The 144,179-nt window shown below is 33.8% G+C and overlaps 1 protein-coding gene and 1 non-coding gene across 2 annotated transcripts; one reads left to right on the top strand and one right to left on the bottom strand.

The window, feature by feature from the left end:
• Positions 1–39,489: 39,489 nt before the first annotated feature.
• Positions 39,490–104,757, top strand: GABRG1 (gamma-aminobutyric acid type A receptor subunit gamma1). The gene is made up of 9 exons (XM_032632726.1): positions 39,490–39,660; positions 56,207–56,355; positions 70,326–70,393; positions 85,012–85,232; positions 86,071–86,153; positions 89,360–89,497; positions 89,623–89,775; positions 93,610–93,821; positions 101,926–104,757. The coding sequence occupies exons 1-9, from the start codon at positions 39,557–39,559 to the stop codon at positions 102,193–102,195; spliced, it is 1,398 nt and encodes a 465-aa protein (XP_032488617.1). The 5' UTR covers positions 39,490–39,556; the 3' UTR covers positions 102,196–104,757.
• Positions 104,758–128,469: 23,712 nt separating this feature from the next.
• On the bottom strand, positions 128,470–128,542 carry TRNAR-CCG. The gene has a single exon. It is a non-coding gene; the product is annotated as a tRNA-Arg (tRNA).
• Between the last annotated feature and the right edge of the window lie 15,637 nt (positions 128,543–144,179).

The raw sequence follows: 144,179 nt of genomic DNA, 5'->3' as shown, positions 1-144,179 counted from the left end.
TATTTTTTTTCTTGAATATGAAAGTATGAATTATTTTTTCTTGAATGTTTGGAAACTTATTCTTCTTGTAAAGACCACAGTGAATTGTGTTTTGCTATTTGACTTCTAGGCACAATGCTGGCTTTTAGGATTTAAAGAATCACAGCAAGTCAGAGGCCATGTCCCAGTGATAGCAATAATAACCAACAGAAAACCAGTTGTGTTGAGCCATAAGAAGAAAAAACTATAGACAAAAACAGAAACTTTTCTTTTCTATATCTTTTTAACCATAACTCCATTGGATACTTGATTTTTCAAGATTAAAATGAAGTTATATCTATAAAATTCTGAAAGGCTGAAGATAATATGGTACTTATTTCATTGAACAACAGAGGAAGGGTTATTTATTTGGGCATTACCTTCAAAAATTAGTATCAAAAGTGTGGGCTGGGGCTTCCCTGGTGGTGCAGTGGTTGAAAGTCCGCCTGCTGATGCAGGGGACACGGGTTCGTGCCCCGGTCTGGGAAGATCCCACATGCCCCGGAGCGGCTGGGCGCGTGAGCCATGGCCGCTGAGCCTGCGCGTCCGGAGCCTGTGCTCCACAACTGGAGAGGCCACAACAGTGAGAGGCCCGCAAACCGCAAAAAAAAAAGTGTGGGGTGAAAACCATAAAATCAAACGTTTCCCAAGCAAGTTTTCTTTCTTTTTAAGTGTTATGCAGTCAGATGAATACAAGTTCCACAAGAGCAGTTATATTGTATGTGTGCTATTGCACAAGAAATTCCCAGGGCCTGCACAGTACCTGGAAACTGGCATGTGCTTAAAAAAAAAATGCAATGTGGAATGAATGAATTAATAATGGCCATAAAATGGGACCTTTATTGAAGGAAGACAGTACTTATATGCTTTTAGTAATTACCTTATTTAATCCTCTCAATAAGTCAGGAAGGTAGGTATTAATATCTTCATTTTATAAATGAGAAAATGAAAGCATAGCTAGAAAATATCTCATCCAAAGTACGTATGTATTTATATACATATATTATATTCAAATTATATATAATATATATATATACATGAAACGTGTGTGCATACACATATATCTATCATCTATCTTATTTCTTACCCACTTGGCCACATGCCTATCATCATGTCTAGAAGAGAGTGGAAGCTCATTAGATGTTAATCTCCTTTTCCTCCTATTAAGGGTCTTATATTTAACATGCAGATTAAATAAAATCTTGGAATGAACTAATATTTAGCTTTGTATAATACTATAAACTCATAAGGTGAGTTAAAAAGCAAAATTTTCTCTGTTTTCTCTCTCTCTCTCCCTCTCCTTTTCTCTCATTTATATAATTGATTTGTCTAGTTTTCTTCCCAATGACTTAGAAAAAGACTTTTTTTTTTTCCGGTACGCGGGCCTCTCACTGTTGTGGCCTCTCCTGTTGCAGAGCACAGGCTCCGGACACACCGGCTCAGTGGGCATGGCTCACGGGCCCAGCCGCTCCGCGGCATGTGGGATCTTCCCAGACCAGGGCACGAACCCACGTGCGTCCCCTGCATCAGCAGACGGACTCTCAACCACTGCGCCACCAGGGAAGCCCCGAAAAAGACTTTTATGTCTCAAAAATTATAGCCATATCACTTGTTCAGAACTTTATTCATTTCCATGAAAAACCTGGCATTGCTCTGTATTTCACACAAATTACAATGTAATAATATATTTTCCACATTATTTGAATTTGTGTCTAGGGATGTCAAAAGGCCAAGAGCTTAAAAGACAGATACAGTGAATCAGAGAGCTAAGGAGATACAAAATTTAAAGTAATATATTCATTTTGATTGTGCTAACCTTTCCCCACAGACTTTGAATAAAATTACTTTTGGAAAGGAATGGGTGTTCAGAGATTTTAGGTTGTTAAGAAAATGAGGTCAGTACGTAAATGGTAGTTAAACAAATCCGTAAAAATGACTTGAAATTCAGGGTTACTTGGAGGAAGTATTTATCAAGTCATATAGAAGATGTTCTTCTAAAATGTATGCATCTTAACATTGTCCATTACTTAGTAAGACATATGGAAATATCTCAATATATCATTTTCAGAACTCATTCTTTATAAATAATTCAAATACTTCATTGTGATTCATGTTCATCTGAAAGAGATTGTAGGTCTTTTTTTTTTGGTTTTTTTGGCTAAATACTGGGCCAAAAGTGAAAACTAATTCATCTTTAGTTTTTCAATAGTGAAAATATTACAGATCTTTCAGAATAGAGACGAATCCATTAGATATAGAGTGTTTCTCAGCCTGATTGCAAACAATTTACTATTACATTGCTAGCTAGAAAACATAGAAATTTAAGTTTTTATGTAAATAAATGTGAATAAATAAATGTAAATCTCCTTCCAAGTTTGAGGTGGCTGTGTGCATTGATTTGGCTAACAGGATGTATTTTTTCTGACAGGAAACTTTAAAATCCAGTGTGTGGTTCCACATATTTTATTTCTCCTGCTACAGTAACCTTGAGAACGAGTCTAGGTGGAGTCTTTGTCAACCCAGTTCTCTGACTAAAATGAGCAGAGCTCCTCTGCTGATCTTTATTGCACTTGGAACACACCTGATAAATGTACCTGTTATCCAATTCTGTTTTTGTTTGTTTCTGCAATATAATTTAGCCTCTTACGACTGATACATTATTATTTGGAATAATATCGTTCACGTATACAAATGGTATGCATGCACATTTGAAACCATAGAGAAAGTCACACATTAAAATAATAAAATAGTTTTATCTAAAAAAAGCTACAGTTGCATTGTGCTACAGTACCTAGTAATAAATAATTACTTGTTGTGAATTATGACTATGTTAATTAAAATCTAGTTCACAGTCACTGAGAGAATTCAACCTGACAATAATTATACATCTAGTACAGTATAGGGGCATAGTAGGCACTCTATAGATAGTTTTCTTTTTTCTTTGGCTTTTAACTGGTAAGGCTATTAACTAGTTTATTTTAAGCAAGAATTCAGAATTTGACTAAAATCAGTATTAGTGATGCAAACTTGAAATTTTGAATTCCCAGATTATTGTATTAATAAAAATTCAGCCCTTGCTCTCAAAGGGTTATAGTTTTTAACCAAAGCATAAAGCCCCAAATAATCAGTGATCTACTTTCTCTACTATAAAATAATCATACTAAATGGGTTTGTATGTATTGGTCAGTCACAACTTAATATAAATCCTGAAACATATGTGTATATGTGTCATAAAATGTTTGTATGACAGTGTTGATATGTGATATAGGCCATGTTTCCCAATATTTACATGCTTATACATATGATGTTTAACATGTATTCACTGAGTGCCTAATAAAGTAGCACATATTGTGATCAGATAGAGTTGTTACTCTTCTGGAAATGCCTTTTTTTTTTTTCCCTCTACATTCCGATTTTCTGAATTTGTAAAAGAGGTTTCATTAAAAATGTTGTATATTTTAATGTTCAAAATAGGGTCTGACACATAGAAATGGCAGAAAGAAGCAAGTGAACCTGATTGGGTTTAACATTTGCATAGTATACATTTTCCTGTGGTGAAAGTGGCCATTTATATCCAGGAAATACCCAAAGTCTGACAAATTGTTACCACATTTCCTCCAGCCACCGTTTTAATTTTGCCCTTTATCATTTCACAGAAATGACCACAACAACTTTTAACTGGCTTATTGCATCTAGTCCTCCTTCCTTCTATTAATTCTGCATTAAATCACTAGAGTAAGCCTCCTGTCTCTACTCTGTACAAATAAAACAAAACATCATAATAATACCAGGAATCAGTACTCTTAAGAGTACCTTCAAATCTCTTTCATATTTCTCTATCCAAGTATTATGAGCCAAACATCCCTATTTCACTAGAGCAGTCAGTTGCTGACCAGTATTTCAGCAAGTGCTTGTCTCTCCAAATGCAGATTAAGTTCCATTTTAAGCAATTTGTTCCCACACTAAACCCTTGAATAACTTTTATCCCAGAAACCTCATTTGGTATTTATTATTCATTTCATAGTATTGTAAATTCCTTTGTATTATGTCCACATGTTATTTATGTAATTAAAATTTAAATTCGTGGAGAATACTTGTGTTTTGTTTTCTCCCAAAATATCTATGACATTTAATGGATATTTATCAATTTGATTCTAAAAATGTTTACACTTAATTTACTTTTTTTAAAAAGAGCATTGAAAATTGTCACCTTAGTAAGGATTTATATGAGAATTAACCTCAAAAATGAGAAACAAGATTACTAAAAAAAAAATTCTGAGATTAAAAAACAAAAACAAAGATTTTATATTTCCTAATATGCAGAAACTTTTAGTAGTCTTCAAGATCTCCTTTTGGAAAAACTAGTTAAATAAGAGAATTAATTGGTCTTTCCTCTCCAATGACCAGCCTTCAGTTTTTGACATTTATAAATCATCATTGGAGCAAGGTGACTTCCATTTTAGTATGACAATATCATCCCAGGATGGAAAAAAATTTTTTTAAAGATATCAAAAATATCTTTTAGAAGAGAAATGTGGTAAAAAAAAAGAAGAAGAAGAAGAATGTTTGCTTTTCTCAGAGCAAACAAAAGATAAAGTGGTGGTAGGGCTTCCCTGGTGGCGCAGTGGTTGAGAGTCCGCCTGCCGATGCAGAGGACACGGGTTCGTGCCCCGGTCCGGGAAGATCCCACATGCCGCGGAGCGGCTGGGTCCATGAGCCATGGCCCCTGAGCCTGCGCGTCCGGAGCCTGTGCTCCGCAACGGGAGAGGCCACAGCAGTGAAAAAGATAAAGTGGTGAAAGATTTCATTTGTCAGTGAGTAAATGGAACTTTCATGTTAATGAAACATTGAAAGATGTAGTTGTAAACTTAGACAAAAAAATAATTATTGAAAAAGACAAGGGGAATTCATAAAATTCAAGGAACATAAACAGAATTTCAAGTCAAAGTTTTGCCAGTGTGTGGGGAGTTAAAAATCACACAATGGGTTATAGAGAGCTGGGAACAGAAAACAGCAGAGTTAAGAATTATAAAGTCCAAAATGTTTTATGAGCAGAAAATCAGTTTCTTCACTTCTCTAAGAATCTGGGAGACCAGTGGAAAGAAGAAAGATAATTATCTTGCTTCAGTACTAGAGATTAAAAGATGACTCCTACAAATGGCCTCACAGCTCCTTTCTTTCTTCCAGATCACCTTTAAGAAATAATCATTTCAGACTTTTTGATGACTTTTTGTGGAGAAAATGGAACCCTTCTACACTGTTGGTGGGAATGTAAATTGGTACAACCACTGCGGAGAACAGTATGGAAGTTCCTTAAAAAGCTAAACATAGAGCTACCATATGATCCAGCAATCCCACTCCTGGACATGTATTTGGAGAAAACTATAATCCAGAAAGATACATGCACTCCAATGTTCATTGCAGCACTATTTATAATAGCCAAGACATGGAAGCAACCTAAATGTCCATTGACAGAGGAATGCATAAAGAAGATGTGGTACATATATACAATGGAATATTAGCCATAAAAAAGAATAAAATAATGCCATTTGCAGCAACTTGGATGGACCTAGAGATTATCATACTAAGTGAAGTGAGTCAGACAAAGACAAATATCATATATCACTCATATGTGGAATCTAATTTAAAAAATGATACAAATGAACTTATTTACAAAACTTATTTACGGATATGGGAAACAAACTTATGGTTACCAAAGGGGAAATGTTGTGGGGAGAGATAAATCAGGAGCTTGGGATGAACATACACACACACTACTACATATAAGATAGATAACCAGCAAGGACCTACTGTATAGCACAGGAAACTCTACTCAATATTTTGTGATAACCTATATGAGAAAAGAATCTGAAAAAGAATGAATATATGTATATGTATAACTGAATCACTTTGTTGCACACATGAAACTAATACAACACTGTAAATCAACTGTACTCCAAGAAAATTTTAAAAAGAAAGGAAGAAAAAATCATTTCAGATTAATATTTCTGAATGTTTGGTACCAGGAAGATCTGATTTTGAAACTTTTGGAGAGATAACACAAACAAATTTAGTTTCTTAAAAAAAACAAAAACAAAAAACTTAGAACTAAATCTAACACATAGTAAATGCATTCCGAGAGGGATTATAAGGCAATTCTATCATCTCCCTTTCTGCTGGATTTAACCAAGGAGAGGATTCACCTCTGGTGAATCTTGGTGATGATCAGCTAAAGGCCCAACTTAGTTTCAGGTGTACAACATAATGATTTGACATTTGTATACATTGCAAAGTTATCCCCACAACAAGTCTAGTTACCATCTGTCACCATACAAAATTACAACTTGTTCTTTTGATGAGAACTTTGAAGATTTACCTTCTTAGCAACTTTCATATTTGCAATGACTTATTTAAAAAAAATTCTTTAACTCTTTATACATTCTGCTACTAATGCATTCCATATATTCAATTATTTTCTTATAGTCTATCTTTTTTTGAAGTTTAACATTAAGTTTACAAGTATTCACACATTTATATTACAAAGATTTTCCATTCCACAATATGAAATATTCTAAATTTATTCTAGTTGTCTTTTATATCCGTAATTAAAGTGTCAGCATAACTTTATATGGATTTGACACATTTATAAGTTTTATTCCTAGATTTTCTATAACTTTGTTGCTTTTTTTTTGGTTTAATTTTCTCTATGTTGTATAAGAAGGTTATCAACATTTATGCATCATTATTTTGTCTGGCTACTTTAATATTTATGTATTAAGTACCCACTATATGCAACGCAATTTCTAGCCTCTGAGGACAAAATAGTCCTTGCTTTTTGGAGTTTACATATCCAGCTTATATGATGCATTTAATGACAGTTACAACTCTTCCTTTTTAAAAGATATAATGTGTGAGTGTTTATCAAAATACTTCCAGTTTCCTCTCAATTTAGTATGAAACTTAAATTACTCTAAAAAAAAAAGTCAATAAAAAAATGACTAGTACAGTATTGAGTAATAACATCATTCTTGTCCAGTCCTTGACCATAATAGAAAATGTATCTAATCTTTCACCATTAACTTTGAAGTTTTTCATAGATTTCTGATAGATATATATTAACTAAAAATTTGTTGTAAAATATAAATTTGTTATTATTTCTTTGTAATCACAAATGCATGTTAAACTTTCTAGAATGCTTTTTCATTATCAATCAAGATTATGGTGGGATTTTTCACCTTATTCAATAAGGGTAATTGATCCTACAATTTGTTCATGTAATTAATCATATTGTCATAGTATACTATCACTTTAATCAGTTCTAGACCTAATAATTATCAACTTTTTAAAAAGAATTAGATGAGATAATACGTGTGATGCTTTTATTTATTCTTTTTAATTTTTTTATTTTTAACATCTTTATTGGAGTATAATTGCTTTACAATGGCGTGCTAGTCTCTGCTTTATAACAAAGTGAATCAGTTATACATATACATATGTCCCCATATCTCTTCTCCCTTGCATCTCCCTCCCTCCCACCCTCCCTATCTCACCCCTCTAGGGGGTCACAAAGCACCGAGCTGATCTCCCTGTGCTATGCAGCTGCTGTCCACTAGCTATCTATTTTACGTTTGGTAGTGTATATATGTTCATGCCTCTCTCTCGCTTTGTCACAGCTCACCCTTCCCCCTCTCAGTATCTTCAAGTCCATTCTCTAGTAGGTCTGCATCTTTATTCCCGTCTTGGCCCTAGGTTCTTCTAAACATTTTTTCTTTCTTTTTTTTTTTTTTAGATTCCACATATATGTGTTAGAATACAGCATTTGTATTTCTCTTTATGACTTACTTCACTCTGTATGAAAGTCTCTAGGTCCATCCACCTCATTACAAATAACTCAGTTTCTTTCCTTTTTATGGCTGAGTAATATTCCATTGTATACATGTGCCACATCTTCTTTACCCAATCATCCGTTGATGGACACTTAGGTTGCTTCCATGTACTGGCTATTGTAAATAGAGCTTCAATGAACATTTTGGTACATGACTCTTTCTGAATTATGGTTTTCTCAGCGTATATGCCCAGTAGTGGGATTGCTGGGTTGTAAGGTCATTCTATTTTTAGTTCTTTAAGGAACCTCCATACTGTTCTCCATAGTGGCTGTATCAACTTACATTCCCACCAACAGTACAAGAGGGTTCACTTTTCTCCACACCCTCTCCAGCATTTATTGTTTCTAGATGTTGTTTTTTTTTTTGCGGTACACAGGCCTCTCACTCTTGTGGCCACTCCCGTTGCGGAGCACAGGCTCTGGATGTGCAGGCTCAGCAGCCATGGCTCACGGGCCTAGCTGCTCCACGGCATGTGGGAACTTCCCGGACCGGGGCATGAACCTATGTCCCTTGCATCGGCAGGCAGACTCTTAACCACTGTGCCACCAGGGAAGCCCTAGATATTTTCATGATGGCCATTCTAAATGGTGTGAGATGATATCTCTTGTAGTTTTGATTTGTATTTCTCTAATGATTAATGATGTTGAGCATTCTTTCATGTGTTTGTTGGCAATCTGTATATCTACTTTGGAGAAATGTCTGCTTAGGTCTTCTGTCCAGTTTTGGATGGGGTTGTTTGTTTTTTTTGATATTGAGCTGCATGAGCTGCTTGTATGCTTTTGAGATTAATCCTTTATCAGTTGCTTCATTTGCAAATATTTTCTCCCATTCTGAGGGTTGCCTTTTCGTCTTATTTATGTTTTACTTTGCTGTGCAAAAGTTTTCAGCTTCATTAGGTCCCATTTGTTTATTTTTGTTTTTATATCCATTTCTCTAGGAGGTGGGTCAAAAAGGATCTTGCTGTGATTTATGTCATACAGTGTTCTACCTATGTTTTCCTCTAAGAGTTTGATGGTGTCTCGCCTTAAACTCAGGTCTTTAATCCATTTTGAGTATATTTTTTGTTTATGGTGTTAGGGAGTGTTCTAATTTCATTCTTTACATGTAGCTGTCCAGTTTTCCCAGCACCATTTATTGAAGAGGCTCTCCTTTCTCCACTGTATATTCTTGCCTCCTTTAGCAAAGATAAGATGACCGTATGTGTGTGGGATTATCTCTGGGCTTTCTATCATCTTCTGTTGATCTATATTTCTGTTTTTGTGCCAATACTATACTGTCTTGATTACTGTAGCTTTGTAGTATCGTCATGAAGTCAGGAGCCTGATTCCTCCAGCTCCAGATTGCTTTGGCTATTCAGGGTCTATTGTGTTTCCATACAAATTGTGAAATTTTTTGTTCTACTTCTGTGAAAAAATGCCAGTGGTAGTTTGATAGGGGTTGTATTGAATCTGTAGGTTGCTTTGGGTAGTAGAGTCATTTTCACAATGTTGATTCTTCCAATCCAAGAAACATGGTATATCTCTCCATCTATTTGTATCATCTTTAATTTCTTTCATCAGTGTCTTATAATTTTCTGCATACAGGTCTTTTGTCTCCTTAGGTAAGTTTATTCCTACATATTTTATTCTTTTTGTTGCAATGGTAAATGGGAGTGTTTTCTTAATTTCACTTTCAGATTTTTCATCATTAGTGTAGAGGAATGCAAGAGATTTCTGTGCATTCATTTTGTATCCTGCTACTTTACCAAATTCATTGATTAGCTCTAGTAGTTTTCTGGTGGCATCTTTAGGTTTCTCTATGTATAGTATCATGTCCATCTCCAAACAGTGACAGCTTACTTCTTCTTTTCCAATTTGGATTCCTTTTATTTCATTTTCTTCTCTGATTGCTGTGACTAAAACTTCCAAAACTACATTGAGTAATAGTGGTAAGAGTGGGCAACCTTTTCCTGTTCCTGACCTTAGTGGAATTGCTTCAGTTTTTCACCATTGAGGATGATGTTGGCTGTGGCTTTGTCATATATGGCCTTTATTATGTTGAGGAAAGTTCCCTCTATGCCTACTTTCTGCAGGGTTTTCACCATAAATGAGTGTTGAATTTTGTCGAAAGCTTTCTATGCATCTATTGAGATGGCCATATGGTTTTTATCCTTTAATTTGTTAATATGGTGTTTCACATTGATTGATTTGCATATATTGAAGAATCCTTGCATTCCTGGGATAAACCCCACTTGATCATGGCGTATGATCCTTTTAATGTGCTGTTGGATTCTGTTTGCTAGTATTTGTTGAGGATTTTTGCCTCTATGTTCCTCAAGGATACCTGCCTGTAGTTTTCTTTTTTTGAAACATCTTTGTCTGGTTTTGGTATCAGGGTGATGGTGGCCTCGTAGAATGAGTTGAGAGTGTTCCTCCCTCTGCTATATTTTGGAAGAGTTTGAGAAGGACAGGTGTTAGCTCTTCTCTAAAATATTTGATAGAATTCGCCCTGTGAAGTCATCCTGGTCATGCGCTTTTGTTTGTTGGAAGATTTTTAATCACAGTTTCAATTTCAGTGCTTGTGATTGGTCTGTTCATATATTCTATTTCTTCCTGGTTCAGTCTCGGCAGGTTGCGCATTTCTAAGAATTTGTCCATTTCTTCCAGGTTGTCCATTTTATTGCCATATAGTTGCTTGCAGTAATCTGTTATGATTCTTTTTATTTCTGCAGTGTCAGTTGTTACTTCTCCTTTTTCATTTCTATTGATTTGGGTCTTCTCCCTTTTTTTCTTGATACGTCTGGCTAATGGTTTATCAATTTTGTTTATCTTCTCAAAGAAGCAGCTTTTAGTTTTATTGATCTTTGCTATTGTTTCCTTCATTTCTTTTTCATTTATTTCTGAACTGATCTTTATGATTTCTTTCCTTCTGCTAAGTTTGGGGCGTTTTGTTCTTCTTTCTCTAATTGCTTTAAGTGTAAGGTTAGGTTTTTATTTGAGATGTTTCTTGTTTCTTAGGTAGGAATTGTAGTGCTATAAACTTCCCTCTTAGAACTGCTTTGCTGCATCCCATAGGTTTTAGGTCGTTGGTGTGTTCAGTGTCATTTGTTTCTAGGTATTTTTTGTTTTCCTCTTTGATTTCTTCAGTGATCTCTTGGTTATTAAGTAGTGTTTTGTTTAGCCTCTATGTGTTTGTATTTCTTACAGATTTTTTCCTGTAATTGATATCTAGTCTCATAGTGTTGTGGTCAGAAAAGATACTTGATACACTTTCAATTTCCTTAAATTTACCAAGGCTTGATTTGTGACCCAAGATATGATCTATCCTGGAGAATGTTCCATGAGCACTTGAGAAGAATGTGTATTTTGTTGTTTTTGGATGGAATGTCCTATAAATATCAATTAAGTCCATCTTGTTTAATGCATCATTTAAAGCTTGTGTTACTTTGTTTATTTTCATTTTGGATGATCTGTCCATCGGTGAAAGTGGGGTGTTAATGTCCCCTACTATGATTGTGCTACTGTCGATTTCCTCTTTTATGGCTGTTAGTATTTGCCTTATGTATTCAGTTGCTCCTGTGTTGGGTGCATAAATATTTACAATTGTTATATCTTCTTCTTGAATTGATCCCTTGATCATTATGTAGTGTCATTCTTTGTCTCTTGTAATAGTCTTTGTTTTAAAGTCTATTTTGTCTGATATGAGAATTGCTACTCCAGCTTTCTTTTGATTTCCATTTGCATGGAATATCTTTTTCCATACCCTCACTTTCAGTCTGTATGTGTCCCTAGGTCTGTTGGGACTGTTGTAGACAACATGTATATGGGTCTTGTTTTTTTTATCCATTCAGCCAGTCTATGTCTTTTGGTTGGAGCATTTAATCCATTTACATTTAAGGTAATTATCGATATGTATGTTCCTATTACCATTTTCTTAATCGTTTTGGGTTTATTATTGTAGGTCTTTTCCTTCTCTTGTGTTTCCTGCCTAGAGAAGTTCCTTTAGCATTTTTGTAAAGCTGGTTTGGTGGTGCTGAATTCTCTTAGCTTTTGCTTGTCTGTAAAGCTTTTAATTTGTCTTTTAAATCTGAATGAGATCCTTGCTGGGTAGAGCAATCTTGGTTTTAGGTTTTTCTCCATCACTTTAAATATGTCCTGCCACTCTCTTCTGGCTTGCAGAGTTTCTGCTGAAAGATCTGCTTTTCACCTTATGGAGATTCCCTTATGTGTTATTTTTTCCTTGCTACTTTTAATATTTGTTCTTTGTATTTAATTTTTGATAGTTTGATTAATATGTGTGTTGGCATGTTTCTCCTTGGATTCATCCTGTATGGGACTCTCTGTGTTTCCTAGACTTGATTAACTGGTTCCTTTCCCATATTAGGGAAGTTTTCAACTATAATCTCCTCAAATATTTTGTCAGTCCCTTTCTTTTTCTCTTCTTCTTCTTGGACCCCTATAAATTGAATGTTGGTGCATTTAATGTTGTCCCAGAGGTCTCTGAGACTGTCCTCAATCTTTTCATCTTTTTTCTTATTCTGCTCTGCAGTAGTTATTTCCACTATTTATCTTCCAGGTCACTTATCCCTTCCTCTGCCCTCAGTTATTCTGCTATTGATCCCTTCTAGAGAAATTTTAATTTCATTTATTTTGTTGTTCATCATTGCTTGTTTGCTCTTTAGTTCTTCTAGATCCTTGTTAAACATTTCTTTTATTTTCTCTGTTCTATTTCCAAGATTTTGGATCATCTTTACTATCATTATTCTGAATTCTTTTTCAGGTAGACTGCCTATTTCCTCTTCATTTGTTAGGTCTGGTGGGTTTTTGCCTTGCTCCTTTGTCTGCTGTGTGTTTCTCTGTCTTCTCATTTTGCTTAACTTACTGTGTTTGGGGTCTCCTTTTTGCAGGCTGCAAGTTCGTAGTTTCCTTTGTTTTTGGTGTCTGTCCCCAGTGGATAAGGTTGGTTCAGTGGGTTGTGTAGGCTTCCTGGTGGAGGGGACTAGTGCCTGTGTTCTGGTGGATGAGGCTGGATCTTGTCTTTCTGGTTGGAAGGTCCACACCTGGTGGTGTGTTTTGGGGGGTCTGTGGCATTATGATTTTAGGTAGCCTCTGTGCTAATGGATGTGGCTGTGCTCCTGTCTTGCTAGTTGTTTGGCATAGGGTGTCCTGCACTGTAGCTTGCTGGTCGTTGAGTGGAGCTGGGTCTTGGTGTTGAGATGGAGATCTCTGGGAGATTTTCGCCGTTTGATATTATGTGGAGCTGGGAGGTCTCTTGTGGACCAGTGTCCTGAACTTGGCTCTCCCACCTCAGTGGCACAGCCCTGACGCCTGGCTGGAGCACTAAGAGCCTGTCCTCCACATGGCTCAGAATAAAAGGGGAAAAAAAAAAAAGAAAGAAAAAAAGAAGATAAAATAAAATTAAAAAGTTATTAAAATAAAAAATAATTAAGAAAAAGAAATTTTAAGTAATAAAAACAAAAAAAACCCCAGATAGACCCTAGGACAAATGGTAAAAGCAAAGCTATACAGACAAAATCACACACAGAAGCATACACATACACACTCACAAAAAGAGAAAAAGGGAAAAAAAAATATCATTGCTCCCAAAGTCCACCTCTCCTCATTTTGGGAGGATTCATTGTCTATTCAGGTATTCCACGGATGCAGGGTACATCAAGTTGATTGTGGAGATTTAATCCGCTGCTCCTGAGGCTGCTGGGAGAAATTTCCCTTTTTCTTTGTTCCCACAGCTCCTGGGGTTCAGCTTTGGATTTGGCCCAGCCTCTGCGTGTAGGTCGCCTGAGGGCGTCGGTTCCGGCTCAGACAGGTCGTGGTTAAAGGAGCAGCTGCTTCGGGGTCTCTGGCTCACTCAGGCCGGGGGGGAGGTAGGGGTTACGGAGTGCAAGGCGAGCCTGCGGCAGCAGAGGCCGGCATGACATTGCACCAGCCTGAGGTGCGCTATGCGTTCTCCCGGGGAAGTTGTCCCTGGATCACGGGACCCTGGCAGTGGCGGGCTGCACAGGCTCCCGGGAGGGGAGGTGCGGAGAGTGACCTGTGCTTGTACACAGGCTTCTTGGTGGCGGCAGCAGCAGCCTTAACATCTCATGCCCACCTCTGGGGTCCATACTGATAGCTGTGGCTCGCGCCCGTCTCTGGAGCACCTTTAAGCAGCACCCTTAATCCCCTCTCCTCGAGCACCAGGAAACAAAGAGGCAAGAAAAAGTCTCTTGACTCTTCGGCAGCTGCAGACTTTTTCCCGGACTCTCTCCCGGCTAGCTGTGGTGCACTAGCCCCCTTCAGGCTGTGTTCATGCAGCCAACCCAGTCCTCTCCCTGGGATCTGACCGAAGCCGGAGCCTCAGCTCCCAGCCCCCGCCCGTCCCTGCGGGTAAGCAGGCAAGCCTCTGGGGCTGATGAGTGCTGGTCGGCACCGATCCTCTGTGCGGGAATCTCTCTGCTTTGCCCTCTGCAACCCTGTTGCTGCGCTCTCCTCCACGGCTCCGAAGCTTCCCCCATCCACCACCCGCAGTCTCCGTCCACGAAGGGGCTTCCTAGTGTGTGGAAACCTGTCCTCCTTCACAGCTCCCTCCTTTTTTTTTTTTTTTTTTTTTTTGCCCTACCCAGGTACGTCGGGAGTTTCTTGCCTTTTGGGAGGTCTGAGGTCTTCTGCCAGCATTCAGTAGGTGTTCTGTAGGTGTTGTTCCACATGTAGATGTATTTCTGGTGTATTTGTGGGGAGGAAGATGATCTCCTTGTCTTACTCTTCCACCATCTTGAAGCTCCTCTCAGCTTTTTAAAAATACAAACTGTGATCCATAGCTTAATGTCTTTCAGTATGCGTAAAAAATAATTTAGATTTTAAATATCACTTTAACCATTTTATTTTGTAGCTAATGTTTATTGTATTCTATATCTATCTCTTTATTTAAATACATTTGTAAAAAAATTCTGCCTTACATTCTTATAAAATTCTTTCAAAACTCTCCAAATGACAAACTGACCAAGTACCAGTTATTATTTGGTGAGTAATTTTTGACTAAAAATATATTTGTTTCATTTTCCAGATTTTAATTATTAATGGGAATATAACTCTGAGTTGAAAATAAATTTCATTCAGAAATTTAAAGAAATTATTATGTTTCTAGTGTCCAATATTGAAAAGGAGAAATTTAATGCAAATTTTATTATTCCTTTAAAGTTACTATTTTCTTTCCCTCTTGAAGCTTTTAAATTTTATTTTTATCTTAAGATTTCTATAATTTTACTAGATTATTGATAGGTCAAAGTTAAGGAAAGAATGAACTGTTTCTCAGCATTTGATAGATGCAATCTAAGGACTAGTTTTAGACAAATTATCTTCTTAAAAATCCTAACAAGGACAACAAGCAAAAGCAACAACAAAAGCAACAAACATTTCTCCTATTCCATTTTCTTTGTTCTCATCTTAAGGAAAACACATTAGACAGAGTTCTAAAAATCTCCTTTAGACTGATCCTCTAGGTACTGGAAGATTTCTCTGATTTTCCCTTTCAGACAATGAATTTTACTATTAGCCAAATTCAAACTTACTTAGCTTTTATTTAAACAAGTGTGTTTTGCTGTTTAATATTTTCTCCTCTTTCACAACAGGCTTTTTTTTCAGGATTAATTTTTCCCAAAAACTGCTCTTAGCATTTCTAATACTCAGAATTTTCTTTCTTTTTTTAATTAATTTTTATTGGAGTATAGTTGCTTTACAATGTTGTGTTAATTTCTGCTGTATAGCAAAGTGAATCAGTTATACATATATCCCCTCTTTTTTAGATTTCCTTCTGATTTAGGTCACCACAGAGCACTGAGTAGAGTTCCCTGTGCTATACAGTAGGTTCTCGTTAATTATCTATTTACACATAGTAGTGTATATATGTCAATCCCAATCTCCCAGTTCATCCCATTCTCCCTTCCCCCCTTGGTATCCGTAAGTTTGTTCTCTACATCTGTGTCTCTATTTCTGCTTTGCAAATATGTTCATCTGTACCAATCTTCTAGGTTCCACAAATATTTGTTTTCCTCTTCCTGACTTCACTCTGTATGACAGTCTTGGAATTTTCTTTGACTCATTCTGTTTCTTTTGGGTTCAGTTATTTTGGTCGCTCACTTCGGTCCTTTTCCTTAGGTCTATTACTTATCCCCCCCAATTATAGAAAATTCATTGTATTACCGAATGAAAATGCAGATTTATTTATATAGGTACCTAGTTTAGCATCCCCCCACACGTACTATTATAAACCTATTTAGACAGTTGTGCTATTGTAATAAATTTAACTTCAGGGGAAGGTGCATTATTAATTAAATATTAACTCTGAGAATTGACTAAGGAGTCCCTCTTGATTACTTATTTCTTGACACTAATTTAGGAATATCATGGAATTACAATAACCTTTCAGTGACTTGCTCTTATATGTATTTTACATTGTGATGGGCTTTCTTCAATCTTCATCATTGTAATTCTAGTCTATCTCCTAGAAGTTTTTCAAAATGCATGGCCTATTTATGGTGCAGTTTTGGTTTCCAGGGCTATTGGTTTTCCTTTAACAAAAATAGCATTTATGCCAAATTATGATGGATAGGTTTGGAGGAGAGAAATAGGTTTTCTTGATCCTCTGTCATGATCCAATTTTAAAATGAACCAATCTCAATCTGTACAATAATTCACAATCTTAGCACAAAAAAGTAGTGTTTGTGGTTGTTGGATTTAGTAGATTGGCCCACTTGAACCCCTATTCCAATCTCCTTCTAGCATGCTGAAACTGTTTCCCAGATTTCTTAGGAGCTAGGATCTTGGGGTTAATGAATTAGTATAAGATTTGAATTTGGAAATGAGTTAAGTGGAGTGAAAAGTGTTCAAATTATTATTATTTTCTACTGCTGAGGGATTAGTGATATGACTCTGAATCCAACATTCTGGAGGGGGAATTCCTAGTTCCTGATTATAACTGCAAGCCAATGTGCTCTTGTAGCTAAAAATTGCAGAGGCAGCTTTCTGATCCTTCAGTTTCCTGATGTGACAGGTTCAGGGAGTCATTTCCAAGGGGCTTAGGCATGAGTCTGTTCCTAAATTCTTTTCTGTTTAACATCTTTAATATTAGAACAGAGACTGGCACAAGTTAAACACTCGAGAAACTTAGGGTATTATTATTAATGGAATTTTTGCTTTTTGCTTACTATATACATAGCCTGCGTAAAAGCAAGGGCTTGTGTTTGGCTTGATCTTCTACACAAACGTTCTCTTGCAGAATACATAAGCACAAAAGGAATATATGAATCCTAGTCAAAATAATTGTTTTTAATCTACAAGTGTAAATTATAAAACCTATGTTAGGTTTAAATTGTGGGTTTGAAGCATACAACAGATTTTATTCTATTTCCTTGGCAGTGAATGACTTCGGAAGAATTTTTATCTTGCATTTTCATAAAAGTTAGACAATATTTTAAACTATATTAATCAGGAAATACTATTAGTATAAAGGGCACTGATGGAGACAAGCGAAATATGTATGATCACATCAAGGCAAGATTACAAAGTAATTATCAAATTACTTTGATATTTACAAAGTAAAACACAACCTATATACCATTTTAAATTATGATAAACCTGTTATAGCAATTTTAAAATAAGTTTTCATTTATATTTCAAACATGTAATTAATAGAAAATATTTACTATAAAATTTTGTACTCATTAAATTCATGAGTATGGCAATAATTTAGATTAAGGAAATTATTTTTACAAAGCAGCTGAGGAGTAAAATATGGAATTCAAAATGAATCACACTTGAGGAAGAAGTGAATCACCTTTCTTGTTTTATATACTTCTTTAGCAATTACAGCTAGATTAGATATTAAAAAGAAGCTATATTAAAAGGAGTCATACAGAATTGTAAGAACAAGCACAAATGATCATTTTAATTGTTTATATAGGAAAACCTTGACTCAATCATAGCAAGGCAGGCATGGCAAGAGCAGGGTATGGTGATAGCATGTTATCTTAACTATACAACACTATTTTATTATTTTTATATATTATATTTTATTTTTATATTTTTATTTTATTTATTTATATTTTTCTATTTTATTTATTTATACTTCTATTATGTTATATATTTTATTTATATATTATGTATACTTATATATTTTATTATTTACACATGCACACATTTTATATATGTAGTGCTTTTTATACCTACTCATTGCTTGAAGATCACATGGTAGAATGCTGGTTTTCAAACTCTACTCTTTCCAACTCTTACTGAGGAGACTGATTAAGGATTGCTGTTGTTGGATGGTATGGGATAAGAGCAAACAGCAGTGGAAGGAGCAAGCAGGGCTCTATAACCTGTGCCCCTGATTTATCCAGTTCAGGTATTTTTTTAGTTTTTTTGTATATTGGGATTTGTGGTAAGTTTTTAATCTGAGAACAGGGCTATAAATAAAATCAAAACCAAACCAAATATTTAAAAACAAGTGATCTAGTTCAAGGTTTGCATTGTTAGATGAAGGAACTCAATCCTTTAAACATCCTTTGATTAATGCCAAAGTCACTATTTAAGACCACTTCCTAATCCACATGCCAGTCCCCTTTAGGCAATGACACATTGCTTCTCTTATCCTAGTCTTTATTCATTCTACTTAATTCAGTTTATTTCAATAAACATATTATGCCCCTCCTATATTCCATGCATATATTAGGCACTGGAGACATGAAGATGGATAATTCATGATTTCCTTCCCTCCAAAATCTCAGCTTACTTAGGAGACAAAGAATACATACAGATTTCAGAATACAGGAGTAAATGCTACTACGAGGTGTATCATACCCAAATAAAATTAAGGCTCATTAATACAGGATTGTTTGAGAAAGTGCTTTTACTCCTGATTTTGTTCATTCTGGGTACCAAAATCTTAATTCTAATATTCAGAAAATATTCACGTTTCATATAACAGTATGAAACAATATTAAAGTGTTTTCATTTAACTCAGAAATTTTTGAAGTTGACAAAAGGATTTATTGAGCATAAGTAAATCTACATTCATTTATGAAAACTATGTAGAATTTCCTAAACTATACTTATACACAATGAATTCCAAAGGAGAGTGGCTTTTATTATTAATTTCTAGTTTCTCTTCATTAAGTAACAGGTAATAATAATATTTAACCTTTTAATGAAAGAGAAGCTGTGATCCAGTTTGTGTTTTTTCCTGGCATTCACCATATTGTTCTTTTCCACATCTTCTGGTCAATTCTGGGATATTTATATTTCACTTCAGTGAAACATAAACTGAAGTTTTTTTTCTCCACGTTACTAAAGTTTTTACTCCACCTCCCCTTCCCACCCCAACTGCAACGACTCACCTCCATCTCCAGTCTGAGTAATGGTATCTCTGGAGTCTACATTGAATCCATGTGTTCCCAAAGTATCAATGGTCTTCTGCCTGGTAACTAGAGACAGGTTGTATTTTAAGTTTCTTTGGCTACAAGCCTTCCTCTGTTCAACTTAAAACAAAGCCTCCATTTGCACTGATGACTCATACAGTGAATCATCATCAACAATAGCTCAGGACCTAACTCTTTACTTATTTCCTTGTCAATATCACATGGTCATGCATGAGATGAAGCTCAGTTGTGAAGCTTAAAGTATCAGACTTTGCTGCAGACTTCACTGTAAACAATGTCTTACCAGGAAATGATATCATAAGTTGACAGAACTCTTCTCTGATTTGTGTTATACATAATGCTAGCTTTAAATATATTTGGGATACTAACAAACATCTATTTTATTACCAGAGAGTAACTTTAAACTTCAGAGATCATGGGTCCTATTGCTTATATGAATGATTTTTACTTTCTAGTATTTCTCTGTAATCACCTTTACTGCTTGTACTTCTATATCTGATAAATTATGTTTACTTCTATAACATCATGATTATTTAACCTTGTCTTTGAGTAAGCTTATGATCTCTTTAATGAGAGGCTATAACAAAGACACCTGAGCTGAGGCTTCTGAGACTGATTTCTACATTAATAGGTTCTGATACCCTGAGTTTAATTTATAATCATAAATTACTGTCAATAAACCCATGCATCTACTAAATTAAGATGAAAAGAAAAACTGAGAAGATATCTTTAAATTTAGGTGGAAAAAGTCATTTTAGTTATTTTAGATATTCAAGTCCCAAGTTTCTTTTATGATTAAAGAAATCAATGCTTTTTTGCCATTGGTATCCAATTTGCAATTCCCTTCTTTGATGTTTTGCTAGCATCATGTTAGCTAAATGAAGCAATTACGCTCTTAGCTTTAAGTAGCTACTTAAATTCTTTTGAAGTATAGTGGAAAGCAGCAGGGTTTTGGAGTTAGGAAGATCTGGGATGTAAATACCAGCTCTGCCATTTAGTAGCTGTGTAACTCTGGGCAAGTTATTTAACTTCTCTGAATTTTCATTACTCTATCTATAAAATAAGTATAATAATATAAAGTGAAAGATTTCTTCCAGGGATTAAATGAAATACTAAATATATGCAAAAACACAACACAGATCCTACTAAAAAGTAATTATTCATTTAATGGCAGCTATTACCAATTTTATATGCTGATGTATTTCTCAATTTTAACAGCTTACTTTGCATATGCAAATATTTTAGAATAATATACTTAGTTTGAACTGATTTTTATTTAGAATATTGTAGAAGCTTTCACCCAAGACCAACTGAAGTCATAAAGAAGAGCTTGGTTGCCATGAGGAGGAAGAGAATAAACGCAGAGAAAGTCCTATTCCCAAGTCTGATAACACCAGGTTAGTCTCTGACTGAGGCTGGACCAGGGCAATAGCGAACCACTATCTCCACATCCCACTTAGTTCAAGCAACAAGTAACAAGCAGCAATAGCCTGGCATTAGGAAGGGTGAGGTCATATAGAAAGAGCATATCTGTGGTTGCAGGTGTGCAGAAATGACTAAAGTTGAAAGAGGAGGAGGGCCACTAAAAAATGCCGATTTCTTTACTCCCTATTTTCTACACAAGGAAACAACAGCCCATTACTAGAAGAATTTGAAGAATATGTATCAGTATGAGTCAAGCCCTTTAGAGAAATAAAACCAATAGGATACATACATACAGACGTGTAGAAAAAGATTTATTATAAGGGGTTGTCTCATGTTATCAGGGAGGCTGAGAAGTCCCATGATTAGCCATCTCTAACTGGAAGCCCAGGAAAGCTGGTGTAGTTCCTGTCCAAACCCAGATGACTGAGAACCAGGAGGCCAGACATATAAGTTCCAGTCTGAGTCCAAAAACCCAGGAACCAGAAGCCCTGCTGTCCTAGGGCAGGAGAAGATGGATATCACCATTCAAGAAGAGCAAGTAGATTTGCCCTTCCTATGCCTCTTTCTTCTAATCAGGCCCTCAACAGATTGAATGATGCATTGGTGAGGGCAATCTTCATTACTAAATCTACCAATTCAAATGCTAATCTCTTCTGGAAATACCCTCACAGACAAACAAGCTATTTTTACCAGCTATCTTGGTATCCCTTTGTCTAGTCAATATGACACAGAAAATTAACCATCATAGTATCCTGAAGATAATAATAGCAATAACAAAACCCAAATAGAGTTCAACTACAAACTAAATTAGCTCATCCCCCTACACTAACAGCATAACAAAAGAGGCATGACCATTTACGAGCATAAACACTATTTACTTCAGTCTTTATTACTTTACATACAATTCCTGATACTCAAGAAAATTATGAGACATTGAAAAATGTAAGGCAAAAAATTAAAATTATTGTCAAGAGATAAAGCAATCAACAAAATCAGACTCAGAGATGGCCCTGGTCTTAGATTATGAGATAGGGACATTTACATAACTAAAATTAATATGTTAGAGGATCTACCGGAAAAAGTGGACAACATACATGTGTGAGGAAAGTTTAGTAAAATGATAGATAACATAAGAAGGTAAAATAAGAATACTAGCATTCTAAAAATGCTACCAGATATAAAGAATTCCGTTAATGGATTTATTAGTAGATGGACATAAAAGAGAGAAAGAAGAAAAAAGAGAGAATCCAAGAGCAGAGAAAAGACATGGAACAGTCAAGTATATGTGTAATTGGGGTCCCAGAAGGAGAAGAGAAAATTTGGGTGCGGAAGAAATATTTGAAGAGATAATGATCAAAATGCCCATAGAATCTTAATCAGTATATATACAAAGAGAAACAAACAGATAAAAAAACTACCCACTTAGATACATCATAGTCAAAATGTGTGGGGGGAAGAAGATTTTCAAAATTTTGTATGCAATCAGAGAAGAAAAGAAAACATTACACACCAAGAAAAAATAAAAATAATCTTATTGATCGGAAATTATGCAAGCCAGAATACAAGATTTTTACATCTTCAAAGGACTGGGCAAAAAATAAAAACAAAGTGGAATTGTACATCCAAAGAATATATCTTACAGAAAACTAAGATGAAATAAAGAACATTTTTAACTGACAGCATGCCATGTTAAGAAATTTTTCAGACCATGTTAAGTAATATGATACCAGATAGAAACTTCAATCTAGGCAAAGAAAAAAGAATGTGGGAAATAATACACACAAAAAAGATGCAAATAGAAATTACATATTTTCTTATTTTTAATACTTTAAAACATATTTGATTCTCTAAAGCAAAAATGTGAAAATATAATGTGGACCTTACAGCATATATAAAAGTAAAATTATGAAAAAACAATAGTAGAATGGATGGGAGTGCATAATTGGAATTATACTGTTATAATTTTCTTAAACTCTTTGTGAATTAGTATAATGTTATTTGAATGTAAAATGTGATAAGTTAAAGAAGAATGCTGTAAGCCCTATGGCTACTACTAAGGAAAAGAAATATGAGTAACATACATGCAAATTGTATTAAAGCCTTGAACATAAGACCTAAAATCATAAAACTCCTACAATAAAATATAAGCAGTAAGCATCTTGACATAGACAAGACTTTTATAATCTGACACCAAAAGCAAGAGCAACAAAAGCAAAAATAAACAAGTAGAACTACATCAAACTAAAAACTTCTGTATAGCAAAGGGGACCATCAACAAAATGAAAAGGCAACCCAATGAATGGGAGAAAATATTGGCAAATCATATATGTGATAAGAAGCTAATATCCCAAATATATAAAGAACACATACAACTCAATAACAAAACAATCAGATTAAAAAATGGGCAGAAGATCTGAATAGACATTTTTCCAAAGAAGACAAACAGATGTCCAACAGTTACATGAAAAGATGCTCTACATCATTAATCTTCAAGTAAATACAAATCAAAACCTCAATGAGATACCACCCCACACCTGTTAGAATGGCTGTTACAAAAAAACAACAAGCGCTGGTGAGGATGTGAGAAAAGGGAACTTGAGTACATTGTTGATGGAAATGTGAATTGGTGCAGTCACTCTGGAACACAGTATGGAAGTTCCTAAAAATGTTAAAAATGTAACTAGCATATGATCCGGCAAATCCACTTATACAAAGAAATAAAAATACTAACTCAAAAAGACATATACAACTACATGTTCATTGCAGCATTGTTTACAATAGCCAAGATATGAAAACGATTTAAGTGTTCATCGATGGATGAATGGATAAAGAAATTGTGATACGAATTGTAAGTATATTACTCAGGCATAAAAAAGAATAAAATCCTACCATTTGTGACAACATGGATGGACCTAGACAGTATTATGCTAAGTGAAATAAGCCAGAGAAAGACAAATACTGTGTGATCTCTCTTTTACGTGGAATCTAAAAAAAAAAGAAAGCAAAACCAAACTCATAGACACAGCGAACATACTGGTGGTTGCTAGAGGTGAGGAATGGCATTGTGGGAGAAATGGGTGAAAAAAAAATAACCTGTGCCTCCTGGTATAATGCCTGGAGGACACAAAATATTTTCATTTGTGTTCTTGCCAAAATCATGTAACCTAAATCTAGTCAGAAGGAAATGTCGGAAAACTCCAGACAGAGGAACATTCTACAAAATAACTTGTCTACTCTCTTAGAAAATATCAAGGGTAAAATAGACAAAGATAGATTCACTATAAACCATTATTGGAACAAATGTCAAAGTATGAATAATGTCTATAAATTATATAGTAGTATTGTAAAAATCTTAAATTCCTAATTTGGATCATTGTTCCTAGGAAATACACACAAAAGTATTTAGAGTTGAGAGACAGCATGTCTACAACTTACCCTCAAATGGTTCAATAATAACGATAATGGTTAGTAACAATATTATGAAGAAGAATATGTATATACGGAAAAAATAATCAAAGGTGTGGGGAAATTTTTACAGTTGGGACTATCACAGAAGGGTGTCCCTATATTTCTTCTTATCATTATTTTCTGTAAGTCTGAAATTATTTCAAACTAAATATTTACTAAATAAACTTCAAAAAGAGATATAAGTAGTAGTGAAAATAAATGAAATCATGAAAATAATTAATACAAAAAGACATGAAAAAGGATGAAAAAGAACAAAGAATAGATGGAGCAAACAGAGAATAAGGATTAATATAATAGATTGACTAATCATATCCCAGATCAAGTTAAACTGAAATGGTCTAAACACCCCAGATAAAATGAAGGGCTTATCAGATTGGATAAAAAACAAGGCTGAGCTACGTATGACCTATAAAGAAACTACTTTATTTATAAAGGTATATATAGATTAAAACTAAAAAAGAAGGAAAGAAGAAGTAAAAAAATAAGAACAGAAATCACTTAAATTAAAAACAGAAAGACACTAAAGAACAAAAATGAAGCAAAAAAGGTGGTTCTTTGAGCAGATCAATACAATTAATAATCCTCAGCCTGATTGATCACAAAATCGATTTTAAAAAAAACCAACACAAATTACCAAAATCAGGAATGAAAGAAGTGACATCTCTAGATGCTACAGACATCATAGCAAGTATTAGTAATTTTTTTTCTTTATATGGACCAATAATAAATACTTCAGAATTTCCATGCCACAATACAGCCTCTGTAGCATATTCTTGTTTGTTTGACTCTTTTTGTGACAGTTTAAAAATGTAAAAAACATTTTCACTTCGTGGGGTGTATAAAAACAGGGCCAGATTTGGCTCTCAGGCTATAGTTTGCCAAACCCCAGTTAAAAGGCCATTAAGGCAAAATTATGAACAATTTTAAGTCACTAAATTAGTAATTTACATAAAATGTACAATTTCCTCAAAATATAGAAACTTACAATGTTCACTCAGGAAGAAATAGATAACAGGGCTGATTACATGTCTATTAAAGGAATTGAGTTTCTAGTTAAAAACCTCCCAACAAAGAGAACTCCATGCCAAGATAACTTCAATGGCAAATACTAACAAACATTAAAGGAAGAATGTACCAGTTATACACAAATTCTTCCAGGAAATAGAAGAAAGTTGAGAATTTCCAACTCATTTTATGAGGGGGAAGAAAAATCCTACTAAATATCCCTCAAGAATATTGTATTAGTTTCTTCTAGTTGCTATAACAAATTACTACAAATCTGGTGGATTAAAACAAAAGAAATTTATTCTGTCACATTTCTGGAGGCCAAAAGCCTGAAATCATTATAAGTGGGTGTAAATCATGAGTTGGCAAAGCTGCACTTGCTCCAGAGGCTTTTAGGAACACTTCATTCCTTGCCTTTTCCAAAAAGAATTTGACATTTATGATAAAAACTGTCAGCAAAGGAGGAATAAAAGGGAACATTCTCAACCTGGTTAAAGGCATTTACCAAAAAAAAAGCAGCTAATATCATATATATATATTAATATGTGTACAGTAATATTGACAAATGCATTCCTGCTAAGATGGAGAGTAAGGCAATGATGTCCTCTCTAACCATTATTACTCATATCATAATAAAAGCCTTAACCAGTAAAATAAGGCAAAAAAAAAAACCCACTAAAAGTATAGAGATGAGAAAGAAATAACTAAAATTTATTTTATTCATACTTTGATATAATTGTCTACATAGAAAATTCCCAAAGAATTTACAAATTTTCTCTAGTACCAATGAATGTATTTAGTAGGGTTGCAGGATACAAGCCCTACTAAAATCATTTTTTATATATACCAGTGATAAAAAATCTTTTAATTTAAATTTTAAGTGACTATTTAAAACAGTATGAAAAATGACAACTATAGGAATAATTTTAACAAAGTATAGTCAATTTAAAAAATAAAAACTAAATAAATGGCGAAATAAAAATTAAACTTGAAGTAAACAACTGAAAATCAAAATTTTAAAAATTTCATTTATAATAGGATCAAAAAATGTGAAGCACTTAGGGAAAAATCTAACAAAGTCTGTATGAGATGAATATGATGAAAACTAACACACCAATGAGAGAAATCAAAGAAAATTTAACTAAATGAAAAGTTTATTTGGAAGACTCAATATTATTAAAATATCAATTATTCCCAAATTGATTTGTACATCCAAAGCAATTTCAGACACAATCCCAGCCATTTTTTTTGCTTTGTTATAGATTAATAAGTTTATTTGAAAGTATTTATGGACATGTAAAGAACCTAGTCAAAACAATTTTGAGAACAAAGAATAAAGTATGAGAACTCCCAATTTCTGATTTCAAAGCTTACAACAAATCTATACTAATCCAGATAGTGTGATATTGGCCTAAGGATCATTGGACCAGAATAGAGTCCAAAAATAGGCTTACATATATAACAGTAATTAATTTTCAACAAAAGTTGACAAGGTAATACAATGGAGAAAGAATAGTCTTCTCAACAAATGGTGATGCACCATTTGGATATCTACATGAACAAAAGGAGACTTTGATGCATACTTTGCACAATACATAAAAATCAACACTAATTGGATCATAGAATTAAACACAAAACATACAACTACAAAACTTTAGAAGAAGTAATAAGAGAAAATCTTTCCAAGCTTGGATTAGGAAAAATGCTTTTAGATCATCCCAAGCACAAACCATGAAAGAAACCAAATTGATAACCTGTACTTCATCAAAATTAAAAACCTTCTAACCAAGAGAATGAAGACATATGTCCACAAAAGACTGTATATAAAGGTTTATAGCAGCAACTGGAAGCAAGAAAAAGATACGTCAACTGCTGAATGGATAAATAAATCTTGGTACATCCATACAATTAAATATTGTTCCCAATAAAAGGAACATAATATTGATAACATCTAATAGAGCAGAATCTTAAATTTATTATGCTAAATGAAAGACACAAGAACACAAAATTGCATACTTTATGATTCTGTTTATATCATGTTCTGGAAAAGGCAAAGAACAGAGATAGATATCAAGACAGTGATTGCCAGGACTGAGTATGAGATGGATTGACTACAAAGAAGTATGTTGAAAATTTTCGGATAGTAGAAATATTCTGTATCTTCATAGTGACAAGTGTCAAAACCTATGGAATAGTATTCCTAAACAGGGTAAATTTTACCAATTGTAAATTATATCTCAATAATCATGAGATATAAGCAATGTTGTTTACACTCATTCCTGTTAGGTTTTATCTGCGTCAAGATTTCCCAAAGCTAAATTCTGTCATCCAGCATATAAGTAAGCTTTCTCTTCTAGCTTCCTATTTTTCAGTCTTGCAAAAAATGCCTTTTAATTTTCTTTCAAGGTGACATTGATCAACTAAATCTATTCTGTCCTTGTTTGGTTGACTAACCAACTTTAAATCCACACAGACTACAGCTACTAAACAGACTGAAACAACATGGACCCCCAAGGACTTCAAAGCTATGATCCTCCACCATGTCTGTTGGCAGCAAGTTCCTGCAATGTAGTCAACTGAGAGGGTTGATTAAGTTATCTCAAAGCAAAAATATCTGTCTTGAATTCCAAGATGAAAAAATTAAACCTCTGAGGCTATTCCACATGTATATTAATGTGGAAAAATGGTATTATTTGGCTTCTTTTTTTCTGATCACACGTCTTCCTTTTTATTCTAAGGGTATATAGATTCTTGATAATTGCACTTTGCTTAAAATTTAAATGATGTTAGTTGTGAGCCTGGAGGAAAGAGCGTGAATGCAAATCAGCAGCAATACGAGTAATTTAGGGCAATAGTTCTTAACCTTTGGGGGAGAGAAGAAAGAATCCCTTATAGATAGTCAAATATTTGCTGAATCAATGAGAATGAGATGAAGCTTCTTCTCAGAAAAAAACATGTATATTATTCATATAAAATGGAGTTCAAAGACTATGAATCCAATTCATCTTTTCATTAAGAGGTCATCAAACCCTAAGAGAAGGATCACCATTATGTTGTCTTATGAATACTTGTAAAGTTCTTGGAAGTATTTTAACATTCCTTGGAATGTGATACGTTTAGCAAAGCTGCAAAGCTGGTCACATATATTCAGTGAGCAAATATGTATTGACTGCATTTTGCCGTTGTATATGGTATCAGTGGTTTCAATGGAAGTCTATATATCATTTGTTTAAGCATCTCCTGAGAAGCTTGTTAAAAATACAAATTTCAGGATTTTACCTACTGAAACTCTGAATCAGGTTGTACAGGGTGGTAGAATTTCTATTTTTAAAGGCTCCACTAGACCTTTCTGTTCAATAGCCTGGTTTGGAAATATGGTTCAAAAATTACTAAGTCCTGGACTATTCAATGTTTATAGAGACATGAAATTATCTAACATGTTCTTTAAGTTAAACTTCTTCTCAATGAAAACAAATTACTGATGATAAATTTATTCCTAAAGACCATAGCAGTTAATTCCATGCCTTCATAACCATTTCAAACATTTGTTCTGGGCAGAATAATTTATGGATGTTTTTAGCAATAATGAAGGAACCATTACAAAGTGAACTACTGACTTTGAAGAAATAATACTGTAATTCTAAAATAAAATCCAGTTTTCAGAGACTAGCACACTGATGTTCATAATTCTTCTGATGGGAAAATATGACAGAAATTAATATTGTAAAGACTTTTAAGAATCAGCTCTACTAATCAAATACTTAGTATTGGGGAAATACAATATTATGCATATGTGTTGTGTAAATTTGTAGATGCTTTCTCCTCTCCATCTATTCCACTTGTAAAATATTTTAATATGAATTTGACGTTGTTGTTATATTCCTCACTTCTCTGCCTCATAATTTGTTTCAAAGATTAATTGTCCATACTCCTGTTCTACCCTGGATATCTGGACAAATATATTCCTCTCTTTTACCCATGAGGTATGACATAATTTACCTGATTAACTTTATAAGTCTTGTTTTGATCAGCAAAAATTAACTTGCAACAGATCCTTGCACCATCTCAATTTCTGCTGAGAAAACTCTTCCCATTTTAACCCTGACATCCCATCCTGTGTATCCAAATTTGTGACAAGTCTTCAATTCTTGACTATGTTTTCATGACTTAAATGCTGGTCTTATTTCTATAGCTAGTTATCTAAATAAATAAACAGACAGACTGACGGACAAGATAATTCACGAATTCACTCTTTTTCATCCAACAATTACAGTGTACCTACTATAGCTAGGTATTATTAGGGACACAAAGACAAAAGAGAGAGTCCCAGCTACAGAGAGTATGCCATATGGTGTTATGACAAACACCATAATATAAAAAACTTACTGCTATAAATGGAACACATATACAGTGTAGAAATACAGAAAAATAGATGTCAATATCTGATGATGATTGTGTATATGTAGAATCTGTCCACAAAGATTTAATGTAAAAATATATTTTACATTGTGAATCAACACATTAGGCAATATTTATTCCCCTAAATTTAGACACTAATATTCTTGGAGACTTTGTAATTTGGACTTTTCTCAGACCACCCTTTTGTTCAAAATGAGTCAGACTCTATAGAATTTCATGGGTGGTGGTTGGTGATAAATGGCTATAGGTCAGCAGGGGTAGCAGTTGTGGAAGAAAGCTGGCTGTGAAGGGATAGAGAGCAAGGAAAAACTAGAAACTGGGGTGTTTCTCACAACCTCCAATCTTGACAACTCAGGTAATTTTCAGAAGAAAATGGCATCCATGGAAGGGTCCAATTCAATCCACGTGCTATCAGGTGGCTAATTAGTGCTCTTGTGCAATGGTATCATATTTGGAGCTAAGTGTTAGTATCTGTTATTGACTGGCTGGAAATCTGCCAAGTCAGACCATACTTGGTGAATCTATATTACTGACTCTATGTATAACACTCATCACTTCGTGTAAAAGGACAGTCTATAAGGACATGGGTGGCTGGAGAAAGAGGGTAACTGATAGTCACACAGCACGTCATCTTGTTCACTTGAATACAAAGGTCTTGTTCTGGTGAGGCTATCTTTGGTGAGAATCATAGATGGAATGAAAAATGTGTCGACATTCTGTGTTTCTTCAGAGAGGTCTATTCAAATATCTCTTCCCCATTCGCTTGCCACCAATTTTCCAAGTGTGTCTCTTCCAAGTCTCTGACCTTTAGACACAAACTATAAATCAATGAAGATTCTACTTCTGACAATCTCTCATTAAAAAAAAAATTCAACAAAACAGTTATGCTACTCAAAGTTCTGCCTACTGGGAGTTTTCTTCACTTTATTCTGGAGGTCCTGGAGTAAGCTGAAGTTGTCTACTTTTGTCTACAGAATCATTTGTAAATAAGGCCTGATTTTTTTTTATCTTGTTAACTACTCATAGGAAATTCCTAATGAGACTCTAGGTGAAGATTGAGAGAGATGGGCAAAGGAGCTAGAGTAAGGGCCATAGGCATTTTAGCTATTTGCTTGTGGGTCTCAGTCTATGCCTCACTCAAGCCTGATCACTTATGTGTTGCTATCATTTGACTATGGACTTCTGCCCATGCCAACAATACCAGTTCATGAAGGGTAACTCAGGTTGTATGGTAACTTGGTGGCTCACATGAAGTGTTCAGTCTCTACTAGAGACCTGTAGCAAGCCAGAATCTATTTCTTAAAAGGAGAATAATAATCTGAAGAGGATGGCACAGCTTTGCTCTAAAATTTTAAAAGTCTTCTTGGGCTTCCCTGGTGGCGCAGTGCTTGAGAGTCCGCCTACCGATGCAGGGGACGCGGGTTCGTGCCCCGGTCTGGGATGATCCCAGATGCCACGGAGCGGCTGGGCCAGTGAGCCATGGCCATTGAGCCTGCGCGTCCGGAGCCTGTGCTCCGCAACGGGAGAGGCCACAACAGTGAGAGGCCCGTGTACCGCAAAAAAAAAAAAAAGTCTTCTTTGTGATTCATTAACAGGAGTCTGTTCATAAGTGCCATACAGCATCCCTATATGCTACAATCATTTCAAACATAATTGGATTAGTATTCTCTTTTGGCCCAAGTGGTAGAGGCTCTTATGCAGTAGTCTAAACCTACTGCACAGTTTTTTTCTTTTTCTGAGGCCTAATAAAAATAATAAAAGCCCTAATAAAAAACAGACTTTAAGGTTACTCAGTAAATAGGTTGGAGTAATAAACCTAAATAAAGGATATGTTGTTTCTACAATCCAAAGAGACATTATGATCCTTGTTTAATGATAGGAAGGACCCGATACACCAAATTTTCCTTCACCTTCACAGGAATATCTCCACACCCAGGTCACTGAACCCCTAGTAATTTCATCAATGTGTAAACAAGGCCCTGAATTTTTGTGGAATTCTTTCCCCACATTTTGGTATGCGTGTGTCTTACCAAGGTGTCTAGAGTAGTTTCTTCTTCCTGTCCACCAGATCCAATCAGAATGGTGTCAGCAACTTAATGGAAAAGCATGATGTCTTATAAAATAAAAAGACAGTCAAGGTCCATTTAGACTAGACTATGTCACTGGCTGGATGTTTGATTTAGCCCTGAGGTAAGTCAGCAACAGTGTATCCTGACCCTCTCCTCTGAAAGTAAACTTCTAATGAGTTTCACCACTGAAATGTTTGCTACACATCAGGTATCAAGAGACTCTGGAAACTCCAGTAATAAAAACAAATTTGGGATAACAGCTGCAATTGGAATCATTACCTAATTAAATTTTTGATAATCTACTCTTATTCTCTTATACCCATCTGCATTGTGTATAAGCCAAATAGACAAACTAAATGTATCTTTAGTAAGAGGTACCACTCCTTCATCTTTTACATTGTTGATGTGGTAGAGATGTAGCATTACATTTTGTTTATTATATTGGTAGGTAAAGAGAGTCCTGGGGCTTTTCTTGGTTTTTTTCCCACAGGTCAAAGAATTAATTTGGTATTCTACAAGTTGCTGAGTATGTCCCTCACAACTATGCATTGTATACCTGGGATAAAATCACATGATGGGTTCAGGTGCACATAGGCCTCCCTTGGAATTACCCCAAACCATAAATCATCTCATCTCTATAGATGTCTACTATGGCTACACTGGACCACAGTGGCATTTTGGATCTCCAGGAATTGCTGTAAGTTAAAACCAGGGCCTTATAATCTCAAAGAATCTGGTTATTCAGCTTCTACAGTCACTCTGATAAATGGTGGCAGGACTTCTGGGAGGAAGAATAGGACATAAATTTACAGAATAAATTTTTGTCTGTGTAGCTACAATCTTCCTTAAGCAAAACCCATCTCCCCTTCATTAAGAGGCTCTAGACTCAAGACTAGAAACTGGTTTGAGGGGCTTGAACTCTTTTGTGATAATTCAAATCACATCTTTCTTCACCAGACCTAATGCTTTGCTGACTATACACATCACTAAGGTTCTATAGGCTGATCATCTACTTCAGTTCCAAGGACACCATTATCATTTAACAAACACCAAAGATCTCTGCAGCTCAGACTATGCTGATTACTGTGTTGCCTCTGGTGTACATTTCTGTACCCATGCCCATCTTTACTCTGGTGATTAAGTGCCACCACCTGACCCCTGATATTCTAGGATTTTATCCTGCCCATTGAATACAGAGAATCCCTGAGATCCCATTATCTCCATTGGATTTGGGAATCCAGTTTGATGGCAGCATTTCCCACTATCATCTCTGGCCTAGAGACAATAGTCACCCAAGAGCTCTTCAAGGCTGCTGGAGCTCCCCTGATGAATACATTAAGGGAGTGTGCTTGGACAAATTTAGGGGCATAGATTGGAGTTGGTGAACAGGACAAATCCATGCTAACATCTATTTATTCTTAAAACTTCGGATACCTACTTTTCAGTATCATGGATGTTTTAACTTCATAACTTGCTACTTTGGGGTAAAGGATCAGTCAGTCATTAAAGCAAACTGCTAGAAATACTCTTGATTCAACATATTGAATCCAGAATCTTCACTTAGTGGAATGTACCCATTTCAAAGCATTTTGACCCACCCAGCATTATAATCCTTCTACCCTGATCCAATATACTTAAAATTTATTTTCATAAAGGCTCCCCAGATTTCTGTCAATAAGGACAATTCTTTTGGTGTTCATGGCACCTCCTTGTGGTCTAAAAGGAGACTTGAGGACTATAAATGCTTTTCTGGTACATGTTGTCACTGCATACTTTGCTGGACGAAGAGCTATTGTAAGACAAATTAGGGAGGAAATTTGCAAGTAGAAGGATGTTCTCTCTCTGTGGAGCTTAAATGGCCATGGGAAACTATATTATTCTTTAGCTGCTAGTCAAAACCATATAAATAGACATACTGCAGGCTATTAACTAGATAAGTAGGGAGTTAGTTACTCGATAGGACCCATTCAAAGATGCCCTTGGGGCTGGGGCATTTCAATGCCAGTCCTGCTAGTGAGACTTTTTAAAAATAAAATATATTAGGCCATATACAAGGTGAATGAGTAATTGATATAAAGCTCCATCAAGATCTTTAAGGTTTTCATTAAATGTCTGGCTTTTATATATCTCCAAGTGCTGTAGCTTTTCCTGTAAGTGTCTCATATTCTGAACAGGACTGTATTCCTTTGAATCACGGCTGCTAAAGGGTCATTCTTCAAAAACTCTTTCCCACCTTTGACATTTTTATGGGATGGCCCTTTAAAGTAAAATATGGAAGGTTTTCATGACAGTGATGTCCTGGTATGTAGTCACTAAAATAACAGTGTTGGTTAACCTGAGGTTGGAAAAGGTGTCCTGGGCAGAAATATAAATTATCTTCTTTAAAGCAGAGATCATGACTCATCTGTCATCGTAAAGACAACATCACGCAGCAGCTCAAACATGGGCTCTGAAAACTGACTCCCTAGATTCAAATCCCAGCTCTGCCATTTACTTGCTGTGTGACCTGGGAAAGTTACTAAATCTACTAGATCAATTTCCTCATCCATAAAATAGATGTGCTGGAAAAGAAATGCTAGAAAAGAAAGCATGAAACATACAAGAAAGAACAGCGATAACCAGTGGCAAAAGGTCAGATTCAGAAACTACTATAGAGAAACCCCAAAATGGGATGGACTTAGATGCTTTAGATCCATAGCTGCCTGCCACCAATGATCAGTACTCCCTCTGTTTGCTGTACTCTAGAGGCCAGGTACAGGATTAAGGAGATTGAACAAAGAAAGGGTGTGTGTCTTCAGTTTTCTGAAATCTCTTTGACCTGGCCCTCTCTTCTGTTTGATTTAAATAATAATCTTATTGCATAAATTAAAGTGCTTGGGTTTGTTAATTTTTACCATGGCAATATGTAAATAGGAAAAATAGTTAATTTCCATGGTGTGATAAGAAGGAATAAGTCAAGCAACAAGGTCTGGATTTTGTCTAATTAGAGATGGGCACTTGGAATCTATGCTGTTGAAAGAGATCCTTTAATGGCTGCAGAAGTATATAAAAGGAATAAAGCTATGCATGTGTTTGTTTATTTATTTAATTATACACTGAATACTTATTCATTCTACAGATATTTATCGAGTACCTATTACTAGCTAGCCATTGCTTTGGACAAAAGGGGTGAGTGGATGAAAACAAATGAAATCCTTGACTTCACAGAGCTAAATTATAGGGAGAGAAAGGTATTGACCAAATGTACACATAATATTAAATACAGATAAGCTATAATAACATTAAATATATACATAACAATACCAGGTTTGATAAGTACTATAAATTTTTTTTTTTTTTTAAATTATCATTTTATTTTATTTGATTTTTTGCGGTACGCGGGCTTCTCACTGTTGTGGCCTCTCCCGTTGCGGAGCACAGGCTCCGGACGTGCAGGCTCAGCGGCCGTGGCTCACGGGCCCAGCCACTCCGCGGCATGTGGGATCTTCCCCGAATGGGGCACGAACCCGCGTCCTCTGCATCGGCAGGCGGACTCTCAACCACTGCGCCACCAGGGAAGCCCTATAAATTTTTAATATATAAAATTTTAAAACACAGAACTGATAATTTGGGTAGAAATACAGATACTTTTAAAATATGTGTTATGTGCTATGATACAAATATGAAATGGTTGCTTTAAGTGGAGAGAGTATTACATGCACCTATAATGTAGAACCATTAAGAATAATGCCTGGTGACACATAGAACTCAATAAATATTAACTATTATTATAGGACAGACTGTACCACAGACTAGCATGCAGTGAACAAGCAATAAAGGCTCCTTGGGGGAAAAAAATGACACCTAAACTTAATCAGAAAGAATGAAGAAAGACGAGGCAGATGGAGAAGAGGGAAGGGCCTTTTAAACTGAAGGTATAGCATATGACAGGACAAAACAAACAAACACACAAAAGTATGATATTGAGTTTAGGAACCTACAATTGTGATTTTGACTGAAGCATAGAGTTTGTGGCCATCAGAAGAAAAGTGTACCAGGAGAACTAGAAAATGACTCCAAATGTCCTCTTGCTCTGGAGAGGTCAGGTTTCAGGACAACGTTGAGGGTGAGGTGAGAACATCAGTGTCTCCTAATCTTCTCCATTCTCCCTGTTAGACTGTACATTCTAGAAATTACTACTCTGTGCCAGATCCTGTAACCAAGCGCTGGAGTGAATGAATTAGATTTGAAACCTACTCTCAACAAGTAAACAACAGTGACAAATAACATTTTTTGAGTAATCTCTATTATCCATGTACTGTTTAAAGCAATCCCCATGTCTTCATGCATTTGATGCTTAAAACAACTCAGTAAACTAAAAATTCTTATAACCTTTCTATAGATGAAGAAAGCGAGGCAAAAAGTGGTAAGTCTTGGGGCTTCCCTGGTGGCGCAGTGGTTGAGAGTCCGCCTGCCGATGCAGGGGACGCAGGTTCGTGCCCCGGTCCAGGAAGACCCACATGCCGCGGAGCGGCTAGGCCCACGAGCCATGGCCGCTGAGCCTGCGCATCCGGAGCCTGTGCTCCGCAACGGGAGAGGCCACAACAGTGAAAGGTCTGTGTACTGCAAAAAAAAAAAAAAAAAAAAAAAAGGTAAGTCTTGTTCACCATTGTATTCTCAGTGCCTGGTACAGTGTCTGACATCATAATTTATTCATAAATATTTGAATGAATACATTAATAATGGACAAGTGAATCATATGGAAATCTAGTTTTGCTAGGCCAGGGTTGCACATTCATAATCAGGTCACTGCCTCACTGGTCATTTTGTGGGACAGTTATAGGACAATGGTTTTCAAATGTTTTGATGCATGAGAACCTCCAGAGGTTCTTGCTAAAGATTCTAATTCATTTGGTCTGGTGAGAAGCCCATGTCTTTGCATTTTTAGTAGATACTCCAAGCATTTTATTCTAAGGTGATACTTGGCTACATTTTGAAAAAAATGCTGTGAAATATGAGTTGATAATCATCACAACTAGGTATGAAATTAATGAATAATGGTTATGGCTTAGCATGTCAAAGGAAGGAGAAGGGGTATGGTGACTTCAATGACAAGTGGGATGGCTTTCTTTTGCATTTTAGAATGTGTAGCAGCAACTCTGGACTCTACTTACTAGATGCCAGTAGCTCGTTCATCCTCCAAGTTGTGACAACTGAAAATATCTCCAGACATTGAAAAATGTCTCATGAGGTCAAATTGCCTAGAATTGGAGACCACTGCCATAGTGGAAGACAGGGAGCTGTCTCCAGACACTTTCCTACAGCAACTTCCGGCCTTCTAATCTAGATTTGTATACGGTATAAGACACCTGATCTGTTTCTCCATAAGTGTTCCTCTGTGAGACACTATGGTTTGTTTGATGAGCACAGTGTACCTTCTTGGCTTTTTTTCAGGGCTCACACTATGTGTCATCCTCCCTCCCACCATACACAAACACACACACACACACACACACACACACACACACACACACACACACACACAACTGATTTAGCAAATCAAATGAGACAGACTGTCACCATCAAGACCTCATATACAAAATCATCATTCCTTCTTCAGGTTCCAGAGGGCTCAGATCCTTTTAACATAGTTTACAGGAAATTATAGTTAATTTTGACAGCAGAATAGGATCAGTTTCCCAGAAGACAAATATTATAAGAAGGAAAAATAAATCAAGGGAAGAGACAGAGAAATAAAAAGTCAGATAAAATTTCTTGAAAGAAAGAATTTAAATAAGTTTGAAAAATTTCAGCCCCAAATTGGCAAAAACATATATTTCAGAAAATACAGAAACTTTCCCAGTTTGGAAATTACTCCAGTCCTTTATTTTTACAAGAATAAACAGACAATGTGTAACTGCCTAAGGATATATCCTTCACCTTTTCTCTTCATTAATTTCTCTTAACAGTTCTCAGCATCTTTCAGTTATGTATGAGAACAATAAAAGTAAAATCTTGTTAAGAATTTTTGATGGGAAAACTATAAACTACTGTTGTATAAAAATATGCAATATCATATTGCCACTGATTATATGCAGAAAACTTACCTAATCTTAGCAAAGTGCAAAGAGTACCTAGACGAGTATTTGTTATTCACTACATACGTCTAGTGAATTCACTCCTAGTTCACTGGCTAATCAGAATGGTGATTTAGTGTGTGCACCCAATGAAACAGTTAAATAGCTATGCAAAGCATATTCTTAATTGGCCAGAAAAAAAAATAACTACCCAGATTCATATTGAAATCAACTTTAAATTTATTCACTTCAGAATCTATTATAATGAAACTTTATTGTTATACAAATTATTTGGTATGAGCTACCTTGACTAACATACTTTGTGGAAGAGAATAATGCTTCCTAATTAACAAGTAGTAGAAGAAAAACAAGGAAGTCAATACCTATTTTCAGAGAAGACTAGAAAGATGGAGAATCAAAGAGAGGGGAGAAAAGCCCAGCACTGCACCATCTGTTATTCTGGGCAAGAGAATACCTGTAACCTTGTTACCTCCATCCAGTTCCTTTAAATGATTTCAGACGGCAGGGTAGCAACAGCTACTCATGCACAAACACTGTTACTTCTACCTTGAACTATTTGCTGGGAGACAAATACTCTAAGGTAACTCGGTGGTTAATTGCAGTTCACCCCTGAATCCGGTCAATTCCGGGTGGTTGTGAGGTGATTAATGACAGCCAAAGACCCCAAACCCAGGGCTTCGGTGGGAAGCAGTGATTTAAGAGGGCATAGAGGCGGAAGATGGCTGGGCAGAGCAAACCTGTTTCTACCACCACCACTGTCTTAGTCTTTACAGTTTGTTCGAGCTGCCAGAGGCTTTCTAGTTGCCATGGCAACTGTTGGGCTCTGCTGCAAACTCAAAGCAGAGCCTCTGAAGTTAGGTACCAAACACTGGAGCTCAACAAACGCAAAGGGGAGAACAAGGATTACACATGTAATCGATCTCCAGCTCCTATGACTAAAATAGCCTTTTTTTAATCGGATTTTTGTTTATGTCTTTGTAAAAGGAGATTATTCTTGTCTGGTATTGTTCATTAGTATCATCTTCTGGTGCCCGGAGAGAGGAGACTGCAAATCCTCTCTTATAAGGCAGCAGAAGGGGGGTGGGTAGGAAACGTGATTACCAGGAATGCACCCAGCCCGCTCATTCATTCATTCAGTTATATATTTCAACATCTCCCGAGGACATATTTGTGCTTGGCATCGTGCCAGGTGCTGGGTCTGCAAAGAGAAATGAGCCGCTCCCTCCCCCCCAACAAAATTAACAACAATAATTAACAAAAATTAGCAGAATCTTCGCGAGCCTTGGGAAAACCAATTAGGCACGGCAAACTCCCCACGGATCCCTCTTGGTAGACAGATTCAGAATCCAAACACGGGAGAGGAAACAGATCCCCGAAATAGAGTCAGGCAGGAGGGAAGGCTAGAGGGAAGAGGGAAGCCGTCTTTCCCTAGCGAGGGAAATCTGTCAGGGCCACTCAACTGCTTCTCTGAGGCTGCCGGGGAGAAGAGGTTTGTTTTTCTTTCAGAAAGACGGAGCCCTTTTCCCTACTGGGCTCGATTTCTAGTAGGGGAAGCCCCGCCTTTTGGGGCTGTTGATTGGCCCAACTTCTTTTCAGATAATTTATGCCAGCATCCTCTCGGTCTGATTGGCTCCCTTGCTCAATTCCGCTGGGAGTCGCATCCTACCTGGTTGGGAGGTGTACTGCCTTCCCACACTCTCCCTTCTGTACTCACCAGGCTGCAGCTAAGGTGGGAGAAAAAGTCCTGGCTTGGAGAACTGAGCGGAAAAAGCGATCCCAATGGGTTCTTGGAAAACTCTTCTCTTCTCCCCTTTTCTTCTGTGGAGTCAAAGGAAAGGGTTGAGGTTGATGTTCCTGTTACTGACCCTGCATCTAGGAAACTGGTGAGTAAATTCAAGGACTCAAAACTATTCTTTGGTATCTACCCACTCCCCCCTCATTTCTCTTTTTTTTAAAAAAAATCATTCTAGGTTAAATAATTTGCATTTCCCTGGGCACATGTGCAACATTTTACCATCAGTTTATTTTTTGATTAGATCTACTCTTTTTCTGATAGAATGAAATTAGCCTATGTGTGAAGCATGGAGATTAGCTCAGTTGAAGCAGAGTAGAAACTAGTAAAGATTCAGTTACTGGAAGTGGGGAGGGGAGTAGAAATGTTTTCGCTACTACATTTAGTCAATGAATGCCACTGATGAACTTTCTGGATGATTCTGCATTTTAAAGACAAAGTTATTTTAGAAACTTGTTACAGAGCATGGCATGTATGATGCTTTTTTATACACTAATATTGCCTTTTCCCTTACCTTTTTGCTATTCTAAAAAAAAAATCAAAGTTTTACATCAAGAAAGATCATAAATATGGCTAAAAATCCATCAGGGTTAAAGCTATGTTACATTTAAGTTAGAAATAACCATGTATATTTTACTGAGCCAGCTTTGAATCATTTTTTTTAACTTGGCTGTGTACAAGTAAATAAATATTGTAAGGTGATGTGATTGTCCTGTGTGTGTGTGTGTGTGTGTGTGTGTGTGTGTGTGTGTGACAGAGAGGAAGAGAGAGAGGGAGTGCTTAGAACTCAAGAGTAAAATGCAATCACTATAGAGATGGAAAAATGCCTTTTTAAGTACTTGCATCACTGCTAAAATTTATTATTATGACGATTATTTTTAGCATATAGCTAGAGTGGATTTTTACCATTACTAACAGATAGAACAACTGTATTTTCTCTCCAAAAATAGAGAATAAAGTATGCTAAGTAATATTAGACTTGCCAGAATATGTTTGACACTCAATGCTTTTTAAATATTACAGTTTTAGTTTATTTACCCTTTTCCCTTAGAAACATAAATGTTCTTCATGAGCACAAACATACTACTTGATTAATTATTTCTTATATTTAAGTGCATTGTAATCGTTTATTTCTTTTAATATATTATAAAATTATGGAAGATATTTTGGTAGGCCATGTATTAGTGCTCTCATGCATCTTCATAATATCGCAAATGAATCTGTGTTCTCATAAGTAAAAACAGACTAACCCACTGATTTTCTGAAATAACAAGCTGTAAGCTGATTTATCACTGTAAGTGCAAGTTTCTCTTGCAACCTAATAGACAAGCTGCTTACTAAAGGGCATACTGTCTACTTAAAGAGATGTTTGGTTTTAAATAATACATTTTCTTCTTGAGGATATTTACATTATGAGAATCATGATGGGTTTCAGACTCTCTTCAAGCTGCTCAGAATTAACAAGTTGTGTGGTATAGTGGACAGAGATGGGCTCTGGAAGTCTGGAGACATGATTCTATGTGTCAAGGGTCCTTAACCACTCTGAACACAGTTCCTTCATCTAGGAAATGAAGGGCAGTAGTAGATCATTTATGATTTCTGCAAGTTTTCATATTCAATATTTCTAAGATTTGAACTGAAACATAAAATAACTCAATAGCTGCATCACTGGCTTTTTGTAGCAGTTTTCAAGAAGGAAATTCTAACTGGGAATGCTGTGTACTTTTGTTTTGGTCGTATGTATGAGTGAGAGAGAGAGAGATGCGTTATGCAGCTAAAATAAATAAATCATTTTATCATAGTACTATAGAGAATATGGATTATTCTGGCCAGTGAAAAAATACATATTAAAAAATAGAGCTGTATGTTGCTGTTGTAATTAACTCTTAGGGTCTCAGTTATGGGAGTGTATGTCTTCACTTTTCAAAGTAGCTACAGTTGTGATGAACTTTTTATCCTTTTAATATTTAGTTGAAGATAATTGATGTCAACATGTATAAACCATTTACATTCATAATTTCTTCTTCCTTTCTTCTTCTTTTGAGGGACCGTTCTAAAACTAATCACAGATGGTTCTATTTGTAAGAATTTTGATGTCTGATGCCAGTTCCTAAATTAAATTTTCAAAGTCACCTATTTTGGGACTTACCAAATTGGAGGCTATTATTTTTTGTATCTAATCAAAGACAGTAGCTTGTTTACTCATTTTTCATCAAGAGCATAAAGGAGAGGCACTTTATTGATTTTTACATTGCTGAACTATGAAAACCAATCCTGTTGTTGTAATTAAAAGCTGTAGTCATGGTTCCTATGTTTCATTCTTTGTGAGGCTCTATGGCATCTTGGCAAGTTGGTTAAAATCTCTCAAGCTTGAGTTGACTTATTTGTAGTGTTGAAAAAAATATAATTATAATCAGACTTTTGAAAAGAATTGAAAAAGTGCTTTGAGATTTTACATAGTCTAAAATGTAATTTATGGTAAGCTTTGACTAAGAAGTTATACTTTGAGAGAGCTAAAGAGAGATTGTTTTAGAGATTGTTTCTAAAAACAATCTCATGAGTCAATAATCATACAATTTAGCAGTCAGTTGCCCAAATGACAATATTCAAGTATAATTACATTATAAAATATATTATTTTAAAATAATTTCAGTAATATATTTTGTGGAGATGGTAATGCATGATTTTTCTTTAGGCATACAGAGCTTTGGCTTCATTTTCTAATAAAATATAGATGCAAATGAGTACAAAATGACTAATGATGCTCCATGATAATTAAATCTTCAAAGAAGAACTGAGGGACAAAATGATTTTGAAGTTAAAATGTAAATGCTATAATTGATAAATCCCCTGTGTATAGAGTCTTTTTGGTATACTCATCTTCCTTTTTATCCTATTATATACTATGAGTCACATTTTTGGCTTATCAACAAAAGGAAATGTTTGATTTTTTCATCTTAAAAATGAAAGAGACAAATCTAGTATTTTATATTTATATATTTACATAAAGGTGATTAAAATTTGTCTAAGAAAATAATAATGAAGGTGGGGTCCCAAAGAAAAGGAGACAGGCAGGGCGAAAAACTGAAAAAAAGGGCTCTTGAGATATTGTCAAAATATGATGAAATGACTGCCACAAGCCTCAGGAGAATAATTCACATATATGCATGCTACCAACTGAGAATCCTAGACTCGACCATTAGATGTAAATTCTAGTTTCAGCCTCAGCACTTCCCACTAGGCTGAAATCAGGCAAATCTTTGAGGCAGAGACTCCTCGTTTGTGAAAAGTAGAACTGGCATCTACCTTTCCAGCTTGTTTCAAGACCAAGAGAGAAAATTTTTGCAAAGTACATGACAGTTAAAGTTTTAACTGAAAAGTCATAACAACAGATATTCTTGGAATCTCAGTAATTCTAGAATTTTTTATTCTAGTTAAATTTAAGTGCAGTAAACTCCTTGAATTGTTTGTGCATTATTAAATATCTTTTGGATTATGGGAGAGATCATTCAACGAATATTTATTGAATACCTGCTATGTGCTCTACACAGTGCAACTTGCTGGGTTTACAGTGGTGAATAAACTAGACATGAGAACTAACCATATGGATAGTGCTTGTGTCTAGTGTTCTACATGAGTACTACCATTATACACACTGCTGAGGCTGAGGTTTATGGTATTAACCAAAGGAAAACATCTTGTAGTCAAAATAAGGAAATATACCTTCACAACTCCAAAGATAAACAGGAGTCTAAATTTTTAAGGTTAGAGGGTACTGAGAGAAAAGATCACAATCAGGGAAAGAGAATCAGAACATCATGAGATTACTCATCTATAATACCAGAAAACCATGGAGGAAATGTCTCCAAAATTCTAAAGATAAATGTTCAACCTGGAAGGTTATACTTAGCCGAACTACCAATCAAAAATGAAGGGAAAATAAAGCCCAGATACTGTTATTCTCCCCATTTCACAGATGGAAAAACCAGGGCACAGCAATTTTTACAAACTCACTAAAGATCATCTTGCTGATAATGCTGAATCCAAGACTCAGATCCCATGTGCTCTATGCCCAGAGCCTGCATTTTTAATCACCTTTCCTCCAAGATTACAAATGCCATATAAATCAAAGCAATTAATGTAACTGCGGATGAGGGGGTTGGAAAGTAAGGGAGGGAGGGATAAAAGGAAGAAAGGAAAGGAAATGAAAAAAAGGAAAGGAAAGGAAAGGAAAGGAAAGGTGAAAAGAAGAGAGGAGAGGAGAGGAGAGAAGAGGAGAGACAGTAAAATTGACACAAGCTCAGTAAGTTACAGTCCGCTGTGTATTTATCACATAATCTAGAATATTATGTGTAGTGCTGGATTAATTATTTTAGGAAAAACTTAAACGAACTGGAGTTCTTGATCTAGAAAAAACACCACTGGATAGAGAGTTAATAGCAAGAATTTTGAATTCAGGTAAATTTTATTGAGGAATCATAAATTCTTAAGGGTGCTAGAGAAAATCATTGTTGAATTTATTATGTATAGATGTTACAGACAAACCATAAACAAGTAGTGAAAACTATGTGAAGCCAGATTTTCATCAGTACAAAAACACTCTAACAAAATGATGGATGTCTTGTCACTAAACTTCAAGCAGAAGCTTGTTAGAGTTCTTGTACTCTGTGAGAGCCAGATGAAATTTATGTTTTTTTCTACTTTTAAATATCTCAGAATCTAATTCTATCTGTACTAAAATGGTTTAACCAACTGAAGCCCCATGTTTCAGGAAATAGTCTTAGCTATTAATTCATTCAATAAACAGTTATTAAGCATTAGCATTCATTCAACAAATATTTACTCAGTGCCTACCATGTATTAAGCAGGGAACTGGAGACACAGTGGAAAGCAAGACATAATCTTTGCGCTAGTAGTGTTTGCATAGTGTATATAGGACATATATGTGATAGTATACGTGCTGGACAAAGAAGGCAGAGCCCCTGACCCCAGTGAACTTAAACTCTAGTAGTTAATGTTGAGATGGTCTATCAATATAAACAAGTAAAGACAATAAAATGCTATAACAGCTACTTGCAATTCTAGATGAGCTATAGTGGTGACACTAAGGAGATTGGCATCAATTGTAACTCTGGGAAAAGATTGAATGCTCTTAGCTGTCATAGGCATAAGTTCAGGTCAGTGTTAGTGAAAAATATACATAGGAAGATAACACTAATATTCTGTGGCCAGAGGTATGGTCTCATGCTTTGGTGGGCCTTTTGAAAACTATATTCCTAAGATATCCTTTACTTTGGTCATCTAACATATGACATTAAGATAGCAACGTCCTATTAAAACCTATATAACTTAGTTTAGTAGTAAATTTTTGAACTGTAGGCATTCTCTCCTTACAAATACAATTCATTTAGAGATTTAACATTTCTCCCTATTTTTAGACAAATGTATTGAGTAACAAATATTTTGAGTAACACAGTGGTAGAGACTGTGATAAATATTAGGGATATAGAAAGGAAGTTAATATAGACCCTGCACTCCAACCTGTAGGTAGATGAGCATATCAGAAGATCTATGATTAGAATATAGTAGGTTAAATATGAAAATTTTAATATTGTTGTGATCAGGGTGTGATGTGGTTCTCCACATAGATGTAGGGCTGCTAGAATCAAGGGTTCTGGAAAACAAGTTAATCTTTGGGTAGATTGCTAGGACCATGACTTGTGGTTGCAGAATTTGTGATCCGTTTCAATATAGGCAGGTCATTTGCCTCTCAGTCGGCCTAGATGTGTACCACTATTAGAATAATTTTCCAACACATGCAGTAGAGTGTTTTCAGCAGGGATTACTTTTCTACTAAATAGCCACATTGAGTAGAACAATGTAGCCCTATCGGTTGGATTAAATTTAAGTTTTAATCAGACATCTGTGTTCTACAATTTGTTACTCTGTGCAGGTGTCTTATGAGTGTATATTTCTTTCTGTCATTTCCTTAGTACAATTCTTTCTGAAAAACCTGCAAATTATCATAACTGGAGTTGACTAGAAAGAGTGTTTTGTTGTTTCTGTTCTACTCATTTGTATTCTGTCCCTTTTGAAGTGAAAGTTCTGAGAGGATACTTAGTCAATGAAACTATTTTACCTCTCATTTTATGGTCCCAAGACTTAGGGAGAAGGTATATCTTTTTGCATTCAAAAGAACGACTCCTATTTCTTTCTTCCATTTAATTTTAAGATCTTTTCATATCGTTTATAATTTAATAAGCCTCAATATTATGCCTTAATTTGGCAAAAATTTTAGCAGTCTGATAGAATTTATCTGATGCATAAGTGCATCAAAGGCTTAGAGAATGTGAATGTCATGAAGTGTTATATGTTTCTAAGTCTAATTTATGTTCCGTTATGTTGTATGAATATAAAGTGGAACAATGGAAAATTTGGTGTTCAGTTTAATATACTTTCAATCCAGCGGTAATTTTTTAATGGACTGTGAAGAAAATTATGGTTTCTTTCCCTTCCTCCAAAAAATATTCACATGGAACCAGTCTCAAAAGAACATTTATAATCTCTGTGTATTCATCATCCCCCTAAAGACTATTCTTTGGAAGCACGATTCCCAATTTTCTAAACTCTGTTTTAACAAAATAGCGTTGGCCTGCCAAACAAAGCAAATAAAAAAATCCCAAAATTGGAAAAATATATTGTTTTATTATTAGTACTAGTTGTTATCTTAAGGATCAATCACTAAACTATGAGCAAAGATGCTACAAAAAATAATCTGCTATATTTTATATTTTTCTGTTTTTGTTTTCTTTCTAAAAATATGTCACTATACTAATTTTTAAAAATCGATTCTGATATCAATCTGTTGCTTTTCTCATTAACTAATATAACCCTACACTCCTGTATCTTATCTCACCAGATCAAACTATGTTCTACTAGATTTAGGAATTGGCCATACCCCTTTTGAAACTAACAGTGAAGCTCTCTGTGCCCCAAGTAATCTCTATTGCCTTTAATTTCCTAACATTAGTGTAATTTTAAAGATGCTATGTATTCTACCTTACCAAGGAAACTACATAAAAATCACAGTGGATGAAGATGTCACATTTTATTTTTTCTCTGAGACTAATATTCCACACCTCAAATTGTAGAATCATTAATATATAATCCAATTTCTGTTCTATTCTGTGGACATAAAATATTTAAAATTTTTTACCACAAATAGTTTAGACCTTATTTTTCTTTACTTGTTTTCTTAAACAAACAATTTAAGCAATCTCTAAGTGATATAAATATATGTTGTTGAAATATATGGGAAAAACAAAATTTTTTTCCCTAATGTCATAATAGTTTTGATCATATAATGTAAATAATAATGGAATAACACTTAGTCCATTCTACTCCTCAAAATTACTTAGCAATTTGGAGCCTATACTTCCAGATTTTTCCATAAGTTTAAACAAATATGTGTATACACATTTGTATGTACATTTTTTATACAAATGAAATCTAACAGTTGTTTTTGTCACACAGCTAATATCAAAGATATTTTTCTAGGTTTGTACACATACTTAGTTGTACCTCCTTTTTAATGATAATATGGTATTCTATATTAAGGAAGTATCATAATTTATTAAATTTTTCCATTACAGATTCTCTTTTTTGTTATCACTAATATTGTTACTGTGTATATATATATATATATATATATATATATATATATATATATATATATACACATGTACATGCTTTTAGTTTCAATATTTCATCAATGTTGCCAAATTACTCAATTTATTCTATTAGAGCAATTTATTCTATTAATGGTTATAAAAATGCCATTTATCTATATTATCAATGGTACTGAATGTAATGAATCTTTTAATATTTTGCCAATGTGATGGCTAAAATTTGTCATATTTTAAAGTTATTCTCCCTTGCTACCAGTAAATGTTAGCACAGTTTGTTATTTTTATTAGTCTTTTTTTCCCTCTGAAATTTCTGTATATCAGTTATGTTGTAAATATCTTTGTCTCAATCTATCCTTTGTCTCCAGTCTTTGTCTAAACTGTCTTATGTCCTCCATGAGTTATTTTTCCTTTTTTTTTGTCATTTTTTTTTCCTTTCCTCGTTTGGTTACATGTTCCATAGAAAGACCTCCTCATCTCAAAAGTTAAAAAAAAAGCATTTTCAATATTTTCTTTAATAGTTTTATATTTTATTATATTTTGATCTCTAATATATCTGCAATTTATTGTCTAAGTAGTAATCTAATTTATTTTTTCTAAATGGCTTGATAAACCTTTCAATCCAAGTTACTGAATAATTCATCTTTTCATTTCTAAACTGACAAGTCACGTTTATTGTATACTGAATTTCTAGACACTTGGGATCTGAATTTGAAGGTTTGATTTTGTTTTCACTTATTTCTTTATGTGTTATCACAATATGGTTTTGATTACAGTAACTTTATTTTGTTTTCTTTTTATTCTGGCAAATTTCATCTAACAATCTATTTTTCAATAATTTCTTGTAATTCTTATATTGATTCTCTACTTAATTACAGTATAATGATTTTAATCTGTTATATAGGAACTGTGGATTTTAATTAAAACTTTATTAAATTTATAAACTAATTTGAGAATTATGTATTAATAATATTGTTTTATAGCCAAAATATTTATTTCCCTTTATTTTGTTCTATTCTTATATTCTTCAATTGGTGTTTTAGTTTCTTCACATAAGACAGATCTTCCCTGTTATATTTTTTGTAATTGCTTTATAGATTGTATTATCATTGTGAAAGAAATCAGTTTTTTTTTAAGTTTATGATGGATGAATACTAGAATCAGAAAGCTACTGCTACTATGTTTTAAAATTTATATTAGGTTAACTACAATCAATTCTCTGATTAACACCAATAATTACAGTTTCCAGTTGTTTATTTTCTTTATTCACTGTAATTTTACTTGTAAACAGCAAGATGATTTCTAATATTTGGTCCATTTATTCATTTACTTAGTGAATTTTTTAAAAATTTTATGCCTACTATATGTCAGGGTAAGTGCCAATGGTATCACATTGAAAACCTTAACCCTGGCTTTCAAGGAGCTTACAGAGGGTCATAAATAAATAAAGTAAATAGCTAATTAAGATGCAGTGTGATCAATTTTATGGTAAAGTTAAGCACTGGACAAACTGGAACACACTTATTTAATATTCTAGGCATGCTTCCCTTCCCCCTCCTCAAATTTTCAAAGCATTCCTCTCTGTGCCTCAAGTGATGGGTCCCAAATTCTTTTGTGTTAAGAGGATAATCACAGAATTGAGTGGACTATCACTTCACCTCTCTAAAACTCTGAAAGTTCAAATCTGTAACTCTATTATCTATCATCTTTTACTTATTTCGCTTCCCTACCAACTTTTATGAGCAATAAAAATGATTCAGCATTACTACCCTAAAAAGAGCTTTGTACAAAAGAATTAGGCTTTTGTACAAAGTAGGCTTTGACATTAAAATATAATCTACTCAGAAACATTAGAAGAGGTATGTTTCTTCCCTGGAACTTGTCACTTGACTTATAGAAATGTATCTGATGTTCATAAACAAACACTAATTTGTCATGAGCAACAGATCACAGATGAGGCCTTGTTTGGAACTTCATCTGCACTTTTTTAAAAAAAATAACCCATTTTATTTATCCATTCCACTACTGATACATATTTGGATTTTTTTTCTGAATTGATGGTACATCCACTAATGCTTCTCTGAATATTGTGGAACAAGCATTCTGGTGAACATACTATGAATCTGTGTTGAGTATGTACCTGGGAGTGTAATTATTGGGTCATAGAGTGTGTGAACATCCATCTTTAGGAGATAACACCAAGGAGTTTTCTAAGTAGTTTTAACAGTTTGCCCTCACAGCCCTGTACAAGAGTTCCAGTTGTTCCACAACCTCATCAACACTTGGTGTTGTCAAGGTTTTTTATTTTAACCACTGTGGTTTATGTATAGTGGTATCTCATGTTTTTAATTTACATTTTCCTCATGAGTAATGATGTGGACTGTCTGTTCATGTACTCATTTCCATTTGGTTATCTTTGCTTGTGAAATGCCTAATCAAATCTCTGCCATTTTTTTTTTCCTGATGGATCATCCATCTTTTTCTAAATAATTTATGGGAGTTTGTTACAATCTTAGAGATGAGTCTTTTTTTTTAAGTTTTGCTATATGATTTAATATTATTTATTGCCTTGTCCTAAACAGCTTGAAATTCAATTTTGTAATCATAGCATCAGCAATATGTATTGTATTTTTTTACATCTTTATTGAAGTATAATTGCTTTACAATGTTGTGTTAGTTTCTACTGTAAAACAAAGTAAATCAGCTATACATATACACATATCCTCCCTCTTGCGTCTCCCTTCCATGCTCCCTATCCCATCCCTCTATGTGGTCACAAAGCACCGAGCTGATCTCCCTGTGCTGTATAGCTGCTTCCCACTAGCTATCTATTTTACATTTGGTAGTGTATACATGTCCATGCCACTCTCTCACTTTGTCTCAGCTTACCCTTCCCCCTCCCAGTGTTCTCAAATCATTCTCTACATTTGCATCTTTATTCCCATCTTGCCCCTAGGTTCTTCAGAACCATTTTTTTTTAGATTCCTATACATGTGTTAGCATACGGTATTTGTTTTTCTCTTTCTGACTTACTTCACTCTGTATGACAGACTCTAGGTCCATCCACCTCACTACAAATAACTCAATCTCATTTCTTTTTATGGCTGAGTAATATTCCATTATATATATATATATATATATATACCACATCTTCTTTATCCATTCATCTGTCGATGGACACTTAGGTTGCTTCCATGTCCTGGCTATTGTAAATAGTGCTGTAATGAATATTGTGGTACATGACTCTTTGAATTATGGTTTTCTCAGGGTATATGCCCAGTAGTGGTAGTGGTAGTGGTAGTCATATGGTAGTTATATTTGTAGTTTTTTAAGGAATCTCCATACTTTTATCCATAGTAGCTGTATCAATTTACATTCCCACCAACAGTGCAAGAGGGTTCCCTTCTCTCCACACCCTCTCCAGCATTTATTGCTTGTAGATGTTTTGATGATGGCCATTCTTATTGATCTGTGTGAGGTGATACCTCATTGTAGCTTTGATTTGCATTTCTCTAATGATTAGTGATGCTGAGCATCCTTTCATGTGTTTGTTGGCAATCTGTATATCTTCTTTGGAGAAATGTCTATTTAGGTCTTCTGCCCATTTTTGGATTGGGTTGTTTGTTTTCTTGATATTGAGCTGCATGGGCTGCTTGTATATTTTGGAGATTAGTCCTTTGTCAGTTGCTCCGTTTGCAAATATTTTCTCCCATTCTGAGGGTTGTCTTTTTGTCTTGTTTATGGTTTCCTTTGCTGTCATCTGCACTGTCTTACTAGATAATGGAAGAGTCTTCCCTAGGTGTCAGAACAAGGGCGTTTGCATTGCAGTAAACTTTATATGAACTATATCCAGGATGACTTTACAATTTATCATCCAAATTAGGCCATTTTGTGAGTGAAAGAGGTTACTATTAATATTGTAATTATTCTAGGACAACAGGTGTAAATAAAGATTGTCCTGGGAAAATCTTGATGAATATTTACCCTATGTATGAAAAATAGTTTATATTGATTGATTGACTTGTTATAGACATATATATATATTTTCTAGCTGTAAAGATGAATTCTCCTCATGATTATATGGCTTAGCATGCCTTGTCTTCACTTAACCTATCTCTCAGTTATCATTAGTTTAAAACTTTTGCTTGTCATATTCAGAAGAGTAATACAATCATTAAAGTACTCTTTTACATATAATAATTTACTAGGTAATCAGATGGATTTGTCAAGGTATTAAACTAAGTTAGTAAGACCAAAAATAACAACACTGATACAGGTGACTCAGAAATTTTCTTTAGTAACAAGTTACAAGTGTCAATTAAAGAATATGAGAAGTGAAAGCCTCAGAGAAACAGATGCCAAGTTGGGATTGGATATGTAAGAGATTTTTGAGAGAAATGCCTATGCAGGGTAAATGAGAGGAAGTGGAAGTAAGCAGAGAGAGCCTTCAGATAATAACGGAGGTCTGATCCCTGTGCAAGTATAAGGCAAAGAGGATGTTTGGGTTAAAAGAGTCTCAGACTAGAGAGCCCTACTAAACAGGCTTTGGCCAGGCCAGCAGGATTCATCCAACACAAGTTGCCCTTTAGAGGAGGCCTTAGTCTTGCAGGAACAGGTCTGTACTACCATTGCCACAATGTTCATTTATTGCCTGAAAGCAGCCCGGGGAAGCTTGGATCTGGTACAGATGCAGTGCTCGTCCAGAGGGCTGGCACCTGGGCTGTCAGTCAACCATGTTCCTACCCCAGGAGAATCGAGTGGCAACTTTTTAAGGCTGCCAATTTCATTTTCTTGGCAGAGTGTAAAGCTCTACTTGTCTCTATAAAAACCTCTACTTAATTACTTATTTTTTGTGATTAGAAATTTATTTCTGGGTACTATCTGGTGTATAGGAAGAAGCAGTTCATTCTTAGGTAGGCATTAATGTCAAATTAACTCCTTTTCATATAGTTATATTACAAAATTATGCAGAAAAATTGTAGTATACTATTAATATACAGAACAAAATTAATTTTTCTATAGCTCCACTAGCATTGAATACTTAGTGTATTCATTATACTGCTTTCCCGTTAAATCTTTAGCCATTTTATACCTAGGTTTTGATCAAGGCAAATTATTATATGTTACTTTGCATATAACATTAAATTATGAAAATAATTTAATATTTTTACAGACTTTTCATAATCACCAATTGAATGGATGCATCAATCACACCATATGGACATATAATACTTTACTTAAACCTGCTCTTTTGTTTAAAATTTGTGCTACTATAGATAACACTGTGATAAGCATCTTTGTTTATGATGGTTTTTTGTATCATCTGAAGTTTTCTCCTTCATTAGAAAATAAGATCATATAGATCAAGAATAAAAGTTTACTTATCTTTTTGTCTTCAGCAATTAGCATATTTTGTAATACATGGTATTTCCTCTATAAACAAATTAAAGCATTGGACTGAAGACTGAGCACACTCTTTAGAAAGTCTTTTTCATCAGAGAGAGTGTATGTGTGATTCCTTGAAATTATTATGCTAACTTCTCAGAACTCAAAGGCAGAGACTAAGCATTCTACCCATGCACAACCCAAATGCGCTTGCTAACTACTTACCATAAATGTTGTGTTCTTATAAATTAGAAAACTCAAAATCTAACTACCCTGGATTGTTTAACAAAGATAAAGTAAGATACCATGGAAACTTCAAAGAGAAAAGGAGTCTTCAAGCTAAATCAATCTTGTTTCAAATCCTGACTCTATTATTTAATAGTGTGGGTCCTGCGAATTCTATAAATCTATTTTTTTCTAATTTGTAAAACAGGACTCGTAATGTTTATTTCATGGGATTACTCTGGATTAAATGACATACCTTAATATGGAAGAAACCTAGCACTCAGTTCATGAAACATGGTAGGAACTTACTCAACAGCTGATAAGAACAATAAAAGCATCAATCATCAAAATAAACATTTAGTAAAATTATATACTAAGGGGTATATTTATTTCCAATAATGATAAAATTATACTCATTCAAATTATTTAAGAGAAGTGCTTGCAAATGTCTACAAATTCCCATAATATTATCTATGAAAATAATACTTGTTTCCTCCAAATGAATGTTCACTCAACATAGGTAAATGTTACAAAACTTCCAGTCTATGAATGATAGTGAAACATCAGATATGCTATATGAACTATCTTTAAAATTATAAGTGTTTTTTAGTCACCAAAATAATACCAGTGTGAAATTAAGGTAGTTAATGAATATTCTGAAGGTAATTCAGAAAGTGTGGAGGAAAAATGAAGAAAATTAACTATAATGAAATTTCTTTTCTGCTTTGACAAAAATGAGGAAAGTTAGTTTATGATGTCATTGAGGTCAATTTTTATATTACCTCTGAGATAGCTGGGAAAAGGGGCATATAAGTCAGTATAAGCATGTGCTTCCTGGATTACCAAGATGTTTCTACCCTAAAACACAGGAAAAACATATTTTTTCTGGGAACTTCCATTTGACTACAGTTATATTTCAAAGAAAAATCAAGTTCTTATATGTGCAGTGGTCTGCATCTATCCATCAGATATTTTATTTTATAAAACTGGGATTTAAACCTAGATGGATGCCCTAAATTTTGGTTGTTGACAATATCTCAGAAGTTCTAATTAGATAAAATTTTCCTGGAAGACACATGAGCAGGATTCTTAAGATTTCAGTACTTTTAATGCTTTAGTTTATAAATGAATGTATGTATCTATGTATGTATATATTTTACTGAGAGAAAATAAGAAATTATTTAAAGGAAATCATACAACTGTATTTCAGTAGTGTGTATTTTTGAAGTTAAATATAGCAAAACAATTAATCTAAATGAGCACTTCATTAAAAATCTGTTAAATAAGTGTACTCCAGGAGTTCACATAGGGATAAAATTTGTATACTGTGGTAATAAACTAAAATCTCAGTGGCTTACAATACTAAATGTTTATTTCTCGCTCAGGCTACATGTCCATTGTAGGTCAACTGTGGCTATGTTCATGTTGCCTTCACCCTGAAAGTGAAGTCATGGAGTAGTAGCCTCTGCCTGAGTATGGCTGGTCTTCTGGCAGAAGGACAGAGATATGGTGAACCATGCACTGACAATAAATCTGCTTGGTAGTGATGTATGTTACATGTATTCCATTAACCAAAGCAAATTGCAGGGCCAAACCTGAGTTTAATGGGACAGGGATGCATTGCAGAAAGGATTATTTCAGGTCACATGACCAAGTTAGAAGTCAGTGGAGTGAAAAGAATAATTCTCTGATATGAAGAAGAGGAAAAATATTGAGAAGAATAATGTACTCCATTATCCGTTAACTCTCCGTTAATAACTATCAATACAATTATTGTAAAGATAAAATGAGGTACAAATACTTACAGGTTAAGTTTTAATTTACAATGTTAATTTATACTCTTTAAACGGATAAAGAGAGTGGATGTTAACTAAACTTATTGTGGCAATCATTTTACTATATATACATAGATCAAATCATTATGTTGTACACCTTAAACATATACAATGTTATATGTCAATTAGATCTCAATAAAACTGAAAAATAATTTAAAAGGATAAAGGGGGTAAAGGCTGCATTAGCTAAGATGTTTAGGTTCACAGCAAAAGAGATTTGAATGAATAGTGTAGAAATATCAACTAAGGCTGTTAAGATAAACTTGAATATCTACTGTGGGAGGGAAGCTCATCTCTCAAATATATGTAAATAAATAATATAGATTTACCTGATTTTACCAGTATAAAAGTTTAGATATACTTTTTCAGTGGAGGACTAATATTTACTAAAGTTGGGTGTAAGTCTAGGCTGATCTCACTCAAATGAAGGTGGGGTTACTTACAGGTAATAAACAAAGTAGTTTGTTACTTTTGGTGAATTATAGATGAATATCTATGTTACTATATGTTTCTACCACAATTCATAAGTAAGCTGAAACTTTATGCTTGTTAAACACACAGGCGTAGCAGGAAACATTAGCTATAGGACCAGGGTTTGAGTCTCAGTTTTGAAAATAAATGAGTTTGTGCTTTGGTTGATTCCCTACTGACTTGTTTCCTCATTTACAAAATAAAGGCAGTGGGTTATTTGATCCCTAAAGTCTAACTTCTAGTCCTAAAATGTGATAATCATGCTTTCCATATATATACACATATATATATGGAAAGCATGATTATATATATGTGTATATATATAGACATGTATATATATACACATATGTGTATATATAATATGTATATCTATGTATACGTGATTATATATATATATATGTATATATATGGAGAGTGAGTCAACCACTCATGATTTGGTGAGACAATCTTTGACAGAGTTCTTGGAATAGATGTCTGGGGTCTCGGTTCTTCTGACTTAAAAGGAAGAAGCATAGGTGTGTTCAATACTTTTTCCTTTTTTCTTTGAATCCTTCTTCACTCATCTTTCCTTAAGTCTTCTTTTCTACACGTGCATTTTAAAATACATTTTACCAGACTAATGATTACAACTTTTCCTGCACTTATTTACCTTTTAATTTTTATTTTAGAGTGTGGTGGTATAGAGTCACTTACGTATGGTTGTGCAGATTGTGTACCACACAAATCTAGGGCCACTCCTCACATTATCAGTGCATAATCTCTATGGCCTTAAATGAGAGTTGTGGGAGTGGCAAAACTTTATTACATTGATATTATACGATATTTTCTTGCACTGGATTCTTCATTTTTGAGTATTATTAAAACAGGACAGTTCATATGATGTAGGCCTTAGTCTTACTGAATGTAAAATATTTCGAATGCTTTTTTTCCCCTCTTATTATTCTCTTACACAATTAGAATAATCTTAAACTATTTTTTAAAATACACTACTTGGTTGAACTTTCTATTATACAATTTTTGTTTTTGAATTCTTTAGTGTTGATAAAGCAGATGATGAAGACGATGAGGATTTAACAGTGAACAAAACTTGGGTCTTGGCACCAAAGATTCATGAAGGAGATATAACACAAATTCTCAACTCCTTGCTTCAAGGCTATGACAATAAACTTCGCCCAGATATCGGAGGTAAGTTCGAGTAATCATTCTTGGATTTTGGTGACTGTGAAAGCCACATTTGCTGATGTTATTTTATCATATTTCATATTCCTTGAGTGTCTGATGTGTGTTAGAGACTGCGGGTTTGGCAATTATTATTTGGAATGGTACTGCTTTGAAAGCTTCACAGTTTGACGTGGGAAGAAAGACATCTAAACATTTTCGATGTAATTATTTTACAATTGCTACAACAGAGCAATTTTTGATAAAACTGCCTGAAAAACTAACAGATATTTCATAAAAGGGAATATTTGAAAGGTATGTAGGAGTTCCAATTTTTTGCATTGCTGCACTATTTTAGTTAATGTAGAATTATAAGCCTTGAGAGTGTATTTAGTGTAGACAATCCAACATTGCTCTTCTTTGACAAAATTGTTATTCTAAGTTCTGAGCATTTATGTATACATTTTATAAAATAAATAATCTCTAAGTTTCCCACTGCAACACTTTAAAACAAACAAACAAAATATAAGTCAGCCAGATTTTTATTGGGATTGCATTAAATCTACAATCAATATAGAGAAATTGAAATGTTTCCCATACTGAATTTTTACTGTACCAAATTCATGATCATCATATATTCTTCCACATATGTTCAATTTTTTATTAACATCTTCTGTAAAGAAGTGCTGAATATATTTTACTAGATTTAATTTTCTATATTTGAAGTTTTAATGTAAGTATAAATAGATTTTTTAAAAATTTTACTTTCTAAGTTTTTATTAGCAGTGTATAGAAATACAATAGATATTTTGCTAATCTACTCTGTCCTCAGCAGCCTTGCTAAATTTATCAACTTTATGTATTGTTATATTAATGTAGATTTTCTATAAACACAGAGAGTAATGACTATTACCAATAATGACTACTTTGCCAATAGTGTTTATTTTGCAAATAATGAGCATTCTAATTAATTTTCAAAATTATACTTTTTTCATGACATATTGCACTAAGACTAGAGATCAGTGTTGAATAGTCCTGGTTTGTTCCTGATATCAGGGAAAACAGTCTATATTTCACTATTAATTATGATGTTTGATGAAGCTTCTTTATTTTTAAGATGCTCTTTGTAGTTCCTTTATCTTCTTATTTTGCTAGGGTTCTTTTTACCTCCCTACTGGTTCAAATGATTTCTGTGCACCTATTGAAACAATCATATTGATCATATTTTGCCCTTTATTCTACTAACTTTTTTTTCTGTAACTAACTTTGGCTGATTTTTAAAACTTAAACAAAATTTGCATGTCTGTTATAAATGTTACTTAGTTGTGACATGGTAATATTTTTAAAATATCACTAGATTCAGTTTGATAATATTTAGTTTTGGAATTTTATATATATGTTCATAAAGGGCATTAGCCAGTTATTTTATTTTCTGTAATGTCTTTCAGTTTTGGAGTCAATATTATGCTAGCATCTACAAATGAGCTATATTTCCCTCTCTTTTCATCTCTGAAAGAGTTACCTAAAATGGATACTATTTCTCCCTTCAATATTTGGAAGAATTACTTGGTGAAGTCATGTTGGCCTAGAGTTTGTATTTTGGGAAAAAATTTTAGCAGTTCAATTACTTTATTAGTTTTGGTTAGTATTCAAGGAGTTTAAATTTTAAAATTTACTTGAGTTAGATTGTTTCATAACATCTTTTACGATATTTTTAATGTTTTTAGGATCTGAGGGCTTTTCTCCTTCGCCATTCCTGATATTAGTAATCTATTCTTTCATTTATGAATAAATCTTGAAGGGCTTTAAAATTTTTATTAGTTTGTCATAAAATCGAATTTTAGCTTTGTCAAATTTCTTTGTTGAAAATTTTCTTAAATTTTATTATTTTACACTATTTTGTTTATTATTAATCTATTTTCCACGATTTAATTTTCTGTTTTCCTAGATTATTTTAATTATTTTTTCAAAATAAAATTTAGGCTTAATAAAATATTATCTATCCATGAAATTCCCAGAAATCTTTCAGCCATAATGTTAATATTTACATAATCATAGAACCATTATCTAAATCATTAAATTAATATTGATACAATACTATTAACTAATCTACAGACCTTATTCAAATTATGGCAGATACCTCACTGATGTCCTTTTTTTCTGTTCAGAATCCCAACCAAGATCACACATTGCATTTTGTTCTCATGCCTCCATACTCTCCTCCAACCTGGTATAGTTTCTCAGTTTTTCTGTTTGTTTCATGAACATGATAATTTTAAAGTATACTGGCCAATGGAACGCCCCTCAATTTGTCTGATATTTTCATTATTGGGCTGTGTTTATGAATTTTTGCCAAGAACACCGCAAAAGTGATATTTTGTGCTTTCAGTGTATTGTGTTAGGAGGCATGTGATGTTTATGTATCTTATTACTGGTGATGTAAACCACACTTACCATTAAGTGTGGTTTCTTCCACGTTTCTTCACTGTGAAGTTATTGTCTTTCTTTTTGATTAATAAATATGTTGTGAGGAGATACTGCACTAGGGAGAACTATGCAGATATTTTCAGCACACTTTTGTCCATTCCTCTGGTCTCTATCAATGATTCTTACCTGCAGGAGCATTACTGTGATGTTTGTCAAGTGGTAAGTCAGTATTATCATCATTCCTTCTACACAAATTAATTGTAATTCTGCAGTAATTAGGATCTGTGACTTGTCCAATTGTTTATCTATTCACTTATTTATTTACTCAGTGTAGACCTCTAGATATATGTCTTATCTTATAGTTTATTATCCTTTACCATCATTTATTTTATTGCTCAAAATGAAAATTTGACAGCTGGTATGTCCTATAATTTTATTTCTCTGTTCTTTTATGTTTCTATCATTTTCTGAGCATATCGTTACTTTCTAGCACATAAAATTTTCCAGGCTCCTCTTGATCCAGCAATGGAATTCATCATTTCTCCAAGAACCCTGGTTCCTCTTTTTGTAGAATGGTATTTAGAAACCAAGATGTGAGCACCAGGTGTATTTCTTAATATTGGGTGTCATTGCTTCTTGACCTTCTCATTGGGCAGAAGGAGAAAATATATGTTCTACACACACATTCATAGGCATCTATATTTCTATGTCTATCCCTGTGTATATGTATTATAAACCAGAAGTCAATACTGACAGCCCTGTTTCCAATCCAAAGACAATAGGGTTCATTCTAACCTTTCCCTTTTCCTTATCTGTAATTTCTTTTTCCATCAGGGAGAAACCTGGCTCTCACTTACCCATAGTATATTTTATTATTTGTTCAACTCCAGTAAATACATAAAGTAATTCTATAATTTTAACACGTCTATAAAAAATTAACGAGAATAAAATATTCATATACAATTTATTTTGCCTTTATCTTTGCAGTATGTAATCAAAATACTGTTCCCAAAAGTAACTTAGGTTAGTTCTTTTCTTCCTTATCCCCATTCAATGTGGTTATGTTAACCATTTTATGACAGTTTTGTTTTCATGTTACTGGTTATATTCCACTTTGAATGGAATTCATCTATGTTTACTTTTAGCATTTGTATGATTTTATTTCTTTTACTTAATTCCCTGATGCATTTGAATTTTATTTCTGTGTATGGTGTAAAGTATGAATCTAATTTTTATCTTTTTCAAATGGCTTTTCTGTTGACTCAGCATGATTTATTAAAGTCAATCTTTGCTTCCATTATTTGAGATGTCAACTTTATCATATATTACATTTTCTTATGTACTTTTGTGATTTCTGTCCTTTCTATTCCATTCTTTCATTTGTTTTTCTATTTATTTGTCACCACACTATATTAACAGTAGAGATTCAACAGAATTTTGAGACTAAAACATTTAGTATTAATATCTTATAAAGCTGGCCCCACCTCATATTTTCATTTTGTTTTGTTTTTCCTTTTCAGTTTTCCTGGCTATTGCGTGTCATTAAAAAAAAATAGGAGCTTTATTATCAACAAGTTTAGATACATTTTAAAAAGAGCTGTTGGTATTTTTATTGGGATTGCATTAAATTTGTAAATTAACTTTGGGAAAACTAACATCTTTATAACATTGAATCATTTAATATGGGAACATGGGCTGTCTTTCTAAATCTTCATGTTAATTTTGTATCTCTCTGGAATGTTTTAAGATTTACTCATAGATTTTTCATATTTCTTAAATTGAATCCTAAGTATTTATTTTTTTTCTCCTGTAAATATTCCCTCAACTCTAATGTCCTCTACCTGATTTCTGGTTTTGCATATCAATGTCATTGATTTATGAATGTTCATTTTATATCTTACTACCTTCCTGCTGCCTTACTGATTTTTTTTGTTAGTTTAAGCATCATTTGTTTTCAAAATATGCTGTCATACCATATACAAAAAAGTATTTATTTTGTTTACCAACTCATATGCAACTAATAGAATTATCTTGTCTAAACGCATTATGTTGTTTCATTGTCTAACATGTCTAATATAATAATGAATAGTAGTGGAGATAATGGGTAATTTTGCCTCATTTTAGTTCTTATGGAAATGACTCTAGCGTTTCTTCATATGAATATTCACATTAAGAACTTATCCCTTGATTTGCTTGATTTAGTTTTAAAATCAGGAATTGGTACTGAAATTTTTCAAAGACTTTTTCAACATTTCCGGAAATAATTTTGAGTTTTATCCTCTTTAAATCTATTAGTATGGTGTATAGTATTAATTGAAACAATTTGCATTCTGGACTAAAGCTTTCTTGGTCATGATATATTATAAACTTAATGAGGCATTGGATTCTGCTTGGTAATATATTATTTAGTATTTTGTATTGGTATTTATAAGTGATATTCATCTTTTATTTTTGAGTACTATCTTCATTTGTTTTAGCCATCCTTTTACATTTGTTTCATGAAAAGGTATTTTCCTTCATTCGTAAAGGTCTAGCACTTTATCTGGGTGTTAGCATCATCTGACTTTTGGAAGTTTGATAGAATTCCATTATAAATTCATCCAGGTCTTGGGCTTTTTGGAAATAGTTAATCACTTTGATCACTTTGTTTTCCTATGAAATTTGGTCTGTTTGTGCTTTCTACTCATTTTTGGTAATCTGTATTTGCCTAGGAAAACTATCTCTTTTATTTAGGTTTTCAAGTTTATTTGCAAAGAAGTCTTCAAAGTAATTTCTTAGGATTAAAAAAAACCCTTTTTCTGTTTCAATGTTTAGTTCCCATTTGTTATTTCCTATTTTATATTTTGTATTATTACCCCCTTTTTTCTGATCAAGAAGATTCAGAGAAGTGGATTTTTTCAGAATTTCCATTATTAATGAATGAGCTCTACTGTGTTTCTATTAACTACCTTGTAATTTCTACTTTGTCTTTATTATAACCTTCGTTATATTTTATTTTGTTTTGCTTTCTCTTTTGAGTTGGAATTTAATTATTTATTTTCCCTCTTCAATTTTTGGTGTGTTACTATCTGTATTTCCCTTTTTCTCCTGTAGATTTTGCCTCATAAAGGTAAATGCATTGTTATTTGGTGTATAAATATTTTGTGTTATATCTTCATAATGACTCTCATGGCTTTAAACATCAAAAAGTTGTTGTTTTTATTGAGATGGTTAAATTGATGCCAGTTACTTATCACAAGAAACAGAAATCTGTACTTCCATTTTACTCGTCATATTTCACTATTATTATTTGACACTCTCTTTTCTTTCAATTAATGTCAACTCCCTGAAGTTAGAAAGCATCCTATCCCTCATTGCTAAAACAATGTCTGAAACATAAATTATGTTCACTTAATATTTACTGAGTGAACTTTTTTGAATAGAACCTAGCGTGTATAATCTTTTTTTTTTTTTTTTGCGTGTATAATCTTTTAATTTCATGTGTAAGTATTTTGAAAGTTGTTCTACTTCATGAATTTAGCATTTTACCTAAATTATTTCAGATCGAGATTTGGACTTTCAAATGCTATATACATCTGTGACATCACATCGTTTAATAGATTAGACGAGACATGTCCTAAGTACCTTGATAATTATACCATGCATAGCAGCATTTGTATTTCTTCATATGAATATTCTTCATTTCTTGCATCTCAGATTTCATGCATCTCAGATTATACACAATGAATTAGTTAATTGTCCACATGATTTGTAGGCATTCCTTTCTGTCCAAAATTTGTGTTAACATCTTTTTTCTTCATAAGTTATGAAAACAAATTTAATCAATTTACTGAGGACTTATGAAATTAATAACAAATTAACATTAAAAGGCTTTGTAATTCTAGTAAAGCTTTAATTACTTTATGTTGAGTTTTCTTTTTTATTTCTTAACAACTTTTCAGGTAGAGTCTACAGCTTTTCAAACAATTTCAGTGATTTAAATAGTTTGATCTAATCTAAAAAATTACTATCCCAATAGATTTAAAGCTATCTCTCTCCCAGGATAGATGATAGACATGTGCCACTAGACAGGGACTTGGGGTGAAAAGGGGAGAATCTTCTTTTTTATTCCATCTGTTTAATTGTTCTAAGTTTCTAGTGATGGGAACATGCAGGAGATATGAGGAGTTAATTGGGTGCAGTTTGAAACTTTTGTCTTCTTAGTTTTTATTTCTTTTTGGGTTAACACCAAATGGCCCTTGGTACACTTGGAGAGGCAAACATATAAATAGTGAGGGTAGGAGGGTAGGAATAGAATAGAAATGCTTTATGTTGTTGTTCATAGGCATTTTATACTGTTCAATTCCTTGACCTGGGGAATCTAGAGGCTTCTCTATATCTTCCACCTGCCTTAGCTCCTTTCATCAACAATCTAGTCTGGAGATACGTGCTGCTGGTGGCCAAAAAACTGGTAAGATGCCTCTGGTCCAGTTATCTTCCTTTGATGTGAATTGTACCCACGAGAAAATAAAATATCCTAGACATTCTAAAGAGTGGGTGTGCAGATACTCCATTGCTTCTCTTTCTTTAAATCTCCTCTCCAACTTTCTTTTCCCCTGATCAGGTGTAAGAGTGGAAGCAGGTTGATAAGTCTGCTGTCTAAAGAGACATTAAACTACAGAATAAGAAAGCAGTTTTTCATTCTCCTAAGAAGAAATTCCAAATAATTAAATTTACATATACTTAATATATATTATGTATATTAATAACAGTCATACATTTGTGAGTATTGAATACTTGAAATTGGTTATTGACTATTGAGTACTTGAAATGTGGCTAGTATGGCTAAATTTCAATTAAATTTAATTAATTTCTATTTAAATGTAAGTAGTAATATATACTGTGCAGAGTAGCATTTTATCTGTTCATCTCAGAGTATACATAACAAATGACTTAAGTCTCTCCAAAAAGTGATGTTGGGAAAGCTGGACAGCTACATGTAAATCAATGAAATTTGAACACTCCCTCATACCATATACAAAAATAAACTCAAAATGGCTTAAAGACCTAAATATAAGACATGACAACATAAAACTCTTAGAAAAGACATAGGCAAAACATTCTCTGACATAAATTGTAGCAATATTTTCTTAGATCAGTGTCCCGAGGAAAAATAAATAAAAGCAAAAATAAACAAATGGCACCTAATTAAACTCAAAAGCTTTTGCACAGCAAAGGAAATCATCAACAAAATGAAAAGACAGCTTATGGGATGGGAGAAAATATTTGCAAATGATGCGACCAACAAGGAGTTAATATCCAAAATATACAAACAGCACATACAACTCAATATTGAAAAAATAAACAACCCAATCAAAAAATGGGCAGAAGACCTATATAGACATTTTTCCAAAGAAGACATACAGATGGCCAAGAGGCAGATGAAAAGATGTTCATATCACTAATTATTAGAGAAATGCAAATCAAAACCACAATGAGGTATCACCTCACACTTGTCAGAATGGTTATCATCAAAAAGTCTACAAATAATAAATGCTGGAGAAGGTGTGGAGAAAAGGGATCTATTGTACACTGTTGTTGGGAATGCAAATTGGTGCCTCCACTATGGAGAACAGTATGGAGGTTCCTTAAAAAAATAAAAATAGAACTACCATATGATCCAGCAATCACACTCCCTGGTACATACCCAGAAAAAACAAAAACCTAATTCAAAAAGATACATGTGCCCCAGTGTTCACAGCAGCACTATTTATAATAGCCAAGACATAGACACAACCCAAGTGCCCATCAACAGATCAGTTAAAGAAGATAAGATATATATATATATGATATATATACATATATGTATATATATATAAAGGAATATTACTCAGCCATAAAAAGGAACAAAATATTGCCATTTGCAGCAACATGGATGGACCTAGAGAATATTATACTTAGTGAAGTATGTAAGACAGAGAAAGACAAATACTATGTGATATCACTTATATGTGGAATCTAAAAAATAATACAAAGACTCTATATACAAAACAGAAAAAGACTCACAGGCATAGAAAACAAACTTATGGTTACTAAAGGGGAGAGAGAGGGGAGGAGGGACAAATTGGAATATGGGATTAACAGATACAAAGTACTGCACATAAAATGTATAAAATAGATAAGCAACAAGGATTTACCATATAGCACAGAAAATTGTAATCAATATCTTGTAATAATCTGTAATGGAATATAATCAGAAAAAAGTAACTGAATCACTATGCTGAACACCTGAAACTAACACAATAGTATAAATCAAATATACTTCAATAAAATTTTGAAAACAAACAAATATGAATAATTATTAAAGTGATCTTTTTAGGCATTCTTTTCTGTCCAAAATTTATGTTAGTATCTTTTCTAGCCATCTGTGTTAGTATCTACTAGCTAAGGTATTAGACAGCACAGTCTCAAGTATCTATTTATCCATATCTACCTTTTCTTCCATGTGTATCCAAGTGTCTATTTGTCCATATGTAACCTAGGGAAGGAGATGGCAAATGTTAGTTCACATTCCTTGTTAGTAAGGCCTGGGAAGAAGCATCTGGACCCAAATATGACATCTTTGTGTTGAGAACCCCTGCTGTCTGTTCTAGGGCAATAAGACATATTAGTCATAGTTCTTTCAAAATCTGTATAACTGCAATATCCAGATCAGTGGGACTATTTCTTTTTTAATACCATTTAGGGGCAGTAAGAAAAGACCATGAATCTTATTTTCCAGGATTAGAGTTTTTGACTGACTTAAATTAATTTTAATATCCAAGGTGACCAAAAAGCTACATATTATGCTAAAGATATCTTAGACTACTGGAATACAGCATGGTTAAAAATAAGTATGAAGAAAATATTTTTAAAATTCATTTTAGTTTATATCCTCTGACTGATAACCAATTACCCACCCAGAGTGAGCTCTCTTCAGTTTTGCCTTAACTACCTGGAAACTCGATGTTGAGCTCACTGTTTTTTTCTTTCTTTCTCTTTTCCTTCCTCTTTGTATTTTCTGGATTACTAAGTTGCCTGGAATGTCTATTTCTATATACTCACTTGCACTAGGAGTTTACTTATATTCTGGTGAGATACTTAAAGCAAAGTACTTAGAAGTCACAGCACAGAAAGAGGCCTTGCAAAAATAATTCAGTGTCATCTTTACCTGTCTTCCCTCTATCTATCAAAAATGTAATTTTCTGTGGCAGTACATGCTTTTCTAAGTCATTGCTGTACTATCACAAAAAACAGATCTTTGATCTCTGTGTGTACTGATGAATTAAACATAGTGTGCCCACTTTCTAAACATCATTTAATAAGCTTGGAATAGCAATTTTCTTTTAGCTTCATTTTCCTACTTTTGAATTGAAGTATGGTGTTTTCCTTTTTAAATATCACTAAAATCCTGCAATTGGACAACCTTCTACTGAGAAAATCATAAAGCCAAGAAAGTACTTACTCAATTACTAAGAATCCTGTATTTTAAGTGATTTCACCCAAAAGTATTGTTCATAGCATGAATCAATGAAAGCAGTAATAAGTCATTATTAAGGAACAAGTACAGATTTCTGTTGTTTTCCTTTTTATATTTTGAAGCATATAAGCACTAGCTGTAGTTTCAAAATTAATCTGAAATATTTTAATCCACTTTCAAGTTTATTCTACGTCGTGTTTTGGGGATGAAGTTTAAAGGATTGGATCAAATGATAGCACCTCAAAGTTATAAAATGATACACATAACAACTCAAAAAATGCTCATAGTTTGCAAATATATGTTCATTGTGTAATTTATTGAATATCTTCTGTGAATAGCAATGTTCTACGCTGGAATTACTGATGTAATATATATTTTGTCCCATCTCAGAAGAACTTGATGTATGCGCATCATGAAATAGTGTGGCTCAAGCCCTAATGCCAGAGTTAATATTTTTGTAACATACGTATATTTGCCTTATAGTTAGCTAAGGAAATGTTGCTATCAAGAAACCAGGACAGATCACTCATATCTACATCTTTCTCTACTGTAAAATGTGAAAAGTATGTCCTGTAAATAAAAATGTCCTCAAGAATATTACTCAGCCATAAAAAGAAACAAAATTGTTTGTAGTGAGTTTGAGTGTAATTTATTTTTTGAGTTATTTGTAGTGAGGTGGATGAAACTAGAGTCTGTCATACAGAGTGAAGTAAGTCAGAAAGAGAAAAACAAATACCATATGTTAACACATATATATGGAATCTAAAAAAAACAAAAACAAAAACAAATGGTTCTGGAGAACCTAGGGGCAGAACAGGAATAAAGACGCAGACGTAGAGAATGGACTTGAGGACACGGGGAGGGGGAAAGGTAAGCTGGGACGAAATGAGAGAGTGGCATGGACTTACATATACTACCAAATGTAAAATAGATAGCTAGTGGGAAGCAGCCACATAGCACAGGGAGATCAGCTCAGTGCTTTGTGGATAAGGAGGGTGGGAGGGAGATGCAAAAGGGAGGAGATATGGGGATGTATGCATATGTATAGCTGATTCACTTTGTTATAAAGCAGAAACTAAGACATCATTGTGAAGCAATTATACTCCAATAAAGATGTTAAAAAAAAATCATTTAGTTCTTGTCATAAGCGGTGTTCAGCCCCAAGTATCATGCAATAGAGAGCAGGCACTCAGTTTTTGTTGATTTATCAGATGAACTGAAAAAATCTAATCAGATAAGACTGGTACATTGCACTTAATTGCTTATAACTGTTAATAAATATACTAAATGAAACTAATAAACCTATTGTTATTAATTGACTTTCATAAAAGCCACTCTGTAAATCTAGTTATAATTAGCTTAATTATATGATATTTATTGGTTACAATTCATAGCTAGTCAAACATAAATGGCAAATGATTAAAGCAACTCATCTCAGAAGTCATCAGCTTAGGTTAAGCTATATAACCTTCTATAAGTCATAGAACCTACTTTTATTTAAGAAATCTAATTGTTGGCTACTAGATCGAATTACATTGTCATGTATCATGTAAATCTAGAAACCTATAGTTTTGCATACTAAAACTATTTCTAACAAATCCCATTTATTTTTCTAGCTAAGAAAATATGTATGTCATGTAATAAAATATTTGCTTGAGGAAAAACAAACTAAATAAATACTGTATGTCTTTCTAAGTGTAGGGCTTTTTATAATTTCAAAGATTAAAAATAAATATGGTTTTTAAATAATACAGGCACTGTTTTCCAAAATGCCTCAAGTTTTCCATGGAAGCTTACCAGCCTGGAAGCTCTGACAGACTAAAAGTTACTAAGATAGGGAGACTTGAGACAGGATAGGGACTCAGACAGGCAGATTCAGCTATGTACTAGAGGAGAGGGTTCATCCTGCGAGGTCTAATATAGTGCCTGTATTGTAAGAGTGGTAAGTACTGGGCCAGAAAGGGAAATCACATAAACTTATCCAGAAAGGATAACTGAGTATACAGTACTGGAAACATACTTACTTTAGCATAGAAACTTTCAGGGTACAAGGTGGTTTTTCTGCTTTATTTTATTTGCATTATCTCTATGTAAATCTCCATGAGATCTATGACAGATTTTCTTCTCACAATGTCTTTTTCCCTTCTTGTCTTCTTTATGAAACCTTTATACGCATTCCTCAACAAGTATTTGCTGAATCAGTAAATGAACCCTTTATGCTTTATAGGGCGGCGGGGGGGCGGGTAGGGAGTAAAAAGAAACTATGTGAAAATGTTTTTCATAGTGAACAAAAAAATCTCATGAGTATAATTATCATCATTATGGTAAATCTCATTATAGCAAGTCAAAAATACCTGACAAATGTTCAAAGTCCAAATCACAATCAAATATGCACTATTGCAGATAGTAGTTAATCATACCATTCGATTAACATTTAAAAGGCTGACCTGTGCTGCACATTTTGATAGAATATAAGAATACAGCATATACCATTTAAACACTAACTTGGAAAACACAAATGGTTATGTACAAAACACAACAGATGAAGTCCACAGGGATGGCTGTACAATATATTCTAAGAATTAGATGAAAATACACCTTTCACTGGAACCAGCTATAAACAACCCAAAGGAATTTTGTTAACAAGAGAGGAAGGAGGTGTGAACAAATTTAATGAAGCTCCTCACAAGAATCAGACCTGGATGTAGACGCTTCAGATCTATCACCTCCTTTAATCATCATAACTATGTTTCAAGCTCTAGTGTGTGCCAGAACTAGCTTATACTGGCTCACAATAACCACTCATTATATATCGTCCCGACTCTGTATTCAGTGACTTCACACTGGTGTCTTTAAATCATTCATTGTGGGAGTATTTACAACATTGAAATCAGCAAACGGTACAAATCAGGGCTTGTTTTCTCCCAGTCCAAGAGCAAGTTTGTTAACATTTGCTAGCACATTATGATATGCACTAAGTAGGATAACATAACAATGTTTAGGCTCTAAAATCCATCTAATCCTAAAATTCTATGACTATTGCAGAGCAAATTACGTAGCATTTTTAACTGAATAAACTTCCTTAGTTTTAATGGATGATTTAGACAGTTTTAGTCTGTACACTGGGAGGTTTTTAGTGAAAAATGGTAACTTTTAGTTACATAATTTATTTGTAAAATGAAAAGGTTGTTGTGTTTATATAATGGGCTATGCTTCCTCATTTAATAATGAGAATGTTTTATTCTTGAAAGTGTAAAATAGTAATAGTTATTAAGATTTATTTAAATGAGATTTATTTAAGACAACCTATGATTATATCTTTGACCATTCTTTTTCTTTTTTTTAACATCTTTATTGGAGTATAATTGCTTTACAATGGTGTGTTAGTTTCTGCTTTATAACAAAGTGAATCAGCTATACATATACATATATCCCCATATCTCCTCCCTCTTGTCTCCCTCCCATCCTCTCTATCCCACCCCTCTAGGTGGTCACAAAGCACTGAGCTGATCTCCCTGTGCCATGCGGCTGCTTCCCACTAGCTATCTATTTTACATTTGGTAGTATATATAAGTCCATGCCCTCTCTCACTTTGTCCCAGCTTACCCTTCCCCCTCCCCGTGTCCTCAACTCCATTCTCTATGTCTGTGTCTTTATTCCTGTCCTGCCCCTAGGTTCTCCAGAACCATTTGTTTTTGTTTATGTCTTTTTAGATTCCACATATATGTGTTAGCATATGGTATTTGTTTTCCTGTTTCTGACTTACTTCACTCTGCATGACAGACTCTAAGTCCATCCACGTCACTATGAATAACTCAATTTCATTTCTTTTTATGGCTGAGTAATATTCCATTGTATATATGTGCCACATCTTCTTTATCCATTCATCTGTTGATGGACACTTAGGTTGCTTCCATGTCCTGGCTACTGTAAATAGAGCTGCAATGAACATTGTGGTACATGACTCTTTCTGAATTATGGTTTTCTCAGGGTATATGCCCAGTAGTGGGATTGCTGGGTTGTATGGTAGTTCTGTTTCCAGTTGACCATTCTTTATATTGGTATTTTGCAGTGAGGCCCACAGTAATTGAAACTGATGTTTACGTAAACAGCATTGGACCAGTTGATCCCATAAATATGGTGAGTAATGAATATTAAAAATAGTTATCTGGCATAGAGTTCTGGAGTATATATATACCACAATAATAGAAAGAATATGTGAATAATTTCTGATAACTAATTCTGAATGAGTTCTGGGCAACAGGTGCAATTAGTGATTCGTTGGTTGTGCATAGGCTGACTCCAAGGTATAGAGATGATTTTGCAGATGGTAGAGTCATTTTTTGAGATAGGAAATATAGCCATATGTGCCCTCAGATGCTGAAGGCACATTCAGGAGGAACCGTCCAGTAATGATTTGGATTTTAATTTCCAGGAAGAAGTTATGACTGGAAATAATTGTAAATTGGGGAGGGAAGAGGGACAAGCAGCATAAAATATAGCTTAAAGCCTCAATAAATGATCCAAGAAGATGCAGATTAAGAGGAACACAGATTTGAGAATCAGATGGTATTTATAATGAGGTCAATGCATGTAAAATACAGGTGGAAGAAAGAGAAATGCAGAAAAGGGACATACTCAGAAAAGTCAGAGGGTAGGAGAAGAACCAGGGAGAAAATGATATTGTATAATCTGAGGAAGAAAAGAGAATGGAAAAGAAGGAACTAATAACCAGTTGTCAACATACATGAGAATCCAGTGATAAATGGAATAAATTGGGCCCACTGGTGTTGGTTATATGGTACTGGTTATCTCTGTTAGGTGAAATTCAGTGGAAAAGTGAAAGAAAGAAAAGAATAACAGCTGAATTGTACATCTCTCCTCCATCCTCAAAATTGGTCTCCTATCCAACTTCTTGTCACAGAGCTAGAAATATGGGTTCTGCAGTGATAGACATGCAACCGTGTGGATTTCAAGGTGATGGTGAGTAAGTGGGAATGCAGGTTAATTTTATGAACTACTACTTTGAGAAACTTGACTTAGAAGAGAATGAGGTAAGAGTTTGGTGGTAGAGAAGGAAGAGAGTAAAAGAGAAATATGAGCAAGAGAGAATATGAGAAAATGTCAAGGAAAGGTCATTTAGGATGGAAAATGGAAAAGTTTGTAACTATGCTTTATCTCTTATATACAGAATAAATAGTTTTCATTACCATTTGAAAGACATAATTAGTAACTCCAATATAACCCACAGACATTATTTAAAATAGGTTGAAAATGTGCTGTTCCAAACCCTAATGATCCCATTTCTGTGAGTCAAACTACTTGGTCCCATTCAATGAGCTCAATCATGTTTTATGTTCATCTCCTCTGGTTTGGTCACCTGTGTTACTCTCTCAGGCTGCCGTAACAAAGTGCCAGAGACTGCTGGCTGAAACAACAGACATTTACGTCTCCAGTTCTTAAGGCAGAAGTCCAAATCAAGGTGTCAGCAACTTTGCTTTCTTCTCAGGCCTTTCTCCTTGGCTTGCAGATGGCCACCTTCTCACTGTGTCATTACATGGACTTTCCTCAGTGCATGTGTTTCCCTGGTGCTCTTTGTGTATCCAAATTTCCCCTTCTATAAAGACAGCAGTCAGATTGGATTTGGGTCCACCCTAAAGACCTCATTTTAACTTAATCATCTATTTAAAGGCCCTATCTTCAAATACAGTCACATTCTGAGGTACTGGGGGTTAGGGCTTCAACATATGAATTTTGGGAGGACACCATTTAGCCCATAGCACCATGCAAAGATAATTCTCTAACCCTTTGATGATTTTTCTCCCTAACTTCATTTATTCATTACCACAACAAATTGTCTCTTTATTAGTGATCTTAACCACTTTATGCCTGAATAACCATCATTATATACTTGTCTGTGTCTGCTTATTCTTATAGTATTACAGCCATGCTCAGTTTTTCTCTTACTCAATGTGATGTTCACATGATTGTCATTAACTTTCACAGCTGCCTATATTGATTACCATACTGACAGCATTTTGGCCACACCATAATGGACATCTTTGTTGCCTTAGTGCAAATAAATACGAACTGGCTTGGGATAAGTTGAATTTGAGAGTCTGAAAATAGGAGCCAACTGTCAGGAGAAAGGGCTGGAGCAAATATTTACCAGGGATTAGCTAAACCTCCGAGGAATTGGAAAAGCAGTGTTAAAGTAAAGAGAGAAGGAAAAAGAAACAAATATCAGACCTCGAGGAACATATATTGGGTTGGCCAAAATGTTTGTTTGTTTTTTCCTGTAAGATGGCTCTGGTAGCTCTTAGTTGTCTTTAATTTGAAACAATTTTGTTAGATTGTATTGTGACAGCTCTCATATCAGCATGCATTAAAAAAAAATTTACCAAATTGATGAATTTTTGTGTAGCCATTTTAATACTGAAGGTGGAAGAAAAACAGCAACATTTTCGGCATATTACGCTTTATTATTTCAAGAAAGGTAAAAATACAACTGAAATGCAAAAAAAGATTTGTGCAGTGTATGGAAAAGGTGCTGTGACTGAACAAACCTGTCAAAAGTGGTTTGTGAAGTTTCGTGCTGGAGATTTCTCTCTGGACAATGCCCCACGGTAGGGTAGACCAGTTGAAGTTGATAGGGATCAAATCAAGACATTCACTGAGAACAATCAACATTATACCACATGAGAGACAGCCGACATACTCAAAATATCCAAGTCAAGCATTGAAAATTATTTGCACCAGCCTGGTTATGTTAATCACTTTGATGTTTGGGTTCCACATAAGTTAAGTGAAAAAAACCTTCTTGACCATATTTCTGCATGTGATTCTCTACAGAAACGTAATGAAAACATTCCGTTTTTAAAACAAATTGTTGCAGGCAATGAAAAGTGGATACTGTACAATAATGTGGAACAGAAGAGATGGTGGGGCAAGTGAAATGAACCACCACCAACCACACCAAAGGCTGGTCTTCATCCAAAGAAGGTGATGTTGTGTATATGGTGGGATTGGAAGGGAGTCCTCTGTTATGAGCTCTTTCTGGAAAACCAAACAATTAATTCCAACAAGTACTGCTCCCAATTAGATCAACTAAAAACAGCACTTGACGAAAAGCATCCAGAATTAGTCAACAGAAAATGCATAATCTTCCATCTGGATAACACAAGACCACATGTTTCTTTGATGACCAGGCAAAAACTGTTACAGCTTGTCTGGGAAGTTCTGATTCTTCTGCCATATTCACCAGAGACTGCACCTTCAGATTTGCATTTATTTCGGTCTTTACAAAATTCTGGAAAAAATTTCAATTCTCTGGAAGACTGTAAAAGGCACCTGGAACAGTTCTTTGCTCAAAAAGATTAAAAGTTTTGGGAAAATGGAATAATGAAGTTGCCTGGAAAATGGCAGAAGGTAGTGGAACAAAAGGGCGAATACATTGTTCAATAAAGTTCTTGGTGAAAATGAAAAATGTGCCTTTTATTTTGACTTAAAAAACCAAAGGCACTTTTTGGCCAACCCAATATATTTAAGGACCTGAAAGATGAAATTGAGGTAGTAAATTAAACAGCATAGTTGGCAAGAAAATGAAGATAAAGCAAGGGAAGAGAAAGTTTCAAAGAGTGTTTTAGTACTACTTCTACCCCAAACAAATTTGTATACAACCTCTTGGTTTTTGTAAAGATAAAACATTCTATATACCTGTGTGTATTGATTTAACGTTATGCAAATATAAGATTTCATAAAGTAATGCCTTACTAAAATGTTAATTTTCTCTTTAAAAAAATCATAAAATATTCAGTCACTAATTAACCAATACTTAGATAAGCCCATTTGGGCATGTGGAAGTCTAAATTTTTCTGCATTGTATATGTTTTATTTGGGGCTTTTGTTTTCAATTTGAATGAATTCATTAAAGAAAAATGTGGTCATTAAAGAAGAAGTAGAATTCAAGACTGAATTTGTATTCCAGAAATATTTTGACAAGAATGGCTATCAAGAGGCTTCTATGATGATCTTCCTATATAAAAGTTTCATGGTATTAAATATTTAGTTTTCCCAGTGGGGCAAATTAGACACTTGTAACCTTGGACAGTGATAGTTTTTTAATAAAGCTAATTAAGTGAAATTACTATTAAAATTGGTGATACTAAAGCACGTATAAGAAAAAAAAACAGTGGAATATTTGATAGTGTTTATTAAAAGAGAAGCATTGTCATACTAGGGATTAAGGAACAGTTTACATAGAAGACTATTTTAACTAAACAATGCAGGAAAATTAGAATTCAGTTATTATAAAATGAACAAAATTGCTTTGACTGTGAGTGTAATAAAGCAAGCAGACTTGAGTGTAATTAAGCAAGCAAGTGTTTTTTTCCCTCTTTACACATACAACTTAAGTTACTGATAAGGAACAAAATTAATACATAGGTTTAATGTTTTTATTTTTTCAAATGAGGCAAAATTTTGTTTGGTGAAAAATGGTTGTTTCATTTTAAGCTTGGCTACATAAAATAGTATCTGTAGATTACTGATAAGACCTAAAGCAATATCATTCTACAATAGGATATGTCTTTCTATTCTTTTCTTTTTAAATCCAGGGTTAGATTAATGGCTTCAATCCTGGTGCCACTGTCAAAAAATAGATATTTAATAATTGCATGTTGAAAGAATGAATAAATCAGTCAATAAATAGATCGTTCCTATAATTTCTATTTTGAGAATTTAAGTGCAAAGTGAATAACAGATGCACTAATGAAGATTGAAAAATTAACTTGGAAAGAGGCTGTTCAACTATGCATCTCTAATTAAAACTATCTAATTGTAAACAGAACAGAAATATACAATCAAAACTGAAGGCAAAAAATGTTAATAGAGGTTATTAGACTGGAATTAAAGTATTTACCCTCTTAATTTTTCAGGTTTTGAGGAGATTATGTATTTTCACTCTTTCAAGTAAATGTGTCAGGATAATTAAACAATTGCACTTATCCTCTGGTAGCAAATACAACGTTCAAGGGTTATAGCGATTCTCTGAATCAAGTCAAAATCAATGAAAGCTCCAGAGAATCCAAGATGATATTATAGGTATATAACACAAGGGGAGTAAGTAGAAAACAGTTATAATTGAAAATTCCAGGTATAATTTGGACATGGGTTTACTCATAGGAACTGGTACACCATTATATAGTCCAATATTTAAGAGATTATCAATATACGCATTTTGAAAGTGTCAGACCAGAGAGAAAAACAGCTATAAAAAACTTGCTCAAGAACAAGATCCCATTTCATGTCTGTAGAACTTAAGTTTATATCGTCCTAACTGCCAGGGTCAGAGGTCACATGGTCTTAGAATATGCTTCCGGAGCTGAATATATTCTTCCAGCGTGAAATTGCGATTGGTTTTGGTAATGGAGACAGGGATGAAGAATGAAAACACAAGTTATGAGGAAGGTAACTTAGAAAGGAGCCAGGGCACAAGCTGGGCTAGACTCCAAAGTAACTACCTGCTGGAGATGACAATGCTGGGGAGAGCAGTACACAAATAGAATTAAATTAATTTAGCAAAAGACAAGTTGTTTTCTTTCTGTCCAGTATAGAAATATTTAACAATAATGCCCCTTTTCAGACTCCTTTTACAAGAAAAGGAAAATCCAACTGCTCCCTATAAAAGAAAAAATATTCTTTAAAAGCGTAGACGGAACTACGAAGGTTATAAACACTAATCATTATTGTATGGAAATACAGTACGGGATATAAGAGATTTTCCCAGAAACCAAATTTTGTTCTGTCATTCAAATGGAATGGCCAAACATCAAATGTGTGTATAGGGGGTGAGGTATAGTTAAATAATCTATTTGAGAATGGTGAGAACTGAAGTTTAATATTTTTTATTTTCCCTTATTTTATCAGACTTGTTTTTGACAATAAACTCCCTAGACATATAACTTGGGTTTAAACATTCTAGATATATTGAGAAAGCTGGTGCTCAGAGAGAATTTTTTTCTCCATGAATTTCTTGCAAGGAGCACATTTCTTCAGCATGGTTCATACAATAGGTGCTAATGTTCCTAGGTTCATCTTTCCATCTCTCTTTGTCTCTGTCTCTGCTTTTCTCTCTCTCCTCTCTTCCCTCTCATTCCTCTCCTTCCTTTTCTCTCTTTTTTGTTCCTGCTGCTTCCAGATTTAAGGAAATAAAGCCTCAAGCATAGCTTCCATATATCAAATTAACCGTGTTTTTTCCTCTTACTATATTAACAGGAAACGGTCACTCCTTGCCAGCTATATTATTTTTAGGAATTATGAAACAGCAAACACATTAAGTTTATTTGTTTGGTTTGTACAATATTTTAAAGTTTGTTGCCATAGTCTTAATTTCTTTTCTTTTGCATATTATGTTAAGATTTATTGTTTTCATTAAATACTCTAAAATCGATTTCTTTTCACAGGCTTTATTTTAAAATAATATAGAATTTAGGTAGGTTTTGATTCAACACTAGCAGAGGTAAAATTTAAAATTATAAATAAATATTATTTTCAACTCTGTACTTCTTTGATCCAGAATGCTCACTTGCCCCATGAATAGGAGGCTAAAGCTCTTAGAATAAAGAAATTAAAATAACCTCTGAACTTCCAAAAATTATTAAAATAATTTTACTATTTCTCGAGTTGAAAAAAACACATTTAAATTTTTATTTTATGGTCTTATTTGTCTTTTATTTATGTAAGACTTGTATTGCAAAAGTTGGTACATTGGCTACTAAGTTAGAATATATATGGCCTCTTTCCTTTGGAGAAGTATAAAACCTAGTGGGGAAGATGTCTAAAAAGTAACAAATTAGATCGATACAGAAGAGGAAGGGCCCGGAAAGTTCTGTGTATGAACACATACATATTTTAAGTTGCAAATGGTGACCCTATGCTATTTTATTTCTAAAAATCTTTCATTAAAATAGGATTTTTTCCTTATTATAAAAGAAATACATGACCAATATTGGAAAATTAGAAATTCCATTTAGGCAAAAGAAAAAATTAATATTCTAGATTATGATTATCCAGTGGTCACCATTGTTAACTACCATTTTAATAACTTCATGTACATAGTTTTCCCAAATGTTATACTATTAATATTATACATATTTTTATAACATTGTGTCTTTCTACTTATTATATCATGACTGTTATTCCACTTAACTACTTTTTAAAAATATCATTAAATGTTGCATGATATTAGGGGATGTATTTGTACCATAATCTATGTAGTAATACATTATCTAACATCTTGGTCAGATTTTGGAGGTGTCTATATTGAATTATTTTTTAATGATCTGCCTCCTAGGTTAGTTACAATTTTGAGTCCTTCATGAATTAGTAGATAGAGAATGTTGTAGAATGGGACTGTACTGCTTGGTAGTTCTGGCCTCAGGCTAGGATTAAGGGGAAAGTTCTGCCAGAATAAGGACCTAATCATACATGTGATTAAAAGGTAGGTAGCCTTGCTTCCTGCCTAGCTGATTCAAGGCACTATTTCATTTGTCAAATGTTATAGATGATAATAAATATATCTTATGAGTATACATTTTTCACCTCTCTGTTTAAAATCAAATTATATGAGTTATATGGTACCTACCAAGGGTTTTCAATGATAAACTCAAAGTTATTAGGCAAAGGCTTTGATTGCTTCACTTCTTAATAGAAAATTTATTTACAAGAGGAGAATGACAAACGTTAATACGTTGCTAATAATACTCTTTAAAAAAAAAAGGAATATCTAAGAAAAAGCAGTTTAGCACATATGGTGATAATTAACATGGCCTAAGATAACTTCAGAGGGATAATATTTCACCATTTTTGAAGATTACATTTAAAATTCTGTTGAGGTACATTTATTAGTTGAATGTTAAAGTTTTCTTAAATACACACACACATAAACACATGTTCTCAAACAGTGTTTATATATAGAAATTTTATTTAAAGAGATGACAGGTTATACTGTACAGTTTGAGGAATTCTGTACAAATCTCATCTATGGATTTCTCTCTCTCTCTAACTCTCTTTATTTCTTTTACTTTTACCTTTATTTTGGTCAGGAAACCTAGTTATTGGATAGAAATGCCTTGAGGAAGTGATAGAATTTTAAGTCTAAATTTTCCAAACTTTTAGAAACCCAAACTGCATTTAAGAAAAATGCAATTTTTCAGTATTGCTTTATGAGATTCTGATTCAGTAATCTGGGATGGGGACCTAGAATCAGAATTTTGAAAATGCTCTTTGGGGACTTCTGATCAACCAGTTTTGGCAGCCACTGGCTTGAGCCATTTTCAACTATAAATTTAGCAGGAATTAGGTGGGATTAAATTAAAATAACAAAGATGCCTATAGATCAGAAGTATTTTTATGAGAATGGGTCACTGGACAACACCATGTCCATTGTAGCCTTTATTCTTGTTTATGTTTAGAACAAGATCACCAAACCTTAGAGATGGGAAAGATCAGAATGATAATTTCGCATAGTGCCCTGATTTTTCCAGTGAGAGAGAGTAAAGGACATAGTCAGCACCCTACTCTAAGAAGTCACATAACTGGGACTCTGACATGATTTTCTGACTCCACCCAACCAGTAATTCTTTAGATTATACCATAACATCTCACTACACACACTAACTACAACACACTTTGGATGTATTAGTATTAGTCATTGTTTATCTGAAAAGTATTTACAATTATGTATACAATTAAAGACAATGCCCTACCTCCTACTCAGTTGTGTTATTTTTATATTTGTTTCAGCCCAAAGGCTTTAAATAATGTACTAAAGTTTTAGGTTTTAGATTGGCAATGAATTTGAACTCACATCAGTTACCCTGCAGTTTAACTAAAATCTGAAATAGAGAAAATTTGTTAAATGTCTACACTTTTAACATCTTGCTATAATGGAAATCAAGACAAATCTCTATAATGGAAATTGTGCAAATCCTGCCACAGGCTTTGGCTTATCTGGGTAGAGCACTCAGCTTTGTGATATGCACAACTTGATCTAAACTACTGAAGTAAACGTCAGAAGCCAGCACTTCCAATAATAGTGTGAAAAATGCCATCCTAGTAGCATACTGATATGTCAGAAAATCCTCTGATTCTATTTTTGTGTTAGGATTTGAACTTGTAACAAAGAGTGGACCACAAAATTAACTTACATTTTAGAGATAAAGATCTCTCTTTAATGTTAGTAGTCAGCTGTGTGTGATAGTCAGTTCAGGTAAATACAACTTCTGTCATGAAGTCTTTCTTAATTTTCCATAGCTGAAAATGATCTCTATTGTTTCTATTTCTGTTTAACTCTATCCCCCCTAAGCATTATGAATTTCCAATTTTATTATTTATATATTCATAACAAGAAGTCTTCATGTAAACCAAGAACAATACAGAAGTAACTCGGACACTGAAAAATATTTGTTAAAAAGTTAAGTGATGAATGCACATGGTGTTATGTACCTTTGGAAATCTAAATTTAGAGACATAAAAATAGAACCCAAAGGGTTGATAACTGAACTCAGGATTTATGTCTGCTTTTGTAATATCTCTCAATGTACTGCTGATTGATTTCAATGATTTAAGTACCTGACATAATCTCCTTCCTTATTTCTTTTTCATTTGAAAAAATAGAATAACACCAAGTTATTTTACTTATCTTGTGATAGTTGCAAGAAGTTGGTGCTTTTACAATAATTGAGCAAAGTGGAGCAGAATCCTATGAACTTTTATCACTAAAGCTATTTGTGCTGGGGATTAACTACACTTGTACCTTTTCTCTACATGTTTATAGCCTTAGTATCTGGTTTACTGCTAAACATTGGCCCATCATATTTTGGCCGTGTGAATAGACACTTTAGGGAGAGATTAATGCCAAGGTGCTAAGATCAGATCAGGATCAACCCAACTTCATGATGTAATTATGCACCTAAATTAATTATTTAGGTCTGTATTTTGAGTGATGCTAATTCCATTACTAAAAACAAAAAGTATTGAATTAACCAGTGCTTTCAAATGTTAGACACAGCACATAACTGCAAATCTGACAGTGAAGTAGAAGAATGCACTACATGAACTTTCATCAGTTATGGTTTGACTGATTAAGTTAGAAATCAAGATGGCTCACTTCTTCACCTTTATTCACTAATGCTATTTTCTGGGCTAACTTGCAAGGAGGCAAAGTTTCATAATGTACTTTGGATCTCAAATGTTAAATGCACTGTTCCTCATCTCAAAATGTTTATCCTAGAAGCTATTCTTCAACAAGCTACTTGTTCTCAGTGAATGGAAGTTCCTTTTCATGTTTCTTTTGCTTATTTATTATGCAGGTAATTATAACCTCTAAATAGGAACATGAAGTACAAGAACACAGTTTGATTATTTTCTTGAAATTACACTAATACAAATGAGCAAACAAAATTGGATTTTTCACTTATGTATAAAATGGCACAGACTTTAAAAACTTTTCATCTCAATGAGGCATTTATTAAGGATTAGTAATTTAAAAGAGCTTGGAAGTATTAGCCTTTGCAAAAAGTTTAGGAAGGGTGGATAATCAAGACAGGCTCTGTATCTTTCTCTTCTTGAACACAGATTGAGGGACTTGTGAGCAGAAAAAACTTCACACTTTCCCAAAAATCTCTGCTTGGAAGAATTTGGCCTTTGGAAGTTATAACTCTTTTAACAGTGATTAGCACATTTATAAACAGGTGTGCTAAAGAAGATCCTGCCAGCTGCTAAGCAGGATTCACAGATGCTTGCTATATCCCAGCCCTATATAAGTTACTTCTCAAGTGCACTCTTTAATGCCCTGTTAGTCAGGAACACCGAAGCCAAGTATACCTACTAAGTAGATTGAGATTTCCTCTACCAACCAATGTTGGATCTTTGCCAAGCCATAAACCCGGTGGGTATGTTAGTTTCTTCCTTTATCTTAAGCAGTTTCTGCTGTTCAATCCCATACAAAAGCACAGTGTAATTCTGGTATAGAATGTTGTTTAAATGGTAACCAAGACTATGTGAAGAGGGGGTCATGATGCAATGTTTTTGTGTACAGGGCCCTCATGTCTTTACATCTATGCAAAACAATGAACGACACACTATAGATGTTAAATATATGAATGATCACTAATTACATTATTATATGGGACAAATTAACCATAATAATTTATCTATGCATATTAGTCACTTTATAAAACATACATTTCAGACTCAATTACATAATGTCTAGGCCTGTGTTGGATTTTAAATAATTATTAATATGTATGTGGCTTTCCCAAATTGCAATAGTGTTCATACGAAATAGATAAAATAATGGTGTTTAAAGGTATAAATTTATAAGGAGTATTCTAATGCATAGAAATCTAATGTACAGTATAATGAATATAGACAATAATATCATACTATAATTAGATACTGTGATAAATATCACTATAATGGTAACCATATAACAATATATAAATATACTAAAGTAACCTTAAACGTACACAAAGTTACAGGTCAAATTTATTCAATTAATAAAAACCACCAAGCTGGGAAAACTGGGCAGGTACGTGTAAAAGTATGAGATTAGATCACTCCCTAACACCATACACAAAAATAAGCACAAAATGGATTAAAGACCTAAATGTAAGGCCAGAAACTATCAAACTCTTAGAGGAAAACATAGGCAGAACACTCTATGACATAAATCACAGCAAGATCCTTTTTGACCCACCTCCTAGAGAAATGGTATTAAAAACAAAAATAAACAAATGGGACCTAATGAAACTTAAAAGCTTTTGCACAGCAAAGGAAACCATAAACAAGACCAAAAGACAACCCTCAGAGTGGGAGAAAATATTTGCAAACGAAGCAACTGACAAAGGATTAATCTCGAAAATTTATAAGCAGCTCATGAAGCTCAATAACAAAAACACAAACAACCCAATCCAAAAATGGACAGAAGACCTAAACAGACATTTCTCCAAAGAAGATATACAGACTGCCAACAAACACATGAAAGCATGCTCAACATCATTAATCATTAGACAAATGCAAATCAAAACAACAATGAGATATCATCTCATACCAGTCAGAATGGCCATCATCAAAAAATCTAGAAACAATAAATGATGGAGAGGGTGTGGAGAAACGGGAACACTCTTGCACTGCTGATGGGAATGTGAATTGGTACAGCCACTATGGAGAACAGTATGAAGGTTCCTTAAAAAACTACAAATAGAACTACCATATGACCCAGCAATCCCACTACTGGGCATATACCCGGAGAAAACCATAATTCAAAAAGAGTCATGTACCAAAATGTTCATTGCAGCTCTATTTACAATAGCCAGGAGATGGAAACAACCTAAGTGTCCATCATCGGATGAATGGATAAAGAAGATGTGGCACATATATACAATGGAATATTAGCCATAAAAAGAAACGAAATTGAGCTATTTGTAATGAGGTCGATAGACCTAGAGTCTGTCATACAGAGTGAAGTAAGTCAGAAAGAGAAAGACAAATACCATATGCTAACACATATATATGGAATTTAAGAAAAAAAATGTCATGAAGAACCTAGGGGTAAGACAGGAATAAAGACACAGACCTACTAGAGAAGGGACTTGAGGATATGGGGAGGGGGAAGGGTAAGCTATGACAAACTGAGAGAGTGGCATGGACATATATACACTACTAAACGTAAAATAGATAGCTAGTGGGAAGCAGCCACATAGCACAGGGAGATCAGCTCGGTGCTGTGTGACCACCTAGAGGGGTGGGATAGGGAGGGTGGGAGGGAGAGAGACGCAAGAGGGAAGAGATATGGGAACATATGTATATGTATAACTGATTCACTTTGTTATAAAGCAGAAACTAACACACCACTGTAAAGCAATTATACTCCAATAAAGATGTAAAAAAAAAAAAAAAAAGAGTTCGCCTGCAAATGCATGGGACACGGGTTTGCTCCCTGGTCCAGGAAGATCCCATGTGCCAAGGAGCAACTAAGCCAGTGGGCCACAACTACTGAGTCTGCGTGCCACAACTACTGAAGGCGGTGCGCCTTGAGCCCATGTGCCATTTATTTTTTGGAGAATAAAACCACTTCTGAGTGATTAAAATTTTTTAAATAAATAAATAAATTGAATTAAGCTCTTACAGGAAACATTAAAATTTTATTTGTTAAAAACTGTATGTGCAAAATTTTTAGTGGACTATGAAATTTAAATATTTCATCTTTGTGGCAATTCATAATTTGAAAATAGGGCTTTTCCACTGGAGGCTTAGGAAGGCCAATTAAAAATTGTTGGGTTATGGGATTATTAAAAAATTAAAAAATAAATAAATAAAAATAAAATAAACCCACTGAAATAGATAAAAGGAGATTTTCCACTCACTTTACTCTCTGTATTCTAGTCAAGTAAATTGTAATTTAAATATCCTGCCTGGAAATTAGGATTTGATCCAACTTCTCTATTGACAAGTTGATTACTAATCTGTTTACTTATTATTCTTTCTACCATTTTAAAATGTTTTTCATTCATTAGTCAAGCTCCCAATTATAATTCCATTTATTATAAATATTTCTCTCCAGGTAAATTGGACAAAAGCTAGTATTACACCAAGAGTGAGTAACCAATCTCTCCCATCTCAAGTGACTCATATAAAATTTCGTATCTTTCAATTTACTCTCTTCCTCCTCTTTTAATATCAAAGTTACACACAAATACATATAATCACTTTCTTTCCTCAGTAGCATCAAATATGCATTCTTATTCATTAATTTTATCAAATAAATTTTAATGCTTATAATATGGTAGATATTCTGTCAGGATATAAAGGTAGATTATACCTAATCACCTACTCCTAAGAATTCTCTCATAACCATGCAATTTCCTACTTACAGTCACTTGCTGATTATGGGCAGAGCCTTTGCTCTAATTATGGCACTCATCAGGCCTCACTGTGACCACCATTATATGTGGTTGTTAGATATGTGGATTTGGGATTCAACCTACAGTGTCTCAGTTTTCATATCATCTGCTCTTTGATGTGGGGAGAAATATTTTATGTCTCTATTAATAATTGTTCCTTAAAAATAAAGATTATAGTAGTAATTATTCACAGGGCTGTAGTAAGGATTTAATGACATGATACTTGCAAAACTCAACAGATACTTGGCATATTATAAGTGCTTAATAGGGTGTGTGTGTGTGTGTCTGTGTGTATGTGAGTATGATTGCTTTAAAATATTTGAAAACAGTGGATCTAAATAATTGAAATTAATTTTTTGGACAAAGGACAAGATAAGGGCTTTTAGATAATTTGGCGAGTGTTTGCATTTTGATTTTGTAGCTTGTGAGTTTTTGTGTGACTTAAGCATTCACAAATATCACAAAATTTAATATAATTGTTAACATGAAAATGATTGGCCTTTATGTTTAATAACTATATCCTACCTATTATAAATCTTGAATACAATTTACAAAAAACTATGTAAAGCCACACGGGACAGCAGTGATTACGAGAAATCTTGGATTTTAGTTTACGTGACTCATGTAAACAATGAAAAAAAAAGATTAAGATAATGGCATACTTTTTTTCTACAAAAAAGACTGAGTTTAAGTGCTATTTACTTACAGAAACTTTATAAAAATCCAACCTGAAGAAAATGTCTAAAATAGTGGCTTTACTATTATGTCATTACTCTTCTTTTTATCTTTTAGGAATACACAATAGATATAATTTTTGCCCAAACCTGGTTTGATAGTCGTCTAAAATTCAACAGTACCATGAAAGTGCTTATGCTTAACAGTAATATGGTTGGAAAAATTTGGATTCCTGACACTTTCTTCAGAAATTCAAGAAAATCTGATGCTCATTGGATAACAACTCCTAATCGTCTTCTTCGAATTTGGAATGATGGACGAGTTCTATATACTCTAAGGTATTACTGTTTAAGGAAACTTGTAGTTGCTCTAATTTATTTTCCATACTAATATTTGATCAACTCATAAATTTCCATTTTTCAAACTTGGCAAAGTGAGAAATATGAAGCTTCTTTTATACACTAAAATCTAAAATGGTGAACAATTGTGGAAACACTTGTTTAAGCTCGGAGTTACTAGTATGTGAAAAGGACTGAAAGCAAAGAGGAAAAACTCGATTTCCCCTCTTTGAAGCAGAAGAGATTGTGGTACAAACATTATGTTCTTTTTAATCTATAGGGCAAGTGATTGACAGAGATTTTTCTCTGGGAGTTCAGCCTGCTATAACATTTTAAAATACTCTGATTTTCAGTGGTGTAGTAAAACATCCCTAACACAGGATTAAATGAGGGTCGAGGTGTAAGATTCAAGTTTATTTAATTCATTGTCTTGAACATATCGACTCATTAAGAATCATCCTGTTAATGGAAAGATGTTTATGGTCAAAAGAAAACAATTCACCATACTTAACCAGGTACACTCTGTTAACCTGCATGTGTGTGCACGTATATGTGTTTGTTGAGATCCTGAAGTATGAATTTTTAAGTGTAAACACAGAGATCATACTTGGGCTAATTATGAGTTATCTTAGTTGGCTGGAGAGAAAAATGTCAGAATTTTCTTATTCATTTATGAATGTTATTATATTACTACTGTGAGACTTCAGAATTATTATTATTTTCTAGTGTATCACAGTCCATTATTGTAGGCCAAAATCACGTTTAAAAATTAGACAAAAGATTTTTAATGCCTGAAATTATTTCTCATTATTTAATATTTATTTTTCCATCTAAATAGATTGACAATTAATGCAGAATGTTACCTTCAGCTTCATAACTTTCCTATGGATGAACATTCATGTCCATTGGAATTTTCAAGTTGTAAGTGATAAAATACTTGATTTTTCATAGAATTTTGTAGCCTCTGATCCTGTTTATTTAAAAATGTAAAATAAAATGAGATAAACTACAATTTATACAATTTTCAGAAGTGTGGACTATGTTTAACTGTCTTAGATAGAATTACAAATGACATATTTGTTCCTGGCTTTAAGTTAAAAAGTGGCAATAAATCCATAGTAAATATATATATTTTATCATTCTTTACAAATCTTAGTTATATCCATGTTCTTTTCTTATTTTGATTAAATAAGGGACTACTGAAGATAGATTTGTATTCAGATGTTTTTACACTGCCATGAATAAAAAGTTGATTCGAATTTTATTCATTTGCCTAGAGGCCAGATTTAACTTTATTACATTGTACTTTAAAATATATTTAATTGGTCTGGTGAAGAACATTTACTATATGGGTAGCAAATATTTGAGAAAACTTTAATGAGTTGGAAAAACCAAGGTATAAATAAATTTATTTTATTCAGAAGAATGAATGAAACAGAGAAATGATTAGAGAGAAATAATTTAGATACAAACACTTAGTATTTTGTTGCAAAGAACTAGTTATAATCTTTCTATACCAATATCAGTTTTGTTTTATATTTACTAACATATTTATCCTCATATTTATCTTTATAAAAATGTTTTTCTACATAATATATAATTGAGCAAGTCTTGAAAACCCATAAAATGACTTTAAAAATATTGCTTATGTCTATGAATTGTATAATGCTTTTTCCTTTTTTAAAATTCAATTTTTTTCAGATATCACATTCTAGAATTTATTCACAGTAGATTACAAGTATTTATAAGTATTATCCTGCTTCTTCACTTTAAAAATTTCCATATATCTCTTGCTGTCATTTATTAAGGATTTTCTTGACTTTCTTAATAATTTTAATCTCACTAAAATGTCCTTTTTACTTCATAGTCTCATCTCTCACTGCTCTGGTTTTCTAACATTGACTTCTCAATGAATAAAACAGCCAAATAACAGCAAAGACTTGATTAAAAGGAACATTCAAGGACTAGTTGATACACAAATATTTAAAGATGTAGCAATTACTGTATTCTCCTCTAGATATCATACCTGAATTCTTGGTATTGTCATTGGGAATATCCTATCCCTGTTAGTGCAATTGGGTGTTACTGACATAAATATAATAATCATAGCTATCTTTTTTCAGGCACTCTATAGGGGTCCAGTAGAGGATCCAGCCTTCTCCATCTAATATTTCACAACAAATGTATTTGGAAGATTTCATTATGGCTCCCATTTTACAAGTCAACATCATGAGATTTAGAGTGGTTAAGTAACTAGCTCCCTGTTTCTATTTGTGCCCACATTCCTATATATTATGATTATACTCTATTACTTCTACAATTCCAATGAAAAAGAATGGGAAATATGGAAAAAAAAGATGCTAAACCTTTAGAACAAGAGAGAGAAGATGGAGAAAGGAAAGAAGAAACACATCCTTATACAGGCCAACAAAGATGAGAGCAATTTCATTGCATGGCTGATTAAGGGGTCCTGGTGGGAAATGATACTCTGTTTCGGAACTTTTTTAAGTTGATACTGAATTTCATTCCGGTAATATGGTAGATTAACCTTTGTGTCTAAAACAATTTAAAACATTTTATTTTTAAAATCATCTCAAAAACCTTTAAGTGATCACTAGGAAAGAATTTTCAGCCACAAAAATTCACATTAAAAGTTGAAACCAGAAAGGTAAGAAGGTTTGTAGCCTGAGGACATTTGCCAAAAAAAGATAAAATTGAGCTTCGATTTTGACGGCCTTGTGGATTGGAAATGTAGTAAAACATGATCGCTACATACATCTGGGTTACAAAAGGCTGGACACTTAGAGTAACATTAGAGTAACAAGAAGGAGCACCCCCTACCCCGTACACACACACATACACATACAAACACTAAGGTCTAAAAGGAAAGTTGTCTCTTCAATCAGCATACCAGGGTGAATTAACTCCTTGAGAGGATTTAACCACAAGCCCAGCCCCACATGGATTTTCCCAAATTTCCTTCACTTGGTCCAAAAAACCCTTGTGGATTTCCAGGAAGTGTAGCAGAAACAAAATCATATCCTTTTTAAAAGAATTCACTTCCATTCTAGACAGGTGCAGAGAAGGCAAAGGCATTTTCAACATAAATAACAAAGGTCTAGTATCCAGAATATACATAAGAATTCAGATAAAAGAAAGATAAAAAGGAAAACCCAATAAAATAATGGGCAATTGACAAGCAGTTATCCAAAGAAGAAACCGAAGAATCTAATAAACACATGAAAATTTTTCTAGGTTTTATTCATAATCAGGAAAAAAGTGAAATAAAGTACACTCTACAGTGAAAATAAAGAAGACTGTCCACATAAACTTTAATGAGAATATGGATCCACATATATTTTCATACTCTGGTTGGTGAGAGATGAGTATAGTATACTCTCTATGGAAAAAAGATTGACGCTGTTTCATAAAGTGGGAAGTATATGTAATCCACGACCCAGGTACTCCATACCTAGGTATATATACCAGAGAAACTTTTGCATATACAATTGTGAGACATGTACAATAACATAACTAACAGCAGTGTTAGTAATAGCCAACAGAAAAGATTACAAGTGTGGACACAGTAAAATGGATAAATAAATTTTAGCACATCTTTACAATACAACAAATTTACTACTACTACATAAAACAGCATGGATGACTATTACAAATATGATATTAAAAGGAGTAAGATATAAAATAATGCATCCAGTATGTTAACAATCAAGCAGAGTTCAAAAAGAAGCTAGACTAAGCTATATATTTCAGAATTGCCTATCAAAAAAATCTATAACCAAAAAAACAAGGGGAGGATTATCACAGAAATCAGGTTAGTGGTTACCTGTGGTCGGGAGGGGAAATACTATATTGGAGTGGACACATGGTTTTTCCCAAGGCTAGCAAGATTTTATTTCTTGATTTAAATGGAGTCAACATGGATTATCATTATTTTATGATTATTCCTTAACCTATACTCATAAATTTATGCATTATTTTTTCTGTATTTGACATATAATAAAAATGAGAAAGAATTTCAAAAGAATTTGTCTTTGGATGTTGGTATTGCAACAGTAACAGATTTGGATCTGCTAATGTATATATTTTTAATTTTAATTTTTACCTAGATGGATACCCTAAAAATGAAATTGAGTATAAGTGGAAAAAGCCTTCTGTAGAAGTGGCTGATCCTAAATACTGGAGATTATATCAATTTGCATTTGTAGGGTTACGGAACACAACTGAAATCTCTCACACAATCTCTGGTAAGAATGAAATACAAATCAGTGATTAATCCTAGCATCAGTGGCATTTGTATTTAAATCTATGGTTTGGAATCCTATATTTATATGTATTTTATAGCCAAAATAAAACATATTTTTTCTTCCAGGGGACTATATTATCATGACAATTTTTTTTGACCTGAGCAGACGAATGGGATATTTTACTATTCAGACCTACATTCCATGTATTCTGACAGTTGTTCTTTCCTGGGTGTCTTTTTGGATCAATAAAGATGCAGTACCTGCAAGAACATCACTGGGTATGACATGTAATATATTCTATAGTGTCATATGACTTTTAGCAACATTTTAATGTGATAAAAGTTTACAGTTTAATATGTTAGAAATATTCCTCTAACTGCAGTCTGACAAAAATGAACAGATACTCTAGTGCAATATGATGTTGAAATGAATATATGAAACAAGTAGGAAAAAGAATTGTAAAGAGCTTGAAATCTCAGAAATGTTTTTAACATAGGTCAAGGGAAGAATAAAACTAAGTAAGAATTAATGCATGAAAATCATACATAATCCCTGAATCTTAAATGTGATCAATATTTTCAATCACTTTTTATCAAGATTTTATTTTTTAGCCAAATCACTAATAGCCAGTATTTATTGACTGGTGTGCGTTTAGAAAGCTTTGAAATCCCCTTCTCTTACAATGGTGCTAACGAACAGTCAATGGTTCCAAAGGGCAGGTGCTGAAAGGAGCAAGAAGTTTCCAGGCTTCTGTGATCTATAAAATGTGTAATAAGTCTGTGAATATTTTTAGAGTTGCCTGTACAATAACACTGATTAAAAGGGTAATTTGTAATTCATACTTGATAAAATAGACTTTTCATCTTTTCTTTAGCAATGTGTTGCAATAGAGTCATAAGAAAATGGGTCTAATTATTATACATTGGTTTAAAAGAAAATGATAACCTAAATTTATGTATTGATATACAAAGATGAATTATTGATTGATTAATTCCCAACATCCGTATAAGATATGAATCTCACTACTGATAATTGTGTCCTAAAAACATAAAGAAAGTTGGGACAGTTTCTAGTTTCAACAATAAAGAGGTTTTCATGTGGTTTCTATGGTAGCTGGTGACTAACTCCATTTAGTAAATATAGTAAAATGCAAATTACATAAAAGCAGCAAAATAAAACCTGAAGTACCTAGTTCTATACTTGGAAATTCAACTCCTTGGGAATTTAAATAGAGGTGTAGATATAGCTAGGGGATAAAATGCACTCATATCCGAGTTTTGTTTCCTACAATTATTTCAAATTATTTTATGTTCTAAGGTAATCAAATTACTTTAGTCTTTTTTGTATGCTTCTCTGAGTATACCAAATATTATATTTTGTTCTTAAATATTATTCTTATATTTCTTCCCAAAGAAAATTTGGATGGATTATTTCTACCATTAGGGTTATATGAAGACAAAAGCCTATGCCATAGTGTCATGAAAGAGAATAGTCAATAGTGGAATTGTGTTTTTACATGAATTCATATTTTTAATATTACCATATCAACTATAAAGATAAGCCATAGCCAGATCTAACTTAAAGAGTATCTCTTACAACTGTGGACCCTATGTATTTGGAGGATCAAGGACTTTTTTTTGTGTACATACATACATCCATACATCCATCATTGAAGGACAATTTCCTGAGCCCATTTATTCAAGATTGTATTTTAACAAACATTTATCAAATGCTTTATGTGAAATAGGCAGCATTCTAGGTGCTGCAGTGTTAACAGTGAACAAATTGTGATGTGCTCTTGTTCATGTTAAAACATAAAACATTTATGTTTTAGTGCGGTGTTTGTTTTAAAAGGAAATCCACCATATTATTTTTAAGCTAAACTCTGTGATAATAATTACTAAATTAAAGAAATAAATGTGTAGAAGCTAAGTTCTGCTATAGTTTTCCTTAATTTATGCAATAGAAATGTAATAGTATTTTAGTAAAGTGAAATTTAATTCCATCATTGATAATGAAATCAAAGAACACATTGGCCTTAGGATTTTTTTTCTACTTGGGATGGGACATTTTTATGGAAGCCAGGAGTACCTTGGGAAAGCTACCTTTGTCTGACTATGGGAATGTTATGATTTAATAAGTTATTTAAAAAATAGTGCACAAATCAAGGAAGAGAGAAGACTGGTAGTCACTGAAATTATTTCGCACTTACCATATGAAAAGCCTTTAAATATAATTTTGGCTTAAAAAAAAGAAGCAAAAACTGTCAGGAATAATGGGAGAAATACACAAATCTGCAATAATAATTGAACATTTTAATACTCTTTCTCTTTCACTGATAGAATAACTACATGGAAAAATCAATTAAGGTGTAGAAAATTTGAATGCAATTATCAAACTTAACCTGATTGATATTTATAAAACACTGCACCTAACTACAGAATACACAATATGTTCAAATGCATACAGAACATTAACCAAGATCTCAATAACATTCAAAAGACTAAAACTTTCCAGAGTATATTTTCTAACCAAAATGAAAGTAAATTAAAAATGAATAAAAATAACACAGATTAATAATGGCCTCAGTTATTTGGAAAAAATTTAAATGACCTTTAGATAACACTTGGGTTAAAGAAAAATCAAAAAGGAAATTAGAAAATATTTCAAACTTAATTTTAATAAGAATTTAACATATAAATATTTGTAATATGCAGCTAATGCATGCTTAGAGGGGAAATTTTAAATGCTAGTATTAGAAAGGAAGAAGGATTTTACATGTACTTTAAAAAATAAGTAAATACCTTTTATATAAATATATTATACAAAATTTATTACATTACTGTGCCCATTTTTTAGATGAGAGGCACAGAGGAGTTAAGAAACTTCCCTGAGGTCACAGAGTTAAGAGTGGGAACATGAGAATTTGAACCTAATTTGCCTCCATGACTTCCAATTCATTATTCGTGTATCATCTTTAATTTTTTCAATCCTAAGCGATAAAAATGAAAAGATGGGCATGTGAAAGAAATTATTATTAAGGCATGTTTCAGTGTAGACATGAGGGAAAGAGGTGGATGTTGCCTTTACCATATCAAAGAGGCACTTTCTATTTTTTTCAACCCAGATGTTGCCACTTTATAAATAATTGACCAAATTAAGATTCATTTGGCATTATATTTAGTACTTTTTTGGAGAGAAAACAATCCCACTAATGGTGCCTTCTTTCATAAGGCAAAGAATGAGAATTAAGGCAGTTTAGATCAGAAGAGACATAACATGTGCAGCTGTGAGTTAGGGGCCCTAAAATTAGTAATGGTAAGAACCACAAGAAGGCCATGGATAAAGAGAAACAGATACTCCCAAAGATCCATACACAGGGCTGGGCCCCAGGCGGGTATTCTAATTTTATATGTTGACTTCTTCAAAACATGAAGATTTACTCTGTCTTTTTAAAGTATTCCCTTGATATCATTTTGCCTGTGTTCTTTACCGAGATGAAAAAAATAGGTCTAATTCAAGTAATAAAAAAAAAATTCTATAGTAGTTTGGATTACTTTTAACTGTGTGTGGCACGAAACTTCAAATCACTGTAGATTAAATTGGGTAGAGGTCTAAAATGGCTTCTGGTGCTCTGGCTATTGTATTCCAGAAAAATGCAATTAGGAAGAGGGAACGAAGAGCATTTCCTATCTTTCTAATGACATCTTTTGGTAGTTGTTTACACCCTTGACTTAATTCTTCTTGGCTAGATTTCAGCCTGTGGCCACACATAGCTAAAAGAAGCTGGCAAATAAATTTGTACTTTCAGGCAGGTGCAGACTAGCTAAAAATTGGATAGTCTATTACTATGGAGGAAGGGAAGAATAGGTACAGGGAGTAAACTACCTGCGGTCTGGAGAATTTAGATGATTAGAACTCACAGAGACACAAAGAACACATTGAACACAATGTAGCTATGGTTACCAGAATTTTTTTTGTTTCTGTAAATCACAAGTAATTATATGCTTTTGTTTCCATTGTTTATTTCTGCTCACAATATTGCCAAATCGGTTGGAAGAATAAAAATGGTCTTATTTTTCATCATTTATTTTTCTTCCCTCCCTCCACAGGTATCACTACAGTTCTGACTATGACAACTCTGAGTACAATTGCCAGGAAGTCCTTACCTAAGGTTTCTTATGTGACTGCGATGGATCTCTTTGTTTCTGTTTGTTTCATTTTTGTTTTTGCAGCTTTGATGGAGTATGGTACCTTGCATTATTTTACCAGCAACAAAAAAGTTAAGACTACTAGAGAAAGAAAGCTAAAAAATAAGGCCTCGGTATGTTAAAAAAAATTCTCTATTTTATAAGCAACAATTTACTGTTAGAGATACTCTTTTCTCATGTTATACTTTCTTAGACTGATATGGTTGCTATTGGTACCTTGACAAAAGATAAAAAAAATATTAAGATGAAACTGGGGTACCTAACATTGCCCACCAGCAAAAGTATTCTTATATTTTTCCCTAGAAAAGACTTTTGGATCACCTTTGTAAAGAGTGGTTATTATGCTGTGAACTTTTCTACACGTAGTAAATTCTTTGTACCTAAAAATTATTTAAACTCTCTCTTTGAATCTATTTTTGTGATAGGATTTGGACTTCTTACACTGGTACCCCACAAAATTAACTTAATTTTTAGAGATAAAGATCTCTCTTTAATGTTAGTATTCAGCTGTGTTTGAAAGACATAGCTTTCTATGTCATAGAGAAGATATCTGTTTGGCTTTTGCATATTTGTACTCACTTACTCCCCCTTCCTAAGTATATATCTACCTTAACTTACATCACATCAAGTTGATAAATTAGAATTAACTCTACTGATTCTAAAATACTTAAGTATTGGATGATTAACTATAGTTTCTTTTTATAATGGCAATTATAACAACTTTAAAGTAATATCTAACACTGAGTATTCCAGGAACTCCTTTATATGCATAATTTCATTTATGCTCATAGGCACCTTATACATACAAGTTCAGTAATTTGCACAAGGACAAACTTAGGAAGTCAAGGATCCAAGACTCAAACCCAGGTCTTTTATGATAACAGAGGTGAAGCTTGTAATCCTTCCTTTATGTTGCCTGTTTTCATAGGACTCAGAAAAGTAAACATCTCTTTCTCCAATATTAACAAAAAAGACATTTCACTGCTAATTCCAATAAATGTTTTTAAAGCAGATTTTTTCCAAAATACCAACATACTTGAGGACTATATAAAACAGTTATGCATGAGTGGCAAGCTTGTAAACCTACCATAGCATGTACATAATGAGGCATGGGATTTTTCATGTTATGTCCTAAATTTGTAAGTTCTAAGATTCAATGCTTTTTCTCCCTTCCCCCATTTTTCATTAGTTTCCTTATAAAACTTTACCATACTTTTAAATTATATTTTACCTTTTATGTTATACTCCAAGGACCAAAGTCTTGTGTATTTGGTTCCAGATTCCCACAATATCCCAAGGAAGGAGAGCACATTGTTGGTGGTACACATTTCAGAACTTACATGGTAGAATTAACATGTGACTCGCTCAACTTGACATGATTTTAGCTTATCCATAGGATTTATTATGGCCTCTGAGTGGACAAAGCATCAGGGGGCAATGATTTCAGCTTTAAAATCCATTTGCTAATTTTTTAGGTAAAGAAGAACACAAGTTTTCTACTATCTTCCTTTAATCCAAGCCAAACATCCTCTCTGAATTTTCCATTTCATCATTTACTCATCCACAGCTGTGCTTGATTAATACCTTGACAATTTTATTTTTGGAAATTGTGAATGAAAATGTTTAGAACAAAAATAATTAACATCATAAGCCAGACAATGTACAATCTCACATGGATTCTAGAATTTCATTCTAAGAATATGTAATATAGGTACTAATATTATCTAAGGCTATTCAACCAATAAGTGGCTACTGTAGGACTACAGATAATCAGTTTGACCCCAGATCATGTGCTCTCAACCACATTACCAGATGTCTCATTTACTCAGGAAGCTGAAACATTGGAGTACGAGATTTAACATTATGACATTCATTTAATCATTCATTCATCAAATATTAATTAAGGACACCCATGTTCTAGGCACTGTTCTAGAATAGTTATTTAGGAAAAAAATGCCTGTATGTTGAGTATTTAAAACTTAGCACCAAACCCAAGAAGCAAAATATTAAAGATGAAAAATTAAGGAATAAAAAATAAATGAGAGCTTTGAAGCATTAAATTGCAAAGATCAAAAGTTAAATTGATATGTAATTGACTACCTAGGTAAGAAAAATATTTTTAGAGCCGTCCAAAATAAAATTCTATAGTAGTTTCTTTCTGTTCAGCTATGTGCTTCGTGAGGTTTTTCAATACACAATGACACTTTAAGTGAAAAATTGGATCAGTAATCAAATCTGACTCCCTGCCTAGTTCAGTGTTTAGCCATATGGTCTTGCCAATCAGGTAAATCAGAGCACACTTTTATGAAGAATAGATAGCTCTGCTTGCTGTTGTCTCAAAATATTCTATTTAAGCGTTTTGTGGAATCTGTGTTTTTCTTCTGTTCCAGCCAGGAGGATCAAATGCAAGCCTAGACCCAGAAATCTTGCAGCATCTTGCCTTTACACATGTTTTAATTGTTTGTGAGTTTATCTTCGTTCTCTCTCTCTCTATCTCTCTCTCTCTATCTATCTCTATCTCTATCTCTATCTCTGTCCTTCCATCTGCCCACTTTATTTTATAGGCTCAAAATTCTGAGTTGTTTAAAATCCAGCATTTCCCTTTTCTTCACCAAATTATTTATGGCAATAGGCCAGGACCAAAGATCTTGCCTAGAGTCACTGAAAAGTCAACATGTCTGTTATTAAAAGAAACTGAAATCCCCTTCTTGACATCTCTTTGACTGCTTAGCTGAGAATCCCAGAAAACTCCAATTTATTTTACTCAGGAAGAGATGATATTTGAACACAATAGATTTTTAGCTTCAATGACCCCTCTAAGAAAAATATAAATTAATAAAGATGCTGTCTACCTTACTCTCCACATGATATATTGGACCTTTTCTCTCTTTCTTTTTCTTGCTCTCTCCACCTCCCTTCCTCCTTTCCTTCTTCTCCCCCTTCCTCCTTCCTTCCTTCCTTCTTTCCATTATCCCTTTCTTCCTTCTGGCCTTACTTATGTCCATATTTCTTTATTTCTTTCTCCTTTATTTTTTATTGTGAATGTCAGTGACATTTTGACTTGGTCCATATTACCATCCAATATATTTTATTGGGTTTTTATTTCTACTCATTAAGAATATGATTCACGTGTGTTTGTATCAATATCTATTTTCACGAGAATCTAATAAGTTAACTATGTTGAAGTATAGAATCAAGATCCTTATGAAACATGTAAAGATCTCAGAAAAGCAATAGTAGTAAACCAGCTAACTAAAGAGTAGTTCTTGTTGAAAATCAAATAGCCCATTGATGATAAAAAAAAAATCTCAGAAAACCATGTTATACCTACATCAGGAGCCTGATCTACCCATTTGAGGTAGAACTTATTTGTAATCTCTCAATTGGTTAAAATGTTAAATGAAGGAAGTTTATTTCACCAGCCATGAACAAGGCACTATGAAGAAAATAACGACACAATGTGTTCTCTGCTTTCGGGGATCTTTGAATCTAGTTGTGGAAAAATACATTAGAAGTGTAAATGTAAGATAATAAAGTACAGTCCAATATAAAAATCAAAAGTAGACAAAGACACTATAAGGAAGTAGCAGTTAGGTGACTGGTTTCAAATACCTTTTCGGCAGCAAAATATTTTCTATGATAGATATAAGTTAAGAATATTTAAAGATGTTCTTATTGAAATAGAGATAGGTACCACAAAGTCCGAACAAAGTGGCCTGTCCTATGCACAGAGGAAATCTTGAGACATCATGTAATATGGTCTGTGAAGCACTAACAAGCACATAGTGTTGAGAAGAGGCTATGTCATTGTGAGCCAACAGTGCAGTGGGTGGCCTTTTTCATTTCATTGTAAATAATTTATTCAAAATGTATGTAAACTAACTCTTCCAAAGGGAATTTGATAGAGAAAATTACAAAGAAAGCATGGCATCATTGAAGTAGTTCTTTAAAGAATAAGTTGCAGTTTTCAGGAAAACAAATTATCAAGAATATTTGAGAGAGAAGGAACCATGTAAGCCAAGTTGAGGCATACATATAAGAATACAAAGTAGATTTGTATATTTCTCAGGCTTTTCATCTAATACAGTAGCCACTAGCCATATGGCTAGGTTGATTTAAATTAATTAAAATCAAGCAAAATTTAAAATTTAGTATCTTAGTAGCATTAGTCACATTTCAAGTGCTTAATAGCTACATGTAACTAGTGGCTACCATATTGAACAATACTGATACAGAACACTTCAAGCACTGCAAAAACTTCTCTTGGACAGTGCTATAGAAAAGAGGAATCTTAGGAAAGAAAATATCCAAGTTCAGGATAGAAAAGTGGTTTATTGCTGAGAAGTGGAAAGTCTCCAGTACCATGTTAAAAATTTCGATTTTGCACTGTCAGCACTGATAAGCCATGCATGTTTTTAAGCAAGATGGCATATTTGCTTCTATGTTTTTGAAAGATAATTATAAGTAGCATGGAGTATATACTTGAATGGCAAAAGAAGCAAGGAGATAAAGACTATTGCAGTAGTTCAATAAGTCATATATTACTGAGAGTGGAACTAGGGTATTGGAGTGGAAATAATGGGTGGAAGGTTGTGTTTTTTGTTTCTTGTTTGTTTGTTTGTTTTTGCCCACAATACCCAACCATAAATAACATTTTCTTCACACACAAAAAATATCGTATTTTCAGCCAGTGCATATCTATATGAATAAACATTCTTCTACCTTTCAGAGCACAAAAATAATGAAAAGATGAATCATACACAGTTTCACAAATTATAAACCTTCTTTCCTGTAATGGTAATTGGCAAAGCTCCTAGGAAGGATTATTTGATATTGGTGAAATGTGAAATACAGTAAGAAGTTTACTTGTGCATGGTTGAAACAAATGAACAAATCAAACAGTATATAAATGTACAAGTGAGAATACAATTCTCTGCTTCACAGCCTTGGTCCCAACCCTCAGAATTTTTTTTTTTTAACTTTCTATTTGTTACTTTCCTCTGATAATTATTTCCATTAACTTCTAATTCTCGGAGTACCAAAATTGACAACTCAGAATCACCAAAATCCACCTCATGTCTATTTTTAAACATTGATGTAGATCTTGTAATTTTTGAAATTCTCACTGATAAATAACTGGGATTTTGTGAAAGTTGATTGGAGAAAATCTGTGCTTAGTTTGGCATTCTCATGTGCCACTTTTTGAATGAGAAGTTAATAGTGATATTAGTTAATATTTCATAGTATCAATAACATGACCTAATAATGTTTGCTAATCATATTGCTAATACTTAATATTATTAATTGTATTAGTATATGATCTAAATAGTTATTATATTATTGGTCTTGGTGCTTAAAATATATTTTGTATATTTAACTATACGATTAATCTATAAGTAAGAGTATTTAATATATAACCAGACACATATGTATCTTTAATAGTGAGAATGGGATGGATTTCTCAAAATGTTAAGTTCAGCTATTCTTAGTGACTTTTTTAAATAACAAAAAAATGGCATAGTCTCAAAACTACATCATTTGAAGTAAAAGGAAATTCTATTCAATTGTGTTGTTTCTTTTTATGTCATTTAAATGGATCTATTTTATTTTTTCAATGTTTGCTATTTGGGGGGCAGCAGGATTTTTATTTGAGAAATTGTAAGGTGGGTTTTGCTGTTGTACTTCAGATAAATAAGGCATATAATGTTTATATTGTTCCAATTAATTTTTCAGTGGTTTCCAAGGTCACAAATGTGTCGAGAGTATTTTATTTTACTGATACTGTGTCAGCTCTTTGGCTATTTTTCTCAATACATATAAAATTCATTCCTAGTCACATTCATCGTTCAATAAAGCGTAGTTTCTTTCAATTTATGAATTAGTGGCGTTTTGGGGGAGGCAGCGGGGAACTAGAAAATTGTCAATCTAAATTGTCACTGCAATAAGAAGCTCTCCATGATTTTGACCACCAGGGATTGGTCAATGTTTTAAATGAACCATTTGCAGTTTTCCTCCATTTTTGTGTACTTTAATCATACCTCTCATGCACAATTGATATCTTCTAACAAACACACCATCTTCCCATTTATGGCAGTTCTGAATGATATATGTAGTGTGTTTTATGCCATATAACCTTGAAATTGCGGACTAATAAACTTGCATTTTAACCACTTTTTCACTCTGGTTAACATTGGAACATAAGTTATTTAAGTATTAAGTAACAAGAAAATGAATACCAATTTGCTTCATTTTTATACATAAGTTTAGTGCTCCACTAAAATTTAGGAGTCTAGTCGAGTATCTCCAGGTGTCAATCTCAAAAAAGATCTGTCATTAACATTTAATAACATACTGCCTCCGTTTTTCATGATATATCTAGGCAAGTGAAGTCATGCATTTGTGTTTAGGGCATGGTTTCTTACCTTCAGGCTGCATATTTTGTTCCTAATATGGATGTTATGACTTGTGTGATGGTTTTATCTTTTTAAAATATCACTAAATGTGATATTTGCTTCTCTTTGCATCTACTGAATGTTTAATATGTAGTGGGTCAGATTCTATGTTTCTTTTCAGAAATGAAATGGGTTTGAATATAGGTCCAAATTTTTTTAAATTATCATTTTTTGTGTTTAATTTTTAAAATCTTTCTCATACAATGTTTAATTTTCATGGCTTTGAGATTTATTTATTTCAAAATTTAGGATGAAAAAATTTTATAAACATTTTCATTAGAATTTAAAATCAGGATAAAACAATTGTTATAATCTCAGCATCATATTCAGTGTTTACATAATGACACCACTGATTATAATAAATTGTAAGATTCACATTTTAAAATAATCCCTGAAATATGTGGAAGTCCTGAGAGATGAAGGGTTACTAAAACGGCAATCTTCACTCATATTTTACTTGCCATTTTATTCAAGCGTTCATTAATGTATTTCTTTCCAGGAACATTTTTGATGAGGTCCAAGTTTTTGTTGTTGTTTTTATTGTTATTATTGCTTGTTTTCGCACATATTTTATAGTCAATTATGATATATCCTCTCCAGGAATCAACAGTAGCAATGACAATTACAATACTATTATCAATTGGCAAGGGAATAGTTGCTATGTTTCAAATATTTCATTTGGTGTTTTATGTATACCATCTCATTTACTCATCAAACAGATCTATGTATTGTTTTTGTGGCTTTGGTATGGCAAAAGACACAGACACAAAAGAGCAGTGACGTTTCCTGTTCAAAGTTACAGGACTCTACTGGGCAGAGCTGGAATTTCAGCCTAAGTGATTGCTTTAATATTGCACAATATCCTGACTCCAAAGTGATTGCTTCAAAGTGATTGTTCCAAAGTGTTGGCTTTAATATTCCACAGTATCCTGGCCATGCTCAATTTTTTATATTTTTAAAAATTCTTGTTCTTATTTAAGTATTATTCAGAACATGGTATCATCAAGAGTTAGTTTGATATGTGTCCCAAAAAATCTTGGTAAAGATAATAACTATTACTACTAGGCAAGACGAAGCACAGATCATTTTACACGTCATGAAGTTTATTCAGCACGACCATCACAAAAATTAGGTGGTAATATAATTCCAGCTGGATAGCTGGAATGAGCAGAATTTTGGTAGAATTAGCAGAATTTTGAATACCAGTTGTTCTCCAACCTGAATTTTTACCTCCTGCACATTCTGTCTCCCAAGTATGATGCTTTGTGCCTATCCACAACTCCAGACCTCATATCTGTTTCATTCATTCATAGCTCCTCAAAGTTTTCTGCTTTATCAGAATGTCATCTTTACTATTTGTTCTCATTATTACTAAAATAAAGTACAGAATATAACCATAGCAAACAAACACATGTTTATAGCATTGTAAATGTTTTACTGTAAAATATAGAAAAATATAGTTTATTCTCATTTTAGAATTAGATTCATGGTTAACAATAATTCAGTAGAACAACTTTCTAAAGGTATAAAATATATTTAATTTTGAGTGTTTTTTTCCCTGCAAAATCTTTGGAATGTAAAATAATATTTTTATGTGCTACAAGGTAAATTATAATCTAAAAACATGTTAAATTGGGTATTCATTTGATTTTTGGAAAATAAGATTATTTTGACTGCATGTCAGTCTCTCAGAGTTTGCCTTGAGGGGACAAATTGATCTTTTTTATGATTTTTTTCCTCAAAACTCATTTATTATTTTACTCAGATGTCCTCTGGACTTCATCCAGGATCTACTCTCATTCCAATGAATAGCCTTTCTCTGCCGCAAGGAGAAGATGATTATGGGTACCAGTGCTTGGAGGGAAAAGATTGTGCCAGCTTCTTCTGTTGCTTTGAAGACTGCAGAAGAGGATCGTGGAGGGAAGGGAGGATACATATACGCATTGCCAAAATTGATTCCTATTCTCGAATATTTTTCCCAACAGCTTTTGCCTTGTTCAATCTGGTTTACTGGGTTGGCTATCTTTACTTATAAATTCTACTTACTAGGCAAAACTCATAAGAAGTCTGACTAAATCCAATATAATCGACTGTCCTTCAGTAACATGAAGTTTAACTTTAAAATGCAGAGAAACCAATGGTTAAAATGTGAATAGTTATTTTAACTATTTTACAGCTTTCTTGGGTAAATAAAGTAGCAGCTTTCAGATTAATATATGTAAATTTATGTAAAACAGATTAGTTGCAAAATTCAGTATATTAAAATAGTACTATATATTTGTACTTTAATTTTCTTTATTTTTACATATATCCTATTATGATTTTGAACTTATAAGTTCTGTGATTCATATTTCAAAGATGGAATAATTTTAATATATATTTTATTTAAACATAACCTATCGTTTGTAATGGTAGCTTAATCTAATGCCTAATATTTATGTAATATGTTTTTGCCTAGAAAATATTGTTAATTTGATTTTTTTTTTTTTGCTTTTTATTTTTATGCTCTGTTTGGAATAGAGTTAGTTGAAAACATATGAAACATATGAAAACAATGATTTCATTGGATTGATTTCCAAGAAACTTTACTCCCAAAAACAAATTAATTTATTTTTAATTTTTTTATTATTTAAAAAAGAAAAGGCCATTTTACCTTATCTTTGATCCAGTTCATTTCCTGATGAAACATTAAATAAAACTCCAGTTATATTTAGGTTTGGTGATTTACAAACTAAGATGGAAACCATCAAAGTAATTTAAATACAAGGCGAAAAAAAATGAAGAATATTACATTTAACCATTTTATTCTCTGCCACATAGCATTTATGAAGAATGAAGAGATTAACACTGAAGTGTTTAGATCTACCGACCCTGAAATTAAATACAGAAAGAACTGACTTTTTCTTAACCCTCTACAAAAATGTTACATTCCTTAAATTAACCAAAAGCATTGAGGAACCGGGCTTCTATTTGCTCATTGTGGCTAAAGAATTATTATCTAGCAAATTGATTTGAAATGCATATTGAGGATATGGTCTTAATTACGTGCTATTAACATTTTTCAGACCAGAAGTGTTCTAGAAACACAGTCTTAGGCTTGTGTTCTATATTGCCTTTCCCAGTTCCTAAATTTGGACTTGGTCAGCTTTACGACTTTGTTATCAATTTTAATGATATTCTCTTTTTTTAAAAGATGTGAGCAGGCACAAAAATCATGTTAAAGGTGGAGTTCTATTAGAGGCACCTCTAATGAACATGAGTGTGTGGAGCTCTCTCAATTCTGAGAGGAACAAAAATAGTCTTACTATAGTTTAAAGCCTGTTGCTTAATAGTTTCCAAAATGTCTGTTTTGTTAAGAGGCGAGATAAATTTAGGCTTTAATTAATCTATTCATGTAACTACTTGGGCATATCAACTATTTATAAGAACTCCCTATTCATTCACCATTACCTAATTATCTGTAAAATCACCAGAGTGATCTTGAAGATAGCCTTTAAAAATTGTTTCCATTGTCAAGAGCAACTATCAGGATGAATAATTTTGTGATCAAGGCCTATCTTATGGTATGTGGAGGAAGCTATCACCTGTGCTCCTGACACCATGTGGATAGTGAATACATGTGTATGCTCTGGCATGGTTATACTTATGATTTTAGAATATATAGTGTTTTGTTTTTTTTAATCTAAATATGTTTCATTGGGTATCCACCACCTACATATGAACTTTTTTACTTTTCTTATAAATCTTGGAAAAACGTAAGCATCAATTAAATGATATTGCCCAAATATCCACCGACACTGTTTTTTTTTCTGAATGGAGAGCCAAATTAAACTTTGGCCATGTATATATTCACTTACAAAGTGCTCATGCATTCATTGTTATAACATTGAGTATTGATGGATATTCTTAACGTAAGCATTCATTTAAAGATAAATGAAAAATGAAGTACCAACGAAGAATAAATCATTTCACTAAAATGTATCATGGCTATTTCCATGCTTTAAGCTATAGCCTTCTCATTACCATGGGGGCAATTTTAATTCTGGGATTCTTTCAAGTCTATCAGCATGACCCTATTTTAAAATTCTTAAAAATGCTTAATATTAGTAGGTTTGATTTTCTCACTGGTGTTCCATTAACTTGGCTTTAAATGTTGACAGTATTTACAAGTGGAAATAAAATGTGATATGATGATAAAAATATGACAGATGCTTTTCTATATACATTCATTGTATATATCATCAAAACTAGTGCTTTGTTTTCAAAGCCAGTGGCATTTTGAGCAGTTCTGTTTAAACAAGCAGATCAGAAAGGGAAGTGTGTAAAAATCTTATTATTTCTAAAAATGAGAATGAAAAGGTGAAAATGCAGTTAGATTATTTTTACAAGAAATCAAATAGAGCTTACTTTCAAAGGGTATGCAGTCTAATCCCTGTTTCTCTCTTCTTTCAAGTATTAGTTTTATCATCTTGAGAAATAATTTTTAAAAAATCCTCCTCTTTCTCCAGGTGAGTTATATCTTAATTTTATTGGATTCACTGGTACTTGTGTTTCCTGACTGATTTAAATGTTTTTAACACTAATATAGACCAAAAAAGTGGATATAGATGAGGGGAGAGATAATTAGAGCAGAGGGACTTAGAATAATTTGGAAAAGTGTTCATTCACATCGAGCCATCCTCTAAATATGTGACCAGGATCTAGAAGTATCAAGAAGGGAAACTGTGACTAGCATGATTTTATTCTCTTGGGTTTACAATTGCATGATAATATTTTATCTATTCTTGAATTGCATGGATAAACTCAATTGAAATCAATTCCTAAAAGGCCAAGTAGTTTCTGGAAAAAAAAAAAAAAGAACTTAGATTTCCTGAGAATTCAGTAGGGAAAGGGCAAAATTAAAGAATAAATCTAACTAAATATAAAGTGTTAATGTAAGCAGAAATTAGATAATTCATTGGCTACATTTTATTTTAAAGATATAGATTTCATTAAGGAGTTTTGAAAACATTAACTTTAGGTTAAAGTACAATAAATGTAGGTAAATATACAAATAATCACCAGGGTTTTTTTTCCCCTTTAGTGTGTTCCCATATTCTGACATCAAATTTAATCATAAAATATATTTCAGTTTAAGAACAAGATCAATATTGAGAGTTGCATTCTTTCCAATGATTCAGCATCAAAAAGAATGATTGACAGTATTCTCACATCAAGGGCCCATAATTGTAAGATGTGAAATTGTATTCCAAGTCAAGGTGTTGTGAAGAAATGCATCTCGTACTTTGATTACACAAGAGATTTAGACAGGATGATTTTTTTGAGTTTAAAATTTAAATTAATAACCAAAAATTGATTAGATATATAGTAAATGAATAAATATATGTACAAAATTATCAGTTTTATACCAGTGTCTATTTTCACCCTTGCAAAATTCAGCAAGATACCATTCACAATTATTTCATTGATCTTAGCGCTGGAGTTTAAGTGATCACTTAGACATTCAATAATTTAGCATATGTCCCACCAAAAACATTTTGAAAATAATTTCTGACCAAGCTATTTTTCTTTATATCATCAAATTTATTTAACTCCTCAATGTCACACCAAATGAAGTTTAGACATACTTGGTATTATGTTTCTGTTGGTCGTTGTTTTTTACTGCTAGCGAGCCCTTGACAGAGCACTGTAAAGTCACAGAAACCATTACCAAGCCTCTATCAAAACATTCCAAATGGAGTTTCCAGACCCTGTTGACCACATTGCTGTAGTCAATGTAAGGTCAGTTCTATCTTTTTTTGCTTGTGCATTTTGGAAATGACATAACCTAATTCAAATATTTATGCAGCACTTCTTATATATAAAGTACTGACTTAGATACAATAGGGAATATAAAAATGAACTCTGGAGGAGATTATAATATAATCAGAAGACTAGTTATACAATTTAAGGGATGGAGGATAACTCTGGGAAAGTTTCTTGGAGAATATAGGCTTAGAGATGGGAGCTTGAGAATTCAATATGTCAATAGGCGAGGTTAACAGAGAATACATTTTGCAGTTGAGTAAACAGCTTGAATAAAGAAACAGAAGCATGGGCACAAATAAAAGTTCCATTTCAATTGAAGGTTAAGATTCATATAGGGAAGCAAAGATGAGGCTAGAAAGATAAGTCTAGCCCTATGGTAGAGAGGCAAGAATATGAACTTCAGAGGGCTGAGTGATATCAATTCTTGAAGAGTTCACAAAGATACATGAGTACAGAAGCACCATTATTAATATCGCAAGAGTTTCATTTATTGGCGTGTGATGTTTGGAGTAAGGAAAGCCAGTTAGGAAGCTACTGTAATACATGAGGAGAGAAAGAATGAAGGTCAGTACGCAGGTGATTGAAGTTCAATGGAGAAGGGGGAAAGACAGATCCTGAATAAAAAAGGAAAAATGGCAAACATGAAGCTGTGATTAACAGGCAACTGAGTGACATGTGTGTAAGAAGAGAGGGGATCCTGTATTGCATAGTAGGTACTTGGGTGTAAATGAACACTAAAACACTGCAAGGAAATTCTGGATGTATTACAATCTTGTTAGCTGTTACTTTTAACATTTTAATCAAATGCTTATTTTTCTTACTGATCTATGTTTCCCACATTAGGGATGAAAAAAAGAATAATCTCCTGAAGTATAATCTGTCCAGATTATTATTATTTTGTGAGAATCTGTTCCTCATGAAAAGGGCTTTCTCTTCAAATAACTTTCTCTTCTTTCTTTCTAACTAAGAAAAAAAAAACAATGTATTTGGACAAAGAGAGGAAGGGAGAACTGTGAATAGAAATAGGCTGCTGTGTGACCAGACAAATCCAGGATTCTGATTCTCAAACAATTTCTGAAATATTTGTCTCAAAATAAATTAATTTATTTTTGGACAATGAAATATGTACCTGGAAGCTTTGAGTCTGGGAATAGTTAAGATGAGCCTGTAATGCAGTTAGGCTGGAAAGAGCTAATTAAAGGACTTTTAAGATATAATTGACCTAAATAGAAATAGTTTGGATCTCGATAAACCACTGTAATAAGAGTTATTTGTGTCCATAAAGTGTATGTAGTCACATCATATAATAAAGTTTTGTGGCTTGTGACTGTAGTGGCTTCTGCTTCATCATTTTGGGGAGCATTTTGTGTGTGGCAAAGTTATCTCAATTTATCAATGTATTATGTCCTTTAATGATTCTAAATACAAAATAAATTCAGTAACGTTATGAAATAGTTACATTCTCTTAAAATGTGTCTTTTTTATAGTTTTCATATAGATATGTCCCTTTTTTAGTTTTAGAGTATGTAATCATGATTTTAGCATTGAAGTTAATTTATGATCAATGTTATTTCACATTTTTCTAATTAAGAAAATAAATTTGAGTTCTCTTTGACACAGAGTTCTGAAAATGAATTAAACTGAATGAATTAAAAGGTTAAGCAAAGATAGTTAATATTTATGCATGATTTTCACTACCAAGACAATGAATCTGGATTATTCTAACTTGTGATTTCATCCTAATCGGAACTGCCAGATAGTATTCCCCAGGTGAATCAATAAGAAAAATATATGTTAGTGAGGATTAATACTCAGGCCATTCCAAATACCTTGTTTTATGAAAATGTATTATTTCATTTGAGGAAACAGTGAAGGAAAATTCTCTGCCACTAAAATACAGTACTTTAAAAAAAAGGAAAGTTTGTGATTCTTCCTTCAGGTTCAATGCTGTTTTTATTAAAAAAAAACAAAAAGCTGAATAAGATGAAGGAGGTTTTAGTGTTTCTTGAGCACTTACCATGTGTCTGGAACTTTAAGTGCATTCTATATTAATAACTTAGACTTCAAACGAATGAGCTCTATGTAACAGATGGAAAAACTGAGGCTCAGTATATTAGATACATGCTCCAAGCTTGTATACCTGTAGCCTGAAATTAAATACAGGTACCTCTAGTTATACATACACTTCTCTTTCAGTTACAAGTAACTATTCTGATGACAATGTGATTGTTCATATTCCAAAACTAGAACAAGTTTCCTTCACAGAAGAGGTGTTTAGACTTAAAAAGCAGCCTACTCAATTCTGTTTGAAGCACAGAAACCCTATATTATTCAGTAAGAGTGTATTCTTTGTTATCTCCTTGTTATTTCCTGTGTGGAATCAATGTCCGCTGATATATTTTAAACAGGTACTATAAGAGTTCTTAAAAATTACTCCTGATACCCAATCAAATATAATACAGACTACCAGGCATGCCTCAGAGATATTGTGGGTTCAGTTCTACACTACTGCAATAAAGTGAATATCGCAATAAAGCAAGCCACATAAATTTTTTGGTTTCCCAATACTGAAGTTATTATAGTGTTTATACTGTAGTCAATTAAGTGTACAATAGTTTTATTTCTAAAAAACTTACATACCTTAATTTTTAAATATAGCTGAAAAATGCTAACCATCATCTGAGCCTTCAGCAAGTCATAATCTTTTTACTGGTGGAGAGCCTTGCCTAGATATTGATGACTGCTGACTGATCTGGGGGGTGTTTGCTAAAGGTTGGGTGTCTGTGGCAATTTCTTAAGTAAGACAAAAAAACGGAGTTCTCCTCATTGATTGACTCTTCTTTTCAAGAATTATACCTCTGTAATAGGGAATGCTGTTTGATAGCATTTTACCCACAGTAGACCTCCTTTCAAAATTGGAGTTAATCCTCTCAAACCCTGTCTCTGCTCTATCAACAAAGGTTATGTAATATCCTCAATTCTTTGTTGTCATTTCACCAGTCAAGTTTGCTGTCTTATATGGACATGGTTTGTGACCACCCAAAAAATTATAACAGTAACATCAAAGATCACTGATCACAGATTACCATAACAAATATAAAAATAATGAAAAGTTTCAAAATATTGAGAGAATTAACAAAATGTGACACAGAAACAGGAAATGAGCAAATGCTGTTGGAAAAAAATGGCACCAACAGACTTGTTCGATCCAGGGCTGCCACAGACTTTTAATTTGTAAAAAATACAATATCTGCAAAGCACAATAAAGCAAAGCACAGTACAATGAGCTACGACTGTGTTTACTTTTTAGAAAATGGAGTGGCACACTAGAGCCACAGCAATAGTAACTGGCTCACAGCCATACCCCTTTATTTACATATTGTCTGCGGCTGCTTTTGCACTGTATCAGCACAGTTGAGTAGGTACAACAAAAATCAAGTGGTCCTTAAAGCCTAAATATTTATCCTCTGTCATTTTACAGAAAACGTTTGCCAACCCCTGTTTTGGAATAACTTTATTGTGCTATTTAAAAAGGCACCACATTTTTAAAAATGCATTTTCTTAATTTTTAAATAATAATACAGTTAATTGCTCTCCACTGTACTTTATAGTCTCAATTCCTCTCAAAGAAACATTAATCAAAGCTATGTTCTCCTTTTTTAAATTTGCTAAAAAAAACTGTTGTGAATCTGTTTCATTAATGAAAATTCAGGCTTCATAATTATTTCAATGTTTTTTGAAGTAGATAAAGTAGACTAATCTAGAGAGAAGGTTGCTGTTACCACTAAAATTGACACAAGATGCTTTAAGTAAAAGAAAAGTGATAAATGCAACTGCTAAAGTAATTTTAATATTTTCCCCCTTGAGACAGCATAAAGTATGTTTTCTCATTAAAATTGTTTGTGTCAGTATACTATCTTGCTTTTAACATTTTTCACAGTATTAAAATCCAAACAGCTTTTTCTGAATAATTTCATTGGAATAAATATTTAGTTCACTTTACACAGTACTCATGAGCTTTCTCTCTGCATTTCAGGGTGTGCACTTCAATAATTAAAATTTACAATTCCAATAGTCACAAAACTTAGTTTGCTAAAATTTTTATGCTCAATAAAATAGGAAAACATCTTTAAGATAATACTATATAATAGGTAACTTTAGTAATGATACATTCAACATTTACCATAAATCAAATTTCTGAATATTGATTCAAGTACACTACTAAAAATTGTTTATGTTCATACTAAGATTTAGATTTTTACTTTTTTCACTTTTTTAGCTTTAAACCTTTTAAATTATTGTGCTAAAATTTCAATTCTTCATTATGGCTTGTCATTTTAAAAGATTACTCTTATAATAAAATTTCAAAATTGTGAAAGCCTCACTTTGCATTGATATTAATAATTAATATTAGCGTATCCTTTTACCACACATTTTAAAATTAATGATCTCAGCTGATGAGTAGCAAAGCCTGTGCCATATGAGGGACCAATAGTAAACATTCCGTTTGGCAAACTAGAAACCGTGAGCTTGGGTGACCCAGACAACGTGACACACATCAAGTTCAGTCGTTTGTTTATAAATTCTGTTTATTAAGTAAACTCTGGATTTTAAGATATATTATAAAAGAACTAGAGCCATTTGTACTGCGTGCATAATCCCTCCTATCTTTCCTGACTTTGTCTTCTCAAGGATGAGTAAGAAAGGTGAGAACATGTACTCTTAACTCAGAGTGTTTTGATGTGTTTTTCAGTCATGGTCCCAGAAGGAGAATGATGGGATAGTTGAACTGTGTAACTTGAGGAGGGTTTAACAAAAGGACACTTTAAAAAAAGTATGGGAAAGAGTTAGGAATGCCTCCAAGCATCTTCCAGAATCCTGAAACTAATTCCAGAAGGAAGAGCTGGTGCCAAAGGATCAGAGGGGAGGGAGTAGTTGCAGGGAGCAAGAAAGAAATAACTGTGGGCAAAAGGACATTTGACAGATGCTGGCAACTTGTGGCAACCTTGTCGGAGGATCCTGTGGAATAAATACCTCAGTGACATCATTTCCCTTCTTCCCTCCAATCTTCTGCTAGTGCTCCTCAGTGGCAAAATTTAACTGGGAGCCGAGAGCAAAGGGGCACTTGATTTGATCCATACAGGTCAGTTTTCTGGGACACAGAGCAGAGGGCAGAAGACTGGAGATATTTGGAGGGGAAAAGGGAAAACACCCAGAACAATGTTTGAGGGCACTACTGAGAGATTTAGAACTGATTACAGTTAATGACCTTTATGGTCACATAATTACTTTCTCTCTGCCTGGAAAAACAGAGCTAGAGGCATCTCCTGGCAACTCGGAGCTCTGGGCCTCTCACCGCACAGTCACCAGCCATGGCTGGATCAGGATGCCTTGGCAAAGTTGACCTATGCATCAGAAAAGCTTCTCTGTCCCTCCAGCTCTATTTTCTCTGATACAGGCAGGTTTTATTTGGTGCACATTAGTGCAGTAAAGTTTTACGTATATGTTCGTTCCAAGAGCAAAGGGCTAATTTACAGATTTTTTTTTAATTTGACATTTGTTACCAAAATTCCAGTTAGTGTGTTTTTCTTTTCCTTTGTCTCTATTATACACCTCTTTTTATTGATAATTTGAATGGAAGAAGAGAAGCAGGACCAGGAAAGACAAGATCCAGGTCTTTCTAGCTCTTTCTTTTTTGCTAGGATTACAACAATGAATATGACATAGTTTCTGACTTCAATAATTATTATAAACTAAAGTGTAATAGTACATGCTGAGCTTTCACTATGTACCTAGAACTATTTACAAAAATTCAATTGTACATGAGGGTGAAACTTTAAAATGTATTGATAGTATTGACTGGTCTGCAATTGAACATCTGCGATACACAAACACACCATAGCTCAATTCTGATTTAACCACCTTTGACAAATAACTGTAATACAGGAAATTGCAGTTGACACACTAAACTAAGTATAGTGAGAATGAGCCATGTTTTTCTATGAGGAATTGTGAGAGGGAATGGCTTCTGAGAATAAAAAAAAAAAAGAGTCGGAGGTAAAATATAATATAAAAATAAGAAAAAGTAACTTTAGCCAGTACATAATATATACTTGGCATTATCCTAAGAACTTTATTCATAATAACTAGTTTAATTCTTACAACATCCCTAAGAAGTAGTTACTATTTTATTTGCAATTTACACAGAGAAGCTGAGGCACAGAGTGTCTGATATACTTGCTCAAGGACACAGAGAAAGTGAATAGCATACCTGGGATTAAACCCCAGCATGCCAGCCTGAGACCTGTTCTCTACATCACTCTACAAATTGCCTCTCTATGCATACAGGATCCACATACTGATGAACTAGAGAAACAAGATTATTTATATTAATATATAACTGAGAAGTCAAAGGCCAAATATTAATTGTCCTAGCATGAGACTGCAGGGATAAAGGGTGAAGGAAAAAAAGGGCAATCTCCAAATGGAATATATAGATTTCATATTTTAAATCCTTTGATTAATTAAAATTACTTCTACAATGATTCAGCAATCCTATATATATCCCAAAGAATTGAAAGGAGCATCTTGAAGGGATAGTTGCACACACATGTTCATTGCAGCATTATTGCAATAGCCAAAAGGTAGAAGCAACCCAACAGCTATCAACGAATGAATGGATAAAGAAAATATGGTATATACATACAATGGAATATTATTCAGCTTTTAAAAAGAAGAAAATTTTGCCACATGCTGCAACATGGATAAAACTTGGGACAATACACTAAGTGAAATAAGTGCATTCCTATGAAACCTTTTCTAAGCCTAAACCATGTAAAGCGAAGAAGCAATTACCTTAGGACACACCTTGCTAACAGATGCCCACAATAAATAGAAATAAAGTACATATGCTCACAAAGTTGAAAGCTATGGCAGATTGATGCTAAGATGTTGTGTAGTTCCTGGAGAAGGCGCTTGGTGGTGCCATTCTTGCTGCTCAGGCTGTGCACTGCCTCTACAAAAGCTTATTGCAAAACAAATGCTGAACACTGTTTTCACTTTTCACTTTTTTTTTTTTTTGTAAAAGCAAAAATCCTCTTAGGATTTATTTCAGTTAGCAAAATCAGGTACCAACATAGGTCTTTCCATAAAACTTAATTGGCATAAAGTGCCACTTTTGAAAAGTGGGGTGTACCTGTACTGCAGATTCCCCTTTATGAGTTATCTAAAGCAGTGAAATTCATAGAAACAGAAAGTAGAATGGCACTTGCGAAGGGCTTGGGGAAGGGAGAAATTGGGAGCTGTTCAATGGATATAGAGTTTCAGTTTTGGGGTTTTTTTTTTCAGATTTTTTTTTTTTTTTTTGATGTGGACTATTTTTTGAAAGTATTTATTGAATTTGTTACAATATTGCTTCTGTGTTATGTTTTTTGGTTTTTTGGCTGCGAGGCATGTGGGATCTTAGCTCCCTGACCAGGGAGCGAACCTGCACCCCTGCATTGGAAGGCAAAGTCTTAACCACTGGACCACCAGGGAAGTCCCGAGTTTCAGTTTTGCTAAATGAAAAACTTCTAGAGAGCTGCTGCACAGCAATGTATATATAGCTAACACAACTGAACTGTACAGGTTAAGATAATAAATTGTTTTTTAACCACAATTAAATATATGTCTATATATCTATCTATAGAAGATAGATAGATATACAGAAGTTAAATTACTTCCCCAATCTTCTTTGCAGACTAGATATAGATGAGTAGTATCAGCAATAGTCATTTATATTTAGGAAAATTAAAACCTTATTGTGTAGTAAGAAAGAGAAACAGCTTTGAAATTATGCAGAATTGGAATCAAACCCTAGCCCTCCCTTACTTCTGTGTGGCCATGGACAAATTACTTAAATTTATAAGCTTTGGTGTTTTTTTTTAATCTAAAAATTGGAGGTAACATATAATTCAAAGGATTTCATAAAGATAACATTTATGGAAATACTTGGTGTCTGGCAGATGCTCCAAAATTGTTAATATCTGCCCTTGATATTTACGTGAGGGGTAAGGCTTATGAAAGGGAGATTTCTTGAAATAATGACTTTTTGCTCCAGGACTGTAATAGGAAGCAACTTTATATAGCAGATGAAAATGTGATTCTGAATTCAGATGCACAGTTTGTAGCCTAGATCCACTAGTTACTGACCACATGGCACTGGGAAAACTGCTTAACCCCTTCAAGGGTTGAGCCACACTCATATCAACCATAAAACATGGATGATAATAAATGTACTGATTCTATAGAATGTGCAGCAGACACTATAAAGTGAGTGCCAAAAAAATATATTCCAGAGAAAGACAAATATCATAGGACATTACTTATATGTGGAATATAAAAAATGATACAAATGAACTCATTTACAAAACAGAAATAGACTCACAGATGTAGAAAACAAATTTATGGTTACCAAATTTATGGGGAAGGGGGGAGGGATAAATAGATAGATATACAGAAGTTATGATGCTGAGCATATCCTAGAAGAAGAATGCATTGGTATCAATCTGCATGTTAGTCATAGTTTGGGATTAACATATACACACTAGTATATATGAAATAGATAAACAACAAGGACCTACTGTATAGCCCAGGGAACTATATTCAATATCTTGCAATAATCTACATTGGAAAAGGATCTGAAAAATAATATATATATGTATATATATAATTGAATCTTTTTCCTGTACACCTGTAACTAACACAGCACTGTAAATCAACTATACTTCAATAAAAAAATATTCCAAAACCCTATCTTTCCCTTAGGCTTTCTCTACTATAGAGGAAAATAAAGAAAATAAATACGTGTTTTCCCATACTTTCCTATAATTTAAGGGTGACCATGTGATCCAGTTCTCATTAATTACATGTAAGAAAGTGCCTGGGTGTTCCTTCTAGCAAGATTTTCTTTTTCTTCTTAAGAAATAGACTAGTGCTGCAATCAGCCCTTAGGCCTGTCAGCGTTTGGCCTTCCCCTTTTTCCTCTTGGCATTCAGACAAAAAACCTGGAAGTGCAAAAGTTGATGTATAGAAAAAATAGAGATCATTATACCACTGATGAGATGCCACATAAGCCTTAGACTGCTTATCCCAGAATTTCTTGTCATTATGGATTAAAAAAACCAAAAACCCTCTATTCTTTTAGACACCATACAAGCTTATCACAAGCATTAAAGGAAGAAAAGGGAGGAAAACACTTAGCATGGTGACTTGCCTGCCGCAAATTATTATTGACAGGCATGTATGCCTAGATGAATGTGAATCTCACAACCCCTCTATTCCATATTCTATGATGCTGAGCATATGCTACAAGAAGAATGCATTGGTATCAATCTACATGTAAGTTATATTTGAATGTTTTTATCACTTTCCTAACCTTTGCCAATAAATACATAATTATGAAAAGCCAATTGTATTACAGGTTTCCTCAATTTTTACAGTTACTTTCCATTATATTCTGATTGATTGGTTGAACAGTGAGGAAAATAGACGTTCAAGAATGCATGAGAATATATTGTAAAATCTTCCAAAAAGTGTGTAAAAAAATCATTTCTGGGATAGATTTTACTGTTGCATTAAAAAAAAAAATTTGGATCTGCATCTGGTTTGGACTATTTTGATGAGCTTAAAATATCTTGAGGGGAGTAGAGTGTGTATACCATATGCTCAAGCCTTAGTTCATTGATTAGTTTATTGAGCTGAGCTGACTTCCTAGTGTAAAGCTGATTCATTTTTTGATTCATCATAGAGAAAGCTGATAAATTGAAATGCTCTTTCTACTATTATGGAAAATGTATGTTTCTTAATGGGCTTTATAATGGTGTAGTTTTCAACCATGACTTGCTTTCCTTAAACTATCAAGATGAAAGTTAAAGTAGCATTTAATCTAAAACGATACATTCAATGAAGTAAAGATGTGACTGGCTCTTTGAAAGCATATGAATCAAATCATATTTCCAGAGTTCCATTATTTACTGAACCAATTCCACAGTAGATTGTGTTTTCAAGAAAAGGTTGCAACAACACTTCCCAGCATACATGATTTGTTTGTTTGTTTGTTTTGCGGTTCGTGGGCCTCTCACTATTGTGGCCTCTCCCATTGCGGAGCACAGGCTCCGGACGCGCAGGCTCAGCGGCCATGGCTCACGGGCCTAGCCGCTCCGCTGCATGAGGGATCTTCCCGGACCGGGGCACTAACCCGCGTCCCCTGAATCGGCAGGCGGACTCTCAACAACTGCGCCACCAGGGAAGCCCTGTTTGTTTGTTTTATGATGTGATTTTTGACTTTCCTCCAATTAAAAGATAGGACTTAATTCAATTACTTATTATCTAGAAATTTCTATGGTATCTGGCCTTGCCAACATCTACAACTTTATCTAGTGCCATTTCAAAGACCCTGGGTGTTCACAACAAAGAACCTTGGCATAATTTTTTATTTTTGCTTAGATTATTCTTCTCCCTACAGTTTGCTTTCTTGGCCCATTCTTGTATTGTAGATCTAAGCTTAAGTGTAATCTAAAAGAGGAATCCTCTGACTACTCTGTAAATGTGAGACCCCCTTCGTTATTCTCTATTCTCTATATATGATTGATCTGAGGCCCATTATTCATTTTGTAACACTTATTATAAGCAGTAACTTTCATAAGTATATACACACATATTTATTAATTGATTAATAGATCGTCCTCTAAGTTGTAGCTTCAGTTAGTGAGGGGCCAAAATAGCTACCAGATAAGACAAAATTAATAACTATTATTTGAAAGAATCATTGAAATAATGATTCAAAAGAGAAGAGTCATAACTATACCTTGATTACAATACAACAAATGTATAAAGTTTTTCAGGTAAATGGACAGTATTTAATGTTACCATCAATTAGAAAAAAAAGGAAATGGATTGAATAAAAATTCAATTAAACAATACAACAAATGCAGGAAAACCAGAAAATGAATAATAGTAAAGAAAAATTAAAGATTGATAAACATGACATGAATTGATAAACACAGACAAGCAATTAAAAAATAAAAGAGAAAAATCACTTATAAAACAAGAGAGAATAAAAAAGATAACTAATGTAACCAAAGTTGTAAATGTAAGGAAGATGAAACATCAACTAGAGAAATAATTGAGACATTTTAGAATACTTTGTGTAATTACACAATAGTAACAAGGCAACATGAAATAGGCACGATTGACATAAAAGTATTAGGTATGCCAACAACAATGTGAATCAAAGGGAAAAGGCACTGGAGTCAGAGACATATAACAAGGGATTATTTTACATTTCAAGAAATAGACTAGAAATAAGTTTTTAAAACCTCCCAATTTGACTTTTCCAGAAAATATATTTTAAAATGTGAAAATAAAACTATAGGCCTATTGCATAAAATATGTTACATATATTTTATATAAAATTCAGCATTAATTGTTCCATACCTGACAGAGAATATTACTTGCTACATATGGCCAAGAACTTCTGAAATGATAACTAACTCAAGAAGGTTGTGAGATGTAGCTTCCCCGAGGGTTTTCCTGAAGCTAAATTTCCATTTCCACAGGCTATTTGATATATCTCATACATATGACAATTTAAAACAATATTTTTAGCTCAATAACTTATAGCAATAAATGTGTACATGCACAAATATACTTTTAATATTTCAAGGAAAATAACAGTTGGAAAAAAATGATTTATACATTATTTATTTCAGGCAATTTTACCATTATTGAAGTTATTTCAAATCAAGTTAAGTAATAAAGGAATATACTCGTACTAAGGGGTTTGCAAAAATAGTATTTCTGAATTCATAAAGATTAATTCCAAGTTGAATATTCTATGCTTATTCAATCTTCAATTTTTCTCTACCACAAGGAAATTTTATAGAGTACGTTTTATTCACAGTCATCTTGAAAAGCTTATTTAATGATTTTATGGATGCCTTAATTCTACTATCTGAAAAACTCCTGGCTATGAAGGTAGGAAATGGATCCATGTCAGGGAAGGAAATTCATTGTCAACATGTGCTTAAATAGTGACAATGCTTGATGCATTATTTCATTTAATTCCTGCAGTCTACCTATGAGGTAGTTATTTTATTTTAAATTAGGTACTGAAGGTTTTGGTACTAGAGTTATCTGTGCAGGTCATGCTGTTAGTAAATAGCAGAGTGAGACTTGAACTTGGATCAACCTGACTAAATACAGTGTGTGTATGTGTGTGTGTGTGTGTGTGTGTGTGTGTGTGTGGTGTGTTTCCATCTTTCATGGTTTGATATGGAGAAGGATAAAAGAAATGTGGTTAACTCTATTAAAAGCAAAATAAATTAACCACAAGTCATAGAAACATTAAGTATGGTAGCTCTCCAGCAAAGAAAACCATAAAAAAGACAACCCTCAAAATGGGAGAAAATATTTGCAAATGAAGCAACTGACAAAGGATTAATCTCCAAAATTTACAAGCAACTCATGCAGCTCTACATTAAAAAAAACCAACCCAATCCAAAAATGGGCAGAAGACCTAAAAAGACATTTCTACAAAGAAGACATATAGACTGCCAACAAACACATGAAAGAATGCTCAACATCACTAATCATTAGAGAAATGCAAATCAAAACTACAATGAGGTATCACGTCACACAGGTCAGAATAGCCATCCTCAAAAATCTACAAACAATAAATGCTGGAGAGGGTGTGGAAAAAAAGGAATCCTCTTGTACTGTTGGTGGGAATGTAAATTGATACAGCCACTATGGAGAACAGTATGGAGGTTCCTTAAAAAACTAAAAATAGAACTACCATATGACCCAGCAATCCCACTACTGGGCATATACCCTGCGAAAACCATAATTCAAAAAGAGTCATGTACCACAATGTTCATTGCAGCACTATTTCCAATAGCCAGGACATGGAAGCAACCTAAGTGTCCATCATTGGATGTGGCACATATATACAATGGAATATTACTCAGGTATAAAAAGAATCAAAACTGAGTTATTTGTAGAGATGTGGATGGACCTGGAGTCTGTCCTACAGAGTGAAGTAAGTCAGAAAGAGAAAAACAGATACCGTATGCTAACACATATATATAGAACCTAAAAAAAAAAAAAAAAGGTTCTGATGAACTTAGGGGCAGGACAGGAATAAAGACACAGATGTAGAGAATGGACTTGAGGACACGGGGAGGGGGAAGGGTAAGCTGGGATGAAGTGAGAGAGTAGCATTGACATATATACACTACCAATTGTAAAATAGATAGCTAGTGGGGAAGCAGCTGCATAGCACAGGGAGATCAGCTTGATGCTTTGTGACCACCTAGAGGGGTTATGGGTATACATTTAAACATATAGCTGATTCACTTTTTTTTACAGCAGAAACTAACACATCATAAAGCAATTACACTCCAATAAAGATGTTTAAAAAAAAAAAGAATGGTGGCTCTCAATGTGAAATATTATTATAAACATCATGAATTATTTTTCTAAATGATATTGTTTTAGAACAATATTTTATTTCCAAATTGCTGAAATACCACCATAAACATACTAGCATTTTGAAAATATATTAACAAAGTAATAAAGTAAAGCCAAATTGCCCTAGGATAGATGAGAGCAGTTATTAATGAAATAGGACTTTCAAAAATCATAAAAATAACAACAGACTTAAACATTTTCTAGTAAATTGTGAAAAATGGAAATAATCAACCTATTTGTGATAATCACAATCACAAAGAACTTGAGGAATCTTACTATTGTTTTAATTCCTATTCAAATAGATTGGAGTATAAATATGATTTCTTTGGTAACAGATTTTAATAGTCACAAGCCACCCAAGACAAACAAACAAACAAAAACCTTGGACTCAGCTTTTCTCTTATTGCCATCATCACCTTTTCTACAGAATATTTCTAACTTTCTTCTAAATATAAAAAAATCTTCACTAAGTTTTCACTACCGAGTTTTGATGGATATTTACCCAAGGATATATTAACAACTTTCAGGTTTTAAAATGTTTTCTGTTCTGTTTGTTTCATGAAACTCTGACTATACTAATGGTAATCATTTGACATATGTTACACTTGGTCCTTTTACAGAAACAAACAAAAGAAAAGTGGTTTAGAGTCAAACAGCCCACTATCCATCTACTATATCGAATCGCATTAAATAAATCACCTGGGTTTTCCATTTATCAGTTCTAGAACAACTGAATATGGTCCAAGTATTCTGAATCTCATCTTGAATATCTAAGTCAAAAGTCCTTCCAGTATATGAAAAACCATCTGTTACTCATTTGTATTTCAAGGACTTCTTCTAGACACAGCATAATATTATACATTAGTCTTAAGAATTACTGTAGAAACATTTGAAGTCATAAGACACAATTTTTGGAATTAAGCATCATCAAGAAATTTCAAATATGGTTGATGTTACGGAGAATAATAGATGACCTCATCTCACCAGAGTCAATAGTTTTCATTTCTATTACTGGTTTCCAAACTACAGGAATATTTTATCCATTCTTTCAATGTGACCTTTTTGAAGTAAATACTAGAGCTCATTCTCTAAAGGAATTCCTTCCTTGGTGCATGTGCAGTGGCGGGTGACATATGTAAATGTGCAATGGGATACCTGGGTTCTCCAAGAAGCAAGTCAACACAGGATTAGATATGCAAGAGTTTCACTGGGGGTAATTCCAGATGAATTACCATTACCAGCTTTACCTTGCATGATTTTCTGAAATAAAATTTGGACATAATGTAGGTAAATCATATATTTCTACACTTAGATGATCTGTTTTTCAGGAAGTGATAATAATACTTACTTGACTAAATACATCTTCCCCAGTCTGTCTTCTACACTGATGCTTCCAGTTAAGCAATAGAGGAGAGATACTGTCTCTGGAAGACCTTTGTTAAACACTCAAACACCTTTTCATAATGATGGGAGGTTCCAGGGAGTCTTCACTGCCTTCCTTCTGCTAGAATGGATGAGTTTTTCTGAACTGTAATATCCACTTATTTTTGTATGTTTTACCATTTATAAGGCATTAGGGGACCTTACTTCATTTGATCTTCACAATGTCTAGAAGTAGCTAAAGAGTACCACTAGTCCCATTGCACAGTTAAGAAAACAAGAACTAGTTATTTTCTGAAAGTTAAAGAAGTACTCAATTAAGGCCAAAGATATGAGCCTTTTCAAGGCTAATTCCAGAGTTCTTTCTAACACAAGGCCATTCCTTTCTGACTGGTGTTCCTTCACTTTGACCAGCCCAGACAATCTAGCCCTGTGAGATGTGAGGAAGGAAAGAGGGTTCTTGCTGAGAGAAGGGATTGATCCTACAAGAACAAATGCCCTTTGAATAAAGGAATATCTGAGGTCATTTGGCCTGGTGGGCAGTAAGGAAACAAAGGGGCAAAGAACTGAAGGTATTGAGAGGTGGAAAGGGAAGGCTCCAGACTTCCTAGATGTGGTCTACCTGTTGCCACATGGAAGATCCAATATATTTCACCAAGATATTCCACAAACTTAACATCATAGTAAAGTACTGCAGGATTGAGTAGTATACAGCACAATATATGTCATTTTTAACTCTACCAACTAATTTGATTACTGTAATAATGTTCTGACTAAATTAATTTTAGAGATTGAGGAAATTGGGACTCAGTGAGGTTTAGTGATTTTGATAGAAGTCATCAGCTAGCAAGCCAGAGCTGAAAATAGAACCAGCTTTTGACACCTATTTCTATTTAATTTCCTCTACATAAACCTCAGTGAACTGTATTTGTTGTATCTAAGACATTCTGGTCCTTTGAATCCTATTGACAACATTAAAAATAAAAATAAGAATAACATTTGAATATCAAAATTCTTATGAAACATAAGGTACTAGGTAAAAGCTAAGCAATCTTCTTAATAAATATATTTCACTTTTCATGATTGTTCATAGTTAACTTTTTTCCTGTAAATCTAGGCTCAAAATGGCATTGTCTTTGAATTTCAGTATTTTATCTTCTCAAGAAAAACTTAGAATGCCATTTATTAAATAATGACAGATTTTAATGTAGGTTAAACTTTATCAACTTTTATACCAAACAAGCAATAAAAATAAGGTTTTAAAAATTGACTAATATAGTTATGCTAAAGTAATTTGTAGTTACAACACCAAGATTGCAGCTTACCATTAATTCATTGGGGGTATAATTATTTAACAATGTTGATAGAAGAATTAGCAGGAGAAAGAGCCTAGTGAATGAAATATGATTTGTTTATTCATTTTTCAAGACATTAGTGGGAATACGAAAGCATTAATATAAGGCCACAGCAGTATTTGTCTATCAAAAACAAAGTGCCTATAGAATTTTTGGAATGACTACCTGAATATCAGGAAATGTTAAAATCATAATACATGTCAAGTATAGAAAAATACCTCAGTATAAATTTAAGCTACACAATGTTGGTAAAACATATGGAATTTGTTTTGATAAAAATATATACAAAGGGGCTTCCCTGGTGGTGCAGTCGTTGAGAGTCCGCCTGCCGATGCAGGGGACACGTGTTTGTGCCCCGGTCCGGGAAGATCCCACATGCCGCGGAGCGGCTGGGCCCGTGAGCCATGGCCGCTGAGCCTGCGCGTCCGGAGCCTGTGCTCCACAACGGGAGAGGCCACGGCAGTGAGAGGCCCACGTACCGCAAAAAAAAAAAAAAAAAAAAAAAAATATATATATATATATATATATATATATATATATATATACACACACACACACAAGGATAATTTACATTGTCAGGAGCTGAACTGAGAGAGAGAGCTGAGCCATCAAGTGTCCGAGTAGTGCATTAAACAGCAAACCCAAAATGAAAGTGTTAAACCTTTAACTAGTTACTGCTATGATATAAGCTAGAGTCTGAAATAGGATAGAGCTCCAAGTCCCCCTTTCACTTCTCCAGAATGGCACGTTAGTCTGGTGTCAGGTGGATTAACACAGAAGCGAGGGGTGGGTCACTCAGGGTTTGAGGAAGCCCTTAACAAAAGGCGCTGGCAGTTTCACGGACCTTGGGTTGGGAGGAGAGCAAAGGTAAAGGACTAGGAGTGAACAAGTACTGGGTCAGACTGGGTAAAATTGCCTTCAAGTTTTCTGCCTGTTACTTCCTAAGGAGGTCACAGCAGAGGTACCTCTACCCAAGGCCCCAGATGAAGACCTGGGAAAGAAGATGCCTGGGCTATCTTCTCTTTCTTCAGGTCCCTGTTCTAATATCACCTTATTGAGGAGGCCGTCCCTTAACCTACTGAAATAGCAACATCTTTTTTCCCTTTCACTGCAATTGATAATCCCTTACTCTACTTAAGTTTTCTCCATGGGTTTTGGTGACAATATTAATCAAATAATTAATCCCACATTCTTTTTCTAAATTTTCTATTAAAATGTTACTATAGTTAAGTATTTTTTACACAGGATTTCTAATGAATAAAATGGTTGTGTTAAAAACCAGAACAAGTGTTCAACAATTTCCTTTGAGTTTATGTTCTTCTAGTATACATTTTAACTAAGATGAGGCCATTTCTAATTTTCTTAGTGGTCAATATATGGAACTAAAGTTTACCTTTAAGTAAAATATAATTATTATAGGGAAAAAACTAAGTTATGAGATATTTTGTTCAGTTGAAACAAACTCCTCAAACGTTTCACTCATTCAGCCATTCATTCAACCATTTATATGCAGAATATTTTCATTATGTTCATTTTATATATAAGGTTCTAAGTTAGCCATCCCATATGCAAAGTTAAATAAAGCATAGCCCTTGTCCTTACCTTTACCAGAACTTGATGTCTAAATCTAATCATAATTTTGATCTAATCAATAAAGCAGGCCCAGATAAACTATCTTCATTAGCAGCAGTATTAAAATGACCTTATATGTTATGTTTTTTTGCAGGAGATGATTGTCTTTAAGTGATTTTCTAATGATTCTGACTTTTCAGCAATTCAGATGATGTTTCCTAATTCCACATCAGTGAAGTTGGATATTATCCTTTATGTTTTTCCCTTGCAGGAAACTGCTTTGAGGCTATTTAGAAGAAGACTAATTTGTTCTTGCAATATCTTGCCAAGCTAATTGACATAATTTTCTTCTACTTATATCTTTTGCAAGATGGATACATTCATATTTCAAGAACCTAAACTTACACAATATTTGCTGTAATTATTAAATCATAAAGAACAGGACTACTTGCCCTATTTTTCTTAAGGAGGACTAAATTCATATCCAGTTGACTTTGCAAATATATAGACTAATAAGAGAAAACGTGTGCATTTTCTTCACTGATTAGATTTTCTATTCTTCTTCCATGGAGAATTTCTTTAAAGCAGTGATAGGTCCTAACAACTAGATCACTGTATTAGGTATTTTAATGTACAAGAACATAAAGTTATGTTAGGTAGGTTAGATATTTTATATAACATATGTTCTCATTATAGAGAATATATTTTCAAGTGCTTTGACAGCTGATTTCCCTATTTTAGAGAAGACAGGAAATTTGGCAAATCAAGGAATGATCAAGCAATTTTAATTACCATCCATACTGAAATAAGTTTGCTTGATTTATTTTTTTAACTTGTCAGTTTATATCTGTATCATTGAAAGATATCTCAAATTAGATTTTAAGTAGTGATGAAACAGATATTCATTATGACAAGATAACTTGACTACACTATGGTTTGAATCACATCAAAATTGAATATATATATATATATATATATATATATAAATTTCAAAAAATTGCCAAATGACTTTCTATTTCTATAACTAACTTTTGGGTTTTAGTCTTAAGTCAAAATTATCTCCTAGACTCATAATGCCTACTTGTACTTTCCCAGAAACTAAGAAAGAAGATATATAAAAAAGAATGAAACAAGTCCTGTTAATTGTAGAAACTTACAATTTTGTTAGTTATTTTGACAGATTCACCTAAAATATCACTAATTACTTTAGAATGTGAAAATTATATGAGTTTTTTAGTCAGTATTATAAAACTGTGTTTAACTTAGAAAAAGTAATTGATAAATCTAGAAAGCTGCTAAGAATTTTTCTTATAAGATTATTATTTTTTATAAGTTTCCTTATTTCCTTAATTTTCGCTAACATATCAAATATAACCAACTGTTTTTAAAATTTTAAAGTAGATGTAAAGTACTGCACATCAGGTGGTGAGCAACAAATTGTCTAATCAAAACAACTATATGAAAGACAAAAAAAGGAGCGTGTAGGTAAAATAGTCTATTTTATACTTTGATGTTAGCTTCGGTTAGACGAAATGATACAAAAAGGAAAATTGGAAAAGAACATATGGTACATCAGAACTCATCAAGAAAAAAGTTAATGACTCTGAAGATTAGAGACAGAAGTCTAAGCTACCCAATTTAGATAACTGGTCAAAATGCTGCTAAGAATTCTAAATCACATTATTAAATTCGGGATAGTTTTGTGAAAAAAGAAAACCATCAGCACTGCATGCAGACTTTTAATAGAGCTTTTCTATAAACCTTATTCTTTTATATTTATGTAGTCTACACATTATAATTATTGCTCATAATTTCACTTACGAAGAGTTAAGCCACAGGTAATGTAGAAAAGACACTATAAAAAAAGATCGTTCTTGCCTGAATTTATTCTTACTATATAAGTTGAAGAATGGTGATTTTTCTAACTCTATCATTCTTTGACAATGATCAGTTTGCATTCTACTGTAAGAGTCTTCCCTTCTCCCTGAATTTATTTGTTCGCTTGGTTTTTACTGACTACGTAAATCATGAATTTTTTTATGTTTGTTGTGATTTTTTTCATTGATCAGATCTCTTTTCACTTATTTTCACAGCATCTTTGGGTAGCAACATAATCATTTAGAAAACTGTAATGAAGTGAGTCACTTACTCTTTTAAAATATTTAGTATACTGTATATAAGTAACAAATATAATTCTTCTCAATTATTTTAAATTTTATAAGAAAATATTCCCAGTGTTAACTTGATAGTAAAAACTGCTATATATCTGTATTGCCCTGCTTCACATCTCTGGTCTCCACAATAATTTTTTTCTAAATACCCATTGTGTTTTAATCCATAACTGTCATTAGTTATTTTGAAGATTTACTTTCCTAAATTTGGCCAACAGTGGGAAATTTTTCAAAACTGGTTCTTGTGTCATTTGTACAGGACCCCTCATTTTTGAGTGTCTGTATACTTTCTGACACAGTAAGATATTCCAGAATCATCTTCTACTTTCCCTGGAATTGGCCATTTCTCTAAGTACTCCTATTTTACTTTTAATAGGGAACAGTATTTAGAAAACAAGATACAGTGGTAAGGTGTGCTCACTGTGGCTGTAGTTCCATTGCTTCTATCCTTGCAGAGTACAGAAGCAGGAATTATGTATTGTAGGGCTGAGCAAATTTGTAAACACAGTGATATTTCTGGGAGCCAGGGTTCTCACTATGGGAGAAAAGACAAATAAATATAGAATGGGGAAAGAAAAAATGTTATTGTATTTAGTTGGCATTAGATATATCAGCATAAAATGATAAATTTTTGTCATTTAAATTTATTTTTATGTAAAGAAACCTTTAACTTTTGAACTCATCCCAGTTTTCTCAATTAATAGACTTTACACTTCTGTTCCCATTAACATGAATGAAAATTTTACAATTGTTTTTAACAGAACATTATTCTCACAAGATGCTTTAGGGTTGAATAAAGATTTTGTAGTCATTAAGTTTGGAAAATACTGTATTCTCTATTTCCTTTCTGGTGATAGATGATACACAGTAGCATTTTAAAGCTCCTAAGAAGTCTAGCATTAAAAGAGTCTATCTAACCACTTTCCTTAAACTATTTAATCACAGAATCCTTTTCCCATTTAGAAAAAGGAAAATCTAATCAAACTGGCATTACACAGAATACATTTTAAGAAATGTTCTTCTATATCGCTTCTACAGAAGTATGTTCTTGAGTTTGTCAATGTGGCCCCCTTACAAGGGAGCAAAACTAGAGGGAGCACATTATTTTCACATGTGCAAACTGTACACAAGGATTATTTGCTGCCTTAAAAAAGGAGAAATCCCAGGATAAATTTTTCTGGCACGATCCAAAGGAAATTTCAGCCAGAGTCTGCTGATGGGACTCTTCACTGCCTCCAGTTTACAGCTTTAGGTGATGATTCAATAAGGGAACCCTCCTGCCCTGTTGGTGGGAATGTAAAGTGATACAGCCACTATGGAGAACCGTATGGAGGTTCCTTAGAAAACTAAAAATAGAACTACCATACGACCCAGCAATCCCACTACTGGGCATATACACTGAGAAAACCATAATTCAAAAAGACACATGCACCCCAATGTTCATTGCAGCACTATTTACAATAGCCAGGTCATGGAAGCAACCTAAGTGTCCATCAACATATGAATGGATAAAGAAGATGTGGCACATATATACCATGGAATATTACTCAGCCATAAAAAGGAACGAAATTGTGTCACTTGCAGAGACATGGATGGATCTAGAGTCTGTCATACAAAGTGAAGTAAGTCAGAAAGAGAAAAACAGATATCGTATATTAATGTATATATGTGGAATGTAGAAAAATGGTATAGATGCACCTATTTGCAGGGCAGGAATAGAGACGCAGATGTAAAGAACAAATATGTGGATGGGGGGAGGGGAGTAGGATGTACTGGGAGATTGGGATTGACATATATACACTACCATGTGTGAAAAAGATAGCTAGTTGGAACCTGCTGTATAGTGCAGGGACCTCAGCTCAGTGCTCTATGGTGACCTAGATGGATGGGATGGGGGTAGGGGTGGGAGGGAGGCCCAAGAGGGAGGGGATATATATATACACGTATAGCTGATACACTTCATTGTACAGCACAAATGAATACAACATTGTAAAGCAACTATACCTCAATTTAAAAAATAATATGTGTTTACAGTACTAGTCAGTAGTTTAATAATCCAAAAGCCTTATCCAAAGCCTCTTTTTAATACCAAATCCAGGAGACAAATAAATTGCTGCTTCCTCAGTCTTAAAAACAATTGTCTTTCCTTATTTAACAGCAATCATTTCAGTGTAGGAAGACTTGGAATTACAATACGACAAATATTACTATATGTCTAAGAGCCGTGTTCACTACACATCTACACATCTGTTGTTGAGAAATTGGTTTCATCCTTGGATAGATAAAGGGTAGTTGGAAATGTAGAAATTGAAGTAGGCATATGTAGCATAATTATTGCTAAAGACTATGCTCATTATTGTCTTTTTAAAAAATATTTATTTATTTATTTGGCTGCTCCAGGTCTTACTTGTGACACGTGGGACCTTCGTTGCCGTGGGTGGAATCTTCGTTGTGTCATGCAGAATCTTTTAGTTGTGGCATGCTGGATCTTCAGTTGCAGCATGCAGGATATGGTTCCCTGACCAGGGATCGAACCTGGGCCCTCTGCATTCGGAGTGCACAGTCTTAGCCACTGGACCACCAGGGAAGTCCCTCATTATTGTCTTACACAAATTAAAACTCACAGAATTTTTTTGCGTATCCTAGATAGACATACAATTTCTTTTGTTAGATGGATAAACCAGTTCAAGCCAGTATTTCTTAAAACTCCATAATACCTTTAATAAATGAGAGAATACACAATTTAAGTGATCCTGCTTCTTTTACTATTTTGTTTCTCTCCTGGTTTTATATAAAGAAATTAGAAACATATTAAAAGTTGTCTAAGTCATTTCTTCAAATTTCTCTCAGTTCTCAATATGCACAAGAGCTCTAAAATTAAGATATCTTTTTTTTTTTAGCGGTACGCGGGCCTCTCACTGTTGTGGCCTCTCCTGCTGCGGAGCACAGGCTCTGGACGCGCAGGCTCAGAGGCCATGGCTCACGGGCCCAGCCGCTCCACGGCATGTGGGATCTTCCCGGACCGGGGCACGAACACGTGTCCCCTGAATCAGCAGGCGGACTCTCAACACTGCGCCACCAGGGAAGCCCAATTAAGATACCTTGCAGAAATTCATTGATATATGTACTTTTTCAGGATTTTTATACTGCTTTATTTAATATAGGTGGCACTGTATCTCCAGTTCAAAGAAAAAAAAGTGTTTGCTCTGCAACTATTCACTCAGCCCTTTCTATTTGCTAGATATAATCTTAGAGGTTTAGAACACAAAAAGTGAAGAATACATGGGCCCTGCTTATAGTATAGATGCCTGTAGTATAAAAGAAGGCAGGCATGAAATGAGATATATGAGTGGAGATTGTCAGAGAAACCATAAAAATATAATAAATGAAGCATTATGGAGCACAGCAAATGAAGACATTGATAATACCTATAATGTTCGTAAAAACTGATGCTTTTCTGAATTAATTTTCAACAATTTCACCTTAACCACCAGCTAAAATCCTGTGAAGACATGGTACATTGTATTCTAAAATTCAGGAAAAACACTAATACGTGAATTATAAAATTTCATGAACAGAAATACCACTGTATTTCCTTACATTAAATTCACAATAGTAGTAAAGGTAAAGCCTCTGTGGTAATAGAAGGACCAATGCCGTGGAAGGAGCTGTATTCAATGAGAGACTTGGCATGTAGCATCCTTTTCCTATTTATTCAGTCCTGGTTCAGGACAGGGTTGAGAAGGCAGAGAATGCCATAGACTTAAAACTCAGTTGCTTTAGAAGTAAGGTAAAGATGTTGAGTTATATGATTCTTAAAGGGCCCTTGAAGCTTAGGACTTTATATATCTAATCCTAACTCCTTTAAGTATGAACAGGGCAGAATGCAGAAGAGGCTAGAATGAGCAGGAGCTGAGCCCAGCAGGTCGCAGGACTGAATAAATTCTGACAACCAAGTGGAAACAAAGGTGTACTGGCCCCTGTAGGCAAAGGACAGAAGTTATGGGGGGCGGACAGAGCTGGGGAGAGGTGTGTAAGAATGAAAAGGCCAGGTGAGGACTCCTATCCAGTCCTTTTTCCATTATCACTAAAAACTGGCAAGAACCTGGATATTACCTCAGATACTAAAAAAATCCTATCCTTACTCTGATTTTTCATGCAATAGCACAGGAGAGCCAAACACCTACACTTATACCCCCACTCCTTGTTGAACTGCGAGCACACAGAGCAAGGAGCTGAACAGTCAACCTGGAGAAAGCATCCTCTCTAGACCAGATTACAGGTTTCTCTTTTTGCTTTAATGAAATGTTCCTGGGCTCAGGGGAAAACATTCCACAAATCTGAATGAAATCTCTTTGGTCTGAAATTTGTGCATAAACCTGGAAGGAGGTAGTTTTCATGTGGTTTGGGGTTTTCTGATGAAAATGTCAGTGTTCTGGTTTGTTTGTTTCCCCTAGGAGTCTTCACAGATGAGCCTGTGTGAAAGTTCCCAGCAGATATTTCATTTTATTCGCTTTCCTGCTTTCTCTTGTGGCTGATTTTTATCTTTCTCTTTCAAACTCACACAGCCTAGTCCCTCAGAGCTATGTGTTAGGTCAAAATGTTTTTGCATTGCTCTGTGAATGTCCATGTGCGGATGAGATGCTCCTTTCATTGTAGTACATGAGCTAAAAACTCTGGGGCACATTTTTCCATCAGAAAGCTAACTTGAGTCCATCTAGCCCAACATCTTTATTTGCTAGCAGATCAACCTGAGGCTCAGAGAGGTTAAGTAAAATTGACTTCCTTACTCTTATGACCCTAGTGACTCAAGGCTGCTGCTATCTCTTCCTTTGTTTGCTACACACCTACCTAAGTGTGTATCACTGTCTTTAGATTTGCCTTTTGCAATCCATTCTCCACATTAACAAATGAGAACTCATTCAAAAATGCACTCTTCATGCCATAAAATCTCTAAGGCTTCCCACTGCCTTAAGTAGCCCCTTAATTTCCATTTCAAGTCTGTGACTGATATGGCCACTTCTGATTTCCAGCTTGAACTCTTCTCACCTCTCCTTCTCAAGTGGTGTCCTCTACGTTACTGACCTCAGCATGTTCTTGCGTGCCCCTGGGTTTTGTATTGATAAATGCTGATTTCTTGCTCTATAGAAACTTCCACCTTATCCTTAAATCTAACTCCTACAGGTTATAGAGTTGAACTCAAATATCACTAATAACTCCTGCACACGGCTTTAGTTCCTTGCACACCTCCCTCCCTCCCAAATACCACTTAGCAACTATAATATGTGTTGAAAATATTTTTGACTGTATGTTTATTCACTAGACTATGAGCTCCATCGAAGCAGGGTTTTTATTTGTTCTTGCTGATTGCTGTAAGTTATACAATTAGCACAGTGCCCAGCATATGAAGGACTCAAGATATCTGCTTATAAAACAAAGTCGAAATTGGAAACAAATTCTCCTGCTTTTTAGTCTACTATTCTTTCCTCTACTCTATATATTTTAATCTCACTTAAATCACCTATAAATCTACAGTGACAGTCTGTGTTTATTCATTTCCCCAGCCTTATTTACTACCCTTCAGCATGCTGTGGTTCCAGTTTATAGAATTAACTGCTGCTCCTCTAAAGTGCCACCTCATTTGTATCTTTCTTCCTGTACTTCCTCCTCAGTCTGGTGAAATCCTGTTCATAGATCACCACCTCTAGGAAGCCTTCCAAGATTCCCCAGGTTGACACTCTTGTGTCTCCACTGTACTTGGCACACATTTTCAAAAGGACTTTTCCTACACATATTTGGCACATACTTCCAGGATGACATTTTTTATATTTGTTTAAATGTTTGTCACCCTAATAACTTCAAGATTCATGGATTTAGGGATTATGATTTACCCACCTTTCAATGTCAGTATTTATCACATAATCTGATGCATGTTAAGCTCAATAAATGCCTCTTGAATAAATAACAAAACTGGTATGATATTTTTCCCCATTCTATTTCCCTTTAATTCCTGCAAATAAGAGACAAGTGGCACCTCACATATGATAAAGCAAGACACATTCATTTTATGTCAGAATATCCCTGGGTTCCAGTTTTACCACTGATGAGCTGAGTTACCTGAGGCCACTCCTTTTACCATTCTGAACTTCAACTTCCTGATCAATAAAATGAGTTGAAAATAAATAATTGAATAAATAAAGTTTAAAATTAAGATATCTACATGAAATCCATTGTGACTATTATGAAAATGAATGCAGTGTTTTTTAATCAGTGACATGATATTCTGATGCTAGCTTTTTTTTTTTTTTCCTGCGGTACACGGGCCTCTCACCGTTGCGGCCTCTCCCGTTGCGGAGCACAGGCTCCGGACGTGCAGGCTCAGTGGCCATGGCTCACGGGCCCAGCCGCTCCGCGGCATGTGGGATCCTCCCGGACCGGGGCACGAACCCGCGTCCCCTGCATCAGCAGGCGGACTCTCAACCACTGTGCCACCAGGGAAGCCCTGTAGTTATATTTTATTACTAGAAATATACAGATTAAAAATGAGATCTGAATCTTTCCTACAGCATTGAATTAATTTTATATCAAAAATTCTTTTTGGTAATTTAAATAATTATGAATGATTAATTAAAAGTAATTTAAATGTTTATGAAATATTATTTTTCTTCCTAAAGTTTCCTTTTTTATTTTGTAAATTGAACATGCTCAGTATATAAAATACAGAACATTTACAAAGATATAAATAGTTAACAAATCATTTTTTATTTTTATCTATAAATAGCTTTTAATTATATTTTGCTGCATTTCTCTCAGCCTTGTATCTATGTGTACTTTTATTTCCTTGTTTCACTTAACTGTGATGCTTATCACATAGTCTACATTGTATTCTTTTTTAAATTACTCATCATATAAGCAGAATTCATGTTATTTTTCACTAAGTACATTTTAATAATTGAAATTAAACTAATATACTAACAATTACTTTTGGACTTTTACATTCTTTCAAAAATTTACAGTTACAAATTATGTTGTACTATCTATCATTTTGCCTAAAGTTTTTTAACCTAAAGCAAAATTACAAAATATTATTTTTAGGTCAAATAAGGAGACTTTACCTTTCATTATAAATATAGTTAGATTGATTTCCAAAATGATTATACAAATTTTCACTCCCACTAGCATTATGCAAGAACATTAAACGTAAAAGTGTAAACTTCTTGCATAGTACATTCTTGTATTTTCCCATATCTATGCTACTTTAAAAAATAAAAATTATTTTTTCATATGTATTTCTTTACCAATGAAGTTTACTTTTCCCCTAAACAATATATGTCCTCCTTTTTGAATTATCTATTTATGTCTTTTATTCATTGATCTATCTTAAGTATTTCTAATAGGTTTAGTGGGAAAAACTGTCATATTATTGCAAATATTTATCCTACTTTGTTCTTCATATTGGCTTTTGAGTTATATTGAGCGCTTATTGCATATTATCACTCTTCCATGTGGTTTACCTGTATTAACACACTTAATCCTCACAGGAGCCCATCCATTGAGTACTGTTATTATTCTTACTTTAGGCATAAGGAATTTAATATATAGGAAGTTAAATAATCTGCAGTAGCAAGTTAGAATTATCACTCGATATTGTGGCACTAGCACCTATGCTATTTGGCAGTATACCATGCTGTCTCAAGAACTAAATAAAACATAAAATGTGATTATTTGAAAAAAAAAGGATTTATTTGTTTTACAATTTCTTACCATTCTTGATGTGATTCAGGAAACCATTAACTCTTTTTTAAAGAAATAAACTATGTGGATCTACAAATTTAGATTGTTATACATTACTATATAAGGTAAAATGTATTTAGGTTCCCAATTTTGGACTCTTTCATTAGTCCCAGATGCTGTATGCAATTTCTAAGAATTCATATGTCTGCAATAGCTTAAATTACTATAGAAAAGCAAGAATCTTTCAGCAGATATAGGGAATATAAACAAAACAACCTCGTCTAAATTCACTATGCACTCCAAGTTTATATATAGATCTGGCTTCGGTAAAATGAAACTATACCTGTTCAAAATGATCTGCTGAAATCTCTATTGACTTTTACTCTCTCAGAAATGGAATTTTAAAATATCAACTATATATTTTTTTGAAATGTCATTATTGATAAACATTGGGTGTACTATTTCACAGAGATTTTCTGATTTCCCATGAATTATGTTTGCAGTCTTGAGTAGCAAGAACCATGTGAACATCAAGCAATATCATTTATTAGATAATATGGTGACAGAATAATTTACAATGCACATTAAATAAACAAGCCAATGCACCCAACATAGGAGCACCTCAATACATCAGGCAAATGCTAACAGCAATAAAGGGGGAAATCAACAGTAACACAATCATAGTAGGGGACTTTAACACCCCACTTTCACCAATGGACAGATCATCCAAAATGAAAATAAATAAGGAAACACAAGCTTTAAATGATACATTAAACAAGATGGACTTAATTGATATTTAAAGGACATTCCACCCAAAAACAACAGAATACACATTCTTCTCAAGTGCTCATGGAACATTCTCCAGGATAGATCATATCTTGAGTCACAAATCAAGCCTTGGTAAATTTAAGAAAATGTAAATCGTATCAAGTATCGTTTCCAACCACAACACTATGAGACTAGATATCAATTACAGGAAAAAATCTGTAAGAAATACAAACACATGGAGTCTAAACAGCACACTACTTAATAACCAAGAGATCACTGAAGAAATCAAAGAGGAAATCAATAAATACCTACAAACAAATGACAATGAAAACACAGCGACCCTAAACCGAAGGGATGTAGCAAAAGCAGTTCTAAGAGGGAAGTTTATAGGTATAGAAGCCTACCTTAAGAAACAAGAAACATCTCAAATAAACAATCTAACCTTACACCTAAAGCAATTAGAGAAAGAAGCACAAAAAAACCCCAAAGTTAGCAGAAGGAAAGAAATCATAACGATCAGACCAGAAATAAATGAAAAAGAAATGAAGGAAGTGATAGCAAAGATCAATAAAACTAAAAGCTGGTTCTTTGAGAAGATAAACAACATTGATAAACCATTAGCCAGACTTATCAAGAAAAAAAGGGAGAAGACACAAATCAATAGAATTAGAAATGAAAAAGGAGAAGTAACAACTGACACTGCAGAAATAAAAAGAATCATGAGAGATGACTACAAGCAAGTATATGCCAATAAAATGGACAAGGTGGAAGAAATGGACAAATTCTTAGAAATGCAAAACTTCTGAGATTGAACCAGGAAGAAACAGAAAATATGAACAGATGAATCACAAGCACTAAAATTGAAACTGTGATTAAAAATCTTGAAAGAAACAAAAGCCCAGGACCAGATGGCTTCACAGACGAATTCTATCAAACATTTAGAGAAGAGCTAACACCTATCCTTCTCAAACTCTTCCAAAATATAGCAGAGGGAGGAACACTCTCAAACTCATTCTATGAGGCCACCATCACTCTGATACCAAAAACAGACAAAGATGTCACAAAGAAAGAAAACTACAGGCCAATATCACTGATGAATATAGTTGCAAAAATCCTCAACAAAATACTAGCAATCAGAATCCAACAGCACATTAAAAGGATCATACACTATGATTACGTGGGGTTTATCCCGGGAATGCAAGGATTCTTCAATATGCGCAAATGAATCAACGTGATACACCATATTAACAAATTGAAGGAGAAAAACCATATGATCATCTCAATAGATGCAGAGAAAGTTTCCGACAAAATTCAAAACCAATTTTTTATAAAAACCCTCCAGAAAGTAGGAATAGAGGGAACTTTCCTCAACATAATAAAGGCCATATATGACAAACCCACAGCCAACATCATCCTCAAGGGTAAAAAACTGAAACCATTTCCACTAAGATCAGGAACAAGACAAGGTTGCCCACTCTCACCATTATTATTCAACATAGTTTTGGAAGTTTTAGCTGCAGCAATCAGAGAAGAAAAAGAAATAAAAGGAATCCAAATTGGAAAAGAAGAAGTAAAGCTGTCATAGTTTGCAGATGACATGATACTATACACAGAGAATCCTAAAGATACTACCAGAAACCTACTAGAGCTAATCAATGAAATTGGTAAAGTAGCAGGATACAAAATTAATGCCCAGAAATCTCTTTCATTCTTATACACTAATGATGAAAAATCTGAAAGTGAAATTAAGAAAACACTCTCATTTACTACTGCAACAAAAAGAATAAAATACCTAGGAATAAACCTACCTAAGGAGACAGAAGACCTGTATGCAGAAAACTATAAGACACTGATGAAAGAAATTAAAGATGATACAAATAGATGGAGAGATATACCATGTTCTTGGATTGGAAGGATCAATATTGTGAAAATGACTCTACTACCCAAAGCAATCTGCAGATTCAATGCAATCCATATCAAATTACCACTGGCATTTTTCACAGAACTAGAACAAAAAAATTCACAATTTGTATGGAAACACAAAAGACCCCAAATAGCCAAAGCAATCTTGAGAAAGAAAAACGGACCTGGAGAAATCAGGCCCCCTAACTTCAGACTATACCACAAAGCTACAGTAATCAAGACAGTATGGTACTGGCACAGAAACAGAAATATAGATCAATGGAACAGGATAGAAAGCCCAGACATAAACCCATGCACATATGGTCACCTTCTCTTTGATAAAGGAGGCAAGAATATACAGTGGAGAAAGGAGAGCCTCTTCAATAAGTGGTGCTGGGAAAACTAGACAACTACATGTAAAAGAATGAAATTAGAACACTCCCTAATACCATACAGAAAAATAAACTCAAAATGGATTAAAGACCTAAATGTAAGGCCAGACACCATCAAAGTCTTAGAGGAAAACAGGCAGAACACTCTATGACATAAATCACAGCAAGATCCTTTTTGACCCACGTCCTAGAGAAATGGAAATAAAAACAAAAATAAACAAATGGAACCTAATGAAACTTAAAAGCTTTTGCACAGCAAAGGAAACCATAGACAAGACCAAAAGACAACCCTCAGAATGGGAGAAAATATTTGCAAATGAAGCAACTGACAAAGGATTAATCTCCAAAATTTACAAGCAGCTCATGCAGCTCAGTATTTAAAAAACAACCCAATCCAAAAATGGGCAGAAGACTTAAATAGACATTTCTCCAAAGACGATATACAGATTGCCAACCAGCACATGAAAGAATGCTCAACATCATTAATCATTAGAGAAATGTAAATCAAAACTACAATGAGATATCATCTCACACCGGTCAGAGTGGCCATCATCAAAAAATCTACAAACAATAAATGCTGGAGAGGGTGTGGTGAAAAGGGAACCCTCTTGCACTTTTGGTGGGAATGTAAATTGATACAGACACTATGGAGAATAGTATGGAGGTTCCTTAAAAAAACTAAAAATAGAACTACCACATGACCCAGCAATCCCACTACTGGGCGTATACCCTGAGAAAACCATAATTCAAAAAGAGTCATGTACCACAATGTTCATTGCAGCTCTATTTACCAGGACATGGAAGCAACCTAAGTGTCCATCGACAGATGAATGGATAAAGAGGATGTGGCACATATATACAATGGAATATTACTCAGCCATAAAAAAGAATGAGACTGAGTTTTTTGTAGTGAGGTGGATGGACCTAGAGACTGTCACACAGAGTGAAGTAAGTCAGAAAGAGAAAAACAAATACTGTATGCTGACACGTATATATGGAATCTAAAAAAAGAAAAGAAAATGGTCATGAAGAACCTAGGGGCAAGATGGGAATAAAGATGCAGACCTACTAGGGAATGGACTTGAGGATACAGGGAGGGGGAAGGGTAAACTGGCGCAAAGTGAGAGAGTGGCATGGACATATATACACTACCATATGTAGAATAGATAGCTAGTGGGAAGGAGCCGCATAGCACAGGGAGATCAGCTTGGTGCTTTGTGACCACCTAGAGGGGTGGGATACAGAGGGTGGGAGGGAGGGAGATGCAAGAGGGAAGAGATATGGGGATATATGTATATGTATAGCTGATTCACTTTGTTATAAAGCAGAAACTAACACACCACTGTAAAGCAATTATACTCCAATAAAGATGTTAAAAAAATAAAATAAAAAAATAAACAAGCCAGTGCATAAAATAAACCTTCCAGTTTGAATTCTTGTAGAGGAGACAAAGGCTATGTAACAAATATCAATTTAAAAGATACAACTTATACCTCTTAACAGAAAAGAAGAAAAAAAAAAAAGAACACCAAAGCAAAATCCATCCTGATTACTGTAAATGCTGTTCTCAGTTTTAAAAGAAGGGGCAAACTGCATTAAACATTCCAACATGGGAAGCAATGTTTCATGTTATTCTCTTCCATAGCATGATGTGATGGGTATTGTGTCTTATGACCGCTGGTAATGTCCACCACAGGAGATGTCAGAAGGAAATCTTGTGAAATGTCAGCTCTAAAGCCCTGAATAGTGTGTTCACAGAGAGAGTGCTTAGATCAGCCAGCTTCAATGAAAACCCACAGGAAGGTGAAATTATTCTCCCCTACTATTATAAAATACATAACTCCTGAATGAATACATTTAACATCACATTACACTTTTTTTGCTTTCATATTTTAATATGAAGTTGTGCTGAGTATTTTCTCTTACACGTTGTACAGCACTGTAGTATGTATTGATAATCATATATAACATGCATTAAGCACTTAACTCTCACAGCGATCGTTAGTGGTAGGTGGTGTCACTATCTACTGCGAGAGAAATTAAGATATGCTTTTAACACTTTCTGTTGATCCTAAGATATATTTCAACATCAAAAGCTATTACTATTACAGTACTTTCATCATAGCTATCATTCCGCGATTAGTAACTGATATGCATATTGAAAGCATATGTGGTAAATTTAATTACTGAGTCAGATCTATGCAGTAAATAAATTTCAAAACCATTTTTAACAGTTTTACTAAATGTACAGGAAGAGTAAGATGAGATAAAAAGATTGTTAATGTTGATGTTTTATACAGTACAAAACATTTTATCATTATGTATTATTGAAGTGCCTTTTAATGGGAAGATTCTCTGAAGTTTTATTTCCTTCAAATACTGGGGACAATGATTATTCTCACTAGGAAAAAAAAAAAAAAAAAAAAAAAAAAACAAAAAAAATGCAACTTATTATAGTTACATATTAAGACAAACGTATTCATCGGCATATGTTCTGTTTTAATTAGCAGTCAGAGTTCTGCTGGGGTTGCTTATCTTTGATAATTGAAAAGAAAACTTTAGCAGACACATTTACATAGACAATTTATCATGTTACATGCAGACCCAATCACAAGTCAGTATGGGAATCAGGCAGGCAGGAAGTGGGGATTGACCTGGGAGTTGACATGACCAAAATTTGAACTGACAGTTCCAGGACCAGAACTTTGCACCCACAGATGTGGAATAAAAAAGCTTTGTTCTGATTCACACCCACTAAATATCTAAGGGCACTGGTCTGGGAGCTAGTACCCACCATAGCAGACTCTAAGCACAAATGGGGTTGTGGGGGACATTAAATCCCACTGAGGTCATAGTGAGTAGAGTGTTGTCAACCACGGGGAAGACACTTATGAGAATATAATTAGTTGTTATAGTTCGCAACAAATTCAGAGCGAAATGAGGGCATAATCTCAATGATATTGCACAAATCTCATCACTCTGACTTGGCAGAGAGGAAATGGGGAGCAGTTAAGTTCAGGCCTGAGTCCTCACTTTATCCATTTTAGATAATGGGCTTAAAACAGAAAACAAAGTGCTGACTCTATCCATTGTCTAAAGGCTTCTAATATGCTACCAGGGTCATTGTCATTGGCCTGGGGACAGAAGGGAACTGTATCTGCATCTGTCAGGCTTCATTAATTGGGCAACTCAGCACAGGCATGGAGACAGAGATCATAAAGCATTATGATTCAGTTTCTTATTCGTGAAGTAATGACAACTGGATCCCTAGGAGAGAATGAGCTCTTAAATATGCAAGCAAAATCCACCAGTTAGAGAGGGGTAAATATCTCTGCTTATAATATCTGTTCATTAACTCAGCAGATAATAATTGAGAGTATACTAAGTGTCAGGCATGTGTATAGTTGCTAGGGTTAAAGATATTAAAAAGTAGTAGATGCTTATACTCTAAAGGGCAAACTCAATTTTCCTTTCCCTTTCTACAAACCGGAAAATAATTTATTTTACCATCAGAAGTTCCTATGTATATACTGTTGTGGTGAGATTGAGGAACTTTGAATTTTGATAGAGTGTCTTTGTATTATTTCCTATAAGGTTTTAGGATATCACTCCCTAGATACATAATTAAATGTGAATTTTGCTGTTAAGGAGTTTTGCAAAAATTTTATTCCAACTAACTGTGACAAGTTGTTCTGGACAAGCCTGAATACAGTTGTAGTTAAAAATAGCAGATTTGTTTTGTTTAGATTTCAATCGAGGATAGTTTAGTTCATCATGCTCTTCCATTCATGGGACTCTATGATCATCAATCTTTACAAGTCCTCTCTCATATTTTATATTTGATTTTATTTATTTCCTACATTTTATTTTATTTTACACCCATCCTGCCCTTAACTACATTCTCACTTTCATATATTATCAGGGAAATACAGAGATAGATCTTTTCAAAAATATATAGTACTGGTGGGTGTATGTATATGTTTTAAATATATCTTAAAATAAATAATAAACAGTTTTAAGAATTGTTCAGGTCTTAATATGTGTGAAGCACTCTTCAAAGTGTTTTTCATATATTGACTCATTTAAATTCTTAAAACAATTTTATGGTGTAGGTACTATTATTTTCTCCATTTACAGATGAGAAACAGAGGCACAGAGAAGTTATGTGATTTGCCCTAGGTTACACACCTAACAAGAAGTCATACCCAGATTATCTGGCTCCAGAAACTGGAAGTTTTAACCCATCTCTATTTATTTTGCCTCTATGTATGTCACATTGTGTCATAGATCTATTTTCCATATCTTAATTTTCCACTTGATACTACAATTTTCAGTCCACATTAGCATATAAATATCATTCATTGCTTTGAACTGCTACCACTGCAGCCTGTTCTATAGTACAAGGAAACTATATTTTATTTAACTGTTCTCTTTGTTGGAAACACCCAGATTATTTCCAGCTCTCTGCTTCTACAAAAAATACTGTAGTAAACATTCTGCGAATTTCCCTTTTGAGCCCATTTTTGTTTGGATGTGAAGTGGAATTGCTGGGTCGTGCTATACATTTACATTACATTTTAACACGCCATGTTAAAATACTCTCCAAAATAGCTGTACTAATTTTCATTCCAAGAGGAATGCATGCAGGTTACTATTTTTTCACATAATATACAACCCTTGGTATTTATCTATGTTTGCCAGTCTGATTGAGGGTATATCACTGTGGTTTTAATTTGCCATTTCTATTTACTAGCAGAGTTAATTCTCTTTTTATATAGTTTTAGCCATTTTTTTCTATAACTTAATTGTTCATATTCTTTGTCCATTTTTCTAATGTGTTTACTTATTTTCTTTGAAGTAGTTTCTTGGACATTTTTTATATTAATGTAGAAGTCTTTTTAAATTTTTAAAATTCTTTTTGACGTTTTTTTAATCAACAGTCTCAGTATTACCTAGACTAGTCACAATCATAAACTGCAAGCAGGTATTCTTAATGGAACCAAGAAATTTGGTGATACTCACAGATTATGGTGACTGAAACAAAAAGAATAATGACAATAACAGAAAATCCATAATAGAATGTTAGTGAAAAAAGACTAACACATTACATCAGAAAGTTAACTAAGCATAACAACCCAGTGAAGTAGGTGTTGTTATCCCCATTTTAATGATGATCAAACTGAAACTCACAACAATTAAGTTACTTATACATAGGATTGATAACTGAAGGTCAGTAGTACTTGAGTAAAGAAAGATGCAGTGGGCTTCAAATCTTCATTTCTATCAGCAGAACAAGTGATTCTGATGGATTTAGTTCTTCACCAGCACTTCAAGAAAGACTGTCTATCTAAATCCTACATTTGTCAAATTTTGTGACTACTGCTCTATGTGCAGAGATGAAAAAAATTTATCAAAGTGTGAATAAGGAAGAAATCCAGAACTTCTTTGCCAGTTGTCACCCTTCCTTTCTCTATAGATATAAATGCTCATGTATCTCTTGGTCCACATATAGAGAAGGTGTTTTGGCAAAATATAATTGAAAACAAAATCTTCTGTCAATTCAGAAAATTTCTCCAAAATGTAGAAAAAGAAAACAGTTTATTATTGAGTAAGCATTATCAGAATGTGATGTGTATCACAGGTAATCTGCTAAGAAGTTTAGGTTTCCAAGACAGAAAGAAATCTCAACCTTTTTATAACCAAGCAGATACAACCCATTGCATATATATTCTCAAGATAAACAATAACTAGTCCTCGAGTAGGGGGACGTGACAGCATCATTGACCACACGTAGTGTGATCGCCGACAATACCCTGGTAATCGGGATTACCATCTGTGTTAGTTACTTAGCTAAATTCAAAGGAAAAATAATCTTTTCATATCTCTATGACGGGTCAGTTTTGCAACTTGCAGCCAGTTGAAGTTAGGCTCCTATTCTCCCACAGAAACTGGGAAATAGGGACCCTATCTTCCTTGGATGTTTACATTACAATGAGATGGTTTCCAGGTCCTTGAGAAAGCCATTCCTGGGTATTCAAACAGCCCAAAAACCTTCTTTAGCTTTTACCAAATGTAAAACCGATAGCTAGTGGGAAAGCAGCCACATAGCACAGGGAGATCAGCTCGGTGCTTTGTGACCACCTAGAGGGGTGGGATAGGGAGGGTGGGAGGTAGGGAGATGCAAGAGGGAAGCGATATGGGGATATATGTATATGTATAGCTGATTCACTTTGTTATAAAGCAGAAACTAACACACCATCGTAAAGCAATTATACTCCAATAAAGATGTTAAAATAAATAAATAAATAAAAATAAAATAAAATGCTTTACATACATTTCAAAGAGACAGAGAAAGAACTTACACTTAGAAATTTTCTAAAGCAAATGGTCTAAGAAAAGGGAGGAGAGGGAGTTCCTTTCCCTTATTTTTAACATAGAGAATTAAGCCTCCTATTTTTAATTTGTATTTGCCCTTACGGGTGCTAATGTATTCTGCAGTTAATATCCATGAATTTTCTACAGCGTCCCTAGTGTCTTTTATCCACTGGTAATTTTAGGGTAACAATAAACATAACAGGGTTTGTTAACAAAATAAACAAAACAAGGCATATGCTTTGATAAAACATTTTATATGTATTAAAACAATTAGTACTCACCAAAAACTATGAGAGCAATACTATTACCCTCTTTTTTAGATGAAGAAATTGACAAACAGAACTGAAATAACTCAAGGTAGCCTGGTTCTGAAGTCTAGAAAATTAGCTACACTTATAACCTGCAATCTGTTTTACATAAAATTTTCTCTCTCTCTCTCTCTCTGCCTCTCTGTCTCTCTCTCTCTCTCCCTCGCACACACACCTCCTCATATCTTCCACTTCTCGTTAAGAAAATTTTGATGACAAGTTTAATTCTGAAAAGCACTAATAGTTTCCTTCCAGACAATTTTCTGAAGGAACAAGACTACTCTGACAGCAAATGGCTGCTAGTTATTTTGAATGTTTGGAATTTATGCTTAGTGAATTCCTGCTCAATAAAACAAAAACTTATAAAGCATTAAGACAGGGGATACAAAAGAGAAAAAGAGCTTGCCTCACAGTCTTTGTTATTTCTCATTATAAAGTATGTAGCATGGCCTCTAAAGAGCTGAAATAGTTTATTATATTTTTATCAAAACAAAATTTATTTGTATAAGACAATAATGCCCACAAGCATATAGCTACCAAAGCAAAAATCTTGCCTGCCAAATATGTTTTCTTATTAAATCTCCAAGTAGTGTAAATTAAGTGTAGGTATTAGGCTAAACACTGAGAATAGTTTGGAGGTAAGGTCTTGACCTTCAGAAATTTACACACTAATGGGTAAGGTGGAACCATTAACATTCCAAGCACTGTCACAGTTACAAAACCTCTTTTGCATTTACTACCTCAT

The sequence above is a fragment of the Phocoena sinus genome, chromosome 5 (genome assembly GCF_008692025.1).
Source record: "Phocoena sinus isolate mPhoSin1 chromosome 5, mPhoSin1.pri, whole genome shotgun sequence".
Taxonomy (NCBI): Eukaryota; Metazoa; Chordata; class Mammalia; order Artiodactyla; family Phocoenidae; genus Phocoena; species Phocoena sinus.
Note: the sequence above shows the minus strand (reverse complement) of the source record. Positions and strands in the feature narration are given on the sequence as shown.

Bases quoted from the DNA above. Each gene is read 5' to 3' on its own strand.
- GABRG1 (XM_032632726.1), top strand. From the start codon at position 39,557: ATGGGTTCTTGGAAAACTCTTCTCTTCTCCCCTTTTCTTCTGTGGAGT. The intron at 85,233-86,070 runs GTATTACTGTTT...CCATCTAAATAG, and splicing joins CGAGTTCTATATACTCTAAG to ATTGACAATTAATGCAGAAT. The intron at 89,776-93,609 runs GTATGACATGTA...CTCCCTCCACAG, and splicing joins ACCTGCAAGAACATCACTGG to GTATCACTACAGTTCTGACT.